Source organism: Rhinoderma darwinii, chromosome 6 (genome assembly GCF_050947455.1).
Source record: "Rhinoderma darwinii isolate aRhiDar2 chromosome 6, aRhiDar2.hap1, whole genome shotgun sequence".
NCBI lineage: Eukaryota > Metazoa > Chordata > Amphibia > Anura > Rhinodermatidae > Rhinoderma > Rhinoderma darwinii.
Genome location: NC_134692.1, coordinates 106,769,382 through 106,913,560, shown reverse-complemented (window position 1 = coordinate 106,913,560; position 144,179 = coordinate 106,769,382). Strand labels below are relative to the sequence as shown.

Here is a 144,179-nt window from a genome sequence, read left to right as displayed (position 1 = left end):
GGGTGTCGGTGGCAGAGAGAGGGAGCTCCCTCCCTCTCTGCAAAACCACTCAGATGCGGTGCTCGCTATTGTGCACCGCATCTGAAGGGTTAAACGGGTGAGATCGATACTAATATCGATCTCACTCGGCAGAGCAGGGAAGCCCACAGCCCTCAGCTGCCTCTAGCAGCTGAGAGCAGGGAGATTTGATGGCTCCCTGCTCTGTTTACTTTATTCTACAGCAGCGCCGTAGAATGGCGGCGCTGTAGAATAAAGCCCATTAATGACCGCCGTGAAAAGGCTTATCGGCGGTCATTAAGGGGTTAAATCTACTGTAATTCTGCTTGAGAGATTTATAAAAACTAGTAAAGACATTGGCCATAGCAACCAATCAGGTCTCTGTATCCATTTTCCAAAAGGTCCTTAAAAAATAAAAACCGTAATTTGATTGGCACTCGCTCCTCTTTTTTCATTACACAATGCTTGATATACAGTATATGCCTAAGGCCTTGTATACAAATTCTTATTTAGGTGAGTTTAAGATGGCACCAAAATTGGCATAAAAATAAATGCTTCAATACAGGTCACACAGGCAGTTTTTGGTGTCGTTTTTGTTAACAAAAATTGATGTTTATAGGCAGAAAAAGTAACAAAAAAATCTACATCTTAATTATACTGCATTTTTTAAAAAGACCACCGGGGTTCAGAGTTTGCAAAACAATTCAACACAAATCTCACCAACCACCTTCTTCCATTTGATTGGTTTATAACACGTCAATATTAATAAATGTAGGCCATTGTGTGTAGGGAACTACCAGTAAACATCTGGCTGCCGTGTCTTTAACAACCGCAATTAGGCCCAAAAGATGCCATTAGATACACATTGCAAATTTTACATAAACACTGTGTGTGAATCGAGCCAAATTGTTGTTACACAATAAGAAATAAAAATAGTATCTATGGGTGTAAGTGCTTATCATTATATCTAATTTTTAGTTATAAACTGTCCCCTTCCAAAAATGTGCTCATTAGAGCACACGGAAAAACTGCCTAAAGAGCAAAATATTTTGGTTCTGAAAAATAATTAAACGTTAAACTGAGCCAAAAATTGAATAACGTAATTGAATTAAATTAATAACCTGAAGATACTTCGAGATAGCAGAATCTGGACGCTTTCCCAGAATTCACTCAAAGGAACAGGTAGAGAATTCTGTTATAATCAGTCATGAAAAGGGATATCCATCTACTTGGTCTTAATAGATCTGTTTTTGACCTTAGGATATGGGAAAAAGCTATAGTGAGATTTTATTTTATATTATTAAGTTAGAAGACGATTGGGCTTGAAATGAAAACATATGATTTAATAATAGTGTGCTCAAAAGTAACATACATATTACTTATGCACAGTCGAAAGCCAAGTAGATTATGTTATTAAAGAGTAAGGGAGATTTAATTCTAGCTGTGTAAAATACATTAACTAGGAAAAATATTATATGCTGAGAAAATGATCAGAGATTGTTGCAAATGTGATACCATGCTTAAACAGATTGAGGTTCCCAAGTAATAATATATGTTTTTTAATATTGAAGCATATCATTTTAGAGATTTTATCAGGTTCCAAATGAATGGAATCACATTTCATTTTTATTATGGGATTTTAAGGACTTCTGACATCTAGGCACATTTCTGTGTAAAAATATTTGATTTTATGTATATATAATAATTAGCAAGATGGTTTTAAATAATGTCACCTTGATGTTTTCTAATAAAGCTACCTTCTACAAGCAAACACCAAAAATGTTGATTCCAAGAAACGTAACCCCTTCCCGCTTTTGGGCGGGACTGTACATCCAAATTCAAAGTGTGTTCCCGCACACGGGCGTACAGCCACGCCCTGTAGATAAAGCGAGCACGGGAGCTGTGCGCGCTTTATCTTCAGCGGCTGTCAGCTGTCATACACAGCTGACATCCCGCTACAATGGCTGCGATGGCAGTTACCGCCAATTGCAGCTATTTAACCCCTTCAATGCGGCTGTCAATGGCGTCCACCGCATTGAAGTGGTTGACAGAGGGAGGGGACTCCCTCTGTACCCCCAGGCCCCCCCGCGATGAATTGCGGGTGGCGATGGTTGCTATAGCAACCAGGAAGCCGTTGCTAGGCTTCCTGGTTGCCCAGGTATGGTAGCCTACTAGGTCCGGCCCGAGACATGACGTAATAGGCTAACTGTCAAATGAAGAATGACAATTACGATACACTGCACTACATAAGTAGAGCAGTGTATAGTACTGGGGATCAGAAGACCAGATCTTCAAGTCCCCAGATCAGTGTAAAAAAAAAAAAGTGAGAAAAGTAAAAAAAAATGTGAAAGAAAAATAAATAAATAAAAGTTTTAACTAATAAAAACAACAATCGCCCTGTTTCCCTGATCAACTCCTTTATTATTAGAAAAAAAATGAAAACATAAAAAAAACTATACATAATAGGTATCGCCGCGTTTGTGCGGTCAAAATGCTTTTAGGGATCTAGTTTCCAAAATGGGGTACGTTTTCGGGGTACCACTGTACTGGTACTATAGCTCAATGCAACATGGTGTCAAAAAACGAATCTTGTAAAATCTCCACTCCAAATACTAAATGGCGCTCCTTCCCTTTAGAGCCTTGCTGTGTGTCCAAACAGCAGTTTATGACCACGTGGGGTATTTCCCTACTCTGGAGAGAATGCTTTACAAATGTTACGGTGCTTTTTCACTTTTATTTGTTGAGAAAATGAAAAATTTGGAACTAATGCTACGTCTTATTGGAAAATAATGTGATTTTTCATTTTCACTGCCCATTTATAATAAAATCTATGAGACACCTGCTCACTACCCCCCTAGATGAATTCCTCAATGGGTGTAGTTTTCCAAATGTAGTCACTTTTGGGGAGTTTCCACTGTACTGGTACCTAAGGGGCTTTGCAAAAGCGACATGGTGCAGAAAAACCAATCCAGCAAAATCTGCTCTCCAAAAGCCAAATGGCGCTCCTTCCCTTCTGAGCCCTGATGTGTATTCATACAGTGGTTTATTACCACATATGGGGTATTTCCGTACTCTGGAGAAGTTGCTTTACAAATGTTATGGTGCTTTTTCTCCTTTATTTAATGAGAAAATGAAACGTTTTGACCTAAAGCTACATCTTAGTGGAAAATAATGTCATTTTTCATTTTTACTGCCCAATTCTAATGAAATCTATGAAACACCTGGGGGGTCAAAATGCTCACTACACCCCTAGTTGAATTCCTCTAGGGGTGTAGTTTCCCAAATGCAGTCACTTTTGGGGGGTTTCCACTGTACTGGTACCTTAGGAGCTTTACAAATGCGAGATGGTGCAGAGAAATCAATCCAGCAAAATCTGTACTCCAAAAGCTAAATGGCGTGCCTTCCCTTCTGAGCCCTGATGTGTATTCATACAGTGGTTAATTACCACATATGGGGTATTTCCGTACTCTGGAGAAGTTGCTTTACAAATGTTGGGGTTTTTTCTTCATTTATTTGTTGAAAAAATTAAAAATTCAGAGGTAAAGCTACATCTTATTGGAAAATAATGTAATTTTTTATTTTCACTGCCCAATTCTAATGAAATCTATGAAATACATGTGTGGTCAAAATGCTCACTACACGAATGCTACATGAATTCCTCTAGGGGTGCAGTTTTCCAAATGGAATCACTTTTGGGGGGTTTCCTTTATTTTTGCACCACAAGACCTCTTCTAACCTGACATGGTGCCTGAAATATAATTTAAGAAAAGGAAGGCCGAAAAATCCACTAGGTGCTCCTTTGCTTCTGGGGCCTTAGTTTCAGGCCCGTAACACACTAGGGCCACATGTGGGATATTTCTAAAAACTGCAGAATCACGGCAATACATATTCAGTTGTATTTCTCTGGTAAAAACCTTCAGTATTACAGGAAAAATTGATTAAAATGGAATTTCTTAAAAAAAATGAAATTTGCAAATTTCCCTTCCACTTTGTTTTAATACCTGTGAAACACATAAACGGTTAAGAAACTTTCTAAATGCTGTTTTGAGTACTTTAAGGGGTGCAGTTTTTAGAATGGGGTGATTTTCCTAATATATAAGGCCCTCAAAGCTACTTCAGATCTGAACTGTTCCCTAAAAAAATAGCCTTTTGAAATTTTCTTGAAATTTTGAGAAATTGCTGCTAAACTTATAAGCCTTGTAACGTCCTAGAAAAATAAAAGGATGTTCAAAAAATGATGCAAACATAAAGTAGACATATGGGAAATGTTAACTAGTCACTATTTTGTGTGGTATTACTATCTGTCTTACAAGCAGATACATTTTAATTTAGAAAAATGCTTAATTTTGCAAATTTTCTCTAAATTTTGGTGTTTTTCACAAAAAATATTGAATTTATCGAGCAAATTTTTTCACTAACATAAAGTACAATATGTCCCGAGAAAACAATCTCAGAATTGCTTGGATAGGTAAAAGCATTCCGGAATTATTACCACATAAAGTGACACATGTCAGATTTAAAAAATGAGGCTGTGTCATTTGGTCCAAAAGTCGCTGCGTCTTTAAGGGGTTAAAGGGGTTGGCCAGGAAAAAAATATTTTCTAAAAAGTGTCCCCCAGCCTTGGTTTGCCTTCCCTAAAACCCCCTACATACTTTCTAACCAATTTCTGTTTGATCTCCATCGGCACTGCTGCTCTTTGTTTGTTTACATCAATTGTTTCTGGTCCTGGCTGTTTCCTGTCTTGTAACCAACCATACCCATGATCCCTTGCTGCATCTGATGAGACAGCTTACATCCCCCTTCTTCCCTGTGTGATACTGTCTGCTGAGCCCTGTATCTAATCCCATCATGTGTGATACTGTGCTGAGCTGTGTATCTAATCCTATCATGTGCGATACTGTCTGCTGAGCTGTGTATCTAATCCTATCATGTGTGATACTGTCTGCTGGGCCACTGTATCTAATCCTATCATGTGTGACACATATGTATTGGGGCTATTTCCCCTGACATTTTAAGTCCTTAGTGACGCCCCTGGCTGCTGGTGCTGCATTGTTGGGTCATTTAGGAGACCCAGCGATGCACCTGAAAGCTGCGGACCGTCGGCCATGAGAAGAGTTTTCCGGGGGGGGCAATAAGAACTTTTGCATCAGGGCCCATGAGCCTTTAGCTACGCCCCTGGTGGCGGCGGTTTGATTTCAGTGGCGCTGCCGCCCCCTCAGAGAGACAGTAGGGTGCCGCCTGAGGCGAGAAGCTCATTTTGCTTCATAGAAGGTGTGGCCCTGCTCATATAGAGTCTTAACTTGTACTAATAGTTACAAGGTTCGGATAGCACTAGGTAATGGTGTGGGTGCATTAGTAGGGGCCCAACCCGATCCAATAGAGAAAAGAAGTACTATGCACACCAATATGGAGTTATTTATCCAAACAAATAATTTATTTATTTGTAGCCAGTGACAGTGCGACGTTTCGGTCAACACCTTGACCTTCCTCAGGCACTATAGAATTAACAAAATTTATATAAGTATTGATTCCGTAGTAAGTGATACAGAATGTCATCAATAACAATAAAATCAATTATGTACAGATCACAGATGTAAATAAATCTTCATATGAAGCAATGTCAGTAGTAAGTGGGTACTGTAGGATCTATGTGACACAGGTTACTGCAGGCTACCTGAATCAATACTTATATACATTTTGTTAATTCTATAGTGCCTGAGGAAGGTCAAGGTGTTGACCGAAACGTCACACTGTCACTGGCTACAAATAAATAAATAACTCCATATTGGTGTGCATAGTACTTCTTTTCTCAACTTGTACTAATAAGCATTTATAGTGTATCCTGCTATACGATTTACTAGAGTCTTTGAATCTTTGAATCACCTGGAGATACTATTGTTTTTTTTAAACTGTGTTTGTCTTGGATGTTTAATAAAAAAATATATATATATTTATATATACATTAACTATATGCTGGGTTTTTTCTGATGTGATTCGAATATGTCTGGAGTGGTCTATTGACTTATGATGGGAGGGTATTTTTCTGATGGAGTTTGCATATTGATATCATTAAAGGGGTCGTCCAGTCCCAAAAAATCCATCTCCTATCCTCAGGATGGGCTATCAATATCTGATCTGTCGGGGTCCAACTCCCGACATCCCTGCCAATCAGCTGTTTTGAAGGGACCACATCGCTCATACCAGCCCCACTTCAGCTTCATTTCCTTTACTGCTCACAATTTGAATCGCCAACACACTTGTAATGGCGGTTCACAGTATTACAGCCTTTTTTCCATTGAAGTGAACCGCCGCTACACGTGTGTCAGCGATTCCCAGTGTGAGCACTAAAGAAAATTAAGGAGAAGCAGTGCTCGTACGAGCGCTGCAGCCCCTTCAAAACAGCTGAACGGCGGAGGTGCCGCGTGTCGGACCCCAACCTATCGGATATTGACGCCTTATCCTCAGGATAGGCCTCACATTTTTGGGGACTGTAAAACCCCCTTTTTTTTTTTTTTTTTTTTTAATTATATATTTTTTTATTTGTATTGATATAAAGAAAGCAGTATCAAATACAACAGTGTAAACACAAAGTGATAAGAAAATAAAAATTGTACATTACAGTGATCCTCCATACAAAGTTCAACACAGTATAACAACAATAGAGAATGAGGACACATTTAACGGAATTTCTAAGGATGTCTTTTGTGTTATACAAACATTGATGTGGCTATTTTCAACTCGGAATGTACAGTAATGAATAACAAGCTTCACTTTACGCTACTTCACACCGGTATCCTCTGCATGCATAATGTAAGAAAAGGTTTAAACAGTTTTAACATGACAATAGACAGATATACATGGGTAAGGAGAAGGTAAGGGAAAGAGGAACCTAGGAGATATCATATTCTACCTATTGCATCCAAGAAGTGTACAGTGAGATCATTGAACCATATCATGGTGGTCTAAAGGAATCATACATATCCCACGGTTTACACACACTTGTAAAGCATTCCATGCGATTGTTCAGTGAGGCTGTCAGTGATTCCATTCTCCTAACTTCTCTAATTCTATTATGAAGGTCAGTCAGTGTAGGAGGAGTAATGCGTTTCCAATGAGCCGCAATAAGACATTTTGCGGCAGTGAGTATATGAAGAAGCAACCGGGACCGGACTTTCCCCCAACCCCTGGGTGGCACATTGAGAAGATAGGTCAGAACTTGCAATGGGAGTCTATCCTCCATAACCATATGAATAAGGTCTCCAACCTCCCTCCAAAAAGGGCGCAACAATCAACAGTCCCAGAAGATGTGAGGAAGTGTCCCCATGTCGCTGCGGCATCTCCCACATCTATCCGATACCAAAGGAAAAATTTGACGGAGGAATTCCGGAGTTTGGTACCAATGCATCAAAATCTTATATTAGTTCTCTTTATAGGCAGCACAGAGGGATGACTTCGCCGCTTGGGACCAGATAATTTGCCACAGCAACATGGGGAGCTCCCTACCCAGGAAAGTCTCCCACCTAACCATGTATCCATGCTTGGCAACCGCAGGAAGAGACGAGCTGGAGAGGATAGCATATATTGCAGATATTAAACCCCTAGTTGAGACGGTCGTTTTTACAGAGCATTTCAAAGGGTGTGGGTTGAGAAAAACAAGTGTCAGCTCGCAGAGAATTGGCAAAATGGGTAATTTGTATATAATTAAAGTAGGAGTTATCTGGTAAATTGTATTTAGATTGCAACGTTGGAAATGGTAAAATAGTTCGCTGACAGGGGTCTACAATGTCGGCAAAATAAAATAGACCAGCTCTTGACCAAGGTTGGGTCATTCTTGCAGTAAGGCTCTCTGGTAAGGAGGGATTAAATAAGAAGGGTGTCATTAGGGATTTTAAGGAGGATAAAGAATACTCAATATTAGACAGTTTCCAAATATTCCTAGTGAACGTCATTGAGTTAAGGAGGGGCATCGACAGAGAGTATCTGCAGCTCCATACCACAACAAAGCATTCGGGTGTGTAGGTGCGATCCATAGCTTCTCAATCTCAGTCCATTTGTTATACGCTCGTAACGAGGTCCAGCATGGGATCCTACGTAGATGTACCGCTAGGTAATATCGATAGACATCTGGGACAGCTAAGCCACCCGATGTAACAGTCGAAAGCATGACTGACCACCTAGATAAAAGTTTATTTATGTCTTGAAAAAAAGGGGCATAGTTATATTTATACAGGGAGAAATAGGAGCTAGAAATCTGAGTACCTAAGTATTTTATTGTGTCCGTTTTCCAAGTATACTTAAAGGAGGACTGCAGGGTCGATATAAGTGACGGGGTAAGATTAATCGGCAAAGCTTCCGTCTTAGAATTATTAATCTTATATTCCGAATGGAGACTATATTCCCTTAGGACCGAATGTAAGTTGGGCAAGGAAATTTGTGGGTTGCGTAGAGTCAGGAGGACATCATCGGAAAATAGGGATATTTTGAATTCCCTATCTCTTACCATAATTCCCTGGATATCCGGATTTCTCCTGATACAGGAAGCCAATGGCTCTACGCATAGCACAAAAAGGAGGGGGGATAGAGGGCAGCCTTGACGGGTACCATTGAAGATAGAAAGGCGTTGAGAGGTGGCATGTGGCAATTTTACCATTGCGTTCGGGGAGGAGTATAATGCACTTATCGCCTTTAAGAAAAGGGCTAGAGATACTTAACGTTGCTAAGGTAGCGAAGAGGAAGGACCAATCTAACCGATCAAAGGCTTTCTCTGCGTCTAGACTTAAGAGTAGGCCCGGTGATTCTGATATATTGAGAACGTCTATCAGGTCTATAGTGCATCTAGTGTTGTCTCCCGCTTGTCTATGCATAGCAAATCCCACCTGATCCTTGTGGATCAACCCGGGTAGAAGGGAGCCCAGCCTATTAGCCAGAATCTTGGTAAATATTTTTAAGTCCGCATTCAGCAGAGATATTGGCCTATAGTTAGAACAATCAGAGTGGCCCTTCCCCGGTTTAGGAATAACCGTGATAAAGGAATGAAGCATAGAGGAGGGGATCTTCTCTCCCAACAGGAAGGAATTAAAGAGATCTAACATGTGTGGAGATAGAGAGTCCTGAAAGACTTTGTAATATAGATAGGAGAAGCCATCAGGGCCCGGGGATTTACCATTAGGGAGATCTTTGACAGTATCCTGTAGTTCGTCTAATGAAATAGGTGCATTGAGCATGGCGGCATCTGGCGCGGTAAGGGTAGGGAGAGAGCAGGATTTTAAATATTCTGAGAGACGCTGGGTTCGGGCAGCGGGGTCTGTAGGGAGTTGAGACAGGAGAGAATACAACTTTGTATAATATTGGTAGAATATATTGGCCTGCTGGGTAGGGTCGAAGATCAATTGACCTTGCGAATCTTTAAGCGCTGACGGGGCCGAGTGTGATTGTTTATTACGCAGTTGCGCTGTAAGCAAGGAGTGTGCCTTGTTCCCCCGTTCATAGTACCGTTGTTTCGTGTATAATAGTAATCGTTCCACCTTGGCTACAGAGAGATCCTTCAATTTACTCTCAAATAATTTGTCTCAATAATACGACGGAGAGTGGATGTAGAAGGAGACAGGGACATTTTGTGTTCCAGGGTAGCAGGAGTCGCTGTCAGGTCTACCTGCTGTTGTTTCGTGTCCCGTTTGAGGCGAGAGAAAATAGAGATACAATGCCCCCAGTGAACTGCTTTATGGGCTTCCCATATCGTGGATAACGTAGGGACTGAGTTTTTGTTGGGGGTAAAATATGAGTCAATGTGAGTTTTAAGAGCCTCCCTATGTATCGGGTATTTATGTAACCTTTCGTTTAGACTCCAGTGGCATTGTCTAATAGTCCGTAAATCTGAACGGAGGTCAAGCACAATCGGTGCATGATCCGACCATGTGATAAGGCCAATGTCAGCTGAGGATGTTGAGCATAGGCCCGGTATGTTACCCAAAAATAAATCTATCCGGGTATGAGTATTATGCGGGTGGGAATAGAAGGTGTATTGTTTAGCCGAAGGGTTAATGACTCTCCATAGGTCATATAAGCTATATTTACGGATCAGAAAACCCCTTAACACCCCTAAAATAACTCTTTTATGGAAAGTAGACCCTCCCTAGGTATTCATTCTACGACATATATAGACTTGAAAATCAGCAGTGTAAAATGTCTGAAGCATGTGGATGAGATTTGTAAAATTTCATCTACATGCCTTGTACTGTAAACCACTGCAGACTTTACCTGTGCAAATCCGCAGGTAAAATCTGCAGCGAATCCGCCACATGTAAAATCACCCTAAGGGTATGTTCACACGGCGGGGGTCCGTAACGGCTGAAATTACGGGGATGTTTCAGCCTGAAAACATCCCCGTAATTTCAGCCGTACCGGCATGTGCAGGCGCTTGAACGCCGCGTCAATTACGGCCGTAATTAGCGCTGCTATTCATTGGAGTCAATGAATAGCGGCTCCAATTACGGCCAAAGAAGTGACAGGTCACTTCTTCTACGCGGGCGTCTATTTACGCGCCGTCATTTGACAGCGGCGCGTAAATATACGCCTCGTGTGAACAGACGAACGTCTGCCCATTGCTTTCAATGGGCAGATGTTTGTCAGCGCTATTGAGGCGCTATTTTCGGGCGTAATTCGGGGCAAAAACGCCCGATTTACGTCCGTAAATAGGCCGTGTGAACATACCCTAAGGCTGGGGCTACATGGTGACTTTGCCTGCAACACAGGTCTCCCGGCCTTAGATTGATATGTCCCATAGCCTACACCGCAAGCAACGAAAGTCAATGTGGTCACGTTGCGACCTGCATGTAACTGCGACACGACAGTTTGGGTTTTTTGCAATTGTCATGTCGCGGCAACTTGCGCTTTGCGACACAACCACATTGACTTTTATTACTTGCAATGTAGTCTACGGGACATAGCGATCTTTGGCCAGGCGACTAGTACCACAGCCAAAGTCGCTGTGTAGCAGATAGATAAATAGACAGACAGATAAAATATATCAATTGAAAAAATATGATTATTGCAAAAAAACAAAACAAAAACGTGTGTTAGTGTTTTACATTATTCCTTTCCCTCTCTGGTAGCCTGGCAGAGAGGAAAAATATACAACTAATGGAAAAGCTTGTTATTTACTAACAACATTTTCTGTGATCGCTGTGACAGGCTGTCACAGCGATCACATGACCACAGAGACCACAATGAGTGGTCTCTGGGTGAAAGCTCCGTGATACAGCTGTCTCTGGGAGGAGTAACGTGATCAGTGTGAAGGGTTGTCACAAAGATCAAATGACCGGAGGCCATGCTGCTTGATCTCTGGTTTATGGTCTGTGAGACAGCTGTATCACGAAGCTAAATGTCGCCGTGGAGCGGCACACAAGCTATCTCTGCAGGACGTTCTGGAACGTTCTTGCAGAGTTTAGTGTGGACCGGCCAGACGTTTATAGTCCATGGGCGGTCCGAAACTGGTTAAATAGGTGGTCCCCAGCCTTTGGCTTTCCAGCTTTTGCAAAACTGCAAACCCTAGCATTCTCTCAAGGCATGCTGAGAGTTGTAGTTTCCCAACAGTTGGAAAGCCACAGGTTGGAGTCTACTGCAGTAGATCAACAAAATGAAAAAAAACGTCAGCCCCACAATGTCATAAGCTAGGAAATATTTACAACTTGTCAAGATAAAACTTGCATCATGCTCTTCCATAGCAAAGCAAATTCATTTTTTTCAGTCAAAAATATGTATTTAAAATGCAGCCTGGCTTAAAAAGCAAGTGAAACCCAGTTTAGAAACATTTTTCTAATTCCAGAACTAAGTTTAATGCATTACACTCTGATCCGTGATGCCTGCCAGCAGAAACAGCTTTGCGAAAAACTGACATTTTAATTAAAAAGATTATCTTTAGTTGTTCTAGAATGCATTAACACATAAATCTTCTTGTGCTTTTATGTCATGATAAGAAAGATTACAGGAAACTTAAAAAATCCTTATTTTAAACTTTATTTAATGTCAATCTATGATACTTAGCTTCAATTTTGTGTCATTAGGAAATGGCAGCAGTGATAAACTATGTACTAATGAAACATAATGCTGCTTATTTTCAGAGATGCGGAAGTGTTTATATTATTCCCAAAGATATTCAATGCCTGGCCATTATAGGTATTGGCTCTGATAGTTTCTGGATGGTTGTTTATAATTTTAAGGGGAATGTCTCATGTATTAATGAGCTATTTGTGTTTTGTTTTTAAAAATTTTCCTAGGAGCTGCCATATTAGAGACACAAGTCCTTCTTGCAGTGTCTGTATAGAAAGTACTGTAGGGGAAATGTAGTATTACATGCCAGCCATTGCAAAGACTGCTTGTCCTTGCAATGTAAGGACTTGTCAGTTCGGCCAGAGTGGGAGCTGCTCTTAGAGAGCAGCTCTCTGTTGTGGCACATAAAAAGGGATTCTAAGTTGGGGACCCCTTCTAAGATGTCCATATGCCCAAATAGGGCATGTCAACTGGGGTTGTCCTGATGGGACAACCCTTTTAATTTTCAGAAACTTATCAATAGACTAATACTGTCTCCAGAAAGTGATGGAGTACAGCCCCCTCACCAGAGACTAGGGAGTGGCAAGGAGATGCATATAGAGTCTAATTGTAGTGTATAGTGTATAGTTTTACTATCCTGTCTTAACTAAGCTTCCTGCAGTATAATACAGCTGTCATGAAATCCTCAGCCCTCTAATGATAATGAGATGACTCTGGTGTACTATCCCGTTCTACACAGCAAAGCTGACACGTGAACTGCAGACAATAGGATATGGCAGCCCATTGTGTGTGCTCAAGTGGCTTGTGTGTAAACTGGAGGACTTGTTATATATGGATAGTCACATAAATATAAAAAAAAAACATCACAGAATATGTTTATAATTAACCCCTTATTTAAAAATATAATTTTCTGATGGTACAAGTGTTTTCCCTATATTTGCATATCGGCTTGTGGGAACAGCCATTTTCTTTTCTATAGCTTCAGTCATATTTGGAGTATGACCTCTTCAAATTATTCAGGCCTTTAATAGTGGCCATTACGTTGTTTATTGAAACTTAAACTTCACATATTAGTGGGGTAATGAAAACTACGTCAACAATGAGCTGTCATAGATTTCCACTATAATTTGCACCAATTTCTGGTCAAAATCATAGTAAATTTGTCAGACCGCATGGGCTACTTCCGCTAAGATTTACCCGCTTTTTAAAAGTAACAAGATCAGCATAAAACATTAAAAAGTCACAAATAATTGGGCAAATAAGGCGTGCACCATAATTTTCAACTTTTTAGCATAATACTGGCGTAAAACTGTTCATAAATTCCCACCAGTGTTTGTACAGTGCTGGGAATATGTTGGCGCTATATAAGCAACAGAAATAAATAGATTTAAATAATTGTAATAATTTTTTTACTTTTGGGGACACTATCTCCTCCAAAGGCAATTTTCCCGTGATGTTATGGAATTTAAGCCCTTGGCACCACACACCACACACTTATGACGCTGCAGGCTTGCTGATGAGGACCAGTGCCATTAATATTTGGCACAGTGATGACACGAGCACTGGAGCTGTGCCAGCACCCTCATATGCAAAAGGATGGTTGTGATTGACATCCAATATCCTGCTGTAATGGCAGGAAGGAGGTGAAGGGAAAGTGAGCCCTAATCTACCCACCGCCCTGTCCCTGCCTACTTGCAACGACCCGCCCTAGGCGACGAGGTACAACTCGGCGACGGTCCCTACGCTGGCTAAGTGCACAGGAAGACAAACAGGGAACACGCAAGGGAAGGGGCAGTAGCCACGGAACGCCACAAGGAAACGGGGCGGCGAACGAACAGTCAGGACCAGGACGAAGTGAGTACACCCGAGCGGGCACGGAGACAGAAGAAAGCCAGGGGCAAAGCAAAGCAGGTCAAGCAGAACTGCAGCAAGGCAGAAGCACGGCAGAAGCAGGCTGGAGTGGGGCCAGGAATCCAAAAGAATTACAAGCACTGAGGGAGAGCACAGGGCAGGTAATAAAGGGCAGGGGGCGGAGCTAACTCCGACAGACCAGGCCGCGATAGGCTCTCCCACTCCTGAGCCTGCCACCCTGGTTGGTGGGAGATGGTGTCAGTCGAACAGGTCTGGCCTCAGGTGTGGATTGATTAATCCCAGGAGTATAGCTAGATGAAGTACCTGGCAGATCCCTAACAGTACTCCCCCTTTTATGAGGGGCCACCGGACCCTTACTAAGGGGACCCGGTTTAGTGGGGAAGAGGAGGTGGAACCTCCTGATCAATACCCCAGCGTGAACATCACGGGCAGGTACCCAAGTCCTCTCCTCCGGCCCGTATCCTCTCCAATGGACCAGGTACTGGAGGGAGCCCTGGACCATCCTACTGTCCATAATCTTGGCCACCTCGAATTCCACCCCCTCAGGGGTGAGAACGGGAACAGGAGGTATCCTCGAGGGGGACCAGGACGGGGAGCAGCGTTTAAGGAGAGAGGCATGGAAGACGTCATGTATGCGAAAGGATGGGGGGAGCTCCAGACGGAAGGATACAGGGTTGAGGACTTCAATGATCTTATAAGGTCCAATAAATCGGGGAGCAAACTTCCTGGACGGGACCTTAAGGCGCAAGTTCCTGGACGACAACCAGACCAAATCCCCGACGACAAACCGGGGGTTAGCAGAACGTCTACTATCCGCCTGAGTCTTTTGTGCGCTCTGGGACGCCTCTAGGTTCTTCTGAACCTGGGCCCAGACAGTGCACAGTTCCCGATGAACCTCCTCTACCTCAGGATTATTGGAACAACCAGGGGAGACGGAGGAGAACCTTGGGTTAAACCCGAAATTACAGAAAAACGGGGAGACCCCTGACGAGTTACTGACTCGGTTATTCAGGGAAAATTCAGCAAGGGGAAGGAATGAGACCCAATCGAATTGACAGTCAGAGATGAAACACCTTAAATATTGTTCCAGGGATTGGTTGGTCCTTTCCGTTTGGCCATTAGTTTCGGGATGGAAGGCGGAGGAGAAGGACAGATCAATCTCCAACTTTTTACAAAAAGCTCTCCAAAATAAGGAAACAAATTGTACCCCTCTGTCAGAAACGATATTGACTGGGGCCCCATGGAGACGCAGGATGTGTTTCACAAACAAAGAAGCTAACGTCTTGGCGTTAGGTAGCTTCTTAAGGGGCACAAAGTGGCACATCTTGCTGAAGCGGTCGACTACCACCCACACCACCGACTTGCCCTGAGATGGAGGCAAATCAGTGATAAAATCCATGGAGATATGGGTCCAAGGTCTCTGGGGGATGGGCAAGGAACGTAGTAGGCCCGCAGGTCGGGACCTAGGGGTTTTGGACCTAGCGCAAACCTCACAAGCGGCGACGTAAGCCCTAACATCTTTAGGCAACCCAGGCCACCAATAGTTTCTGGTAATGAGGTGTTTGGTGCCCAAGATGCCAGGATGACCAGATAGAGCGGAGTCATGGTTTTCCCTGAGTACCCTCAGCCGGTATTGCAGGGGAACAAACAGTTTGTCCCCAGGGACGTTCCCGGGAGCTGCACCCTGATCAGCCGCGATATCAGAAGCTAAATCAGAATCCGTGGCAGAGACGATTATACCAGGGGGTAAAATACAAGCAGGATCCTTCTCGGAAGGAGGATTGGCCATGAAACTACGTGACAGAGCGTCAGCCTTAATATTCTTGGACCCAGCCCTATAGGTAACCAAGAAATTAAATCTGGTAAAGAATAGTGCCCACCGAGCTTGTCTAGGATTAAGCCTCCGGGCCGATTCTAGGAAAACCAGATTCTTGTGATCCGTAAGGACCGTTACCTGGTGTCTGGCCCCCTCCAGGAAGTGCCGCCACTCCTCAAAAGCCCATTTAATGGCTAGAAGTTCGCGGTTGCCAATATCATAGTTACTCTCCGTGGGCGAAAACTTCCTAGAGAAGTAAGCACAGGGGCGGAGATGGGTGAGGGAGCTGGTACCCTGGGACAAGACGGCCCCCACTCCCACCTCGGAAGCGTCAACCTCCACAATAAATGGCTCCTCTTGGTTGGGCTGAATCAGCACGGGGGCCGAGATAAAGCACTTCTTGAGAGTCTCAAAGGCCTGGACGGCCTCAGGGGGCCAATGGAGGACATCGGCACCCTTGCGGGTAAGGTCCGTAAGAGGCTTAGCGACGACCGAGAAGTTGGCAATAAATCTCCTGTAATAGTTGGCGAACCCTAAAAAACACTGTAACGCCTTAAGGGAGGCAGGTTGGACCCATTCCGCCACAGCTTGAACCTTGGCAGGGTCCATGCGGAATTCATGAGGAGTGAGGATTTGCCCTAAAAATGGTATCTCCTGTACCCCAAAGACACATTTTTCAGTCTTAGCAAACAGATTATTCTCCCGAAGGACCTGGAGCACCTTCCTGACATGCTCCACGTGGGAGGACCAGTCCTTGGAAAACACCAGTATGTCATCAAGGTACACAACAAGAAAATTACCCAGGTACTCTCTCAGGATTTCATTAATAAAATTCTGGAAGACAGCAGGGGCATTACACAACCCAAAGGGCATGACCAGGTATTCGAAATGACCCTCGGGTGTGTTGAACGCAGTTTTCCACTCATCCCCCTCTTTGATGCGGATAAGGTTATATGCCCCCCGTAGATCGAACTTAGAAAACCATTGGGCTCCCTGAACCTGATTGAAAAGATCCGGAATCAAAGGAAGTGGGTACTGGTTCCTTACGGTGACCTTGTTCAGGTTACGATAATCAATGCACGGCCTAAGACCACCATCCTTCTTCCCCACGAAGAAGAAGCCAGCACCTACAGGAGAAGTCGAGGGGCGAATGAAACCCTTGGCCAGGCATTCTTGGATATACACCCTCATCGCTTCACGTTCAGGACATGAAAGATTAAATATCCTACCCTTAGGAAGCTTGGCACCAGGCACCAAATCGATAGCGCAATCGTAATCTCTATGGGGGGGCAACACCTCGGAGGCCTCCTTAGAAAACACATCGGCGAAGTCCTGAACAAACTCAGGAAGCGTGTTCACCTCCTCCCGGGGAGAAATAGAGTTAACAGAAAGACATGACATAAGACATTCATTACCCCATTTGGTGAGATCCCCAGTATTCCAATCAAATGTGGGATTATGCAACTGCAACCAGGGAAGACCTAATACCAGATCAGACGATAATCCCTGCATCACCAGTACAGAGCACTGCTCCAAATGCATGGAGCCAACCAGGAGTTCAAAAACAGGAGTATGCTGAGTAAAATAACCATTAGCAAGGGGAGTGGAGTCGATTCCTACTACAGGGATAGGATAAGGTAAATCAATACAAGGCATCTTTAGAGACATAGCAAATTCCACAGACATGATATTAGCAGATGAGCCAGAATCCACGAAAGCACTGCCCGTGGCAGACCGGCCAGCAAACGAGACCTGAAAGGGAAGCAAAATTTTATTGCGTTTCACATTAACGGGAAATACCTGTGCGCCCAAGTGACCTCCCCGATGATCACTTAGGCGCGGAAGTTTTCCGGCTTCTTATTCTTGCGCCTGGGACAGGTGTTCAGTAGATGCTTGTCGTCCCCACAGTAGAAGCAGAGACCATTCATTCTGCGAAACTCCCTACGTTGTCGAGGGGACATGGAGGCCCCGAGTTGCATAGGTACCTCCGAGTCCTCCGTGGAGGGGCGAGGAGACGGGACCTCGGGGGGGATCGCAGAAAAGTCAGAGGGGAGCACACTGAAGCGTTCTAGCTGACGTTCCCTGAGACGTCGGTCAAGTCGTACTGCTAGGGCCATAACCTGGTCAAGGGAGTCAGGCGAGGGGTAGCTAACAAGCAGATCCTTCAGGGCGTCAGATAATCCTAACCTAAACTGGCACCTTAGGGCCGGATCGTTCCACTGAGAAGCTACGCACCACTTCCTAAAATCAGAACAGTATTCCTCCACCGGTCTCCTACCCTGACGTAAGGTCACCAGCTGACTCTCGGCTAAAGCAGTCCTGTCAGTCTCGTCGTAAATGAGTCCGAGGGCAGAGAAAAAACGATCAACAGACGAAAGTTCAGGGGCGTCAGGAGCCAAGGAGAAGGCCCACTCTTGGGGCCCTTCCTGGAGTCGGGATATGATGATACCCACCCGCTGGTTCTCGGAACCTGAGGAGTGGGGCTTTAGGCGGAAATACAGTCTGCAACTCTCCCGGAAGGAGAGAAACGTCTTACGGTCCCCTGAAAACCGGTCAGGTAGCTTGAGGTCGGGTTCTAGAGGTGAGGTGAGGGGTACTACTAAAGCAGCGTCACCCTGATTGACCCTTTGGGCCAGGGCCTGGACCTGTAGGGAGAGGCCCTGCATCTGCTGGGTCAGGGTCTCAAGGGGGTCCATGATAGCGTCAACGTAGGAGAAATGGTAGACTAGGTAAGGGCTTGTAATTATGTAATGGCAGGAAGGAGGTGAAGGGAAAGTGAGCCCTAATCTACCCACCGCCCTGTCCCTGCCTACTTGCAACGACCCGCCCTAGGCGACGAGGTACAACTGGGCGACGGTCCCTACGCTGGCTAAGTGCACAGGAAGACAAACAGGGAACACGCAAGGGAAGGGGCAGTAGCCACGGAACGCCACGAGGAAACGGGGCGGCGAACGAACAGTCAGGACCAGGACGAAGTGAGTACACCCGAGCGGGCACGGAGACAGAAGAAAGCCAGGGGCAAAGCAAAGCAGGTCAAGCAGAACTGCAGCAAGGCAGAAGCACGGCAGAAGCAGGCTGGAGTGGGGCCAGGAATCCAAAAGAATTACAAGCACTGAGGGAGAGCACAGGGCAGGTAATAAAGGGCAGGGGGCGGAGCTAACTCCGACAGACCAGGCCGCGATAGGCTCTCCCACTCCTGAGCCTGCCACCCTGGTTGGTGGGAGATGGTGTCAGTCGAACAGGTCTGGCCTCAGGTGTGGATTGATTAATCCCAGGAGTATAGCTAGATGAAGTACCTGGCAGATCCCTAACACCTGCGGTAGTGACTGCGATAAGAAATAACTCTGATCACTACTGTTTAACCCCTAAGATGCCATGATCAACAGACAGCGCAGTATCTAAGCAATCAAAACAAAGGGAGGGGGCTCTTTGTCTCGCCATCGCCAATAGTTAAATATAACAATCAAGGATCTAAGGAGGGCCCCATAGCTGCCATATGAAGTTGCCTTTTAGGGCGTTTGTTAGGCTTGGTCTAATGGGTGCCTGTCAGTTTGTTTTTTACTGACTTGCACTAATGCAATGGAATACAGAGGTATTCCAATGCATTATTTGTTAAAAGTAAAAATCATATGTAAAAGTCCCCTAGTGAGACAAAAAAAAGGTAAGTACAGTTTTATAAAGTGATTTAAAAAAAAAAAAAAGACATACAAATACAATAAAGAAAAAACACATATATATTCAACATCCCCGTAACCAAAATCAAGGGGGCCTAGATGCCTTTCTTTCCTAATATGGGGAATTGGCATCCGTTTCATAGGGGTTTTTGCCTTCATCTAGATCAGCAAGGTAGGATTACAGGTTGACGTTTATGTATCTGTATCTTTTTTTCAACCTTAACAACAATGTAACTATCTAATAAAGTTAACAGATTATTTATACCACATGGTAAACAACATTGAAAGAAAACAAGAAAAAAAACAATGGTGTAATTGCTGTTTTTTTGCATTACCCTTTAAAACATTTTAACTAAAGTTAAATGCTAAGATATATGTAGCCCTAAAATGGTGCTATTAAATAATACAGCTCAACCCACAAAAGTTATGGCATCAGAACGCAGTGAGGTAAAACTAAAATATTCACTGAGTCATCAACGCCAAAATTGGCTGTGTCCTCAAAGGGGTTTTCTGGTCCTTAAAAATTGTGTGCAGATGGTGTAACTGCAGTAAGATTAGTCACTTATTAATGTGCTATCTGTAGCTGAAATGTCTCTGTAAGACAGTCTCACATACAGTCACATGACCATGCTCCTGGTATTTACAGTCCTGGCCATGTTCCTTGTGTGACATCCCATACACTAGACACGTGGTTATCTTCCCCCTTCCTGTAGTGCGGGACATCATGCATCACATGCCTCCAATCTTCACTGCTTCCTGCTCTCCCCCTCACTCCCTGTCTCTAGAGATCTTTCACATGCTGGGCAGCAGAACTCTGTCTCAGTAGCAGAGTAATTACAGCACAATATAACACCTTGTAATAGAGGGTCATGCACGCAGCTGTAAATATAGGCAATGTCTGTGAGAGGAGAGGGGAATCATGGGAACTGTAGTCCTTTACATGGTAATACCGCCCACAGAAACCCCCGGCAGCATCAAAACAGGGATGCTGTACAGAAATGGGTAAAATAATGACAATGAGAAATTACTAATCCTGAGCTATGGTGGCATCACCTGGTGAGCATTTAGACACATATACTGTAGGATCTGTTCTGTATTTTTTTTATGCTCGAAAACTTCTCACAGCTTAGGCCAACAACAAAACATTTCTAGTGTTTTCACATATGAATTTGGATCCTTATAATTTAACAATTTGGCAATTACATGTTTTTAAAATTGGGTTTGTGTGTACTTTGTGTATATTCTATTTCATCAGATATAGAACAAACATATAGGATATAGGGACGTGAGATACATTTCACAATTTCATCAACTAGTGCTTAAAAAAAAAAGCTGTAACATGCTGAGTATTAGTGGATAGATTCATATTGTTTTTTAATGTGTTAGTTGTACATTTTTAAACAAACAGCATAAAACATTACAGCCGTTTTTTATGCATCAGGTGTTCTTTGATACGTTTTTTTTACGGCTGTTTTTTTAGCTGTTTTTCTATTGACCCAATGAAAAACGGCTCCAAAAACGTCTCAAGAAGTAACATTCACTTCTATTTTATGGGGCTTTTTTTACACGTCGTTTTTACAAACGGCTCGTAAAAAAATGCCCTGTGGGAATGGAATGCTGTTTTTCCCATTGAAATCAATGGGCAGATGTTTGGAGGCGTTCAACCTCCGTATATTTAGCCATTTTTCAGGGCGTTTACGGCCCGAAAATTGGCTGAAAATAGACCGTGTGAACATACCCATACAGCTACACCCCTGATGTCACACCACCAGAAGAATGAATGAAAAAAATCTCAAAATGACTCCTTGGTCTTCACATTGATGTGATTAATAAAGTTTAGTAGACTTCCCATTTTACCTATTGCAACTTAGTGAAATATGAATTTCTATAGACTTAGACCAGCACTATATAGAATATTCTAAAAAAAAAAACAAAGCAAGCTGACAGCTAGACTATATCTGTAAGACGGCAAGAGTAAAAGGTCATATGGTTATATTGTTGATTAACAAACTTTACTGATACCTAAATAAATGCCAACACAGTGATTATAAGCTCCGTGCAGACATTCTGTGTGACTGACTACATTAGATTGGATTTCTGGACAGCTGAGCCGACTGATGAGCGGAGCTGAAGGCAATTACATAAAGTGATCTGACTGAAGAGATATACACTTCATCCAAAATGCCATACTCCACATACTGCCTGCCATTAATTCTCTTCTCAGGTTCAAATTATTTGCAATAGTTGGCAAGTCACTTTGACTTAATTATAGTAATGATGTATATTATGAATTTGGCATTTTACACAATTATGCAGACACTGTTTATTAAATCATCCCCTTCCTTTGGCCTTTTTTCCTGTTTTATTGTGGTCAGTCTCTATAAAGTGATCTACTGTGGATTCATTTGCACTTAATAAACATAAAATATTGTTTAGCTATTCACCACCTTCAAGTCAGGACTTAATAGAGGGCCCCTTAGGCGGTAAATGCAGTTTTGAGTCTTTAAACCTCTATCAGCACTGGACTTTGGAGGTTTTTTTATACCCTTGTCTAAACTATTGAAGTTGCATGAGGACCATAAGTTAATAGCTATTTTTAAACCCATGCACTATATTACCTTGAAGTCTGGACTTCTGAACTCTGAGTTCAGGATATTAACATTGTTTATTTCAAACCATTTCCATGTAGCTGTGACTTTATGGTTGGTGTCATGGTCCTGTTAGAATATAAATCTTCTCCCAAGTCAGAGTTCTCTTGCAGACTGCAGCATGTTTTCCTTGATTTTGCTGCTTGTTTTAGAGAAGCATCCATCGTTTTCTCTCTAGATCTCTGATGGAGTCTTGATGGTACATAAGACAAGGGCTAGGGTAGTCTACAAATATTTTCCTTTTGATCTCCCTGTTGGTAGAAGGTTGATAAAAAGGAGGCAAGGAGAGTCTGTTTAGTGGTCGGTTATGACCAGATAAATGGCAAATTATAGGAATTTTACAGTCCCTCTTTATTACATTATATTTAATACCGTAATATCGTTAATGTCTTTAAAGGGGTTATATGGGTTTTTATATCCTTCGGAAAGGCCATCAATATTAGATCGGTGGGGGTCTGACTCTTCGCACCCCTGACGATCAGCTGTTTGAAGCGCAGCAGCCACTTCATTGTTCATATGGTTCTCCTTCTCGTTCACACTTGCACGCGCCGTTACAATTGTAGCGGCTGTGCAAGGTATCGCACCACTGTCCCATTCACGTACAAGCGCCGCGGCCCATTCAAACAGCTGGTTGGTGGGGGTGCTGAGAGTCAGACCCCCACCAATCTAATATTGTTGGCCTATCCTAACGATAGGCCATTGATTTTAAAAACCCAATTCCCCTTTAATATGAACAGATACAAAATTATGGTCAAACATATACAAATTGTAATACTTGCACCTACACAAAGCTTGTGGTCTAATACCATGTCAGAGCTTGGCTAATATATTGTCTAATTATATTTTGTGCAATTTGTACATAATACACATAATCAATGTAATCATAATATCATTGATTAAACTTTCCCAAGCACAAGTAAATATCTTTAATAAACATAAAGTCAAGCTGCAAAATTAAATTGTTGTTACAAATAGATTTTCCCATATCAGCAATACACATGCACTCCCCTGGAATCTTTTACATAGGTCAGATCATGTGCACAGAAACATTATGAAGATTAAGGCTGATAGGACATTTGGGATGAGCAACTCTGTGAAATAGACTTTAATAAAAACATTAAAGCACATAAGCCTATATTGAATCCCATGTGAATGATAGTCTCAATCTTACTCTTTATAGCGTCATTTGTTATACATGACATACTTTTATACCCCGGCAACTAAGAGTATAGAACAAATTAGGATATCCAGCTGTACTTTTATAAGAACTATAGTTGGCCTAAAGATTTCAGATTTTGAAGTTTAGATGATACAAATTCTTAAAATAGAATGCAACCATGAACAATGCTCAGTTCCTGCTATCAAAAATAATTTGACATTATGGTAAATTGTAAACCACCAATTACTAACTGAAAGCAGCTCAGATTTGACATTTTTAATTTTTGCATTCAAATAAGTCTAGGTTCACATGGGTTTGGCACAATGTTCCGTGTATACAGGGGTGAGATTCAATAGTCTGTTTGGCTGAATAAAATATGTGTGCGGTGTGCCTGGGTTGTAGCGCACCATAGAAAATTATCCTTAACCCCTTCAGGACTGAGCCTGTTTTGGCCTTCAGGACGAAGCTAATTTTTTCAAATCTTACTTTATGTGGAAATAACTTTGGAATGCTTTTACCTATTCAAGTGACTCTGAGATCGTTTTCTCGTGACATATTGTAGTTTATGTTAGTGAAAAAATTTGGCCGATAAGGTCAATATTTATTTGTGAAAAAAAACAAGATTTAGAGAAAATTTCCAAAAATTAGCATTTTTCTAAATTTAAATGTATCTGCTTGTAAAACAGATAGTAATACCACACAAAATACTTACTACCGTATTTTCCGGACTATAAGGCGCACATAAAATGCTGAGAATTTCTCAGAAATAGAAAGTGCGCCTTATAATCCGGTGCGCCTTATATATGAACCCGACAGTAAAGAGAGGGGTTCATACAGGATCCTTTACCTCTATCGTGGGCGGCAGGGGTCGGCGGCGGCATACCACAGCACACACCATGCTCCTCCCCTCAGTCTCCAGTGTCATCCGAGCTTTCAGGAAGGCTGGAATCACCACTGAAGAGCCTAGCAGCAGCAACGAGACCGACTCGGATAATGAAGAGGAGGACCCCATGCTTGATGCCGAAATCGCCCAACTGTTCAACTCCGACACTGAAGATGACGGATTTGATGGATTTCTGGTGGAGGAATGAACTGAAAAAGTACGGTAAGGGTATGTGCACACACACTAATTACGTCCGTAATTGACGGACGTATTTCGGCCGCAAGTCCCGGACCGAACAGTGCAAGGAGCCGGGCTCCTAGCATCATACTTATGTACGATGCTAGAAGTCCCTGCCTCGCTGCAGGACAACTGTCCCGTACTGTAAACATGATTATACTACGGGACAGTTGTCCTGCAGCAAGGCAGGGACTCCTAGCGTCGTACATAAGTATGATGCTAGGAGCCCGGCTCCTTGCACTGTGTTCGGTCCGGGACTTGCGGCCGAAATACGTCCGTCAATTACGGACGTAATTAGTGTGTGTGCACATACCCTAAACGTTTTGATTTGCAATTACAGCTGAACCAGTTGCAAGTTATTGTTAAAAAGTGTAATAAATTTTGACTTGCAGTCTGAGCAATGGTTTATTTAACGGTAATGTGCTGCGCCTTATAATCCAGTGCGCCTTATATATGAAACATGATTGCTTATAAGGCGCTCATAGAAAGTGCGCCTTATAATCCGGTGCGCCTTATAGTCCGGAAAATACGGTAGTTTATATTTCCCATATGTCTGCTTTATGTTAGCCTCGTTTCTTGAACATTTTTTTATTTTTCTAGGACGTTACAAGGCTTAGAACTTTAGCAGCAATGTTTCATATTTTCAAGAAAACTTCAAAAGGCAATTTTTTCAGGGATTAGTACTGATGATCGGGTTGTCGCCATAGTACTCCTGCTCAGTATGATATTAGAACGTCCCCATAAATCACCCCATTTTGAAAACTGCACCCTTCAATGTATTCAAAACAGCATTCAGAAAGTGTTTTAACCCTTTAGACGTTTAACAGGAATTAAAGCAAAGTAGAGGTGAAATTTACAAATTTCATTTTTTTTGGCCAAAATTAATTTGTAATACATTTTTTCTGTACCACAGGAGGTTTTACCCAAGAAATATCCCACATGTGGCCCTAGTGCGGTAATGGACTGAAACAACAGCCTAAGAAGCAAAGCAGCACCTAGTGGATTTTGGGGCCTCCTTTTTTTAAGAATATATTTAAGGCACCATGTCAGGTTTGAATAGCCAAAACTGAATAGCTTGTGGTGCCAAAACAGTGGAAACCCCCCAAAAGTGACACTATTTTGGAAACTTAATAAATTTATCTAGGGGTATAGTTAGCATTTTGAATTCACAGTTTTGTTTTTTTTGCAAAATTTATTTGAATATGCGAAGATGAAAATCTATTTTTTTTGTGAAAAATGTAGAATTTTTTAATTTTTACAAGAAATAAAGGAGAAAAAACACCCCAACATTTGTAAAGCAACTTCTCTTGATTACAGCAATACCCCATATGTGGTAATAAATTGCTATTTGGACCCACAGCAGGGCACATAAGAGAAGGAGCACCATTTGGATTTCTGATTTTGATGTAATAGTTTTCAGTGCCATGTCATGTTTGCAATGCACTGGAGGCACCAAAACAGTGGAAACCCGCCAAAAGTGACCCCATTTTGGAAACTACACCCCCTAAAGGAATTTTTCTAGGGGTATAGTTGTTTTGCTGAATTGATCGTAATTAGTTACACCGTTACTCCCGGGTGTCAGCTGTAATACACAGCTGACACCCGCAGCGTATGGCGCAGGCTCAGCGCGTGAGCCCGCTCCATACATCACCCCCCACACCACGACATGCTATTAAGTTGTAGTCCACGAAGCGGTTAATTTTCCACTGATATGCCATTTTAGTGCACTTTATGTTATGGCCAGTTTGTGCCACTGAAGACAAATACCCCATAAAATATTAACCGGGTTCTACCGGGTATGGCGATGCCATATCTGTGGACGTAAACGGCTGTTGCACGCGCTGTAGTGCTCAGAAGAGAGGGTGCGGCATTTGGCTTTTGGAGCGCAGATTTTGCTTGGTAGTAGTTCTGTTTGGCCTTTTACTGGTATCTCAGTTTATAATATGGGGGCCATATGTAAGCTGTGCGGAGTACATGATGGCATAGTAAGAGGGTATAATAATGGGGTAAATAAATAATAATCCGCAGATGTGGAGCCAGTGTCGCACTGATAAATGGTGCCCAATCTGTAGTTTTCATTGGTACCATTTTGGGGTACATGGGTTTTTTTTTATCACTTTTTATTACACCAAAAACCATCAATTCTGACAATGTTTTCTATTCTTTTTTTTTTTACGGCGTTCACCCTGGGCTATAAATGACAATTTAACTTTATTCTGCAGGTCGATATGATTACGGCGATACTATAGGTATACTGTTTTTTTTATGTTTTGCAGTGTTCACTTATTTCTAGAAAAAAATATTTTTTGTGTCACCATATTCTGAGAGACAGAACTTTTTTATTTTTCAGTCAAAAAAGCTGAGTAAGGGCTTGTTTTTTGCGGGAAGGTTTGTAGTTTTTATTGGTTTATTTTTGGGTACATGCAACTTTTTGATCACTTTTTATTCTATATTTTGGTAAGAGTAGTGACCAAAAAATTGTGATTATAGCATTGTTTTTTTACTTATTTTTTTTGTGTTGTTCACCGTGCAGGAAAAATAATATTATAGTTTTATAGTTTGGGTCGTTATGAACGCATTGATACCAAATATGTGTACTTTTTTAACGTGTTAATTTTTTTCCTATAATAAAAGACATTATAAAAAAAAGCATTTTTTGTTTATGTTTTTATTTTTACACATTTATGTTTATGTTATGTTTTGTTTTTTATTTTTACACTTTTTTAAAACATTTTTAATATTTTTTTTTTTTTATTTGTCTCACTAGGGGACATGAAGACTTGCAGCACTGATCGCTGCTAGAATACATTACACTACCTACATAGTGTAATGTATTCTAACTGTCATTGTGACGTGACAGTCACTCTGACGGGAAGCCTATGAGGACCAGCCTCCGGCTGGTCCTCATAGGCTTCCGTACATGGCAGACCGGAGGCCATTGTTTGGCCCCCGGTTGCCATGAAAACCATCCAGAGCCCCTGCAAATGCATGTAGGGGCTGCTGATCTGCTCTAAACCTCTTAAATACGGCGATCACATTGGACTGCCGCATCTAAGCGGTTGATTGCCTAAATCAGCGGCAATGGGCCACTGATCGGCAACACGGAGAGCAGGGCAGACACCCTGCACAGTTAACGCCGCTGCGGTGTAGCGCTGTGCGGCAGTTAACTGTTAAAGCACTGACGTGACTGCACGCCCAGATGCGCAAAGTTACTGCTCACCTGGACGTGCATTTACGCCCAGGTGTGCAAAGGCGTTAAAGAGGCTCTGTCACCAGTTTATAACTTCCCTATCTCCTATCTAATCTAATAGGCGCTTTGCTGTAGATAACTACTGTTTTGTTTTTATTATTGACCAAGTTCTGAAAATTTTTCGATTTATGCGAATTTTTTCTAAATGGCCAACTTTTTTCTATTTATCAAGTGGGCGTGGTATAGAAAAGTATATAACGCTGACCAATCAGCATCATACACTTCTCTTCATTCCAGCCCAGCTGGAATTCACAGCACAGCGTGATCTTGCAAGATCCCACTGTGACGTTACTTCCTCCCACAAGTCCTTCACCGTAGCGACAGAAGACTGAACAGACATCGCCTCCAGCCGTGCCAGGACATTTATCCGAATCCGCAGCAGCTGGAGGCGATGTTTTTTCAGTCTTCTGTTTCTCCGGTGAAGGACCTGGGGGAGGAAGTGACGTCACGAGATCATGCTGTTCTGTGTTAGGTAGGAGATAGGGAAGTGTTAAACTGGTGACAGGGCTTCTTTAAACTAATAATCAAATAAAACAAATATAATATATATATTAATGTAAAAACTAAATATATACCATGTGGGGCACGGCAAATCTCGAGGCTCTTTGCAATACCTCCTTAATACACTAGTTTTGAGTATAGAGTATCACATTCATGACACTTAGCCCATAAACATGGTGTCCATATAAGCTTATTTAGGGGCATTTATATAGGGATGCCAAGGTTGTAATCGCAGCTGGTGCCTGAGGGGTCCCAAGAGCCTGTCTGCCACATAAGGGAATACGACTGTTTATTCTTACCACTGTGACACAATTGTGTGTATTATTTTTGTATTATGACGCTGTGTTTATTATCCCTGAGCTGTAACAACGCTGTGGTCCTTAGCCATTAGCTGTGTCCTCCCTATAGGTATTATATCTGTTCTGTGATATTTTCCCTATTCTGTCACATTACTGTGTGCTTATAATTCCTGTACCTTGACATCACTGTGTACAATAACATTGCCTATAACCTTACAATGTTTATTATCCATTTACTGTGTTATCACTGTTTGTTATTCCTGTTTTGTGACATCACTTAGTGAATTATCCGTGTATTGTGATATACAGTGACAATGATTACTGTACTGTGATATAACTGTGACTATTATTCCTGAGCTGTTACTTCACTTTGGCCATTACCAATGTACCGTGACATCACTGCGTTTATTATACCTGTACTGTTACATCAATGTTTTTAATATACTGTGATATCGCTTGGATTATTTTCCCTGTACTGAACCATCACTGTGATTAATATACCTGTGCTGAAACATCACTGTGCTTATTATACCTGAACTGTGACATCACTGTTTATTACCTCTGTACTGTGACGTCACTGTGTTTATAGGATTTCATAGCGTTGGCGCCCGTTCTGGATATGGGAGATATGAAGACGATCCGTGTGCTCTGTCTCTTACTGAAGAGTTATGAGCACATGGCAGCATAGACTTTGCACAGTCCATTTTGATGCTAGAAGCCAAATCGGTAATACAAGTGATTTAGAAAAACAATTAGGGTATGTGCACACATAGTGACCAAAAACGTCTGAAAATACGGAGCTGTTTTCAAGGGAAAACAGCCCCTGATTTTCAGACGTTTTTTGAGCAACTCGCGTTTTTCGCGCCGTTTTTCGCGTCGTTTTCGCGTTTTTTTTACGTCTGTTTTTGGAGCTGTTTTCATTGGAGTCTGGGTATGTGCACACACACTAATTACGTCCGTAATTGACGGACGTATTTCGGCTGCAAGTACCGGACCGAACACAGTGCAGGGAGCCGGGCTCCTAGCATCATAGTTATATACGATGCTAGGAGTCCCTGCCTCTCTGCAGGACAACTGTCCCGTACTGTAATCATGTTTTCAGTACGGGACAGTAGTTCCACGGAGAGGCAAGGACTCCTAGCATCGTACATAACTATGATGCTAGGAGCCCGGCTCCCTGCAGTGTGTTCGGTCCACTACTTGCGGCCGAAATACGTCCGTCAATTACGGACGTAATTAGTGTGTGTGCACATACCCTCTATGAGAAAACGGCTCCAAAAACGTCCCAAGAAGTGTCCTGCACTTCTTTTGACGAGGCTGTAATTTATACGCGTCGTCTTTTGACAGCTGTCAAACGACGACGCGTAAATGACAGGTCGTCGGCACAGTACGTTGGCAAACCCATTCAAATGAATGGGCAGATGTTTGCCGACGTATTGGAGCCCTATTTTCAGACGTATAACGAGGCATAATACGCCTTGTTTACGTCTGAAAATAGGTTGTGTGAACCCAGCCTCATAGTGAACACTCCTGCACTATAATCGATTTCCATTGAAAGTGGAGGTACACTTTAAGCAGATTGGAAAATATGAAATTCCTTTCACACAATGCTTTTTTTATTTCAATGCTCCTTGTGTTCTTTTTTAAGGGCATAAGCCAACACAATAAGAAAAAAACAGACATAGCGTAAATACTGCGAATTTTCCGCAACTGATCTTTTTTCGGAAAATCTGCAGTATAATACAGTAGCAGCAAAGTGGATGAGATTTGAATAAATCTCATCTACACGCTGTGTAAATGTTGAGCAGAAAAAACTTTCAGAAATTGACCTGTGTGACTGTTTTTTAACCTGCAGCATGTTAATTGTATTTGTGTAATCGCTGCTTGTTTGTGGCGGGTTTTCCCCATTGAATTCAATGGAGAGGTAAAACCTGCAGCAAATAGCAGATGTTTGGCTTTTCGCAGCGGAAAAGCAGCGATTCCGTCGCAAAATACGCAACTCAGAAAAAACATAAATCTTATACCTACCAAGAACTCTGTGTTTCTTTGTCCAGGCCATCCTCCAGGAAAGCTCTGCAGCCAAACTCAGGGTTTAGCGGTCACATGAAATAAAACATCATCCCAGGAGGCCGATCTGCAAGATGAAGGAGGGACACGTCGCCATGACTACGTAAGTATCAAACTTTTTTTTATGTGCAGTTTTCCCCAGCAGACACGCTGTGTGCCTTTACGCAGCGTAGCTGCCAAATGTGAACATAGCCCTACAACAGCACAAAAAAAAACTATGTAATACTTTCAAGAATAACTACTAAGTAGTGTTAGTTAGTCAATTAGTTAGTTAGTTAGGTACGTAGTTAGTCAGTTAGTTAGTTAGTTAGTTAGTTAGTTAGTTAGTTAGTTAGTTAGTTAGTTAGTTAGTTAGTTAGTTAGTTAGTTAGTTAGTTTAGTTTTAGTTTCTGGAACGGGTGGTCATTTTTAACTCAATTTTTTAGTGAGATGATTCTAAGTACACAGCGCAACTTAAAAAAGTTGATAGATTTGAAACTCTTGCTAAAGATCAACTGTTGAACGATTTTTAATTTCCCAGCTCTACGGCTGCTTCAGTGTTCAAGCAGTTTTGAATGTATATCATACAGCAACACATTAAAGTGATTAAAGACCTTTGGTCGCATTTTAATTAATATTGATCCTACAGAGACATATCCATAGATGAACACACTTTACCTGACATCTATTACATTTGTGCCCCACAAGAGGCTAAATTGCTTAACCTCTGTTTACCGAGAAAACAAAGATAATATTGTTACAGGAAGCAGGTTTAACCCATTGATGGCCAAAACACTGACAGCTACAATTCTTTAATCTGTTAAACTATTAAAGTAGGTTTTGCATTGCTTTTTCTTTTTTTTCTTTTTAGATGGATAGGGTCACTAATGTATTTTAAAAACAAAGTCCATGTTTTTTTTTCGGCTTTCAAGTGTACCTGTACTTTTAGAAAACGTTTGACGTGTCATAGTGACATGTCTGGAGTTTTCATTGGTGGGGGTCCGTGCACATAGACCCATCTGATCACTAAAATGAAGCGTCTTTGTGCTTGGACCCTGACCAATAGTCTATGGTCTACGATACTAATGTATTGCAGTATATTGTAATTTTTACAGGCCAGGCCATAGGCTGGGCTTACCAGAAGATGAAGAAAGGCAGTCCGGGGGGCTGTCATTAGGCCCTTGGACTGCCATGACAACGATCGGCATCCCCAATTGCGTCGCAGGGGGGGGGCGATGAGCTGTCACCCCCTCTTTCTAATGCCTCAGCTGCTGTAATCGTAATTGATTGCAGCTTTTAAGTGGTTAAACGGCCAGGGACAGCGCGCTCGCTGTTCCAGGATGTTAGTTCCGGATGTCAGCTGTAATACACAGTTGACACCCTTTCATACCGAGCGGCGTCCAAACATCACTCCCGCACCACGACGTGCTATTACGTCATGGTGTGGGAACAGGTTAATGAACTATATAATATAATGAGAAACTTTCAAAAAATATTTAGTTAGGTGTAAAAGAAAAACAGCAATTCCATAATTTGGGTTTAGTTTTCGGGATGTTCATTGTGTAGCAAAAATGACATGTTGTTAGATCGCTCATGCAATACATTGCAATACTTATGTATTCCCTATTTCTGTGCTCTACTATTAAGCCCTTCTTCTGGCAATGCTTAATAGTAGGAAACAAAAAGCAAACCTGGAGGCCTTCAGTAGTCCTCTGTCTGATTGGAAACCCATGATTTCATGGGGGGGGGGAATCAGGGAAATGAAAGAGCCCTCTTCCTCTGTTGAATCGCTCAGATGCCACGGTTGCTCTGTATAAAACAGCCGGCACCCTACCACGTACGGTGCAGGTTCAGTTCCTGAGCCCGTGACATATTGTGACAGCGCACATCTCATAGACTTGCAGATACTGTAGTATACAAGGAGTCAGAATTAAGATCAGATGACCCTACAATGGCCCAGATCAGAGTGGCATCCCGTGAAATACAGCACCTGGTAAATTTTATATATATATATATATATATATATATATATATATATATGTATATTTCTACATTACACTACATATTGGGAAGTCTGTTTTCTTCAATTCCATTGAACCTTTAAAGGAACACTAAACCTAGAAAGAAATAATAGAAGTAAGCAGGAGATATATTTGCCCCCATTATTTGCCAGTCTGCAGGATTTTATACATGTTCCTAAAAAAAAACAGTGTCCTGCTGAAAACACAGGGGATAGTTTCCTGCTGATCTATTCCATTTTATTGCTATGCAATAGCCAAGGGAGCGGGGGCTTCACAAATATTTTATCCTACTGCAGAGCAGAGTGGGGAAGGCTCCTGCTTCAGACAGTTGTCTTACAGCAAGACACAGGACAGTGAGGAGAAGGACGGAAGGAGGGGAGGAGGGGAGGGGGACATGGCTGATTCCATGGACGGCCATAGAAAATATATCTACATATTTCTCTCTTTTAATTGTAATATGAGGCAAATGAGATCAAAGAAAAGGAGGTGATAGAGGAAAGAAGTGCTGGGATATATTTTTATTGATCTGCATTTTCTATGTTTAGTGTTCCATTAATGAAACGGCGTTGTTGGTGAGCCTGCCATTCCCTTCCCTTCTAGTACACACTTTAAGGGATGCCCAGTGCTTGGCACTGCTACAACAGTGTTACTAATTATTGGCACACATAAGTTTCCAACATGTGCAGCCTAGATTTAAGAGTTGGGCAGAAAGTTCAGCTCTTTTTGTTGCTGTGTCTGAAGTATCCCTATAGCCTAGTGGCCTAAAGAATTAAATTCCTCACAATTGTGCATGGGGCTTTTCATATTTCTACTTTAACTAAAGAAAACAAATTAACTTTTGATAAGTTGAAGGTTTGGGCAGAGAAGTAGCAAATGAGGATTAATATCAATAAACATAAGGTAATGCACTTGGAAAGGGAAAACAAATGTCACCATTCGTTACTAAATGGGAAACCATTGCATAAAACTGACCAGGAAAAGAACTTGGAGATATAAGTGGACAGCAAACTGAAATGAGTTCCAGGTAGCTGCTGCCAAGGCAAATAAAATCATGATATGCAACAAATGAAGCATTGATGCACATAAGTGTTCCTTTATACAAATTACTAGTTAGCCCACATATGGAATATTATATACAGTTTTGGGCACCAGTCTACAAGAAAAAGACAGAAGAGATGTAAATGGAATAGGTGAACTACAATACCCAAAATTGGGGTTATTTAATTTAGAAAAAGTCTTGAGAGTGATGTATGCACTATGTACAAAAATATATCAAAGATTAATACAGAGACCTGTCCAGTGATCTATTTATACCCAAGGACTTTAACTGGAACAAGGGGGTATCCTCTACATCTAGAGAAGAGACATTTTCACAGTCAGCATAGCTGGGCATTCTTTACTGTAAGAGCAGTGAGACTATGGAACTAGTTGTCATGAATAATTCATTAAAATAGTTTAAAGGGGGCCTGATTGCCTTTTTGGAAAGATATAATATCACAAGTTAAATGTACTATAGGTTGTTGATCCAGGGATTTATTCTAAAGTTGGGAAGGATTTTTATTTTCCCTGATACGAGGCAATTAGTTACTACCTCATAGTGGTTGCTTTAACTTTTTCTGGATCAACACTGCAGTATAATAGGTAGAACTAGCTTGACATGTCTTTTTTCAACCTTACTATTTTACTATGCTACTCTAAAACGTCATTATTTCTCATACAACCTTAAACTAACTTGTATAGCATGGAGAAAGAGTCTCTTATACTGTTGATAGAAATTCCTGTGGTCATGTATACCCAAATGTCAGCCACATGAAGTAAAGCGGTTGCTAGTCAACTTGAAGTGAAGCAATGTGCAGAATAAAGTAATGTAAGTGCGAGTTGAAAGAACAACATTTAGGGCTCAGAGCCCTGTACACGGAGCCCATGGGGCAGGCATACAGAGTTACTGTTAAAGCCTCCTGCTCCTCTGCCGCAGTCCTATTACAGTTCCATACAAAATGGAACGTAACATGCCGAGTGCATGAGCCCTTATATTGCAGAGATATGAATATAAGTTTAACGCTGTTTATTGAACTATGATAGTGGAATTGCACTTATAGTTACCGCAGTGTTAAAAAAAAATCTTATTGAAAATAATTGTTTCGCCAATTAATAAAAACCTGCATATGTTTCTGTCTCCAATAAAATGTTTCCACTAGTTTGCAGAACGTGTAAGAACTTAAGTTGTATAAGTGTAGGTAGAGGTCATGAAACTGTGGAAAAGTTCCTCTGCTCCCTGTTAATTAGCTGCACTTGAATCAATGCCAATGCATGTCAGATTGTTTTTACATCATTGCTGGCTTAGGTCCTTTCTTATAAACCCATATAATTGCAAGATAGGAGTTCTAAATAATAAATGTTTCAAGTGACTTGCTGGAGGAATGTATTATTGTATAAGGTACTTAAAACAAAGAGATTATAAGGGTTTTGTGTAAGTAAAATAACCAACATTTATTAATTAAATTGCCTTTAAAAACTGTACACTGTTAACAGCAATAAGAAAGAAGAAAGATTAGAAGTTTCCCAGAATCAACATAAGAAATTGTAACAGATATTATACATGTTTGCTGAGTTATTGAAGATTACATGACATTTTTGAAACAAGTAAAGTCATGAAAGTAATTGGAGTTCCCATCTTTATTAATAATGAATATATAAATACTTTTCTAATTTTCTAAATGGATGTAAATGGGGAAAAGTCCTTATTTGGGGGTGGGAAAAATCTTTTTTGGTTACCAAGACAGGGGTTTTAGAAGGCAGCTCATTTATTTATAAAAAAAAAATGTAAACTGCAAAAGAAAATTTAGAAAAATTAGCATTTTCCTACATTTGAAATCCTATACTTCTAAAATGGATAATGGTACCACACAAATTAGTAAATAAATAAGGTTTTGTATACTTTTTCTTTATGTAGGCATCATTTTTTTTATTTCATTTTATTTTTTACAGGACGTTATAAGGCTTATAAATTTACTAGCAGTTTTTCAAATATTCAACAAAATTTGCAAAACCTATTTTTTTACTCACCACTTCAGTTTTGCAGTGGATTTGAGGGGGTCTATATATTAGAAATCACACATTAGTCACCCCATTTTGAAAATTGTACCCCTCAACATATTCAAAACAGCATTTAGAAAGTTTGTTAACCCTTTAGTTTTTTTTACAGAAATTAAAGAAATGTGGAGGTAAAATTTCCAAATTAAATTTTTTCTAGCAGATTTTCAATTTAATCTATTAATTTCAGTAACGCAGCAAGGGTTAACCGAAAAACACAACTCAATATTTATTACACAGATTCTGCAGTTTTCAAAAATATCCCACATGTGGCCCTAGTGTGCTACTGGACTAAAATGATGGAGCACCTTGTGGATTTTGGGGTCTCCTTTTTATTAGGGTGTTTTCCAGGCACCATTGCATGTTTTTTTTCCAATAATATGTTGTTTTAGCTCAAACTTTTTCATTTTCACAAGAAATCCAGCAGAACATGCACCCCAAAAAATGTTAGCCAATTTCTCATGAGCATGACAATGCCCCATATTTGGTCATAAAGACTGTCTGGGCACACGGCAGCGCTCAGAAGAGAAGGTGCACTTTTAGCTTTTGGAGCGCAGATATGGTTGGAATGGTTTTCTGACGCCATGTCGCATTTGCACCCCCACTGAGGTACCAGTACAATGGAGACCCCCAAAAAGTGACTCCGTTTAGGAAACTACACTTCTTAAGGAATTCATCTGGCCATGTAGTGAGCATTTTGACCACCCCCCCCCCCCCCCAGCTGTTTCAGCGAATTTATTAGGATTGGACTGTAAAAATTAAACATTATTTGTTTTGGCAATAATATGTAGTTTTACCTAAAATTTTTCAATTGGGTCCTCAGCAATATCACATATGTGGTCATAAACTGCTGTTTGGGCACACTGCCAGGCTCGGAAGGACCGCCAATTGGTTTTTGGAGAGCGGCTTTTGCTTGGTTGTAGTTTTGTTTAGGGTTTTACTGGTATTTCAGTTTATAATGTGGGAGCATAGGTAAGTTTAGTGAAGTATATTAGCGCATATTAAGGTGGTATAATAATGGGGTATATAAACAATAAAATTAATTATCCATGGATATTAACGTACGCTTTGAGCCAATGCTTTATGCACAGGTCAGTTTTTTGGGGCAGGTGTCGCACTTATAAAGGGTGTCTGTGGTAATGTACAAAATACCTGCGCTCCAGTATTGCCTAATTTATGACTTCTTCACTAGCCCCATATGCAGCTCAAGACCCTAATATATCATAGTTTCCAACGATGACGTGGGGTTTTAGTTGAGGAACTGATGGACATATAAATTAGTCTGGGCTGTCGATTTGCATCATTGAATTCTGAGAGTCATAACTTTTTATTTTTCCATTGACGGAGCTGTGTGAGGGCTTGATTTTCATGGGACGAGCTGTAGTTTTTATGTATATTATTTTGGGGTACATGCATTTTTTTTTTATCAGTTATTATCAAATTTTTTGGGAGATGAGATAAAAAAAACAGCAATTCTGGCACACTTATTTAGAATTTTTTATGGCATTCGCCGTGCAATATAAACAACATGTTAACTTTATTCTGCGGTTCAATATAATTACGGCGATACCACATTGATATCATTTTTAAATGTTTTACTACTTTTACACATTAAAAACACTGTTTTCTAAATAAAATAATGTTTTGGTATCGCCATATTCTGAGAGAGCTGAATATCAGTATAATCATGCTGCAGATTGTATAAGAGAATACAGTACTGATCGGATGCAGTCACAGACAGTATACATAACAATTAAAGAGGACCTGTTTCCCCTCCTGACATGTCTGTTTTAGTAAAAACTTGTACTGCCCATAATTGATTTTATGGGGCACCTTTTCTTAGAATTCTGTATTGTGCCGTTCCCCTGTTATTCCTCCTAGAAATGCATACAAATTTTTACACCTGGGTGTTACCATTCCCATGGGCTGTGTCCCTTTGAACTCTAACATGGTCCAATTGATGCTGACCATTTTAACAATTGAGTGACAGCTGAAGTCCACAAGATAGCTGTAGCTGTATAGTTAAAATAAATTAGTGCGTTACAAGAAGTTTCCATATGGGCCAGGCCTTATTCATATACTTCCAAGAGATATAACAGAGGAACGTCATAACACAGAGTCCTACAGAAAGATACTCTAATATATATATATATATATATATATATATATATATATATATATATATATATATATATATATATATGCACAGTGGATATAAGAAGCCTACACAAAAAAATCAGTCCTAGATGAATCATTTCAGAACCTGTGTGAGCACCCTCTTATAATTGGAGATGTGGTTGTGTTCAGAATTAGCCAATCACATTTAAACGCATGTTAAATAGTAGTCAATACACAGCTGCCATCATTTAAAGTGATTCTGAGAAACCCCATATAAAGTTCAGATGTTCTATTAGGATTTTCCTGACATTTTTTTGTTGCATGTGACAGCAAAAGCCATGGTACATGAAGAGCTTACAACACATCAAAAGGATCTGATTATTGAAAGGCATCAGTCAGGAGAAGTGTACCAAAGAATTTTCAAGGCATTAGATATACCATGGAACACAGTGCAGACGGTCATCAAGAAGTGGATTACATTTGGCACCAGTGGCGTAGCTATAGGGGTCGCAGCGGTCGCAACTGCGACCGGGCCCCGTAGCTAGGGGGGCCCGCAGGCTCCCCTCACCACACTAGCGCTGCAATGATTGCTCTACATTGCTGGGTCACTGCTGTGGTACAAAAGAGACCCAGTAATGTAGCTTAAAGCATTGGTGGCAGCTCAGCTGTCAGAGAGTCTTTGCGTGGAGGGGGAACAAGAGGGTGGAAAGTGAATGATAGATGAATCCACTCATCTTACGAGACCCAGCCCCGCCCACTGTACTGTCCACCCAATCAGCTCACTTCTTGCTGTCTCCCTCTTCCTCGTGACCTGTTCAGAGGGAAAGGAATGGCTACAGCAAGAAGATGGTGTGCGTGTCTGCTGCTCCCCTGCAGTACGAGCTGCTCTCTGACCCCACAGCAGATGTAAGTAGCAACTAGTAATCCAGCTCTTAACCCCTTCACTGTGTGTATGTATGTCTGTCATGCTGAGCAGTCACACCTCAGGGCTGACAGTTTAGCATAACAGACAAAGTATCTATCTATCTATCTATCTATCTATCTATCTATCTATCTATCTCATATCTATCTATCTATCTCATATCTATCTATCTATCTATCTATCTATCTATCTATCTATCTATCTATCTATCTATCTATCTATCTATCATCTATCTATCTATCTATCTATCTACCTACCTACCTACCTACCTACCTACCTATCTATCTCCTATCTATCTATCTATCTATCTATCTATCTATCTATCTATCTATCTATCTATCTATCTATCTATCTCATATCTATCTATCTATCTATCTATCTATCTATCTATCTATCTCATATCTATCTATCTCATATCTATCTATCTATCTATCTATCTATCTATCTATCTATCTATCTATCTATCTATCTATCTATCTATCTATCTATCTATCTATCTATCTATCTATCTATCTATCTATCTATCTATCTCATATCTATCTATCTATCTATCATCTATCTATCTATTTATCTCATATCTACACTGGCGTAGCTATAGGGGTCGCAATTGCGATCGGGCCCCGAAGTCAGGGGGGCCCACAGCCCCCCGCACCACATCAATAAAAAGTTATTATAGTAACTCGGGCCGCGGGCCCCTGTTACTATAGTAACAGACTGACTTTACCTTCCTGGTTCCGGATCGCAGCGGAGGTCCTGACGTCACAGTGCTATGTACCGCGCACAACATCGAGAGGACAGAACTTCTGCCGCGGCTGAAGAGGAAGGTAAGATTAGTTGCCCTGACTGGCGGGGTCCGACTCCCGGGACCCGCCAATCAGCTGTTTTGAAGGGGCCGCAGCACTCGTACGAGAGCTGCTCCCCTTCATTCCGGTCACACTGTGAATCCGTGTCGGCGATTGACAGTGTGAGCGAGTAGTGAAATGAAGGGGAGCAGCTCTCATACGAGTGCTGCGGCCCCTTCAAAACAGCTAATTGGCGGGTCCCGGGAGTCGGACCCCGCCAGTCAGGGCAACTAATCTTACCTTCCTCTTCAGCCGCGGCGGAAGTTCTGTCCTTTCGATGTTGTGCGCGGCGCATAGCGCTGTGACGTCAGTACCTCCGCTGCGATCCGGAACCAGGAAAGTCCCGGAAGTCGGACCCAGACACATCAGCTATTCTTGGCCTATCCTGAGGACAGGCCATCAATGTTTAGGGACTGCACAACCCCTTTAAGCCTATGATGTAGCAGGCTTAGAGGGCCCATGAGACAGGATCACAGATTGTGTGATCCTGTGTGCTGGGCCCTGTATCTAAGCCAATCACATGGTAGGCTTAGATACATGGCCCATGTGTGATCCTATCTGCTGGGCCCTGTATCTAAGACAATCACATGGTAGGCTTAGATACATGGCCCATGTGTGATCCTGTCTGATGGGCCCTGTATATAAGCCTACCACACTGTCGGTTTAGATACAGGGCCCCAGCACACACTAATCTTATACTGTATAAGATTACTGTCTGCTGGACCCTGTATCTGAGCGTACCTTGTGGTAGGCTTAGATACAGGGTCCCACAGACAATATCACACATGGGCCCTGTATCTAAGCCTAACACATGTGTTACTAATCATTTTTTGTGTGTTTTCTTACAGGTTCGGTCGTTGGTCTACGTTGGATTCCAGGACTACTTCGATGACGGCTTTTTTTTTTGTTATCAATAAAATGGTTAATGAGGGCTGTGTGGGTTTTTTTTTATTTCAATAAAATATTTTTTCTATGTCTTTGTGTTTTTTTTTAAACTATATTACTACCGCCTTAGTAATGGCCGCCGGCTGATTGACAGCATCCATTGCTAAGGCGGGGCTTAGTGTTAGCCGATGCAGAGGCTAACACTAACCCCCTTTATTACCCCGGTACCCACCGCCACCAGGGGTGCTGGGAAGAGCCGGGTACCATCCAGTACTTGACCATCTGTAGTGATGGTCTGCCACTGGGGCGGCCGCAGGCTGGTAGTATCAGGAGGGGAAAGGCCAAAAACAGTGGCCCTTCCCACCCTGGTGATGCTAGGCTGCTGCTGCTTTATTGTATCTGGCTGGTTATGAAAAATGGGGGGGACCCCACGTCATTTAAAAAAAAATAATTGGAAAGAACGATGTGGGGTCCCCCCCCAATTTTCATAACCAGCCAGATACAACACAGCAGCAGCAGGCAGCATTACCAGGGTGGGAAGGGCCACTGTCTTTGGCCTTCCCCAGCCTAATACTACCAGCCTGCGGCCACCCCGGTGCCTGCCCGTCACTACAGATGGTCGGATACTGGTTCGTACCCGGCTCTTCCCAGTGCTCCTGGTGGTGGTGGGTACCGGGGTAATAATGGGGGTTAGTGTAGCCTCTGAATCGGCTAACATTAAGCCTCGCCTTAGTAATGGAGGTTGTCAATCAGCCAGCGGCCATTACTAAGGCGGTGATAATAAAGTTTAAAAAGATACAAGCACATAGAAAAAATATTTCATTGAAATAAAAAAACACAACCCTCATTAACAATTTTATTGAGAATAAAAAAAATGCCGTCATTGAAGTCCTCGAATCCGAAGTCCAACAACCGAACCTGTAAAAAAAACCACAAACACACAAAAATAATCAGTAACACATAAAGAAGCAAAAATATTATTCTTACCTATCCTGGGTCCAGCGCTAGAGCCGCAATGTCAGCGAGCTGAGCCCTGTATCTGATCCTATCATGTGTGATACTGTCTGCTGGGCCCTATATCTAATCCAATCATGTGTGATACTGTCTGCTGGGCCCTATATCTAATCCGATCATGTGTGATACTGTCTGCTGAGCCACTGTATCTAATCCTATCATGTGTGATACTGCCTTCTGAGCCACTGTATCTAATCCTATCATGTGTGGTACTGTCTGCTGAGCCACTGTATCTAATCCTATCATGTGTGATACTGTCTGCTGGGTCACTGTATCTAATCCTATCATGTGTGATACTGTCTGCTCAGCCACTGTATCTAATCCAATCATGTGTGATGATGTCTGCCCAGCCACTGTATCTAATCCTATCATGTGTGGTACTGTCTGCTGAGCCACTGTATCTAATCCTATCATGTGTGGTACTGTCTGCTGGGCCCTATATCTAATCCAATCATGTGTGATACTGTCTGCTGGGCCCTATATCTAATCCGATTATGTGTGATACTGTCTGCTGAGCCACTGTATCTAATCCTATCATGTGTGATACTGCCTTCTGAGCCACTGTATCTAATCCTATCATGTGTGGTACTGTCTGCTGAGGCACTGTATCTAATCCTATCATGTGTGATACTGTCTGCTGGGTCACTGTATCTAATCCTATCATGTGTGATACTGTCTGCTCAGCCACTGTATCTAATCCTATCATGTGTGATGCTGTCTGCCCAGCCACTGTATCTAATCCTATCATGTGTGGTACTGTCTGCTGAGCCACTGTATCTAATCCTATCATGTGTGGTACTGTCTGCTGAGCCACTGTATCTAATCCTATCATGTGTGATACTGTCTGCTGGGCCACTGTATCTAATCCTATCATGTGTGATACTGCCTTCTGAGCCACTGTATCTAATCCTATCCTGTGTGATACTGTCTGCTGATCCACTGTATCTAATCCTATCCATAGTTTATAGGGTCGTAGTGCTATAGATATGCTATGCTGTCTCATATACACACTTTTTTTTGGGCGGACAAATATGTATTGGGGCTATTTCCCTGACATTTTAAGCCCTGTTGATATGTTCACACGGCAGCGTCTGTTACGGCTGAAATTACGGTGCTGTATTCAGGAGAAAACAGCACCGTAATTTCAGCTGTAATGGCATGTGCAGGCGTCTTTTGCTGCGTCCATTACGGACGTAATTGGAGCTGTTTTTCTATGGAGTCCATGGAAAACGGCTCCATTTACGTCTGAAGAAGTGACAGGCACTTCTTTGACGCGGGCGTCTTTTTTACGCGCCGCCTTTTGACAGCGGCGCGTAAAAAAAAATGACCGTCGGCACAGAACATCGTAAGACCCAATCAAATGAATGGGCAGATGTTTGCCAACGCTTTTGAGCCGCATTTTCGGACGTAATTCAATGCTAAAACGCCCGAATTATGTCCGTAAATAGGGTGTGTGAACCCAGCCTTAGTGACGCCCCGGCTGCTAGTGCTGCATTGTTGGGTCACTCAGGAGACCCAGCGATGCAGCTGAAAGCTGCGGAACGTCGGCCATGAGAAGTTTGCGGGGGGGGGGGCCCAGTTAGAATTTTTGCATCGGGGCCCATGAGCCTCTAGCTACGCCCCTGTTTGGCACAACAGTGACATTACCAAGAACTGGACGTCCCTCAAAACTTGATGAAAAGACAAGACAAAAATTGGCCTACAGCAACATTAAAGGAGCTGCAGGACTTTCTGGCAGGTACTGGTTGTGTAGTGCATGTGACAACAATCTCCCATATTCTTCATATGTCTGGGCTGTGGGGTAGGGTGGCAAGACAGAAGCCTTTTCTAACAAAGAAAAACAGGAAAGAAAGCAGGACAGCTCCAGTAGTGGGTTTTACTCCTCCTAGGCTCTGGCTACGAGCCCTCTAATAAACAGCAAGTAAAAAGAGTTGAGGCGGCACATCACAGTAGTAATTAAAAAAATAAGTGTGTTTATTCATCCCACAGGCAACATTTCGGTCTGGCTTACTGGGATCTCTCTTAAGCCTCAAGCCCATATTTATATGTCTAACACTTCCACACATCCCAAACACAAGAAATTATCATTGACTGTGTCGTTCGTTTTTTCAGTTTTCTTCTACCCCTCCCCCCCTTCCCATCCTACTGCGGCCTTGCCTATATCATATATCCTCTCTTCATATTTCAGTTCTTTAAATGTAAAATCAATTTCTTTTTGGGAGAAAAAAAATGTAGTCCTACTGCTCAGTTTTTTTTACATCTTATCTTTTTGCCTTGCTCTTTTGTATACATATTATTTTTATATTCTAACATTATCAACCTCCTTACTATTTTTCTAAAATGTGTACATGTACAGAGACATATGCAGTATATCCAGTGATCTAATACAGCTTTTTTGCCATCAGCATCACATGTGTGCTATAGTCTTTAAATCGTGGTTTATCTTTTACATTCAAATTACTATCTGAATGGAGAATTGGGCTTTTTTCGGAAAGCCGATGTAGTGTTTTACAGGCTCAATAGAAAGTCTATATGTCCGTACACCGCTATATCGGGTTTCCGCGAAAAGCTAAACAGAAACTAAGCGGCTCAGTGCTCACACGAACGCTTTTGCCGCTTTGTTTGAGCGATAAGTGGGGGTCTCAGTACTCGGGCCCCCACCGATCAAAATTTCTGATCACTATGATATGTCAGAAGTTTGTTCAACGTTTAGTTACCCTTTAATTTATTTACTTTCTCTGTTATTTCTTCCCAAAAGCCTTGCAATTTTGGGCAAAGCCATGTAATAGATCAGCTTTTTCTTTATAACATTTTGGACATTTCTGTTCGTATCCCTGGTTATAATGTTGCAATGGTTTATTATTAAACACATAGACGGTCTGATGAACTATCCTCCAGTACATTTCTGTCCAATTCTCAGAGGAGATTTCTTTTGTTACTTTTTGTAAAGCTTTAATAATACTCTCATAAATTTCCTCTTCTCCTTGCTGTGGACATAACATGTTTTTCCACTTAAAACCCAGTCGTCTTTTTTGTCCCCTTTGCCAATCATTATTAACAATTTCTTATAAATAACTGAGATATTGTTATTGGGTATATCCATAAGCTTCTTATATTCCCCATTTCCTGGGTAACCTATATTTTTTGTTTCGGTTAACAACTGCTCAAGCTTTTCTTAAACCTTCATATTTAAAAAAAAAATGGTTTTCATTCCTGCTGTTTGAAACACAAAAAATGATTTTACTTTCGCATAAACATGTATAATATCCTCCACTTTAATAATCCCTCTTTCTCCCCATTCTAACCATATTTTCCTTTCCATTACTGGCCCGATAGATGGTACATATCTCAACTCCAACTCTTTATCAAAGTAACTTTTTATATAGCTTTCTAATATTTTTCCTTGCCGCAATAATATCTCTAAACAAAATAAAGTTACCTTGACCTTCCTTCATTTCTGATATCTTTGCACACATTAGACCTCTTAAAGGAACAGTGTCATGGCAAATAATTTTTTTTATATGTTAAAGATGTTAGTGCTTTAATAAAAACGTTTTTATTCATTTGTGTGTTTGTGTTTTACTTTTTCTTATTTTTACACTTTTTCTTCCCTATGGGGGCTGCCATTTTTTGTTCCATTTCTGTGTGTGTCGATTAACGACACACACAGACATGGAGTACGACAGCCACAGTCCCATAGGGACTGTGAACGGCTCCTGTCCCATTCACGTCCGTGTACGGCGTCTGTGTGGGAACTGCGCATGCGCCGCTCCCACACAGTCCTATTCGAAATTGGCGCCGTCCGGCGCCATTTTCCTGTGGACCGGAAGTCGCGGCCGGACTGTAATATTACTACTTCCGGTCGCGGCTTCCGGACTTGTGCACATGGAACAGCGGCAGCAAAGGGAGCGGACGGGCCGGAGGGAGCCGCGGCGGCAGGAGCAGGTAAGACATTTCAATGTATGTTAGTGTTTGTGTGTGTTTACTACTGTATGTAAACCTACTACACTGTGGGTTACCTCAAAAAATGGTGACACACAGTGTAGGAGGTTAAACCTTTCAAACCCCTCGTTTATCCCGGCACTAGCCAGGATAAAGGAGGGGGGGATGCTGAGAGCTCACTAGAGCGAGGGCTTTTAACCCAATGTTGCAATGCTGCAATTTTGGGAACTAGCTCCATCTAGTGACCAAAAATGGGTAGTATTATAAATTAGAATTAATTTATAATATTTCCTGACTATTTCCTGACTCGTGAAAAAAATAAAAAAAATTTGAACCATGTTTAATCACCCACACACTAAATGTTTAATTTTTAAAAAAAAAACATGTTTTTCTGGCAACACCATGCCTTTAAAGAGATTGGGTGTGCTAAGTAGGAGATCTTCTATGACGACTTCTTATGACAGCTGCCTGCACAGCTTTCTACCGAGACATCTTTGGCCCCTCGCTTCTGCAGCCATCCCCAGACTTTTTAGCAACACAAATTAATTCAGACCCCAGACCAACCTCCAAAATTCTTCAGACCCCTAAATTACTCAGACCCAAGACTATCCCCTTTAAATTAATCAGACCCCAGATCAGACCCCTTAAACAATCAGACCCCAGATTAGAGCCCATAAATTAAACAGACCCCAGATTAAACACAGTATATTAAACAGACCCCCAGATCAAACCCCCTAAACCACTCCCGGCTCCCCGCTCTTCATATCCTAGCACTGCTCGCTGGACACTATGTCCTGACACCGTCCTGCTCCTGGTGCGGGGAAAGGGAGCAGGTATCCGAAAGTTAGTGGACAATTTAAAAAATCGGCTCAGTACTCTAGGGAAGGGTGTGATTGCTACGTTTTTGGTGATTTTTTGGCTTTGTATTTATTTGGCCCAATACTTTTGGTGTCTTAAATTTGATAATCTGCATTCGCTCCATCTGCACAGCTTCACTTGTGTATGAAAACACACAAAGCATAAGCAACATCCAACATGACATGAATGAGTTTTATCTATAGATAAGTAAGTCTTTCAATATCTCTTCTCCATCGAGTCTCCAAGAGGTGAATCAGCTCAATTTCCTGTGAATCTCAGACCTTATAAATCAATTCTTCCATCTCATGTAGATGAAGAAATACTTAAAGGGATTGTCGTAGAATCAAGAATTATCACCTATCCATAGGAAAAAAGATAAGTGTCTGATCGCTTAGCGCCCCACTGTTGGAACCCAAACGGATTGCTAGAATTGGGTTCCCAAACACCCAGTTTCTCCTAAGTGCACCCCCTACAGTTAGGAGGAGCTTAAATAGAGCAGCTACATATAATGTCTATGGGACTCACTGAAACAGCCAAGCACTGTTCCCATCAGTCTCATTGACTTTAAATAAACCCGCAACATGCAGGCTTGGCTGCTGCTCTATTTAAAGCCCGCACTGTGGTCAAGCAGCATTAGGGGATCAGCAACTTATCAACAACTGTATAAAGGTGATAGTTGTCAATTCTGGGGTTACTTTTATTAATAATTTTCTTTTACAACAATTCTATAGATGCAAATCAGCCCAGTTTCCTACAAATGTAAAATCATATAAATCAATAATTTGTAGTGTTAACAGTGATTTGGATATTTAACATTCTAAGAAAATAACATTGCTTCTAAGAGTTCTTGAACAGTTTTAATATTTAATGGGATGTATGCTTAACTATCAGAAAGTAATTATTTGTTTTAAGTGTTTTCATATTTTACATCACTTTATATTTCTTGCGTGGAAATCACCTTCTATACATCAAAAACACAAAGCATAATGGAACATTTGTGACCCACTAAAAGTCTTACTTTAAGATAATCTACTAGATTTACCCTAAATAGTTGATTTCACGCAGCAAGGATTTAATGGTAAATAAAATATGAGGGAAAGTAAAGGTCTTACCATCTACTAGCTTGGAGGAACATTTCTTTTTTGCAGATGCAGCTTTTTTTGCATTGAGTGGTTATAAGGAAGCATAGTGTCATATTCTTGGTCCGTTTTCAAGATTAAAAAATTACAGTTCAGGGACCAGGTTGAATAGATTCGGATCAATGCACTGTACAACTGCAGCATATTGCTTGTATGAAGATTAAAAAGCATTAGAAAAACATCAGGAAAAAGCATTAAAATGGCAACGATAAGAAATGTAAGCATGACATGTATGGAAAAAAGATCTACTGGACACCTGGCAGCTAGAGATACTGAATCTTGCAGTAAAGCCCTAATGAAGGGAACATCAAGTACTTGAAATGTATCCAATACAAATGCAAAAACGGACAAGCATTAGCTGCCTAGTTTCCATTATTTGTTACAAACTGGTCCAGGGGCCACACTTACAACTTACTAAATAAGAAAGACAATATTAATAGAGATCATGATTTTAATGAATTTGTTTTATACCATAAAGCTAGGAAACATTTAGAGCCTGTCCACGTCTGGGTTGGAGGCTCTGTTAGGGGACTTCATCACAGATCCAGCCGAAAATCCAGGAAACAATAGAGCAGCATGCTGCACTATTGTTTCTGGTAAAACCACGGACACCATGATGGAAACCCGACAGAACCCATTAAAGTCAATGGGTTCTGTAGGAAGCTTATGGTTATACAACAAAATCGGCGCTTCCAGTATTTTCATTGTTCTGTAACGACGCAGGTGTGAATTAACCATAGCAGAGAGCCACTATCGAAGAGTTGCTCTTGCTCAGGTGCATATACTACATGGCTTTCCCAGCAATACCAGCTGATCACCAGAGGTTATGATGCCAGACCAGAGCCAGCTTCAATCTGAGAAGGTGTTTGTTTTCATAAGACAAAAAAGGAGAGGTTATCACAGCATCGAAGAGACAAAGAAAAATATACTATGATGGGTGCAAGCCCCAAAGGAACCTGATCCAAAGTCCCATGAATGGAATCCACCAACAAAGAGAAACAAGGCAGCACATCCAAAATAAATGGGAATTTATTCAGCCACAGGAGTGATCTTTCAGTCCAACAGGACCTTTCTCAAGCATGTGAACATACCACAGTATATAAGGACTCAAACAGTCATAAATGGCAATAATACAATCAATACAAAAAGTGTAAAAAACATTAAAAAAAAACATTATAGCATATATAGTAAGATACATCACATAGTGAATATTAAGTTACAGGGCAAAAAATGTCCAATGTGCAGGTAATAAATATAAGCATAGCTTAAGTGCCTAATTTACCCAGGTGCAAGTGGGTTAAAAGAAAAATGAATTATTACATACATTGTAACATGTGGAATTCCTGTACCTCTGTCTTTGCGTCTCCAAATCACTATTGCGCATGTCCATCCAAAACATTGTAGTCGGCACTAGAGGGCGCAATGGGATTAGAAACCGCATGCTTTCTCGGGCAACAGATCAAGTGTCTGTATCGTGCCTGTGTAAGTCATTCTGACATCACTGGCACAAGCGCAACTCGGTCGGTGATCTACCAAGTCCCATCTAAAAATGGGTATTTGTGCTACTATTTTTTGAACAGTTCGATACAAGTCTTACTATGAAAGACAATGTATTAGTAAAGAGTAAACATGGGTCTCAGCCTAAATATACTACGAAAGGAAAATACTCAGAGGGAATTTTCCTGGGACCGAAGAACCAAGAGCACATGCATGCCCTGCAGATAGGGAAAATATCTATATCATGCCAGTGTGAGTCATTCTGACATCACTAGTGCATGCGCTACTCACTTAGTGATCCATCATGCATCACCTTAGAATCGGGCATTATTGATGCTATACACTAGAGCAAAAATTGTTGTCTAAAAAAAAGAAAAAAAGAAAAATGATCCAGAAATATAACTAGGCACTCTTGGGTTAAATAAAATTTAACATAGTATTTTATTTTTGAATCCAGATAATACCGGTAACATTTAATTTATACATGAATACAAATTTACAATTTAAAAAGAGAAATCTCCTGGCCAGGAAAAGAAAACATACAATAGAACCTTCAAACATAGGTGATATTGCCTGATGGATATATAGCAAAGTATATATGTGTAAACAATTTTGAAAAGATTTCAAAAAATGAAAAACCACTGGGTCGTGTTCACACTTGCGGTTTTCAAACATATATATTATTTATATCACAAAATGGCCAGAGTTCCTATTTGGAGTAGCTGGTAATGAAATTTTTAAAGAAATTCACTTTATGTGTAAGTATCATGACTTTACTCTCAAGATAGGAAAATAGCCTCATGAATTAAAGGAATGTGGTTAACAGCGTGCTTTTTTTCTTCTCATTAATGAATCCTCAGATCCAAATCAGATTTTATGGTGATAGGAAGTCTTTTCACAGACCTTTGGGTCAATGTGTAGCTCTCATGATATTAGGCTTTGAGGCAAGACATCAACTTTTATAGGTTTTTTACCTTTACCTTCGACATCCAGCAAGTGCCGGGAAACCATGCAGGGAAGCGGTCAGCTCCGAGGTGGAAAATAGCAAATCTCCACAGAAGGAAAGTTCACTTGTGTGGCCACACATAAATTTCAAAGCCTTCAAATCTCCACCCGACAATGCAGGATCGCACGCCGGTATATCAGCTGAATAAGGGCACTCCGAGAGGAACAGACCCAACGAAACAGGATCGCACGCCGGCAACCAGGTAAGTAAAAATTCCAGAGTATGTCTCCTTCCACGTGTGATCTTCAACACTGGACAAGTATTCTCAGGGCAGGGTTTGGACGTCACTACCCGCCCCGTTAATTAGAACAGCTGACGCGTTTCATCCCTGAACGGGATTTCTTCAGAGCAGTTTGACAGGTACTGCCAAACACACCATATTTATAGTGTCCCAAATTCATTCATTGGTTCAATGATAAAAAACATAATGTTTAAAAGATGTTATAGATAATATGTCTAGATCTTTCATGAGATGCCATAATGCTATTTATCTCTCAATTTTGATAACTGACATAGACATTTTTATATTCAAACATGCAATTCGTATATCCATTAAGTCACATCCATAAGTATATTCGGTATTTTCAAAGAGAGGGCAATCAGTGGTGTGTCTATACTTCGTCAAAATAAGACCAATAAATGAATTTTACATAGGAGTACAATTGCTACCTGAACTCAATTATTAATATCAATTCTTCCGTAAATACGGTTGACTACTAATATCCAGACCCTATGTTGGATTTATGAAGGAACAAATTTTTCTTCAATAAGGGATCCTTTATTATGTCTTTTAAACAAAAGACGCCGAAGTCTGATCGATTTATTAATTTTTAATTACCTATACATATACAATATGAAATTCTTGTAATGCTTCAGGGGAAGCAGGGAGAGAGGACCATCACCTGTTAAGGTATTAGGACCCGGGTCCCCACCACCCCCAAATAAATTTGATTTTAATACAATAAACATTCGTTTGGTAATTATGTATATATGTATACGACTATGGCACATGGTAGAAGCTGTCGAGAAATCCCAAAGGGGGCAGGAAGAGGGATCCAGTGTCCATAGAACAATGGATCCCTAATTCCCACCACCCACAGGGACCAAAACCGCAACTCTCCTCGCTACATAGGATTGCAAGAGATGGATATAATGTTCATTTGTTTTATATTATTTATCCAATTGATTAATCATTTCATATTGGAAATAAAGTTGCTCATACTCATTCCACTAAAAGTAAATTACCATTGTATAGGAAATGGGATATCCAGACCACAGACACACACTAGGCTTCCAAGAGAATTTTTATCTAATACTAGGTAACTCCAAAATACCGAGAGATGAGAAGGGAATACAATACTAGGAGACAAAACAGCCTCTTGGCTCCCATCTATTCAAAGGAACATATTACATTTTATTTCATTATTTAGTCCCCTAGGATTCAAGGTTCCCAGTGTGTAAATCCACATAGTTTCTTTTTGGAGGAGTGTTCGGTTAAGATCACCTCCCCTTCTGTCTTGAAATAATTGATAAATCCCCATGAATTTTAAGCCAGTTGGTGATTGGGCATGATATGTTTTGAAGTGTGCAGCTAAAGGATTTGTCATTTCACCCTTGGTAATGTCCCGAATGTGTTCGCTAATACGAATATGTAATTCTCGTTTCGTTTTCCCAATGTATTGTTTCCCACATGGGCAGATAATGGAGTAAACGACCATGGTTGAGCGGCAATTAATAAAATTATAGACTTTGAATTCCCTTTTGTGTTCACTGTCAAGAAAGGTGTCTGATTTTAACACATACTTGCAACATCTACAAGAGCCACACATGAACATTCCTTTTGGACGTTTCTGTAGCCATTTCTCATTGTCTGGGGTCCTTCTCTTGAACTCAGAACTCACCAACATATTCCTCAGCGTGGGGGCCTTTCTGGGAACCATACTCGGTACATTCCCCACTATTGAGTTGATTCTTTTGTCCAAAGTTAAATGTGGCCAGTTTTTAATCATCAAATTCCGAAGTATGTTCCAATGGGAACCATACCTCGAAATGAATCTGACTATTATCACTGTTATCTTTTTTACCTCTCTTGAGAATTTCCTCTCTATTCTGCCTAGATGCCCTATTATATCCTTTCTTGATCATTTTTTTGGAGTATCCCCTATCTTCAAAGCGAGAGGATAGATCGTGTGCTTCGCTTTTGAAGTCCCTGAAATCAGTACAGTTACGGCGAATTCGAAGAAATTCGCTTATCGGGATCCCCTTAATTTGAGAGGGAAAGTGATGGCTACTTGCTGCCAACAGGGTATTACCTGATGTTGGTTTCCGATATGTGGTCGTTTTTAATCTATTTCCCTCCCTATGAATATTAAGATCTAGAAAGCTAATGTGATCTTCACTATAAGTAAAGGTCAGAAGGATATTCAATTTATTGGAATTTAAATCTCCGATGAAGCTTTCTAGCAAATCCAATGGTCCCTTCCAACATAAGAGAACATCATCCATATATCTAAGCCAAACAGAGGCGCATTTTCTGAAGAGGGGATGTGGGTATACTATAAATTCTTCCCACCAGCCCAAATGTAAGCAGGCATATGATGGTGCACAAGAGGATCCCATGGCTGTTCCACGAATCTGACGATAAAATTTGCCATCAAAAGAAAAGCAGTTATAATTCAAAACGAATTCCAACATTTCAATAATAAATTCATTTTGGTGAGCCCAGTCTCCTCCTCTCCTCTCCAGAAAATGTGCGGCCGCTTTAAGGCCAACATCATGTGGGATGGAAGTATACAATGACTCCACATCCAATCCTACCAGGATGAAATCTTCCTCAAGAGTCAAATTGTCAATTTTGTTTAGAAGATCCCCTGTATCCAATACAAAGGATGGAAGTGTACGGACAAAGGGTTTCAATTTTTCATCTATGTATTTCCCAAGGTGATCTGTTGGACCATCACACCCCGAAATAATAGGTCTACCCGGAGGTGTATTCCTATTTTTATGCACCTTGGGAAGCACATATATAGTGGGCATACGGGGTTCTTTTACCTCCAAATATTGGAACTCATTTTTATTAATTAGGCCCTCATCCAATGCAAAAGTCAATTTTCTATTTAAAGTTCCCATTATATTGTCCAGTGGGTTATCCTTCAAAAGAGAATATGTATCCGTCTCCAATTGTCTTTTAATCTCACCGACATAGTCCTCCTCTCTGAGGAGGACAACATTTCCACCCTTGTCACTGGGCTTGATTACAATATTTTCAATATTTTGCAATTCCTTTAGGGCTTTTCGTTCCCTTTCAGTTAGGTTGTCCTCACACAGAAAGGAGGACCAGTCGATGACACTAATATCTCTAAGCATGGCCTCCAAAAATGCATGTGTGTATCTGTTAGAATATATACTTGGCATGGTACTGCTTTTTTTCCGCAAGCCTGTATACTCTGGGATAATATCAGTAAGATCCTCTTAGGGGACCGAAACAGAGGGAAATTCGGAGAGGAAAGAATAGTAGTGAATTATAACTGCTTTTCTTTTGATGGCAAATTTTATCGTCAGATTCGTGGAACAGCCATGGGATCCTCTTGTGCACCATCATATGCCTGCTTACATTTGGGCTGGTGGGAAGAATTTATAGTATACCCACATCCCCTCTTCAGAAAATGCGCCTCTGTTTGGCTTAGATATATGGATGATGTTCTCTTATGTTGGAAGGGACCATTGGATTTGCTAGAAAGCTTCATCGGAGATTTAAATTCCAATAAATTGAATATCCTTCTGACCTTTACTTATAGTGAAGATCACATTAGCTTTCTAGATCTTAATATTCATAGGGAGGGAAATAGATTAAAAACGACCACATATCGGAAACCAACATCAGGTAATACCCTGTTGGCAGCAAGTAGCCATCACTTTCCCTCTCAAATTAAGGGGATCCCGATAAGCGAATTTCTTCGAATTCGCCGTAACTGTACTGATTTCAGGGACTTCAAAAGCGAAGCACACGATCTATCCTCTCGCTTTGAAGATAGGGGATACTCCAAAAAAATGATCAAGAAAGGATATAATAGGGCATCTAGGCAGAATAGAGAGGAAATTCTCAAGAGAGGTAAAAAAGATAACAGTGATAATAGAGTCAGATTCATTTCGAGGTATGGTTCCCATTGGAACATACTTCGGAATTTGATGATTAAAAACTGGCCACATTTAACTTTGGACAAAAGAATCAACTCAATAGTGGGGAATGTACCGAGTATGGTTCCCAGAAAGGCCCCCACGCTGAGGAATATGTTGGTGAGTTCTGAGTTCAAGAGAAGGACCCCAGACAATGAGAAATGGCTACAGAAACGTCCAAAAGGAATGTTCATGTGTGGCTCTTGTAGATGTTGCAAGTATGTGTTAAAATCAGACACCTTTCTTGACAGTGAACACAAAAGGGAATTCAAAGTCTATAATTTTATTAATTGCCGCTCAACCATGGTCGTTTACTCCATTATCTGCCCATGTGGGAAACAATACATTGGGAAAACGAAACGAGAATTACATATTCGTATTAGCGAACACATTCGGGACATTACCAAGGGTGAAATGACAAATCCTTTAGCTGCACACTTCAAAACATATCATGCCCAATCACCAACTGGCTTAAAATTCATGGGGATTTATCAATTATTTCAAGACAGAAGGGGAGGTGATCTTAACCGAACACTCCTCCAAAAAGAAACTATGTGGATTTACACACTGGGAACCTTGAATCCTAGGGGACTAAATAATGAAATAAAATGTAATATGTTCCTTTGAATAGATGGGAGCCAAGAGGCTGTTTTGTCTCCTAGTATTGTATTCCCTTCTCATCTCTCGGTATTTTGGAGTTACCTAGTATTAGATAAAAATTCTCTTGGAAGCCTAGTGTGTGTCTGTGGTCTGGATATCCCATTTCCTATACAATGGTAATTTACTTTTAGTGGAATGAGTATGAGCAACTTTATTTCCAATATGAAATGATTAATCAATTGGATAAATAATATAAAACAAATGAACATTATATCCATCTCTTGCAATCCTATGTAGCGAGGAGAGTTGCGGTTTTGGTCCCTGTGGGTGGTGGGAATTAGGGATCCATTGTTCTATGGACACTGGATCCCTCTTCCTGCCCCCTTTGGGATTTCTCGACAGCTTCTACCATGTGCCATAGTCGTATACATATATACATAATTACCAAATGAATGTTTATTGTATTAAAATCAAATTTATTTGGGGGTGGTGGGGACCCGGGTCCTAATACCTTAACAGGTGATGGTCCTCTCTCCCTGCTTCCCCTGAAGCATTACAAGAATTTCATATTGTATATGTATAGGTAATTAAAAAATTAATAAATCGATCAGACTTCGGCGTCTTTTGTTTAAAAGACATAATAAAGGATCCCTTATTGAAGAAAAATTTGTTCCTTCATAAATCCAACATAGGGTCTGGATATTAGTAGTCAACCGTATTTACGGAAGAATTGATATTAATAATTGAGTTCAGGTAGCAATTGTACTCCTATGTAAAATTCATTTATTGGTCTTATTTTGACGAAGTATAGACACACCACTGATTGCCCTCTCTTTGAAAATACCGAATATACTTATGGATGTGACTTAATGGATATACGAATTGCATGTTTGAATATAAAAATGTCTATGTCAGTTATCAAAATTGAGAGATAAATAGCATTATGGCATCTCATGAAAGATCTAGACATATTATCTATAACATCTTTTAAACATTATGTTTTTTATCATTGAACCAATGAATGAATTTGGGACACTATAAATATGGTGTGTTTGGCAGTACCTGTCAAACTGCTCTGAAGAAATCCCGTTCAGGGATGAAACGCGTCAGCTGTTCTAATTAACGGGGCGGGTAGTGACGTCCAAACCCTGCCCTGAGAATACTTGTCCAGTGTTGAAGATCACACGTGGAAGGAGACATACTCTGGAATTTTTACTTACCTGGTTGCCGGCGTGCGATCCTGTTTCGTTGGGTCTGTTCCTCTCGGAGTGCCCTTATTCAGCTGATATACCGGCGTGCGATCCTGCATTGTCGGGTGGAGATTTGAAGGCTTTGAAATTTATGTGTGGCCACACAAGTGAACTTTCCTTCTGTGGAGATTTGCTATTTTCCACCTCGGAGCTGACCGCTTCCCTGCATGGTTTCCCGGCACTTGCTGGATGTCGAAGGTAAAGGTAAAAAAACCTATAAAAGTTGATGTCTTGCCTCAAAGCCTAATATCATGAGAGCTACACATTGACCCAAAGGTCTGTGAAAAGACTTCCTATCACCATAAAATCTGATTTGGATCTGAGGATTCATTAATGAGAAGAAAAAAAGCACGCTGTTAACCACATTCCTTTAATTCATGAGGCTATTTTCCTATCTTGAGAGTAAAGTCATGTTACTTACACATAAAGTGAATTTCTTTAAAAATTTCATTACCAGCTACTCCAAATAGGAACTCTGGCCATTTTGTGATATAAATAATATATATGTTTGAAAACCGCAAGTGTGAACACGACCCAGCGGTTTTTCATTTTTTGAAATCTTTTCAAAATTGTTTACACATATATACTTTGCTATATATCCATCAGGCAATATCACCTATGTTTGAAGGTTCTATTGTATGTTTTCTTTTCCTGGCCAGGAGATTTCTCTTTTTAAATTGTAAATTTGTATTCATGTATAAATTAAATGTTACCGGTATTATCTGGATTCAAAAATAAAATACTATGCTAAATTTTATTTAACCCAAGAGTGCCTAGTTATATTTTTGGATCATTTTTCTTTTTTTCTTTTTTCTATAATCTTTATCAGGAATGGCACCGTGCTATATTATATTGCAATTTTGGGTTTGTTAGGTATGGTTTGGTTATAACCACATAATTTTTCTATATACAAAAATTGTTGTCTACCTAATATAAGACGTGAATTCCAAATGTAGAAAACACTAAAGTGGAAAAATAATAACACCACATAAGAAATTAATGTTAAAATATAAAAAAATATAAAGTAATTATTATATAAGGGTGACAACCTAGGGGGCCATAATATGGACCCAAATATGAGAGGGTGTCCCACTAGAGTGGAAGTAATAACTATTCCACAAAACAATAAGACCCCCAAAGATGAGATTCAATGCCCAGACGATAAGATAACCCCATATTGGGTCGATATTTGTTACCACGACAATAATAGATGATCTATAATATAAGACATCCCTATCGTACATACCTCACCAAAAAAGCTCTGTAAATGTGTCTACTATTTATTCATAAAGCATTGTCCAACCGTTAAAAAAGTAACACACAATATGATGGTCCGCATGTGAGGAGGATGAAACGAATGAGTTGAGAGGAGGAAGTACACATATCTGATTTCATCTAGAAAAATATAAAAAAGAGAAAATGAATATATAGTCATACAACCTCTATATCAGATCATGTAATATAAAGTAATTCAATTATTAGAAGACATATGTGTCACGATCTGTGGGTATGTGGACCACTGGGCCATACCACCATAGCTGGTCAAACAGTGTACCAAGTCAATGTCTATATAGTCCAAGCACAAGGGTACCTGTAGTAGTTCAGACAGTAGTAACAGCTAGGCTCAGATGGGACCTTGGCAGCAGACACGAGGCGTGGTGTAACACAGCAGGTGTGACCGATGGCACAACATGACTCCAACTTTCTAAGGCACAGGAACAATGGTAGCACAGGATACAGGATACAGGTAGCAGGTACGGGAATACTGGGAACAGGATAACACTAAGGGATCATTTGCAAGACTAACACGGGTAAACACAACAACGCTCAGGCAATGAGTGAAAGGGCAGAGCCCTTTTTTATAGTCCGTGGTGATCATGGATTAATTGCTGATTATTTTCATGTGCACGCTGGCCCTTTAAGGCCGGGCACGCACGTGCGCGCGCACACGATGGGACACAGCAAAATGGAGCGGAAGTAAACGCTGGCGTCTCCTGGGGAGGAGATGCGGGCTAGCACTCACACATCCATGGCTGCGGCCGTCGGGACGCTGCAGTATCCCCCTCTTATGCGCCCTCTTCTTGGGACCAGTGCGAGAGAGGAAATTTTAATGAGGGCAGAAGCATTGAGGTTCTCTTCTGGCTCCCAGGACCTCTCCTCCGGACCAAACCCCTTCCAATCCACCAAATAAAACGTTCTTCCCCCTACTTTTTTGAAGTCCAGGATGTCCTTAACCTCGAATACATCGGAGAAACTGTGGGAGCAACTGCAGGGCTAGGCGCTTTTGTGTAGCGGTTCAGGACCTCAGGCTTCAGGAGGGACACATGAAAGGAGTTGTGGATTCTGAGGGTAGGAGGTAGCCGAAGCTTGTAAGAGACTGGGTTGATTTGCTGTGGGATCTCAAATGGTCCGAGGAACCTGGGAGCAAACTTGTATGACGGCACCCTCAACCGGATATTCCTTGAGAATAGCCAGAGTTTGGTACCAGGAATATACAGAGGTGGCTCTCTTCTCTTAGCATCTGCTTTTCGCTTCATGCGATCGACTGCCTGCAGAATAGAGGACCGGGTTTGCTGACAGACCTGCAGAAAATCTCCAAATGCAGAGTCAGCTGCGGTACCAGGGATGTAGCCGGAACAGGAAGAGGAATTCGTGAATGGTGTGTAGGTGGTGGACTCACTTGTGTGGTTGTTGTACGAGAACTCGGCCCATGGAAGAAGCTGTACCCAATTATCATGCTGCATGGAGATGAAGTGACAATGATAATTCTCCATGATTTGGTTAATCCTCTCGACTTCGCCATTAGACAGGGGATGATAGGCTGAAGAAAAGTCCAACTTCACGTCTAGGAGTTTACAGAAGGCTCTCCAGAATTTCGAAGTGAACTGAACTCCCCAATCCAACACGATATGAAGAGGCAAACCATGCGAACGGAAGATGTGCTGGATGAAGAGATTCGCCAGCCGAGGAGCAGAAGGTAGGCCGGTTAGCAGGATAAAATGAGCCATCTTCAAGAACTGGTCCACCACCACCCAGACCGTAATGCATCCTGCAGAGGAAGGAAGGTCAGTGACAAAGTCCACTACTATATGCTGGGGCAGGGAGCATTGGGCACAGACAGAGGTTGGAGCAGACCGGCAGGCTTGGAGTGAGAAACTTTGTTGGAAGCACACACAGTGCAGTCCACAATATCTTTGGGCAGCGTGGGCCACCACAAATGACAGGCAATCAGATCTCGGGTCTCACGAGCACCCGCGTGCCCAGCCAGTTTCGAGCTGTTCCCCCAGCAAAGGATTCTCCTCCGGTCGGGTCTGCCAACCGCACAAAAGTCCCCCCAACAAGGAGGGATGTCTCTAACTTGCTGACGATTAGCAAAAATAATACAGGATGGGTCAATGATACTTTGCGTAGGCTCCAATGTGTCTTTTGTTTCAAATGACCTGGACAGGGCATCGGCCCTCACATCTTTGTCCGCGGGCCAGTAGGGGAGCACAAACTGGAACCGGTCAAAGAACAGTGACCGCCTGGCTTGACAGGGGTTCAGCCGTTGAGCCGACTTGAGATATGTAAGGTTCTTGTTGTTGGTGTATATCAGGATGGGGTGGGCTGCGCCCTCTAGCAGATGTCTCCACTCCTCAGAGCCAATTTAATGGGCAGTAACTCCCGATCCCCAATAGAATAATTGTGCTCTGCGGAGGAAAAAAGTCTTGAGTAATAGCAACATATCACTGCCTTTCCTTTGAGGCCTCTCTGGAACAGAGGTGCACCTGCACCAACAGAGGAAGCATCCACCTCCAGCGAGAACTGTCGAGAGATGTCAGGATGGTGGAGGATTGAGAATGAGGTAAAGGCATTCTTGAGGCTACTAAATGCAGATTCTGCCTCTGGAGTCCGCACCTTGGCGTTCACACCTTTCTTGGTAAGGGTAGAGATGGGAGCCATCAATGATGATAAGTTTGGGATAAACTGGCGGTAGAAGTTGGCGAATCCTAAAAAACGCTGTTAGTTTCCCATACGGTACTCAGGTTACATCTGGAAAATACAAGTGTATCCAATAAGACAAAGCAAAACTCTGTAAACCCTTCATGTAATGCTAGTGCTAACCTTAAAGTCAAGATTCATGCCATTAGGTGATAATGTATTTAGCCGAAATATCCATTCCAATTCTTTACGTTTAAGTTTAGCTGTCCTATCTCCCCCTCTCCTATGCATCGGTACATGGTCTATAATCCAGAAAATACGATCTTTGCCCGGCTTTTACAAAATGACTTGAAACAGGTAAGTTAAGTCTCTTTGTGCGAATAGTCGGCTTATGCTTGTTGATTCTGACCATATACTCCTGTGTTGTTTCCCCAATATAAATTTATTTACAGGGGCATTGTAAAGCATATCTCACAAATGTTGATGAACAAGTTAGAAAATGTTTGATCTGAGATGTTCTACCACTACCCGGATTGATAAACACATATGAAGCGAAAAGGAAGCGATTCAAGCATACGTTTGGGATGCTGACCGTCAAAATGTAATAGAATGTTACGATCCGTGGGTTTAATATATAAATTCGTTACTAACCTATCATCCAAACTATAAACCAGTGAGTCAAGGAATTGCAAAGACAATTCAGACGAACTCATGGTGGATTTGATGTCAGTGTCAATATTGTTCAAAAAGGAGTAGAACTCCTCTAATTCACTTATGGTACCAGTCCTAATAGCAAAGACATCATCAATGTATCTCCACCACCTCAGTACATGACCGAAGTGGTGGGATACATAGACGTGTCTCTACTCAAGGGCCACCATGAACATATTGGCGGAAGTGGGAGCCACATTTGAGCCCATGGCAGTCCCTTTATTTTGTACATAGAAATTGTCTCAAAATAGGAAATAGTTCTCTGTGAGAACTACCTCCAGCAAGCTAATCAAAAAGATGATGCATTCAACTGTAAAGGATGTACCCCTCAGAGCTTCATGAACCACCTCTAGACTCCTAGAATGGTCAATCGAGGTGTATAAACTACACGCATCAATTGACACCAAAGTGACGTTGCTATTGAGTGACACATCCTTAATGAGGCTCTGTCACCAGATTATAAGTGCCCTATCTCTTACATAATGTGATTGGCGCTGTAATGTAGATAACAACAGTGCTTTTTATTTGAAATTCAATTTCGAGCAAGTTATGCACAATTTTAGATTTATGCTAATTGGTTTCTTAATAGGCAACTGGGCGTGTTTTTACTTTTTTACCAACTGGGCGTTGTAAAGAGAAGTGTATGACGCTGACCAATCAGCGATATACACTTCTCTCCATTCATTTTTAGCAGTACTCACAACACAGATCACGCTGTGTAGTCACATACTCCCACATTATATCATTATCTTTACCGAAGTGTCTTGGGAGTAAATAGACATCACCTACAGCCAGGACGCGATGTCTATTCACACTCCCGTCACTTCGGTAAAGTTTCTGTGAATGACAGCACAGCGTGATCTCGCGAGATTACGCCTGCTGTGTGAGTAAGTCCCCATCGCGTCCTGGCTGGAGGTGATGTCTATTCACCCTCAAGACACCTCGGTAAAGTTAATGTTGGAGTATGTGACAGTACAGCGTGATCTTGCGAGTACTACTAAAAATAAATGGAGAGAAGTGTATGACGCTGATTGGTCAGCGTCATACACTTCTCTTTACAACGTCCAGTTGGTGAAAAAGTAAAAACACGTACAGTTGTCTCTTAAGAAAGTAATTAGCATAAATCTAAAATTGTGCATAACTTGCTCAAAATTTATTGATTTTCAAAATAAAAAACACTGTTGTTATCTACATTACAGTGCCGATCAAATTATGTAGGAGATAGGGCACTTATAATGTGGTGACAGAGCCTCTTTAAGTTTTAAAATAAAGTCAGAATTATCTTGGATATAAGAAGTGGCATGTGATATTAACATCTTATCAAGAAAAGAGGCTAATGGACCAAAAATTGAACCCCTACCCAAGACAATAGGTCGCCCTGGAGGTTTTTCCAAACATTTGTAAATTTTGGGCAGGCAATAAATGGCTGGGGTCACCGGACGTAGCACTGTGAGAAATTCAACCAATTCTTTGTCAATTATACCCCCTAACAAGGCTTGCTGTAATAGAGCACTAATCCAATGCTGAATACGAAATTTAGGGTCACCCCTTAATTTACCATGGACAGTAGTGTCTTCAACCTGGCTTGTAGTTTCACTCAAATAAAGTGATGTGTCCATGACGACCAAGTGCATGTACTCTCTCTTTAACGTAAAAAATGAATGCATCTGTGACTAGTTCATTAGTATAAGGTTGCTAAGAGCTCTTTTAAATAGACCTACAGAATTCAATGACAGTTCACTCACAGTTACCTTATCATTAGAAGGAAGGCTACCTGAAAAAAAATTCTTAAAGGAGCACTCCATTTTTTTTTTTTTATTGCACCCTCCGTTTGTACATTAATGTTTCAGTGGGGTGCTGTGTGGAAAAATACTTACCGATCCCAGCATCTTGTATTTTTTGGGTCCAGCGCTGCTCATGTGATCTTCCCTCTGACTTGTCTGGAGTCACTGTGCTTTTGAATAAACCGGAACTCAGGCTCTCAATGAATTCCTATGAGAGCCAGAACGAGGCTCCATAGGAATGCATTGAGGGCTTTACTTCCGGCTTTCTGAAAAGCAGCAATTCCAGACAAGGTCAGAATGAAGATCACGTAAGCAGCGCTGGACCCAAAAAATTACAAGATGCGTGTGTATGATAGTGATGTTATATATTATGGATCATCTATTATTGTTGTGGTAACAAATATCGATCCAATATGGGGTTATCTTATTTTTCCATTTTAGTGTTTTCTACATTTGGAATTCACGTCTTATTTTAGTTAGACAACAATTTGCTCTAGACGATAGCATCATTAATGCCCGATTCTAAGGTGATGCATGATGGATCACCGAGTGAGTAGCGCATGCACTAGTGATGTCAGAATGACTCACACAGGCATGATACAGACACTTGATCTGTTGCCTGGGCACACATGCACTCTCTAATCCCACTGCACCCTCCCCCTGCGACAATTCCCCCTGAGTATTTCCCTTTCGTAGTACAGTTAGGCTGAGACCCATGTGAACTCTTCACTAATACATTGTATTTCATAGTAAGACTTATATTGAACTATTCAAAAAAATAGTAGCACATATATCCGTTTTTAGATGGGACTTGGTAGATCGCTGACCGAGGTGCGCATGCGCCAGTGATGTCAGAATGACTTACATAGGCAAGATACAGACACTTGATCTGTTGCCCGGGCACCCATGCGCTCTCTAATCCCATTGCGCCCTCTAGTGCCAACTAAAATGTTTTGGATGGACATGCGCAATAGTGATTTGTAGATGCCAAGACGGAGGTACAGGAAGTCCACATGTTACAATGTATGTAATAATTCATTTTTCTTTTAACCCACTTGCACCTGGGTAAATTAGGCACTTACGCTATGCTTGGATATTATCCGGTAGTCTTATATTTATTACTTTCAAATTTGACATGTTTACCCCGTAATTTCTTTAATATTCACTATGTGATGTATTTTACTATATATGCTATAATGTTTTGAACGTTTTTTTACACTTTTTGTATTGATTGTATTATTGGCACCTATGACTCTTTGAGTCCTTATATACTGTGGCTGTATGTTCACATGCTAGAGAAAGGTCATGCTGGACCGAAACGTCACACCTGTGGGTGAATAAATTCCCATTTATTTTGGATGTGCTGCCTTGTTCCTCTTTGTTTGTTTTTATAAGACGACCCCTTTAAGTAACATGAGGTGTACCCTTCCCATCACCATTTTCAAAACTGAAAAGGGATACCTTAATATGTTAGTAAAATGGCATATATTTCCCAAGTCTTAATCAATTGTGATGATTAGCAGGTTAAAGTATTGAGCAAGTTCAAATGCAACTTCTTGACACATTTTACGGCTGTGGATTCTTGCTATTGATGTGAATGAAATTTCTAAAATTCAATTCTAACATCAGATTTAATAGAAAGAAATGCAACCACACGTTTGATAGCGATTCTCATACAGTTCCGTTATAGATTCCCAAAGTACTAGAAACACTTCCTGGACCTGCGACTGTAAAGGGGTTGTCTCATGAAAACTACCCCTATCCATATGCCTTATTAGGGCATATGGACATCATAGAGTAGGTTCCCCCGCTTGGTATCCCCCCCTATGAACCAGATCGGACCACTCTTTGGCAGACTTGAGTCATCCATGTATTACAAGGACCACCATTCATCTGAATTGCCACTGTACTGGCAGCTGCTGGTGAAATGTCTGGCCAGAAAAGGCCTCTCAGCGATCTGTGGAAGAGACAGCCTCTTCAAGGGAAAATGCCCCCAAACACCATGGAGACAATTTATTAAATAAAAAGTCCTTCCGTTTTCTGATGTGAGGCACAAGGTTTTATCAATTTTGAACATCCGTGTGCCTCACATTAATAGTAATTAACCCCATCATGTACCTCACAGTCATATTGGGCAACATTGGCTTAATGCATGAGGTACATGATGGGGTTTATTACTACATTAATAATTGACCCCAATATTTTCCTCAAATAATAGCAACATTGGAGTTAATCCCTTAGGGACATGGCCAATTTTGGCCATGGGGACAGGACAGTTTTTTTTTATTTTGTCTTCTTTGTGTCCTGCGCTCATAACTTTTTATGTTTTGCTCGATGTAGCTGTATGAGACTTTGTTTTTGCGGGACAAGTTATACTATATGAAGATGCCATTTTTTGGTACATCTACATTGTCGGTTAATTTATATAAATTTTTATTTTGGCAAAAACACACTGATCATCATAAATGATGCTATAAATTAACTGTGCAGGTTATTACGGTCCCAACAATACCAAATACGTGCATATTATTGTATGTATTGGGACTTATATTTGAATCATATTTATTTATTGTAAATAAAATGTGCATTTGTGTTGGGTTTTTTTTCAGATACATTTTTTTAGCATTACTTTTTATATTAATTTAACTTTTTTATTTTTTTAACTTTAATGTACTGGCATAAATCTATATGGCAGTACATTAGCCTGTACTGGCATATAGACATTATGCGCTAACAACAGGAAATATGGGCAGACAGTCCTGGGGTCGATGAATGGACCCTGGACTGTCTAGCCATATAAGGTATATCCTTTGATAGTGTCTCAGGGATTCCGTGGGACGCAATCAATAGGACTCTCCCCTTCCCATTTTGCCTTTGAATGCCACGGTCAGCTTTGATCGCAACATTCAAGAGGATAACGGCGGAAATCAGAGGTTTCTCTGACCTTTGCCGTTAGAGCGGGGTTGTGGCACTTAGGGCGGGTTCACACATGGCGGAATTTCACTTAAATTCCGCTGCGGACACTCCGCAGCGTTAATCCGCAGCGGAGCCGTTTCTCCATTGACTTTCACTTTAATTTAGCAGTGTTCGTTTACACGATGCGTACAATTCCGCTGCGGAGCATAGGCTGCGGAGCGGAATTTGGTGTCCGCAGCATGCTCTGTCTGTTGCGGAGCAGTGGCGGACTGGTTGCGGACTCATGGCGGAATTTCTCCATTGACTTCAATGGAGAGTCAAAATTCCGCAATGAAGTCCGCAGATCTTATGTGTGCTGCGGAGCGTATTGTTTTTACTACCATGACATTTCTTCATTCTGGCTGGACCTATGTATTTCTAGGTCTACAGCCAGACTGAGGAAGTCAATGGGGCTCCCGTAATGACGGGAGCGTTGCTAGGAGACGTCTGTAAATAGTCACTGTCCAGGGTGCTGAAAGAGTTACGCGATCGGCAGTAACTGTTTCTGCACCCGGGACAGTGACTACCGATCTCAATATACATGTATCTGTAAAAAAATATATAAGTTCATACTTACCGAGAACTCCCTGCGTCTGTCTCCAGTCCGGCCTCCCAGGATGACGTTTCAGTGTAAGTGACGGCTGCAGCCAATCACAGGCCAAGCACAGGCTGCAGCGGTCACATGGACTGGAGCGTCATCCAGGGAGGTCGGGCTGGATGCCGAAAGAGGGACGCGTCACCAAGACAACGGGCGGTAAGTATGAATTTCTTTGACTTTCACTAGGGAAAGTGCTGTCCCTTCTCTCTATCCTGCACTGAATAGGGAGAAGGGAAGCACTTTTCCTGCAGTCCGCAGCGGCCAGTCCGCATCAATTTTCTGCACATTTTGTGCAGATCCGCAGCCGTAATCCGCAACCCGGATTAGGTGCGGCATTGATGCGGACAGTTGCGGAGGAATTCCGCCATGTGTGGTCATGCCCTTATTGTGCCCGTGCGATCAGCATGATGTGATGCGGCTGGCGCTGCACTAATGAGCTGCAGGCACAAGAAGACAGAGAACATGGGACACTTTGCAGTGCACACGTCTTGTTCTCTGTCTTCAGGCGCCACCGCTCATTACATCACGTTAGTCACTAAATTACGTATTACAATACCAAGCTGTGCGGCCGCACAGCTTAGTATCGAAATACATGAATTCACGGTATTAAACCACTTGAGGGCGTACAGCATCTAAATAGTATCAATATTTCGATGCATCGTGCAACGCTAAGGCAATGATAGGTGACAAATTTGCCACTATATGGTCTTCATTTGTATATTTATCCTCTGGCAGAGGATTACTATGCGGGTCTAGAAGTAACTTGAGGTGTTTGATGGACTTTTTTTGTTCTTTCACCTACTTTCCTCATTGGAGAAATAACCTTGCAATGAATAACCTAAGTATAAAAATATTTGATATATAAATGTATATGTTTTTTTTTTTTAATTTTAAAATATATTGAGAATTTAAAGAGTTATTTACAATTATTTCAAATGTTCCCAATTTAACCAAGTTGCTTTGAATTTCTGTGTGTTTGTGTTCGCTTTATATTAAAGGTCTATAGAGATTTGTATTACTTCAAATAGCTCTGTGAATCATATATACTGCTTCCAGTGTTTGGATAAAGAAACGTAATGTTTGTTACTAAAGTTCATACTGGGGTTTGTAATTTTGTCCATCAATTATTGCCCCGGGCTTACAACTGTACACTATGCTTGCATGTTCCAGAAGCAGCTGTCGGCAGGAAGGCATGAACAGTCCATATGTCATGTCATGTTTTACAAAATGTAAAGGCACAAGAAAGATTACCTGGAAAGGCCCCTTTTTGGATGTCCATACACATATGACAGGTTCGAAATAACTGTGGTGGCTATTTTAAGGATTAGCCATAACCTGATCCTATACTTTTGTAAAATTGCTGAAACATTGTTGATGTTGATGATTTGATAAATATGCAGTGCCTTTGTGAATGTTTCATCCCACAGAATTACTGATCTATTAAAGGGATTGTCCCATCTGGACAGCCTCTTCATAGAAAAAAGTTGTCCCAGTGATCAACTGATCACTGCAGGTCCAGCTTCTCTAATCCCCTGCGATCCATGGAGGAAAGCTCCATGTGGCCGCTAATTGTAAATGAATGAGTGACAGTTTAATACATAGTCACCTTAAGGCCTTATTCACACGAACGTGTTATACGTCCGTGCAATGCGCGTGATTGTCACGCGCATCGCAGGAACCTATGTTAGTGAATGTGGCCGTTCAGACTGTCAGTGAATTTCACGCAGCGTTTATGCGCTGCGTAAACCTCACGACATGTCCTATATTTGGCCGTGTTTCGCCCAGCACGCACCCATTGAAGTCAATGGCGCACGGCACACCGAAGCACTACCGGGTGCCGCGCGTGATGCGCGCTACAGTAGTAAAAAGAATGAATGAAAACAGAAAACCCCCAAAGTGCTTTTCTGTTTGTCAACATAAAACCAGAGTGTCATAATGATGCCGGCTGCGCGAAAATCACGCAGCCACGCACCATATGCTGATGCCACACAGACCTTATGTGCGTGCAAATCACAGCGTTTTTTGCGTTCGCAAAACGAACACGTCCATGTGAATAAGGCCTAAGGGCATGTTCACACGCAGTGTTTTCAGACGTAATTCGGGCATTTTATGCCTCAAATTACGCCTGAAAAAACGCCCCTAATACGCCTACAAACATCTGCCCATTGCATACAAAGTATGTTAAAATGTTTTGTTTTTTTCGTTTCCCTAGCGTTTTTTGCCGCGATTTTCGCAATCGCTGCAAAAATGTAAAATTATAAATGTACGATTATATAAAAATCATGGCAAAAGCACGTGAATTGTGCCACAATTTCGAAAATTGCACAAAAAAAGGATACAAAACATGAAAAAAATAATGCTGTTAGGCTATATTCTCACAGTGCAGTCAAATCACTTTTTTGCCGCGATTTTGCAAAAATGTAGGCAAAAAAATGGGATTTGACTGCACTGTGCAACTAGACTAAGGCCTTAGGCCTCATTTACACGAGCATATCAGATTCACACGTGTGAATCTGGTCCGTGTGTGTTGCGTTATGCATCAGTGTGCTTTGTGAGAGGCGTGCGTTATTAACGCACTCGCAAAGCACATCATTTTTTTTAAAATTATTATTTTCAATTGAATTGATGCACAAATCACGCACCGCACACGCATGTACATTTGTGTGCGGTGCGTGGTTTTCACGCATCCATTGACTTTAATGGGCGCGTAGGTGCGTGATAACGCACCAATATAGGACATGCAGTGAGTTTCCCGCAACTGACTCTCGCTGCGTGAAAAATCACACATGTGTGAATGGCCCCGTTGAAATCAACAGGTTCGTGTGCTGTGTGCTGTTTCAACGCACAGCACACGGACGTGATTCACACTCGTGTGAATGAGGCCTACTTCAGACAGCCATGTTCGGTCCATCATATACGGAGCGTGTATTGGCCGTATTTCCCAGGTCGACCACAATTCAGGGAGCTGGATATAGTTATCAATGCTGCTAGGAGTCCCTGCCTCTCCGCGGGAATGCTGCCCCATACTGTAAGGCCGGATTTACACGAGCGTGTGCGTTTTGCGCACGCAAAAAACGCGTCATTTTGTACGCGCAAAAGGTACTTAACAGCTCCGTGTGTCAGCCCCATATGATGCGTGGCTGCGTGATTTTCGCGCAGCCGCCATCATTATGACACTGTTTGTATGTTTGTAAACAGAGAAGCACATGATGCTTTTCTGTTTTCATTCATACAATTAACTGCTGTTGCGCGAATCACGCACGTCACATGGAAGTGCTTCCGTGTGCTGCGCGTGATTTTCACGCAACCATTGACTTCAATGGGTGCGTGATGGGTGAACAACGCACAAATATAGGGCATGTCATGAGTTTTACGCAGCGGACACACGCTGCGTAAAAATTACTGACTGTCTGCACTGCCCCATAGACTAACATAGGTCAGTGCGAGGCACGTGAAAATCACGCGCATTGCACGGACGTATTACACGTTTGTCTAAATAAGCCCTAATGATGCTTTCAGTACGGGACCAGGGATAGTATTCCCACGGGAAGGGAGGGACTCCTGTGATTATAGATAACTGTGATGCTAGAAACCCGGCTCCATGAACTGTGGTCGGTCCGGGAAATATGGCGATACACGGTCCGTATATCACAGACTGAACATGGACATCTGAAAAAGGCCACTTACTTGTCTCCTATTTTTGGTGTGTATTGAGCACTGAAAATTCACTACAAATGACAATATAAGGCGAAATTCAGACCAACGTGTGTGAAATCAGCCACGGCCGTTTTTCACAGCTGATTTGCACCCGTGCGGGACCCGTTTTCACAGATCTCTCACAGACTTGAGTCTATTGAGGGATCCGTGAAAACGCACAAAAATAATGCACAAAAAAACTTATACCGCTCCTGACATTAGTATGTGGATAGTGATGTCAGGAGCTTCCCAATGCTGGAGTCCCCGGGCAGAGCATCACAAGTGCTTTACCCGTGGACTTTGTCCCTGGGAAAGTTCCTGACATCACTGTCCATATATTCTCCAGGGCCGGAATCCCCTGGGCCATTCCCAGGGCGACGTATCCCACTGTATGCGATATAGTCGGATACATTTTGGCTAAATAGATCAAAATCCAGAGCATTAACCGGTCACTGCCTGCTCCATGGTTTTGTTCACTGTAATTAACATCAGCAGCAAAATCAGTTAATGCGTACAACATATAAACGTGAGTGCAACACTTTCCGTTGCCCACCCCTGGTAATGGAGGGGGGGGGGGCCAGACAGCTCGGCTGTATGGGGCACAGAAATTCCTGATGGCGGTCCTGCCTGCGTCCATAATGATATAATCATTAATGACCACACGATTTTGCAGTTTTACCAGCGACACTGCGCGGCCATTAACAAGCAATTTAAAAAAACGTGCAAAACAATGTGCTGGTACGATTTTCAGCCGCATTGCGGCCGGGGAGATATCGCTCTGTGGGGCTTTGTCCTCATTGTTTGTTTGCTCTGCAGTAGCTCGTGACTTTGCTCTATCTGAGGATCCTATCTGAAGAACTCTGAGCTTGAATTCAGAGACTGAGCCTGTACCCTGTTTCCTTGTGTATACTGTTTTCAGAGCCAGGCCTGAGCCTGATCTGTACCCGTATCTGCATCTGTACCCTAATTTCAAACTAGACTTTTTGGGCTTGCTGTTTTTAAGGAAAGGGGCCCTTGCGATATAAAACTGTGTATCTGAATCTGTATCCTGAACCCTGAAACTGATCCTAATTCATGAATACTGGGACCTGGGTGTGCATTCTGTACTATGTACCCTGTGGCTTTACCCAGAGTCCCAAATATGAGCCCGTCGAGACCTCGCAGCTGTGTGCTGCGGATTCAGTTCTGGTGTCTACTCTTAACCCTGTACCCTGTATCCTGGAATCTTTTCATGGTGTCCGAATACGTGCCTTCTGAGACCCTGTTGCTGTTGTGCCACAGACTCGGCTCAGCTGTTCCTGCTGCAACCTCGCCTTGACTGTTCCTGTTGCAACCTCAGCTCAGCTGTTTCTGGAGTAACTCGGCTCTGCTACTGTACATCTGACTCTGTATGTTATTTTGCCCTGCTTAATTATATCCAGTTTCTACATTAGACATTTTAAGTAAACTTTGAACTTCTGTTTTGTGCTTCAAATCTAGTATGTTCATTGTTGTAACCACTAGCAACATCGACTGTTACTCCTACTCCTATTGTGGTCCGGTTATGCAGCGAGCCAGACCGTGACAATCATAATTTGTTCCAGGATGACCCTTATAACTTGATGGCGACATTCTGGGAAAAGGTTAATAGTTAAGTCTATAGGGGGTAGGAATCTACACATAAATCCATAAGAGGCAGGCAACAGTAAGGCCCTGTTCACACTGAGTTTTTTTTGCAAGCAGAAAAGTCTGCCTCAAAATTCCGTCTGGAATTTTGAGGCAGATTTTGATCTGCCTGCACGCCGTTTTCTGCGTTTTTGCCCAAGGCCATTGTGTGCCTTAGGCAAAAACGCCTCGAAAAACGTGAGTTACTAAAAAAAAACTTCTGAAAATCAGGAGCTGTTTTCCCTTGAATACAGCTCCGTATTTTCAGATGTTTTTGGTTAAGCGTGTGAAAATACCATTTCTCTGCCTCTGATGTCAATGGGAGGTCAGAGACGTAAAGACCCGAAGATAGGGCATATAGTTTCTTTTTCCCCGCGACACGGTTTTTGCGCTCACGGGAAAAAACGCCTCCACCTGCCATTGAAGTCAATGGGAGGCATTTTAGGCCGTTTTTTGGCACTTTTTCCGACGCAGTTTCCGCGTTTAAAAATGTGTCAAAAAAACTCTGTGTGAACAGGGCGTAACACACCAATCTATGCCCACATGGTATTCATGGTCGCAAAGATGAATATTTTATGGCACTGGATATCTATCTAAATTGCCTCCCTCGATTAAAGGATTTGAGGAGATTTGAAGAATATAGTAAAGATTGAGAAGATGGATGTGGCTTCATCTAGTCAGAAAATCCAGAAGCAACTAAGGGATAAATGGGGTGAATTTATTAAAATACTCTTTACAAAGAAAGAGCTAGCTAATTTAATGATGCCATTTGAGTACTGTTTGATCGGTAGGGATTGAATTAATTTACTGGATAGTCAAGCTTAAAGTGCACCTGTGATTCCATAACAAAATTAGATAAATGTTAACATCTTATTCTCCATTTAAAGACAAACAAAACCATGCCCATATTGTGTAATTCACTCCCCCCCCCCCCCCCCCACCCGAGATATGCCGTTTTTTGTGTCATAGCTATTTGTTCAAAATCTTCCCCAGCCCCATAGAAGGCGACTTGCACGTCATTATCCATACATCTGCGCACAGCTTCCAATGCCACCTAGCGTTCTCTTGTGAACGCGCTCTGCAGCTGAGCCAATGAGCTTTCAGTATGTTGTGTTTCAGCAGTGGCCACTGTGGTTTTACACAGCAGGCTTGCAGCGGGCACGCACACGTTAACATCGTGCCTCCCAGGATGCAACTGTTCAACCTAGAATCCGTAGCCAGCCTCTGTATGAGCTGGCTACGGATTCCCCTAGACAACGAGCATACTCTGGACTATTGACAGCTACATATACAGCAGGAGACAGACAAACAAAGGGCAAAAGCCAAAGATCGCTAGTAGTTAGGTAAAGAAGATGTATTGAGAAGATACTTAGAATCATGAAATGAAACGGTTTATATAAACTTTATTAACTTTACAGGTACACTTTAAGGAAATACTCAGCGCTCATGTCCTATTAGGTTGGGAATGGAGAAGGGTAAGGGTATGTTCACACGCAAACGCAAAATACGTCTGTCCAAAGAAATGACATGCACTTCTTTGACGCGGGCGTCTTTTTACGCGCCGTCTTTTGACAGCGACGCGTAATATTACACCTCGTCTGAACAGAACATCGTAAAACCCATTGCAAGCAATAGGCAGATGTTTGCAGGCGTAGTGGAGCCGTCTTTTCAGGCGTAATACGAGGCGTGTGAACATACCCTAATGGGGGAGATTAAGAGAAGGGATTTTTCTTTTGATGAAAATGTATAGATTAACAGATAGGATATTTATACAATATATTTTATCAAAATGTAAGCATGTTTTGTAAAGTATTTTTTTTTTTAATGGAAAATGTGTTTCCTTTGCCTCAAAATGTTAATCCAAGATAAGAAAAACTAGCGATTAAAGAATAATAATCAAATAACTAATACAGATAAAATCTTTACATTTAAAAGTCAGAAAGAGCTGCTGGAAGCAGGTGAATTTGTTTTTACGCTGAGGTCAGGAGCTTCTTCATGGTCCTGTACTATTCACACAGTGCAAACAATATGTCACCCTCACCTAGTGTCCAGAATAATAGCTCGTCCTGGCACAGATGAAGAGCAGTATAGTTCATGTAGAACTGAACTGCAGGGGGCACTTTTAGACAGCCAAACCGTACAAACACCTCAGTTATACAGCACCCGCTAACTTGCTCTTCTGTTTTGGAAATACATTGTGGCCAATGGCAGGTGTTTTACCACCCTACATCTTTCAGCCAATCGCATGTACCGAAAGTCACTTTCACTTCCTGTGGCATTGAGGGTCCAGGAAAGGCCATTATAAGTAAAAAAAATATTGTAGATGGCTCCCCTGCCAATTAATTTTCACAGGAGCTAAAAGGTCCTCAGAGAAATATGCGGTTGTTTAGGTGCTGGATACCTGGATGGGAGGGGAAACTGCAGATGATTGGGCTTACACAGGGTCGGCGTCAGCACCCGGCAAACCCAGGCAAATGCCGGGGCCCACTCCACTTGGGGGGGCCCACTCGGCCGCCAGGTGCTGACGCTGTGATGTAAGGAGAGGATTCCCAGGCAGAGCGCTAGAAGTGGCTCTGCTCCGGGACTCCATCACTGGGAAAGCCCCTGACATCGCTGTCCATATATGGACAGTGAATATGGACAGCGATGCCAGGACCAGAGCAGTGTCCCAGCCTGGCCGCACTGATTCTGCCTAGATTCAGATGGGTTGAATGCTGGAGCCTCGCCCAGCATTCACTGTGCCGTGAGCAGATCGGCACAGGCAGGCGCAATGTAGTGATGTCACTACCTATCGCCTGTCTGCAACAAGTCACTCACAGGACAGTGCAGAGGAGGAGAAGGATCCTCCCCACGTCGGTACGTAAGTAATTATGTTGTTTTTTTTCTATTAGGTACATATGGGGGCATTATACTGGGTATGGGAGGGGGGTCCTATTGTAGCTGCTGAGGGGGCATTATGCTGTATGGGACAGCTGTGGGGGGCATTATACTGTATTTGGCAGATATGGAGGGCATTATACTGTATGGGGGCATTATACTGTGTGGGACAGCTATGGGGGGCATTATACTGTATGGGACAGCTATGGGGCATTATACTGTATGGGGCAGCTATGGGGGGCATTATACTGTATGGGACAGCTATGGGGGGCATTATACTGTATGGTGCAGCTATGGGGACATGATACTGTATGGTGCAGCTATGGGGGGCATTATACTGCATGGGACAGCTATGGGGGCATTATACTGTATGGGGCAGCTATGGGGGGTATTATACTTTATGGGACAGCTATTGGGGGCATTATACTGTATGGTGCAGCTATGGGGCAATATACTGTAGGGTGCAGCTATAGGAGACATTATACTGTATGGTGCAGCTATGGGGGGCATTACACTGTATTTTGCAGCTATGGGGTGTATTATACTGTATGGTGCAGCTATGGCGGGCATTATACTGTGTGGGGCAGCTACGGGGAGCATTATAATGTGGTGGTCAGCTATGGGGGGCATTATACTTTGTAGGGGGCAGCTATGGGGGCATTATACTGTGGTGGTCAGCTATGGGGGACATTATACTGTGTAGGGGGGCAGCTATGGCGGCATTATACTGTGTGGGGGGCAGCTATGGGGGGCATTATACTGTGTGGTGGATTTATACTGTGGGAGCAGCTATGGGGGAATTATACTGTGGTGGTCAGCTACTGGGGAATTAGACTGTATGGGGGCAGCTATGGGGAGCATTATACTGTGGGGAGCAGCTATGGGAAGCATTCTACTGTGGTGGTCAGCTATGGGGGGGCATTATACTCTCTGGGGGCAGCTTTGGGGGGTCATTATACTGTGGGGGCATTCATAGGGTCTGTCGGGCAAGGCAGCTGGGCATAGGCGTGTCTGGTGGTGTTGGGTAGGGGGGCCTAAGCTGAATTCTTGCACCAGGGCCCATGAAACTTTAGCTACGCCACTCCCAGGCATAGTGCTAGTAGTGCTCTGCCTGGGACTATGGATCTGGGGTTGCCCCTGACAACACTGTCCATATATAGACAGTGACGTCAGGAGCTGTGTGCCACTAGCTGGGAGGAGGGTGCTGTGTGGCACTATCTACAGAGGGTACTAAATTTATTGGGGAACAAACTGGGGGCATAACTTTTATATGGGGGCATAAACAGGGCCTAACATCTATATGGGGGCACAAAGTGACGGTTTTTGGCATTTTACTGCCGCCGTGAGTTTCCCCGCATAGGGGGCCACTAAGTATGTGTTGCCCAAGGGCCCACATAAACCTGGAGCCGGCCCTGGGCTTACAGCTCTGAGGTGTAAGAAGTTTGATTCATTTTATTAAAGTGGTATTCCCATCTTAGAACATGAGTGCCACTTGCTGTAGTCTGTAGTCACTCGCCGTCCGATAAGCCATGTACAGTGCAGTTCACTGTTTGAAGTATGAACTTTTTGCGAATATTTAATACACAGTCCCTGATATTGTCCCGTAGCCAATACAGACTATTATAGCAAATAAGGCTTCATTCACATCTGCGCTAGTGTCCCGTTCCGTCGGAACGGGACCCTGACTGACACAAACGGAAACCACAGTTTTCCATCACCATAGATTTCAATGGTGACGGATCTGGTGCCAATGATTTACGTTTGTCTCAGTTGTGCAAGGATTCCGTCGTTTTGACGGAATCAATAGCATAGTTAACATAGCTGATGTAAACGGAAGCCTTTGGTTTCCATTTGTGTCAGTCAGGGTCGCGTTCCGACGGAAAGCTCCGAGGGAACGGGACCCTAGCGCAGATGTGAACGAAGCCTAATCTGTATTTTTAACACAGTCACAATCAAATTTAATCAAAGTATCAACCAAAATGACACCTGTATATATAAATTAGTTCTGCCAACAAGTGTTGCTTTGAGAGCCCTGCTGAAATACATGCACTTACCATAAATTATTCGTAACAGAGAACAGTCTTGAAAGGTATTACTGACTTCAGTACAGTAACCCAAGAGGAAATCAAAGACGTTTCACCTGATTCACCAATTCATATGTTCGTCATATCCTAAAGAATACAATAAGAGCCTGTTATTCCCTTAAATTTGCCAATAGTGAATCGCAAACCTGGCAAATCAGCCTTCAAATGACCAGTATTTCACAAACTCATTCTAAACTGGAAAAACTCTGAATGGGTGAAAAATTTGCTCATCTCTAATGACGTGTATAAATTCTAGGATCAGAATGAATGACCTAAAATTTTGCTGGATCTGCTAGCCACAAGTATAAAGTGGCTCTTATAATGAGAGAAGACAGGGAAGCTTGCAGCATAAGATTATACAAGATATGTATACACTGGGACATTATCAATTCAAAAACATTCCAATTCTTAAAAAAAGGAAATGGAAAAGATAGGATTGTGACTCATTGGGACCCATTTAAGAATAGTATAACTCCGCAAACCCGTAAGTTACCTCATTCAGAAAACAGAGGTTTCTGTTTTCTGAATGAGGTAACTTACATGAATTTGGCAGGAGTGCTATATTTTGGCATATCAGAAACTACAAGTGATCCATGGTGAAACTAGTAGTTCAGAAAACAAAATGGCATTCAGCTCCCCCGACTCCAGCAGTCAAGGATCCAGACCGGTATTGTATTCCACAGGTGCACGACTCCATAGGTAAAAACAAACAGATCTTCAATTAAAAAAACATCAGCACTCCGTGGCCTTATCCAGCAAGAATGACAGTTTTTTTTGAATATTTTGTAATTGCTACGGACCAAAGAAATAATTACTAAAATATATAAAAAAAATATTACAGTAGGCACATTTTCTAATACTGGCATACTGTCAATTGGCATGCCAGTATAAGACCTCATGCACATGACCGTAAATGTTTTTAGTGTCTGCAAATACGGATCAGACAGCTATGGATGCACATCCGTAGCCGTCTGCTTTTGCAGAAGTGTTCATAGACTTCTATGGGCGAGTTCGTTCCACAATTGCGGACAGGAACAGGACATGTTCTATAATTTGCGGATCATTTCTACGGCCTGGACACACATCCATAAATATACGGAAAGGTGTCCGTCGCCAATAGAAATGAATGGGTTCGCAATTTCATCCGTAATTACTGATTCTGTAATTACGGTAGTGTGCATGAGGCCTAAAAGTGTTTTGTGTGCCCCATATTCCACAACACAAAGAAAAATAAATAAACACAAAGATGCAGCAACACTTTGCAGGTGCTAAGATATTTGCAAACATTCATTATTTTTACTATTTTATATTGAATTACTGCTATATTTACTATACTCATAAATGTGAGGTTCTTGCCGCACATTACGATCAAATTTTGTGGGCCCATCTGCCACGACAAGGCGACCTCAGTCAGATGGGTCCTATACTAAATCTATACTACACCTGTACGACAGGAGATTTGTACCCAGGCCTACAAAATGTATTCAGGACTTGGAGAGATAGGAGAAGGGTATCACTAAGATGGAGGCAATAACCCCCCCCCCCCCCCAAACACACACACACCCCAAATGTACAATAAAAAAAACAAAGTTAGTTATCACCTTCTAACAAAGTAAAATAAATGGACAGGTCTGCGGAAAAGTCTCAGAAGTTTTTTGTAGACAAGTCTCGCAGTGTTTGACTCCCAAGCCACTCACACCCTATTTCTGACACTTATACAAAACTACTTTTTAATGCAGAAAACAGGTATAACGGCATTGATAAATGTCCTCCATTGCGTTCTACTGGAAATCATATCCTGTGCTTAACCTTTCTCTTCTGCTGATAATAACTTTTGTATTACAAACATAAACTTGGAGAAAGTTTCTAAACATAAACGTGGTGATGTTCTAATTTTATTAAAAGTGCCACATTAGAGGATACAACCCAAAAATAACCCAAGAGGAATAAGTGTACGCTAAAAAATACTTGACAGAGTTTGATTAGTTTTTTACGCCTGAGAGACAGTCTAGTGCTCCATTAGTGAGCTCATGGATGAATAGCTACAATAACCATTTCTTACATGAGTTATAAAGCACAATGCATAGTTAATAGCTTCTATTTTAAGGCAAAGCATTCGGTAAAGTGTTGGAAAGAGTAAAACATAAGGTTGTGTAAACCCAACTACAGATGTTCCATATGAGAAGATAGATATTACAGACAATATTTTATTCATTAATAGGTATTCAGGGGACAAGGTAACAGGAATCCCAGAGTAACATCTCCACTGTAAAACACAAAAAATGCTCCAGCCATTGAGTTACACATGCCTGTTTATATTTGTGTATATAAGTCTATGTTCACATCTGCGTTGGAGAATCCATTGGGAGCCTCCATCACAAATTCTGCCAGATTTGAAGGACAGAAAAGAGATGCATGCAGCAATATTCTTGCCATCAAAATGACAAATACCATGACCTGCCCATCTGAAGTCAATGGGGTCCGTCGGGCCCCAGTGGTATCCGTCATCAATGTGTTACAATCTTCAAAGTTACAGTATAACAGGCATATCTGATATTTTATAAATATAAATACATAGAAAAACAGGCCTAATGTTTACTGAATGTGCACATATGTAATAGACTCCTCATAATAAGCGCAAAACAGTGTATGCTATTAATATGGAGAAACCAGGTCTAATTTTCCACTCCTGTACTTGACCAATACCCATATCTTGACCCAAAACTCCAACTAGATTAGCCCTAAGTAGTTGATAATATTATTCATGTTCTTACATCTATGCATTTATGTAAATGTCTAGCTACCTAACTTAATAATAATAATAATCTTTATTTATATAGCGCCAATATATTACGCAGCACTTTACAATTTAGAGGGAACATGAAACAGACAATATCAGACAATACATAGTGACAAGCTAATTTACAATTCAAACAGGAGGAGTTATGACCCTGCTCGCAAGAGCTTACAATCTATGAGGAAATAAGGGAGACACCAAGTGTAACAGTCTTTGTTCTGTACAATAGTCCAGCCATTTTTTATACACATGGGGTGATACACATAAAGCTTCATGAGCCGGTTATGAACTTCGTTATAGATGAACCTAAAGACCAAATATTCTAATAAAACATTTATAAATTTATAGTTTGGGTAGTTTTAGTCATAGATATATACCTACGCTAAGCAAGGTATCAATTAAAGGACACATTCTAGGGCACAAACATAAAAATTTTTGGGGTAAATCAGTATACTGTGTCTGTGCTTGGCTGGGAAATAATTTGCTCTTCTGAACGCTGGCGTAAAATTTTAAAGATGTATTTTTTATTTATTTAAGCCTTCACATCTGGGCAGAGATGAATGCTCATTTGCGCTAACAGGTGCACAAAGAATTACATTATTTTTCAATTACTACCAAAGTTGCAGTTTTGGTACAGACCAGGCATGTAACCAGGCCTTCTGTCACCTGGAGCAGTGATGGAGTGAACTACCCTAGGCCTTTATCTAAATATCCTGGATAAGGCAGCATGGCTTATTGGCCCCCTCCCCTGACCAAGGATCCGGAGTGCATGTCTCCCGGCTATGCCCCTGGCACAAACAAAAGACAGATGTTGATGCAAAGAAGCATCCTCAATTGATCTAAAAGAACAAATTTCCCATGCTCATTAGTCTAGTTTCACGCTGATCTTCCACCAATATCTTCAAAGTCTGGAAGGAAGAATGAAGAGCAAATTAGTTAATCTAGGTACCAATCCCAATTTGCAAAAATCCAGTAGTTCTCAAGCGGCCACTGTTTTCTGCTCCCCACTTACAGTACTTTAGGCCTCCTCCATTCAAACTAAAAGTTTCATAAGATAATAGATTTATAGCAATAACAAATATCAATTACCAGCAATAAGGAAATTAACATTTTAAATCATAAAGAAGGCAGAAGTCAATGGAGAAGATATCATCTCAAAGACCAATTAAATCGAAGATCATAGATATATATCACACTTCAAGATCTTAAGAGGGGTTATAAATATATAATTTGAATATTGTATATACCTGATGAAAACAACTTGCATATAGAATTTCAGGCTAGACACGACAAAAATGATGACATATAGATGACTCCAAGAAAATTGTCAATGGTGGTTGATCCTCAATGTGGATATGGAGGTCATTATGTGATCTATGGGTCACCTTTTGGAATTGCGCATTGTATTAAAAAGCTTTGTTCAAATCCAATAATCATTGATTAAATGAATGGAAATGGTTAGTTTGACTTTAAAACCTGCTCACACATAATAGAACGTGCCAAAATATTATAATGTGTATGTATTGTCTGGTCACAGAAAGAGATGTTTCTCACTAGGAGAAATTATTTTAATAATGCTCGTAAAGGGCTCACAAATAAAATACTTAGTGAGACGATTACCATGATTCACAATGAATTACAGCAGAGAAAGCATTTCTGGACCTACTGTGAGTATCACAGTTTTTGTTACAAAACCGTATGGATTCCTGGGCCTTTGCTGCCATCTGCTCCTACAATGTGTTACAACACCTTACTTGGCTCGCTGTTATCTGTTAAATGCTGCATCATGTTTTACATTGGCATGATCTAAATTATTAAAAACATGGTAACTGTAGAAGGCAGGTGCCGTCACTGAGAGCTCTTCATCATTGTGTCATAACCACTGTGGTTGAATGTTTTGTCACCCCGTCTATATGTATTACTCAGCAACTTAATGGTCAGAGCACATCTTTTATTTTTATTTTTATTTTGCAATGGAAAGGTTATGGAAGAAAGATTTCTTCAGATTACAAGAGAGATTTTCACTTGATTAAATGTTTGATTGATTCATTGATTGATTGATTGACTAAACTGGTTCTGTCAGGTTTTCAGGTGAAGGGGTTGACTACAGTTGACAGCCTCGAGTCATATAACATATTAATCCCTGTTGAAAGAGGGGTCTCTTTATCAAGATCCTCCTGAGCTAGTTGGTGACTGCCACATCCTCCAATGAAGTCATATAAATTTAAGTAGCATTATAGGCAAACTAGTGTTATCTACAGAAGGTTTATTTGTGATTATCGTTAATCCTGGTACTTAAAGTGCCTCACCATATTTAAATTTAGTGTTGCATGTAATAAAGATAACGTTTATATGTATGTATATATATATATATATATATATATATATATATATATATATATATATATATATATATATATATGGATTTGCCTGACACAGCTTCTTTGTCGACGCCCGTGGTTAATCAGCCTGCATCTGTGCCTAGGTCTGTTAGACTGACTCGATCTGCTACCAATCAGGCTGGTAGGCTGAGGAGTGGGAGAACCTATCACAGCCTGGCCAGACGGAGCTAGCTCCCGCCCTCTGTCTACTTATACCTTCATTTCCTGCTCCTCCAGTGCCTGTGATTCTTTCCTGTTTACTGGCTCTGCTGCTCCTGCTATTATTATTGACCTTGCTTCATTTGGACCCTGGCTTTACTGACTACGCTTCTGCTCTGCGTTTGGTACCTCGTACACTCCTGGTTTGACTTGGCTCGTTCACTACTCCTGTTGCTCACGTTGTTGCCGTGGACAACTGCCCCATTTTCCTTAGCTTCTGTGTGCCCTTGTCTGTTTGTCTGTCGTACACATATTGAGCGTAGGGACCGTCGCCCAGTTGTACGCCGTCGCCTAGCACGGGCCGTGCAAGCAGGCAGGGACTGAGTGGCGGGTAGATTAGGGCTCACCTGTCTGTCTCCCTACCCCGTCATTACACACACATATATATATATATATATATATATATATAAATTTCACCAAAATGTAAACATGCTTGTAAGATAAAACATATATTATAAAGAGCAGTCCATCACAAATTTATGTCAACAATGCATTTTACCACATTTTTACTATTTATCCATATTCCCAATACTCAAATATATAGACAGTGCATCCCCATAAAGCCAGATATGTTCTTTAGTTAAATGTGTCTCCTATTTTCCTTTCCAATACTTTGTTCTGTAATTGATTTATTTTTTGCCAACAAAGAGCATTGTGAAGGGTTTGGACACTGGCAGTACTGGAGACCAAGCTCAGCCAAAACATTTTTGTCCAAAAAAAAGTAGGGACTTGAGTTTTTGGTTTAGGTGGATTTTAATCATAGTAACATTATATGACATGGTCCCAAACCACATTTTTCGGAGACTGTATGATTCTGTCATGGTCGCATTCTCCTCCCCCTGAACTTATTGTATACATACCTCTCCCTGGCGCCTTCTTTGTCCGGGCTGACGTTGAGCCATTTCTCCAGGCCGCTAAGCACACGGCCTCCCCAACCGCTGCTGTTGTCCTGGTCCTTGCGTGCCAATTCACCCTGCTTTACTAGGGTACATAAGGTACCCTCCCTTTTGCTCTTGGCTTGATCAATTGGGTTCCTTGCTAGCCAGCTAGGTTTGTCTGCTGTATTGTCTTTGGATTTACTGTTACCAGCTCTGCTTGACCTTGACCTCGTCCTGTCTGCTGCCAGCCCTGACCTTCTGCCCATCTTCCGTTACAACCGTTCTCCGCATGCCATCATCTTCGTCCCATCTGCCCTGACTTCTGCTTATATTCGCCTTGTATCTTGCTTACTGTTTTGGTACTACATCTGTTCACGTCAGCCATTGCCAATGGAGATTACTCGGAGGGTAGAGATCTGGTGATTCATAGCAACAAGTCCCCGTCCCCATACGGAGTTGAAAGGATGAACACCTGGGAATCTCTTAGGCTCCACTCCCTGGATTAGCCCCACGCAAAATCAGTTGGAAACTCAGATGGTTCACACCATCCTCTGCCGGCCCCAAGAAAGATTGTGAATTTGTCAATATTTCCCTTTATTAAAAGGCTGTTGAACAAAAGTCAACCCTAAAACATGACACCAGGTTCCTTGAGTAATAATTACTTTGGCCGTACAAGTGAGTAAACAAGTCAAGAGAATTTTGTCAGTGTGTATGAGTTCCCATGTCATGCCTACAAATTATACACTAGATCAAAGTTGACAAATTTTGGTGGGATCGGACAATGATCTAATGTGTATGGGCTAGCCAACAGATGCTGGATTCTAACATGCTCGATTCTTTGTTCTCATGAGGTGCCTGGCAGTACCTTATTCCCCTCTCTCATGTAAAAATGAATGAAAACTTGGTTGAGCCGATCCAGCATGTTTATGGCGGAGTCAGGAGGGATATTGTTCGGCCGACAGCTTTCTAATGAACATGTCTTACTATACACAACATAAAATAAAGGCACTTATCAAATATTACCTATAATCAGATCTAGAGAACAAAGGTCAAACTTAACTTTGAGATGTCACCAGAGAGGAATGGAGGCAAGCATGAACCACTCTTTCCCTAAAGGACATGATATTTAATACACAATTTCGTATCCTACTGCATAACAGGTACTAATTTACTAGGTTCTTCTAATTATGTCTCCCATCTTCATTCTAATTTAGAACATTGCAGCAAATTCCAAATTCCAGAGAAATAGGATCTTGCTCTCAAATAATTGGAGAGCAGACATGAATTGTCTTCTTCTTGTTTCTCGACTCCAATGTTTTATTTATTGCTTACATCATTTACTGGGAAAGCTTGGTGGCTATGAATATGGCCACACGTACAGCTCCCAAGGAGCTGCCATTGACCTTTTCCAAATACTCAAGAACAAAGTTGACTCTTCTCATCCCACTTTTCAGCCAGGCAAATTTGCCGTTCAGAATTCTAAGAAAGCTGGGTTACACCCGCTGAGAAAGATGTTTTGCAGCCATATTAGTTGCCACCCAGCTTTGGCAGAAGCAGATCTGACTAAGAAACATTTAAGTAGATTTTTTAAGAAACTTGGCAGAAGAAAGCAACTCACTGACATATTTCCTGATCTTATTTATGTTAGGAAAAAATGCTTATCTGCAGAACAAATGTTATTACAGCAAAGTGTTCTAGCGTGAGATACGACGGCAGATGCAGGTATCAATAGAAAAGATGCTGACGAAAAAAAATCCTCAAGCAGCATGACAATAAATTATTGGATGAGTTTCAGGAATGAAGTTTATTTCACAATAGTCTTGCTTCCCCTCTAATACAATGAATAGTGATGCACGTAATGTGTCCCCTTAATTTCAAGAGGACCTGTCACCTCTGACATGTCTATTTTAGTAAATACTTGTATTCCCTAAGAAATTACAATTCTGGAACATATTTTCTTAGAATTCTGCGTTGTGATTTCCTCTATTATTCCTCCTTGAAACTTATGAAAAAATTGACAACTGGGCGTTATTATTTTCCTTGCCAAAGGGGTGTGTCATTACACAGTGTCACTACCATGGGCACTTTTTCAAGTCTGGGCTCCCCCCCCCCCCCGGACTCTGAATACAGAACTCTGATAACGCTATGCTGTATATATTTTCAGATTTCTATTTAGGCACGACAGATCCGGCACGGTTTTGAATTTGATGTAAAATCAGAATGAGCCATACAGAAGAGAGAAAGCAGAATACTTTGAGACCCTAAAGAGTCAGGAGCAGTGGCGTAACTACCACGGTAGCAGCCGTAGCATCTGCTACGGGGCCCGCGGCTTGAGGGGACCCGTGCCGCCAGCCAACACGCCCCAACCCTATGCCCGGTGGCGCCGCTGCAAGTCATTTGTGCCCGACCATTCAGCGCCTTACAGTGACGCTGAAAAATGACTTGCCCCGTCAATTAGCGCCTTTCAACGATGCTAGCGGCGCAATGACGTCATCACGCTGCTTCCGTGCTTGAATGGTGCTGATTGACAGGGGAAGTCATTCTGCCCAGCCAATCAATGCCTTTGAACAAAGCACCGCTTGCGTCGTTCAGCTCCAGCAGACCTGCTCAGAAGAGAGCAGATCTGTATTGCCACGGGACGGCGCGGGAACGGGATCAGGGTGAGTATGTAATTTATTTAATTTTCTACTAAAACTGAGTGGCGTCATCTACAGTGGGGGCTCTATCTACAGGGGGGTTTATATGTGGGGATGTGGGCCACTATATACAGAGGGGTTCTCTATGTGGGGATGTGGGCCACTATATACAGGGGGCTATATGTTGGACACTATATACAGGGGTGGGCTATATATAGAGCACTATCTACAGGAGAGCTATTTGTAGGGCACTATCTATAGGGGTGGGCTATATGTGGGACACTATATACAGGGGTGGGTTACCTGTGGGACACTATATACAGGGGGAGCTATATGTGAGGTACTATCTAGAGAGGTGGGCTATACGTGGAGCACTATCTATATGGGAAGCTATATGTAGGGCAACACGGTGGCTCAGTGATTAGAACTATTGCCTTGCAGCTCTGGAGTCCATATGTGGGCACTATCTACAGAGGGCTGAATGTGGGGCACTATCTACATATATTTCTGACATATATAAAGCACCAGAACCAAGCTCAGTACATATATACAGCACCAGAACAAAGCTCAGTACATAAATACAGCACTAGAACAAAGCTCAGTACATATATACAGCTCCAGAACAAAGCTCAGTACATGTATACAGCACCAGAACAAACCTCAATACATGAAAACAGGACCAGAACCAAGCTCAGTATATATATACAGAACCAGAACAAAACTCAGTACATATATACAGCCCCAGAACAAAGCTCATTACATATATACAGCATCAGAACTAATCTCAGTACATATATACAGCACCAGAACCAAGCTCAGTACATATATACAGCCCCAGAACAAAGTTAATTACATATATACAGCATCAGAACTAAGCTCAAAACATAAATACAGCACCAGCACAAATACAGCTTCGTACAGAGATCATTTGCAAATTCAGTTTAACTCCAAGCTCAATACATATATACAGCACCAGAAAAAAGCTCAGTACATATATACAGCACCAGAACAAATCTCAGTACATATATCCAGCACCAGAACAAAGCTCAGTACATATATACAGCACCAGAACAAAGCTTAGTACATAAATACAACACCAGAACCAAGCTCAGTACATATATACAGCACCAGAACAAAGCTCAGTACATATATACAACCCCAGAACAAAGCTCTTTACATATATACAGCATCAGAACTAAGCTCAATACATAAATACAGTACCAGAATAAAGCTCAGTACATATATACAGCACCAGAATGAAGCTCAGTACATATATACAGCCCCAGAACAAAGCTCATTACATATATACAGCATCAGAACTAAGCTCAATACATAAATACAGCACCAGCACAAATACAGCTCCGTACAGAGATTATTTGCAAATTCAGTTTAACCCCTGCCATATAAGTTTGTTTGTATGACATAAAACTACAGCTCCAAGTATAGCGAGGACAATGGTTAGGATATGCTGGGACTTGTTGTTTCACAATAAAGACTGATACACCAATTATCTCGCTGAAGTATATATAGTCATACAGTAACTACAGTACTGATCAGTCACAGGGAGAATAAACATTTACATTAAGTGACTCAGAGGTGACGCCTCAGATTCTTTTTTGTTCTTTTTTTCTTTTCTTTTTCATTTGGTCCAGCCCTCTATGATGATTTCTCTCAGCCACAGACCAGTTCTGCAGAGTTTTCTGCTTAGATGTCTCCGGCTCCACTTTTCCAACATTTCCACACCTATAAACTAAGAGAATTCTCATGGTGCCACACCCTATGCCCCTGAATATAATAGTATCACACACTGCGTCCCTGAATATAATAGCAGCATACTCTGTCCCCGTTAATTAAATTGTGTCAAACACTGTAAAGTAAAACACCACACACCCTAACAATGCCCCCTGTAGATAGTGCCAGTCACAATGCCCCCTGTAGATAGCGCCAGTCACAATGCCACCTGTAAATATTTCCAGTCACAATGCCACCTGTAGATAGCGCCAATCACAATGCCACCTGTAGATAGCGCCAGTCACAATGCTCTGTGTAGATAATACCAGTCACAATGCCACCTGTAGATAGCGCCAGTCACAATGCCACATGTAGATAGCGCCAGTCACTTCTGTATATAATGCCAGTCATCCTGCTCCCTTTAGATAATGCCAGTCACAGTGCCCCCTGTAGATAATGCCAGTCACAATGCCCCCAGTAGATATTGCCCAGTGCAGATAGTGCCCACTGTAGATATTGCCCCCAATGATGCACACAGAAGAAAAAAAAAGAAACATTCTCACCTGTCACCGTTCCCGCGCCGTCCTCCAGCGACAATACACTGAATGGTCAGTAACCAGGCAGCGTCACCCGGGGGTAACCGTGTCATTGTCAAAGCGCCAAATGGCGAGGTGGGAACTGATAGTTCCTATTTTGCCAGCGCACTCGTACTCAATTGTATTTGTGCCTTAAGGACGCAGATACAATTGGGTGAGAGTGCCCGCTTCACCCCGGGTCTTTGGACCGGCTGTAATTTTGCCCTCATGGTAATCTGGCCCTTCATACAGTATGTTTCCCTATAGGTTGCAGAGGTTCATTATGAGCACCATTGTCAGTCATGGAGGTCTGCAGACATTGAGATAATTCTTGCTCTGTAACATAGTAAACAGCTTGATCTAACAGCAGAAGTTTATGTGTGAAGGGGGTAAGAGGTATTTCAATTCTTTTGCTCACTAGGGAATTGGTTGTTCCAGGCGGTAATCTCCATGTGGAATACTATGCCCTCTGCTTGCTAGAAAACCTTCTCTAATCAGTATTGTTATCCAGACAGCAGCCGAGTTAAGGTGCCAATACAGGCTCCAGAGAAAAGTATTTGTCTCCTAATGCAAAGTCTTTCTGTGCCTGGCACACTGCAGATTTTCTTCTTTACTGCAGCTTATTTTACTGTAGACACGCAGCATAGCTCTTAAGATGTTTTACAGGCTGATCTTACAAATCACACAAAGTGTTTTTATCTTACAAATATAGTGTAAGGTGTTAGTGGTATATTTGAAGCCTTCCACCGCAGGACTTGATATTTTGTATACTCTACAATAATTGATAATTGAATCACTGGAATAGGACTAGAGTTTCGTTTAAAATGTAACTTTTACTTGTAACATATTTAAAAAGTGTGTAAAACAAATGACACACCAGGACAAGACTGTTTACAAAAAAATCTTCCTTATAGTACAGGAGATATAGTGCTCAATGCAAAAAAAAAGTCAATTCAATATTGGTGATATCATCATTTCTTTGCAGAGTTAAAGAAAATGCTCCAAATTGTTGCAAAACATGTGAGTGATCTATTTCCCAGGAGGATATATATAAAACTCTGTGGGGTAATGACCCCTCCTACCCGTTCCGTAGTGTGTTAAAGTCCTGTTCCGTTCTTATGGCTGGGGACTGGGAAGCCTCACTTGTTTCTTTTATATGATTTAAGGCAATCAATCATTATTTTCTCCCTGTACTATAAGGAAGATTTTTTTGTAAACAGTCTTGTCCTGGTGTGTCATTTGTTTTACACACTTTTTAAATATCTTACAAATATACAAGAACAGTATTTGCTATAAGTGAATTCTCAAAGGACTTGTTCACACAATACTTCATTACTGCATCACTAAAACCGTGTGTATTTACATCATTGTTTTGGTGCTTTTTTCCGCAATTATGGTCGCAGTCCCTATTGTATTTAATACTACAATCTTAATAAGTATCAATATAAGTATCGCCAACATTATAAAGCTCACTATTCTGCTTGTACTCCATATGGAGTTTAAGGCCTTGTCCCCATGTAGCGGAATTGCTGCGTTTTTTCCGTCCGGAATTGCGGACGGAAAAAACGCAGCAGGATACAGTAACAGCAAAGTGGATGAGATTGAACAAATCTCATCTACACGCTGCGTAAATACTGAGCAGAAAAACCGCTCAGAAATTGACCCGCAGCATGTCAATTGTATTTGCGTAAATGCTGCTTTTTTGTTGCAGGAATTCCCCATTGAATTAAATGGGGAGCTAAATCCTGCAACAAATAGCAGTTGCTGGGTTTTCTGTGGCGGGTTCGGAGTGATAACGCCGTAAAAAATCCAAACTCAGGATAGAAGAAAGCCACCAACTTGTTCTTCCCTACAAAAAGTAACAAAGTTTGTGAACCTGATTGGGCCCCTTCAACTTCTGGCCCCTATAGCAACTGCAATGGCTGCTACTGCTATAGTTACGCCCATGGCAGAAACATATGTGTGCCCCTATGCTGTAGTGCCATAAGAAAAGGTTAAAAAAAAGTAGCCAAACAATAAAAGGGTAACCTAAATCAGACTGAGGTCTCATTCAGACAGGCATATAGTACCCATGTATAACTGTCCATATTCCAAATATAACAACCGGACCTCAGTGGTTCTACTGAACAGAACCTAAAGTACCATAGGGATCTACAAACAGTTAAAGACGGGTACAATACACCAATGTTAATTAATAAGACTGCTGTAATAGTCTCTGCCTGAAGTAAAGCATGGGCAGGACTTACAGCTTTTGATGAACTCTTTTCTTCGAAGTGTGGCACAATTCTTGATCACCCAATTCCCATCCTTTGCGGCTAAGTTTTGAATACTCTCTTATCTTATACGTACAGTTTGGATTTGGCAAATTATCAATTTTGATTAGGCAAATGACATTTAGTTATTAATATCTTCTGAAACAGGTCACATGGACTTTAAATGGACTCAAATATACAGTGAAGGAAATAAGTATTTGATCCCTTGCTGATTTTGTAAGTTTGCCCACTGTCAAAGACATGAACAGTCTAGAATTTTTAGGCTAGGTTAATTTTACCAGTGAGAGATAGATATATATATAAAAAAAAAAAAAAAAAGAAAATCACATAGTCATAATTATATATATTTATTTGCATTGTGCACAGAGAAATAAGTATTTGATCCCTTTGGCAAACAAGACTTAATACTTGGTGGCAAAACCCTTGTTGGCAAGCACAGCAGTCAGACGTTTTTTGTAGTTGATGATGAGGTTTGCACACATGTTAGATGGAATTTTGGCCCACTCCTCTTTGCAGATCATCTGTAAATCATTAGGATTTCGAGGCTGTCGCTTGGCAACTCGGATCTTCAGCTCCCTCCATAAGTTTTCGATGGGATTAAGGTCTGGAGACTGGCTAGGCCACTCCATGACCTTAATGTGCTTCTTTTTGAGCCACTCCTTTGTTGCCTTGGCTGTATGTTTCGGGTCATTGTCGTGCTGGAAGACCCAGCCACGAGCCATTTTTAATGTCCTGGTGGAGGGAAGGAGGTTGTCACTCAGGATTTGACGGTACATGGCTCCATCCATTCTCCCATTGATGCGGTGAAGTAGTCCTGTGCCCTTAGCAGAGAAACACCCCCGAAACATAATGTTTCCACCTCCATGCTTGACAGTGGGGACGGTGTTCTTTGGGTCATAGGCAGCATTTCTCTTCCTCCAAACACGGCGAATTGAGTTAATGCCAAAGTGCTCAATTTTAGTCTAATCTGACCACAGCACCTTCTCCCAATCACTCTCAGAATCATCCAGATGTTCATTTGCAAACTTCAGACGGGCCTGTACATGTGCCTTCTTGAGCAGGGGGACCTTGCGGGCACTGCAGGATTTTAATCCATTACGGCGTAATGTGTTACCAATGGTTTTCTTGGTGACTGTGGTCCCAGCTGCCTTGAGATCATTAACAAGTTCCCCCCGTGTAGTTTTCGGCTGAGCTCTCACCTTCCTCAGGATCAAGGATACCCCACGAGGTGAGATTTTGCATGGAGCCCCAGATCGATATCGATTGACAGTCATTTTGTATGTCTTCCATTTTCTTACTATTGCACCAACAGTTGTCTCCTTCTCACCCAGCGTCTTACTTATGGTTTTGTAGCTCATTCCAGCCTTGTGGAGGTCTATGATCTTGTCCCTGACATCCTTAGAAAGCTCTTTGGTCTTGCCCATGTTGTAGAGGTCAGAGTCAGACTGATTAATTGAGTCTGTGGACAGGAGTCTTTTATACAGGTGACCATTTAAGACAGCTGTCTTTAACCCCTTCCCGCTCCTTGACGTACTATTACGTCATGGCAGCTGTATCGTTCGCGCTCCATGCCGTAATAGTACGTCTCGGGAGTAACGGCCGTTTCGGCCGTCCTCCCGACACATACAGGAGCTGTGACGCTGCTGTCTTGTTCAGCAGCTGTCACAGCTCCTACAGCGGGGACCGATCGCTGTGTCCCCGCTGATTAACCCCTTAAAAGCCGCGTTCTATAGAGATCGCGGCTTTTTAGGGGTTAAGCTGCCATCGCCGGCCTGCTACGCGATAGCGGCCGGCGATGGTGACTATGGCAACCGGACACCAAACAATGGCGTCCGGCTATGCCATAGACGGAAGCCTAGTGGGTCCTGACAACGTCAGGACCCACTATGCTTGCTGTCAGTGAGTAGCTGACAGTTCTAATACACTGCACTACGCATGTAGTGCAGTGTATTAGAATAGCGATCAGGGCCTCCTGCCCTCATGTCCCCTAGTGGGACAAAGTAATAAAGTAAAAAAAAAGTTAAAAAAAGATGTGTAAAAATAAGAAAATAAAAGTTTTAAAAGTAATAAAAGTAAAAGTCCCACTTTTTCCCTTATCAGGCCTTTATTATTAATAAAAATATATAAACAAACAAATAAACTATACATAATTGGTATCGCCGCGTCCGTAACGGCCTGAACTACAAAATTATTTTGTTATTTATCCCGCACGGTGAACGCCGTAAAAAAAAATATTAATAAACCGTACCACAATCACAATTGTTTGGTCACTTCACCTCCCAAAAAATGGAATAAAAAGAGATCAAAAAGTCGCATGTACCTAAAAATGGTACTGATGGAAAATACAGTTCGTTACGCAAAAAATAAGTCCTCGCACGGCTTTATTGATTGAAAAATAAAAACGTTATGGCTCTTAGAATAAGGTAACACAAAAAGTGAATGATTGTTTACAAAACGTATTTTATTGTGCAAACGCCATAAGACATAAAAAAAAACTATAAACATCTGGTATCGCCGTGATCGTATCGCCCCGCAGAATAAAGTTAATATATCATTTATAGCGCACGGTGAACGCTGTAAAAAAAAAAGTATACAAAAACAATAGTAGAATTGCTGTTTATTAGTCACCACGCCACCTAAAAATGGAATAAAAACTGATCAAAAAGCCGCATGCACCCCAAGAAAACTACAATGGATTCCTCAAGGGGTCTAGTTTCCAAATTGGGGTCACTTTTGGGGGGTTTCCAATGTTTTGGCACCACAAGACCTCTTCAAACCGGACATGGTGCCTAATAAAAAAGAGGGCTCAAAATCCGCTAGGTGCTCCTTTGCTTCGGAGGCCGGTGCTTCAGTCCATTACCGCCCGAGGGCAACATGTGGGATATTTCTCTAAACTGCAGAATCTGGGCAATAAGTATTGAGTTGCGTTTCTCTGATAAATCCTTTTGTGTTATAAAAAAAATGGTATAAAAAGAGTAAATTTCACCTCTACTTTGCTCTAAATTTCTGTGAAACACCTAAAGGGTTCATAAACTTTCTAAATGCTGTTGTGAATACTTTGAGGGGTCTAGTTTCTAAAATGGGGTGTTTGATAGGGGTTTCTAATATATGGGCCCCTCAAAGCAACTTCAGAACTGAACTGGAACCTAAAAAAATAAATAAATGAGGCAATACTTCGCTTCTTACATTATACTGATAATGAGCCGTGCCCACTCCGAGATGACCCCAGTTTTGACCGTTTGTATAAACGGAGACCCCTATTAGACCGTTCCAGTGCCCGGTTTTCTCAAGCATACACCCCCGAGAAGTGTTTTTCTATTGATGAGTCCCTGGTACATTTTAAAGGGAGGGTTCAATTCCGCCAGTACCTGCCAGGTAAGAGGGCAAGGTATGGCGTGAAGATGTATAAGCTGTGCGAGAGTGCATCAGGGTATACCTACAGGTTTAGGATATATGAAGGAAAGGCCACCCCCAAACCAGACTGCATCCTGGACTACAATAGGTACATGGGAGGGATGGACTTGTCAAATCAAGTCCTGAAGCCCTACAGCGCCATGCGGTGTAGTATAAGAAGCTGGCCGGGCACATCATACAGATGGCTTTGTACAATGCGTATGTGCTACGTCGATGTGCAGGCCAGAGGGGAACTTTCCTGGAATTTCAAGATCTAATCTTTAGGGACCAGGAAGGGGGGGCGCATCGTACCAGGGCAACACTTTCCAGGAGAAGGTCCCCAAACCGGTGGAAAGGGAAAGAGTCAAAAGAGGTGCAGAGTCTGCTATAAAGGGGGATAAGGAAGAACACAATATACCAATGTGACACGTGTCCCGAAAAACCAGGGCTCTGTATAAAAGATTGTTTTAAAATGTATCATACATCCCTTGATTTTCAATTTACCCTGATGCACTCCGCACAGCTTACCCCCCTCATCTTTCCCTTCTGAGCCCTGCCGTATGCCCAGGCAGCTGATAACAGCCACATGTAGGGTATTGTCGTACCCAGGAGAACCCACATTACAATTTAAGGGGTGTATATCTCCGGTGGCGCATGCTGGGCACACTATATTGGACACTGAAATGGCATATACATATATAAAATTGCAAATCTCACACTGCACCATCTGCTGCGCATTATCTTTTACACAGTACCTGTGGGGTCAAAATGCTCACTACACCTCTAGATGAATGTCTTAAGGGGTGTAGTTTTTAAAATGGGGTCACTTCTCGGGGGTTTCAACTGTACTGGTACCTCAGGGGCTTCTGCACACATGACTTAGCACCAGAAAAGCTCCAGTAGGCCAAAAGGTGGTCCTTTCCTTCTGAGCCCTCCCATGGGCCCAAAGGGCAGTTTATCACCACAAATGGGGTATTGCCGCACTAAGGACAAATTGGGCAACAAAATGGGGTATGTTGTTCCTTGTGAAAATAAGAAATTTTGATCAAAAATGACATCTTATTGGAAAAAATATCATTTTTTTCATTTCACAGCCCAATTCAAATAGGTGCTGTGAAAAAACTGTGCGGTCAAAATGATAACAAAAACCATAAATGAATTCCTTGAGGGGTGTAGTTTCCAAAATGGGGTCACTTCTGGTTGGGTTTCCATTGCTTTGATACCTCTGGGGCTCTGCAAATGCAACATGGCACCCGAAAACCAATCCAGCAAAATCTGGACTCCAACAAACACATAGCGCTCCTTTCCGTCTGAGCCCTCCCATGGGCCCAAACGGCAGTTTATCACCACAAATGGGGTATTGCCGCACTAAGGACAAATTGGGCAACAAATGGGGTATGTTGTTCCCTGTGAAAATAAGAAATTTTGATCAAAAATGACATCTTATTGGAAAAAATATAATTTTTTTCATTTCACAGCCCAATTCAAATAGGTGCTGTGAAAAAACTGTGCGGTCAAAATGATAACAAAAACCATAAATGAATTCCTTGAGGGGTGTAATTTCCAAAATGGGGTCACTTCTGGTGGGTTTCCATTGTTTTGATACCTCAACGCCTCTTCAAACCTGGCATGCTGCCTAAAATATATTCTAATAAAAAAGAGGCCTCAAAATGCACTAGGTGCTTCTTTGCTTCTAGGGCTTGTGTTTTAGTCCACGAGCGCACTAGAGCCACATGTGGGACATTTCTAAAAACTGCAGAATCTGGACAATACATATTTAGTAGTGTTTCTCTGGTAAAACCTTCTCTGTTACTAAAAAAAAATTGAATAAAATTGAAATTCAGCAGAAAAAATGAAATTTGCAAATTTAATTTCCACTTTGCTTTAATTCCTGTGAAATGCCTGAAGGGTTAAAAAACTTTCTATATGCTGTTTTGAATACTTTGAGGGGTCTAGTTTTTAAAATGGGGTGTTTTATGGGGGTTTCTAATACATAGGCCCCTCAAATCCACTTCAGAACTGAACTGGCACCTTCAAAAAAAGGCTTTTGAAATTTTCTTAAGAATATGAGAAATTTCTGTTTATGTTCTAAGCCTTGTAACGTCCAAGAAAAATAAAAGAATGTTCAAAAAACGATGCCAATCTAAAGTAGACATATGGGAAATGTGAACTAGTAACTATTTTGGGTGGTATAACCGTCTGTTTTTCAAGCAGATGCATTTAAATTCTGAAAAATGCTATTTTTTGTAAATTTTCTCTAAATTTTGCAATTTTTCACAAATAAAGACTGAATATATCGACCAAATTTTACCACGAACATGAAGCCCAAAGTGTCACGAGAAAACAATCTCAGAATCGCTTGGATAGGTTTAAGCATTCCGACGTTATTACCACATAAAGTGAAATATGTCAGATTTGAAAAATGGGCTCTGAGCCTTAAGGCCCAAACTAGGCTGCGTCCTTAAGGGGTTAATGCAGGCACCAAGTTGATTTGGAGCGTGTAACTGGTCTGGAGGAGGCTGAACTCTTAATGGTTGGTAGGGGATCAAATACTTATTTCTCTGTGCACAATGCAAATAAATATATATAATTTTGACTCTGTGATTTTCTGTTTTTTTTTAATATAATCTATCTCTCACTGGTAAAATTAACCTAGCCTAAAAATTCTAGACTGTTCATGACTTTGACAGTGGGCAAACATACAAAATCAGCAAGGGATCAAATACTTATTTCCTTCACTGTAAATGAGAGCACTTCATGCGCTGATTCTTAGTAATATATAATGTATAGGAATTTTGCTGGTAAGAGCAGCTACAAAATGTACGGGGGCAGCAGGAAGCTTGTATCGCAGCCACTCATCCTAGTGAGTGGCTGCGAGGATGAACCTGCGTTCCATGAGTTCTAGCTGGCTCATCCTTGCAACCATTAGCTAGGACGAGTCTAGGACAATCTCCCTGCTCCTGCAGCTCATTTTGTAGAAACTCTCATGGATAAAATTTGAACACAATGTATGTTACACTATAGAATTCCATATATTCATAAGGGTACTGTCGATTCGCCACTGGATATGATACGCTTCCAGTTGGTTCTGGGACCACTGGTGTACATTATATTTCCATTACATTCTTTCCAAGTTTTATACGGATTTCATTTTCAAATTTTGTTGTTGTTATTTTTTGCCAAATCTTTCCAAAATGGTGTTTATTCTAAAGCATGCTAATTCTATTCTGGTGCAGAGGCAGGATCCCAGAGTGCAAACATCCTATGTTCATAAATCATTGTGAGAAAAGAAGCATGACATTTGCTTGCAGCGGTATATATATTGTCCATTATGTCCTATGCTTAACACACAGGCAGGACTCTTTAAAGAGTAGTATCAAAAACCTGGTCTTGTGGAAATACAAAATTAGAATTCTAGAGATGCCACTTCTGTGCAATGCAGTATTTTCTCTTCCTGCAAATTACAACTAGTGACTGCAGGCAATGCTACACAGCTCTGATACTCTGAAAATGTCCAATTCATTGCAGTCATAAGCTTTACATTATCTACACTGAGCATAATGCAGGAAATATATAGAACACTTAATTCATACTAATACAAAAAGTGACTATTAGACATACCTATCATTTACAGTATGTAAGACTGTACTGAATAATGTGCAATATAGATTAAATACAAATAGCTGGAGTGCCTGATATAGCCACTCATCTGTTCTTACAATGGAAATCCATAATGGCGTGTCACTAGACGGAATCTGTGGGTAGCCTGTTTGCATGGACTCATGCTAATTCCCAATCTAAAGGGGGCACAGCATTCAGCCATAGTCAGCAATTTCCAATTCTCATACTACTGCACCAATGAAATCAATAGAGAGTAGCCCAAGATTTTCAAACATTGACATTTCTGACTATGCTCAAAGGGGTTTATCGGCTCTATATAGTCCATTCAATGTAGAAATCAGCAGTTGTCTGAGATTACAGTCTGAAAACATTAATTATATCATTTGACATCTCGGACGAAGGTTTTCCCTTTTTATCTTTACATTTTTTGCCAAAGGTAGATCTTAGGTTGATATTTACTTCAACATGAGAAAGCCATCTCCTGTATTTACCAATGCTGTGCTCTATACACTACCGTTCAAAAGTTTGGGGTCACCCAGACAATTTTGTGTTTTCCATGAAAACTCACACTTATATTTATCAAATGAGTTTCAAAATGACTAGAAAATATAGTCAAGACATTGACAAGGTTAGAAATAATGATTTTTATTTCAAATAATAATTTTCTCCTTCAAACTTTGCTTTTGTCAAAGAATGCTCCATTTGCAGCAATTACAGCATTGCAGACCTTTGGCATTCTAGCTGTTAATTTGCTGAGGTAATCGGGAGAAATGTCACCCCATGCTTCCAGAAGCCCCTCCCACAAGTTGGATTGGCTTGATGGGCACTTCTTGCGTACCATACGGTCAAGCTGCTCCCACAACAGCTCTATGGGGTTGAGATCTGGTGACTGCGCTGGCCACTCCATTACAGATAGAATACCAGCTGCCTGCTTCTTCCCTAAATAGTTCTTGCATAATTTGGAAGTGTGCTTTGGGTCATTGTCCTGTTGTAGGATGAAATTGGCTCCAATCAAGCACTGTCCACAGGGTATGCCATGGCGTTGCAAAATGGAGTGATGGCCATCCTTATTCAAAATCCATTTTACCTTGTACAAATCTCCCACTTTAACAGCACCAAAGCAACCCCAGACCATCACATTACCTCCACCATGCTTGACAGATGGCGTCAGGCACTCTTCCAGCATCTTTTCAGTTGTTCTGCGTCTCACAAATGTTCTTCTGTGTGATCCAAACACCTCAAACTTCGATTCGTCTGTCCATAACACTTTTTTCCAATCTTCCTCTGTCCAATGTCTGTGTGCTTTTGCCCATATTAATTTTTTCCTTTTATTAGCCAGTCTCAGATATGGCTTTTTCTTTGCCACTCTGCCCTGAAGGCCAGCATCCCGGAGTCGCCTCTTCACTGTAGACGTTGACACTGGCGTTTTGGGGGTACTATTTAATGAAGCTGCCAGTTGAGGACCTGTGAGGCGTCTATTTCTCAAACTAGAGACTCTAATGTACTTGTCTTGTTGCTCAGTTGTGCAGCGGGGCCTCCCACTTCTCTTTCTACTCTGGTTAGAGCCTGTTTGTGCTGTCCTCTGAAGGGAGTAGTACACACCGTTGTAGGAAATCTTCAGTTTCTTGGCAATTTCTTGCATGGAATAGCCTTCATTTCTAAGAACAAGAATAGACTGTCGAGTTTCACATGAAAGCTCTCTTTTTCTAGCCATTTTGAGAGTTTAATCGAATCCATAAATGTAATGCTCCAGATTCTCAACTAGCTCAAAGGAAGGTCAGTTTTATAGCTCCTCTAAACAGCAAAACTGTTTACAGCGGTGCTAACATAATTGCACAAGGGTTTTCAAGTGTTTTCTAATCATCCATTAGCCTTCTAACACAGTCAGCAAACACAATGTACCATTAGAACACTGGAGTGTTGGTTGCTGGAAATGGGCCTCTATACACCTATGTAGATATTGAATTAAAAACCAGACACTAGAATAGTCATTTAGCACATTAACAATGTATAGAGTGTATTTTTGATTAATTTAATGTTATCTTCATTGAAAAAAACTGTGCTTTTCTTTCAAAAATAAGGAAATTTCTAAGTGACCCTAAACTTTTGAACGGTAGTGTGTGTATATATATATATATATATATATATATATATATATATATACATATATATATATATATATATATATATATATATATATATATATATAATTCCTATATAATTCCTTCCTATCTTCCTTCCCCCCCCCCCCTTCTTTTCCTCCCTCCCTATGGGAGTTAAAGAAGCACTCCAGCAATTACTTTTTTTTTTGCCTATATACAAAGTCGAGTCACATTATTATGACCACCCCCTACTTTCGACATTGGCAGCGCGTAGCCGATGAAGGAAGTGATATCGTGGGCTGGCTTGGTGGGTATATAAGGTGTGTGATAGACTATCTGAACACATATCACTCGTTGTTGCCATGGGTAAAAGGGGCGATTTTTCAGAGTTGCATAAAGGGATGATTATTGGCTTTCGGGCCAAGGGTAGCAGTATTACTCAAACAAGTAGACAAATGGCACTATTGGGAATAACCGACATGGAAACTGCGGAGCACCACGTGCCATTGATGTGAGAGGTGAACGTCGGCTACGAAGGTGAGCGAGGGCTGAACGACACGCTACATTAGAGCGGCTCACCGTGAAAATCAACCAGGAGTCACTACCAGAAGTGTGTCTAAAACAACAGTTCAGCGAACCCTACTGCATATAGAGCTCAAAAGAAGACGGATGGTCACTGCTCCTATGCTAATAAAGGTGAAAGGCTTCAATTTGCAGGGCAGTATCGAAATTGGACCACCGATGATTGCCAATGGGTTGCCTTCTCTGATGAGTCTCGTTTTCTGCTTCATCGAACAGATGGACGTTGGCATGTCAGGCGGGAAACATCAGAGAACAAATACCCTGCAACCATTGCTGGTAGAACACAAGCTGGTGGCGGCAGCGTTATGGTCTGGGGAATTTTTCCATGGCATTGTCTGGACCCACTCATCCATGTGGAAGACACTCTGAACCGATTTGGATATGAATCCATCGTTAAAGAGAACCAATTGAGGAATAACACTTTATTGAACAATAAGATAAAAAATATACAAATATGATAAAATGGAGCGTACAACCTTCACAGATAAACCAAGAGAAAGAATAAAGCACGATAGGTGCAATGGGTACAAAAAACTGTGTGAAGGTCCTTCATGTAAAACATACAACTATGTAGTTAATCAATGCATGCCAACACAGGTAATTCGTGGTGGACATAAATAATCTAAGTAATGACCAAGTGTCATGGTACACAGATACAAATACACGATGTGCTAAGAAAATACATATAATCAAACCAAAAGTGGGAAATGCATGCATAGTACAGGAAAATAAATAGAGAAAATTATCAGAACCAGAGGAGGACCAGAACCACATACACTGCCGCGCACCAGTCGCGCGTTTCGCCAAAGCTTCGTCAGGGGAAGCTAGGTTTCCTTCACGGGTTTCAGTATTATTTAAGGCCAGAATTGCTTGGTCTGCAGCGCTATTTTGATGCAAAAAAAGAACGTAACCATGGAGGAAACCTGACAGACCCCTTTTTAAGTCAATGGGGTACATCAGGATTCTTTGGAACCCATTTAAAAACAGATTCATTAAAGTTGTGACGAACATAAGCCATGACCGTAATGTGAACAGAGCCTTAGGCACAGCTAAAGTTCTAATCAGAGAAGGAGATTTGTAATTATTCACAGTAATCCCTTGACATGAGTAATGCTGAAACTGGATCACACCCCGGATATTTTGCATACACAGAAAGTTGATTTAAAGAGCATATCATTTCAAGAATAATATAATTTCAGTCAATACTTAATGGTAATGAATAATGAAATAATATAAATTGAATACTATAACTATTCTCATAAATTATAATCGGGTTTATAATATCCATAATAAATATTCTACTGACATATAGTAACCTACATCTGTTCCATCGCCTTTCAGAACATATAGCTGACACATAGGACAGGGTTATTCTTATTTCAGTTATACAAGACTAGAAAAAAATGGCTCCGTTTTTTCCAAAATCATTGCCACTCTTGTCAGTGGGTTTTGTTTGGCATTGCAGTTCAACTCCATTGAAGTGAATGGGGCTGAGCTTCATTACCTCACCCAGAACACGTGACGGATGTGGCACTGTTTCTGGGAAAAGACAGACATTTTTTTTTTATTCTGTATAACCCCTGTAATATTATAAGTCTGTATAATAGGAAGCTGAGAACATACAGCAGCATCATAGTTGGAAAAGCTGATTCTTCCAGGAAGTTGCTAAATATGTGCTGTAATAGCAAAGACGTTTTTATGATTCCAGGGTGTCCACAATGCCAAGAGAGCTGTCTGCAGCCATGTGGCAGAAAATGCAAATGTATGTTTCCTTTCCTGGCAGCCTCATTTTTACTGATCCTATTTATAGTTTCACAATAGAACCCATTTCAACAATTTCCATCATTTCCATAGAACTACAATGGAATGGATGGATATTTTTGTTAACGTCAGACGACAAGAGGTTTTCATGTGGGAATATACTCTCTATATAGAATATCAAGAAGTCAGATTTTAGGAGATCAGCCTTGGTGGCCTATCTACTGTACAGGAATTTCTACTTATTTATTGATTTATTTAAATATTTATTTATATAGTTAATAGTAAGTACTTGAATTACATACTTTTGGACTGCTATTCTATACAAACTGCTACAGTTTTTTTCCATTGTAGGTGTGATCTTCTACTCTGACAATTCTGTTCACCAGCAACACTAAATATTTAAAGCAGTATTCCCAACCCACACAGTTATGGAATATCCACAGGATATGCCATAAATGTCTGATAGACGCATGCCACCTCTCCACATAGTCCCCCCTGGAATCGGCAGCCAGCAGCCACCTAACCAGACAAGACAGTGGTCAGTGACCACCATTTTTTATATAGGTGCTGGTCTCAGAGGTGGGACTCCATTTTTCAGATACAGGTCTCCAAAACTCTTGATTTTCTTCACAGTTAGAGATAAATGATAAAATTCAGCCATCACTAGGGGGTATTTATTGAATATGGATTTTTTGATTGAGTTCAATGGAAGCTGTATAAATATCTGAAAGGTACGCTCCCACTAGTGGTGTACCTGTCATTTAAAGTTTTTCCATAAATCCATAGTACAATCCTAGAAAATAAACTTTGCAATATATCTTATTACATAAAAATGCTTTTTTTCTCCACCTATCAGACGCCTTTTTGCCCGTGAGGAGGGAAGCAGAGGAGATCAGTGTCTGGTTTGAAGACCCCAGTCCTGCTGCCTCTGGGTAATTATACTCTGTCAACACAGGGCTCTCTATTCTTAGTTTCTCCTTGCAATTTTCGAAGGGCTGTCTCCTTGATTTTTCTCATATTTCATCTTCTTGGGACCAGGTATGATTCCTGCTTTCTGGCTTTGGCTAAGAACAAACTGCTGTTTTTCTAAAGACTCCTGCTGTTGCTGTTTGGATTTGTCTAACCCCGGACTCTCAACCTGAATGGTATTGGCAGTCAGAGCAGGAAAAAGCCAAGCTGACCCAGCACTACTGCCATTGGCAGCTGTTTTATTCATGAAAGCAGCAGGGCTTGGGGAGGCTTTTGATGATGGCAAGAAGGCTGCAGATGTTGGTGAAACCTGACTGGAAAAGCCAATTTATTTCCAGTGTTATTTTGCGCCAGCATTCAAGGAATGTAATCCCCCATTTATTAAAAACTTAAAAAACAAAAAAAGTGTTTCTTTTTTTATTTCTGCTTGAGGCCAAACTGTGTTTATTCTTAATAATCAAATAAAACAATTACAATATTCCAAATACACCATAAATAAATGTCGATCCTAAATAAATACTTTTGTATGTATCAGTAATTTCCTATAAACTATCCAAGCTTGTGTGGCTACCTATCCAGAATGCTTAAAGAGAACCTATCACCTGCCCATACATGAGCAGCTGAGTGCAGAATGTAATAGTCAGGGCTTCACAAACACTGTCTCACTTTACAATTTTTCCTATCTTCCTCTGTTATTTACATATCGGTGCCGTTATATTTGGCACCTGATATGTAAATAAGCCCCTGAACTGTCAATGGGGCGTTCCTATCTAACTAAATGGCAAAGGGGCGTGATGTCTTCGCTCTGACACTGTCCAATCAGCTATGGACAGTGTCAGGGCAGCTTGCGCTGTGTTGCCTCCTGCGAGAACACACACAGACTGGTGGTTCTGCAGAGAGCGCTCTCTCAGTCTGTGTGTGTTCTCGCGGGAGGGAACACAGCGCAAGTCGCCCTGACACTGTCCATAGCTGATTGGACAATGTCAGAGCGAAGACATCATGCGCCCTTGCCATTTAGTTAGATAGAAATGCCCCATTGACAGTTCAGGGGCTTATTTACATATCAGGCGCCAAATATAACGGCACCGATATGTAAATAACGGAGGAAGTTAGAAAAATTATTTCAAGCGAGACAGGGTTTGTGAAGCCCTGCCTATTACACCGTGTTCCAAATTATTATGCACATTGGATTTAAGTGTCATAAACATTTAATTATTAGTTTTTCAATTAAACTCATGGATGGTATTGTGTCTTAGGGCTCTTTGGATCATTGTAATCAATCTCAGACACCTGTGATAATTAGTTTGCCAGGTGTGTTCTTCCAATCAAAGGAAAACTACTTAAAAAGGACGTTCCACATTATTAAACAGGCCACAGGTTTCAAGCAATATGGGAAAGAAAAAGGATCTCTCTGCTGCCGAAAAGCGTGAAATAGTGCAATATCTTGGACAAGGTATGAAAACATTGGATATTTCAAGAAAACTTAAGCGTGATCACCGTACTGTGAAAAGATTTGTGGCTGATTCAGAGCACAGATGGGTTAGTTCAGATAAAGGCATAATGAGGAAAGTTTCTGCCAGACAAATTAATAGGATTAGGAGAGCAGCTGCTAAAATGCCATTGCAAAGCAGCAAACAGGTATTTGAAGCCGCTGGTGCCTCTGGAGTCCCGCGAACCTCAAGGTGTAGGATCCTCCAGAGGTTTGCAAGTTTGAATAAAGCTATTATTAAGCCACCCCTAAACAATGCTCACAAGCAGAAACGGTTGCAGTGGGCTCAGAAATACATGAAGACTAATTTTCAAACCGTGTTGTTTACTGATGAGTGCCGTACAACCCTGGATGGTCCAGATGGATGGTGTAGTGGATGGTTGGTGAATGGCCACCATGTCCCAACAAGGCTGCGACGTCAGCAAGGAGGTGGCAGAGTCAAGTTTTGGGCTGAAATCATGGAGAGAGAGCTGGTAGGCACCTTTTGGGTCCCTGACAGTGTGAAAATGACCTCTGCAAAGTACGTAGAGTTTATGACTGACCACTTTCTTCCATGGTACAAAAAGAAGAACCGTGCCTTCCGTAGCAAAATTATCTTCATGCATGACAATGCACCATCTCATGCTGCACAGAATACCTCTGTGTCATTGGCTGCTATGGGCATAAAAGGAGAGAAACTCATGTTGTGGCCCCCATGTTCCCCTGACCTCAACCCTATTGAGAACCTTTGGAGCATCCTCAAGCAAAATATCTATGAGGGTGGGAGGCAGTTCACATCAAAACAGAAGCTCTGGGAGGTTATTCTGACATCCTGCAAAGATATTCAAGCAGAAACTGTCCAAATACTCACAAATTCAATGGATGCAAGAATTGTGGAGGTGATATCAAAGAAGGGGTCCTATGTTAACATGTAACTTGGCCTGTTAAGTTTTTTTTGATTGAAAGAGCTTTTGATTTCTGTAAATATGACCTCCTGATGCTGAAAATGCAACAAATTACCATTTTAGTTCTCTTTACAACCTTTAAAATGTTTTGATCTCTGTTGTGCATAATAATGTGAAACAGTGCATTTTGAGTTTTTTACTTCTAAAAAAAAATCTGTTATCATTAGGAGATTTGTTCAATAAAATTCACATAATATTCCAACGGTTGATGGCTTGACGATTATACTGACTGTCATTTGCATCGACTATTTAGGAAATTCAGCGAAAAATAGCATTTGCATAATAATTTGGAATGCAGTGTACATGCTGCACTCAGCTGCACATGTATGGGCAGGTGAAAGGTTTTCTTTAATTAATGACCAAGCCATATTTTACGTTTTTCCATCGTCACATTCAAAGAGCTATAACTTTTTTATTTTTGCGTCGACATTGCTGTATAAGGTCTTGTTTTTGCGGGACAAGTTGTAATTTTTAATAGCACCATTTTGGGGTACATAGATTTTATTGATTAACTTTTATTAACTTTATTTTTTGAGGGAAATAGAAAAAAAACAGCAATTTTGGCACACTTTTTTGCGTCCTAAATTTACACCATTTACCGTGTGGTATACGTAACACCATAACTTTATTCAGCGGGTTGTTACGATTGCAACAATACCAAATTTATATAGATTTTGTATGTTTTACTACTTTTACACAGTGAAAACACTTTTTTTCAAAATTATTTGTTTTTGCGTGTCCATATTTGAAGAGCCATAACTTTTTTAATTTTTCGCTGATGCAGTTCTATGAGGGTTTTTTTTTTGCAGGACGACTTGTAGTTTTTATCAGTACCATTTTGGAGTAAATGCGACTTTTTGATCACTTTTTATCCCTTTTTTTTTTTTGGCTGGATTCAAAGAAAACAGCAATTTTTGCATGTTTTTTTATTTTATTTTTCACCGTGTGGGTTAACTTATGTAATAACTTTATAGTTGGGGTCGTTATGGACGCTGCAATACCAAATATGTGTAACTTTTTAACTTTATTTTGTTTTTTAAAAATAAAGAAGTTTGTAAGGGGGAAAAGTGGGTTTTTCATTTTTGTTTAAAAAATGTTTTCCACTTTTTATTAAACTTTTTTTTACATTTTTACTAGTCTCACTAGGGGACTTCACTATGCGATTATACGATCGCATTTATAATACACTGCAATACTTCTGTATTGCAGTGTATTATGCCTGTCCGTGTAAAATGGACAGGCATCTGCTAGGTCATGCCTCTGGCATTTACTGCAGGCAGACCTGGGGGCCTTTATTAAGCCCCCGGATGCCATAGAGGACACAGAAACTCGGCGATCTTATCGCCGGGTGCCAGTGGGATGAGAGGGAGCTCACTCCCTCTCTCCAAAACAACACAGATGCGGCGCTCACTATTGAGCGCCACATCTGAGCGATTAAACGGGTGAGATCGATACTAATATCGATCTCACACGTTCAAGCAGGGATGCCCTCAGCCCTCAGCTACCTCTGGTTGCTGTGAGCAGGGAGATTTAACGGCTCTCTGCTCTGTTTATTTATTCTGATGCAGCGCCGTAAAAAGGCTATTGCATCGGAATAAAGCCCATTAGTGGCCGCCGTAAAAACACTATGGGGCGGTCACTAATGGGTTAACTGGATTGCTACACTATGTATATAATTCCATAAGCGTACCAACCCTTATTATATTAAACTGACCAATTACATATAGGCCTATATGTGCACTCTCAGTACTCAGTCCATTTAGTTAGGCTGTGTACTGTGAGAAGGGTGGAGAACAGTGCGGCGTGCTCAGCATCCCACAGCAAAACTCCACACTATTTGACACAACGCCCAAATACAAAAGTTGAGTGTACCGTTAGGTCATGTTCACACGCAGAGTCAAAAAAGTCTCAGAACACGGAGCTGTTTTCAAGGGAAAACAGCTCCTGATTTTCAGACGTTATTTGAGCAACTCGTGTTTTTCGCAGCGTTTTTCACGGCCGTTTTTGGAGCTGTTTTCAATAGAGTCTATGAGACAACGGCTCCAAAAACGTCCCAAGAAGTGTCCTGCACTTCTTTTGACAAGCCGTAATTTTACGCGCCGTATTTTGACAGCTACTCGTAAAATGACAGCTCGTCTGCACAGAACATCGTAAGACCCATTGCAAGCAATTGGCAGATGTTTGCCGACGTATGGGAGCCGTGTTTTCCATTACGTCAACAAACATCTGCCCATTACTTTCAATGGGTTTTACGATGTACTGTGCCGACGACCTGTCCTTTTACGCGTCGCTGTCAAAAGACGGCGCATAAAAAGGACGGCTCATCAAAAGAAGTGCAGGACACTTCTTGGGACGCAACTGGAGCCGTTTTTCATTGACTCCATTGAAAAACAGCTCCAATTACGTCCGTAATGGACGCCGCGAAAAACGCGAGTACGAGCATTTACGTCTGAAATTCAGGAGCTGTTTTCATCTGAAATTCAGGAGCTGTTTTCGCCTGAAAACAGCTCCATAATTTCAGACGTGTTTTGTGCACATACCCTTACAGTATCAGATTCAAGCTTAAAGAGGCTCTGTCACCACATTATAAGTGGCCTATCTTGTACATAATATGATCGGCGCTGTAATGTAGATTACAGCAGTGTTTTTATTTAGAAAAACGATCATTTTTTACGGAGTTATGACCTATTTTAGCTTTATGCTAATGATTTTATAAATGGATTACGATGTAACCTGTCATTTGAAACGAGATTATGCTTGCCTTGCTGTAAATATCACACAGACGCTACAGAAGTGTCAGGATTCTGAATAGACATCACGTCCTGGCTGGAGGTAATCTATATTTACTGTCAGGACACTTGAGTAACGTTATGGTGTGTTTATGTGGCTGCACACAGTGATGTAATAAAATCACTATATTCTGTGTAATTGAATGGGGAGAAGTGTATGATGCTGATTGGTCACAGATTGGTCAGCGTCATACACTTCTCTCCACAACGCCCATTTGGTTAAAAAGTAAAACACGCCCAGTTGTCCATTAAGAAACTCATTAGCATAAAACAAAAATAGCTCATAACTCCGTCAAAAATTATAGTTTTTCTAAATAAAAAATACTCTGCTGTAATCTACATTACAGTGCCGATCATATTATGTACAAGATAGGCCACTTATAATGTGGTGACAGAGCTTCTTTAAAGGAGTTGAAGCATTAGAAGAAACAGAAACAGCGTCACACCTGTCCGTCGGTTGTATCTGGTATTGCAGCTTGGCTTCGTTGAAGAGAATGGAGATGAGCTGCAATACCACACACAACCTGTGAACAGGTGTGGCACTGTTTATGAAAGAAAGCAGCCATGTTTTTGTAATCCTGGACAAACCCTTTAATGCATATATACACAATGCCAGAACTGGGCTTTGTACATAAATACAGCACCAGAACCAAGTTCACTAAATCACTACAGTAACAGAACCAAGCCTAATATATAAATACAGAACCAGAACCAAGCTCCGTACTTATATACAGCACCAGAACAAAGCTCAGTACATGAATATTGCACCAGGACCAAGCTAAGTATATAAATACGGTGCCAGAACCAAGTTCAATACAGAGTTGTGCTAGAACCAAGCTCACTTCATAAATACAGCACCAGAACTGTCACGGTATGTGGGTATGTGGACCCACTAGGCCACACCACCGTAGCAGGGAGGCAGCTGGCCAAACAGGGAACCCCAGCAATACAAAGTCCCGCACAAGGGTACCTGGATAGTCCAGACAGTGGTCACAGCTCTGGCACGGATGGAGGTGGGTGCAGCATGTAACGCCAGACGTGGCGGATGGCAGCAGGTGCCGCAGGTTGCGCCAGACGTGGCAAATCCTACTGGACGTGGCAGATGACACCGACGTAGCAAACAACAGCAGGTGCAGTACACATGACTCCAACTAGTAGGCACAGGAACAAGAACACAGCACGGGAAACAGGAACAGGTAACAGGGCACGGGTAACAACTGGAACGGGAAACACTAAGGGTCCATTTGCAAGACAGACTTGGGATATACTAACAGTGCTCAGGCAAGGATCAGAAGGGCTGGGGCCTTTTTATACTCCAGGAAATCATGTGAGTTGATGATGATGATGATTGTCTTCATGTGCGCACACTAGCCCTTTAAGAGCGGGCACGAGCGTGCATGCGCACCCTAAGGGACACAGCGGACCGGAGCGGAAGTGAGCGCTGGCGTCTCCTAGGAAGGAGATGGGGACCAGCTCTCACAGATCCATGGCTACGGGCGTCAGGAGATGAGTAGACCCAATGGCCCACGGCCATAGACGCTACGAGAACCAAGCTCAGTACATATATACAGCGCAAGAACCAACCTCAGTATATATATTTGCAGCATCAGAATCAAGCTCAGTGCATAAATACAGCACCAGAACAAAGCTTACATAAATACAGCACTAGAACAAAGCTCAGAATATAAATACAGAACCAGAACCAAGCTCAGTATATATATACAACAGCAGATCCAAGTTCACTACATAAATACAGTTCCAGAACCAAGCTCACAACATGTATATACAGCACCAAAACCAAGCTCATTACATATATACACCACCAAAAACAAGCTCAATATATATATACAGTATTAGAACCAAGCTCAGAACATAAATACAGAACCAGGCTCAGTACATATACAATAACAACACAAATACAGCTTAGTACAGAGATCATTTGCAAAGTCAGTTAAACCTCTGGCACTGTAAACTACAGCTCCCAGTATGGCCTGGGGTGGGGAAGGTCCGGCCCGCGGGCCGTATAAGGCCCGTAAGATCATTTGGTCTGGCCCGACCTCACTCAGACCGCACTGCCGCTGGGTCATTCGCTACTTGGCTCCGTCAAGAGTCAAGTTTAGCGGCGGCAGTCTGAGTGAGGTCAGTGTGTGCCGGCCCGAGAGTGGACCAGTCCGGTCACCTGACCTCATGTTAGTGACGTGAGGTCAGGTGACTGGACAGGTCCACTCCCATCACATGTTCCGGCTGATTTCCGACCATTTCTTCATGGTCAGAAATCAGCCGTAACACAGAGAGGTAGAACGGGGTTTAGGGGGCCCCATTCTAGAGGTGGGACCCGCATCTATCTGAGATTTATGACATATCCAATGGATATGTCATAAATGTCCCTGATGGGAATACCCCTTTAAGTAAGTCCGAACAACTTACTGCAGTGAGCAGTTCTTTTCAAAACTTACCATTGCAAGGAGTCGACTGCGCTCCAGACTGACCGACACAGTAGCAACATCAATAGCAGCTAACCTCACACGCCTCACCAGAGAGAAGCAGTTCCAGCCATCACATTTGGGGTGAGTTAATTAGATATTTCACCAAATATAGCAGGCTAATTTTTAAGTTGATCATTTTGTATGGCCCGAGAATGAAGTTATAAATATCCAAATCGCCCTTGGCAGAAAAAGGTACTCTACCTCTGCTGTAGACCAATATGAGGACTACAGTACGGATCAGACAAAGTCAGAGGAAGAATTAACATTTACATTCAGTGATTCACAGCTGATGTCTTCTCTGACTGGAGTCATTCACTATCTCTTTCCCTTTCCATCTGATGCACCCTGTAGATAATGCCACACAGTGCCCCCTTTAGATAATTCCACACACAGTGCCCTATGTAGACAGTGCCATACATGATCCCTGTAGAAGTGCCACACAGTACCCCCTGTAGATAATTCCACCCAGTGCCCCCTGTAGATAGGGCCACACACAGTGCCCCATGTAGACAGTGCCACACACAGTGCCCTATGTAAACAGTGCCACACAGTGTCCCCTGTAGAAGTGCCACACAGTGCCACACACTGCCCCCTATAGATAGCGCCACACACAGTGCCCTATGTAATTTTAAGGATTTCTAGAGAAATAGGATCCAATACAATACGAGGGCTTCAGGATCTATCCAATGTTACATTAGCCAAAAGAAGGCCACTAAAACCCTTTCCTGAAACCCTCAGGAACCCAACATCCCTTACAGATGGCTGTTTCCCTTCGGTATTTCCTCCCAAACCAACGGCAAAAGGCTTATTGTCCTCAAACATGGGGATCTCGAAGAAGTGCTTTCTGTCATGGACCTAACCGATTTATCCATCCCGGATTGGGCCCAGGTTCAAGATATTTCTTCTCTTCCTTCCATCGCTCCACACACTCTGTGGGAAACTACGGCTCCAGTAAGAATTCCAGCGGTTGTAAAAAATCTGGGAAACTTACGCCGAAAAGTATCAATATGGACTGCACCTGACACTCCACTGAATATCCTTTGCCTACTTTGAATGCCTACGTATAGGCTAATCAGACATAATTTGTTCCCCATATGTACATCTGGGATTATTGTCTCACTGTTATATATTTTCCTAATGTTACTTATGCACTACTGAGGATTAATTGGCCCCTTAGTTCTCTACATATATTACTATCTCCTCAATTATATGCTTATCGGACATAGAATAGTTATTAATACTCCTCATTAACGCATGGTTTTGCTATGGACTTTATTTTAGGAGTAGTTCCTCCATGTTTGCTTTGTTCTTTGTTCTATGTAACCTTGATTTTGTACTTTGCCTGCCGTCAGACATGTTGGTTACTCATACATTATAATTTTGCCACTATCGAATGTTAGCCATTATATCTTCAAATTGTCTTTTAATCTCTGTGCTCAGATGATTGGACTTCCCCCCATGAGAACTCTGCAAAATTGCTTTATCTACATGTTCATGCCTATTCCTTTACTATGCTGCTGGGAAGAATGGATACTATTAGTTTATAATACACTTAGTCAAAATTTTTATACAATGATTACCAGAGAGACAAGGTAGCTGAGATGACTCTTTGGTTTGAGTGTTTTCCCTGAGGCTGTGTACCTTTAGGTTAAACACCAGGCCTAGATAGCGGCTCAAACATGTTGATTTATCACCTCGCGCTTTACCCGAAGGCTATACACCATTAAGTTGTGCACCACCTAGCTACATTCTGCATATCTCACCCTGTTTTCATATGACATCTGATCTCCTGCCTACCTCCTTCCTCCCTTTTTATAGAGCTCCATTATTGTTTTGGACTCTACTAATTACTCCCATTTGAGATGTTTAATAAGCTTCCTACAAGTGTCGGCTTGGCTGCCCTACCATTACCATTATAATGACAAATCTAGTCATTACTTACTGTTTCTACTGTATGGCGACCAATGTTTTTTGGTTCTTGTTTAATTGTATCTCCATTTTCTATTCATTATTCCATACATTTATGGCCTCCTCTCCTAGTGGACCACAATTCCATGCTCAGACTATGTTCCTATCTACCCTCCAATATACTGTACACCCCCTACAGATTTATTGAAAGATGTTCTGGTAGTTCTTCCTTCTAACCCTATCCCTGACTCCCATCTTACTTCACCTCCATGGCTCAAAGTAGTATTAGAATAACCTCTTATAATGTGAGAGGATTTAATAAACCCTGAAAGAGAAGCAAAATAGTTTCCCTTCTCAGGAAATCTCGAACTGATATCCTGCTTCTCCAGGAGACCCACTTTAAGTCATCGCACATCCCCTCTCTATCCCACCGCCATTACTCCCAATGGTTCCACAGTTCACACACTTCCTCCTCCTCCAAAGGTGTAAGCATCGCTCTATGTAAAAATGTACCCTACCTACACTCTATGTCTCAGCCCGACCCAGAAGAGAAATTCCAAATCTTTGCTGAGGGGCTGACCCTGATTGGAGGCGATTTTAATATAGCAATTGATCCTCTCCTTGACACCTCACAACAACATTCTTCCCATTCATTCCCCTCCCTTCGCAGATTACAAAAAACAATTACCTCAATGGGACTAACTGATATATGGAGACTTCTACATCCCGGTGATAGGGACTACACCTTTTTCTCCGGGGTGTACATCTCCTACAATGGATTAGACAATTTTTTCATCTCTAATCAATACCTCCCTTTGATATCAGAGTCTGAGATAGATAACCTTCTCGGATCTTGCTCCTATCGACATGTCCCTTACCCTTTCCAACTTACCCCCTAAATCTTGGTCATGGAGGCTCAATAGAACCTTGCTTGACTGACAACGAAACGACACTCCCCTAGGCGACTCTATCTGATTTTTTTTCCTGCTGAATGAGAGCCATGAAATCTCTTCTCCCTTGATTTGGGAACCCCATAAAGCCTTCATACGAGGAGAATTTATTGCCTTAGGCTCCAGAATCAAAAAGCAAAGAAACGCAAAACTAAATTCCCTTCTGGCTCAGATTTCTGCTGTGGAATCTCTGGGGAAGAGATCTCTGGCTCTTCAGGCTCAACAGGAACTCTTGGTTTTAAGAAACAGACTTAAAGGCCACCTGAATATTCGTTATGCTAAACTTTATCAACACAGCCAATTTAAATTCTATGCTCATGGGGATAGGGGCTCAAAAAATTATGTCACCCCTAGCAAAAAAGAAATCGGAGACATCCTTTATCCCCTCAATTGACTCAAAAAAATCTCACTGCCCACTTTTTACACTCCCTAGAACTTCCTTCTCTCTCTGAGGTGTATGAACAACTCCTCACAGCCCCTTTCACATTACAAGAACTCTCCTCAGTGTTGAACTCGATTCCTACTGGTAAGAGTCCGGGTCCTGATGGCCTTCCAATCTCATATTACAAAAAATTACAGCACATCCTTCTCCCTAAATTCCTTATAATATGCAATGCCCTACTTGTTGGCAGGCAGATTTCCCCACAATCCTTAGAAATACACGTTACTCTGATTACAAAAGGGGGAAAAGATCCTGAGGAATGTGCCCGTTATTGCCGCCATATCCCTCCTGAATGCAGATCTGAAGTGGTGGGCAAAGCTGTTGGCAACAGAATAAAACCGCTTTTATCAAAGCTTATCAGCCCTAAACAAACGGGATTTGTCCCAGGTAGGGCAGGCAAACATAACACCTCCCATCTCATCCACCTCATCTACCATGCTCAGACAAAAAATACCTCCTGGTTCTTCTGGGTACTGACGCAGAGAAAGCTTTTGACCAGGTTAACTGGTCCTTTATACGTGCTTCTCTGGAGAGGTTTGGTTTCCCCATGACCTTCATTGAAGCAATCTTTTCCCTCTACTCAACAACAAGAGCCAGGCTCAAATTAAATGGAACCCTCTCCCCATATTTCAATATCCTTAATGGCACTAGGCAAGGCTGCCCTCTCTCTCCCTCACACTTTATATTATCCATAGAAACACTTATCCAGAAGATCCGCCAGTCCGATGGTATTGAAGGCCTGAAGGTGGGTAATTTCACACACTCAGTTGCCGCATTTGCGGATGACCTGCTCCGGATAATAACGAAGTTTGGAAAAATTTCTAATTTTAACATAAATTTTAATAAATCCGAAATCTTCAATGTCTCGATATCTACTGCCGATGTTGTGACTCTGAAATCCTGTGCTCCCTTTAAATGGCCCGACAAAGCAATAAAATTCCTAGGAATCCACCTCCCAAAAGACCTTTCCCTTTTGTTCACGTTAAATTATCAACCACTGTTACATCAAATTAAATGTCAATTATAGGCTCTCAAAATCTCACTCCTTTCATGGATGGGCAGGAAAAACTACCTACATACTCCCAAAAATGTTTTATGTCTTACAGACTGCGCCCATGTTTCTTCCACAGTCCTTCTTCAACAAATGAAAGAGTTTGTTTGGCCACATCCAGACGGCATAACTAGGAAAGACTGGGCCCCATAGCAAACTTATGACTGGGGCACCCCCTCCCCTGGGTGTCACACAACCCCCCCTTGTAGATAGTGCCTTTTTTACAGCCCCCCCTGTAGATAACGCCATACAGCCCCCCTGTAGGTAACGCTATACAGCCCCCTCTGTAGATAGCGCCATACATCCCCCTGTAGATAACGCCGTACAGCCCCCCCTGTAGATAACGCCATACAGCCCCCTCTTTAGATAACGCCATACAGCCCCCTTGTAGATAACGCCATACAGCCCCCTTTGTAGACAGCGCCATAGGGCCCCCACTGTATATAACGCCATACATCCCCCTGTAGATTGCGCCATACAGCCCCCCCCTGTAGATAGCGCCATACAGCCCCCCTGTAGATAGCGCCATACATCCCCCTGTAGATAGCGCCATACAGACCCCCTTGTAGAGAACGCCATACAGCCCCCCCTGTAGAGAACGCCGTACAGCCCCCTGTAGATAACGCTATACAGCCCCCCTGTAGATAACGCCATACAGCCCCCCTGTAGGTAACGCCATACAGCCCCCCCTGTAGGTAACGCCATACAGCCCCCTGTAGGTAACGCCATACAGCCCCCCATGTAGGTAACGCCATACAGCCCCCCCTGTAGGTAACGCCATACAGCCCCCCTGTAGGTAATGCCATGCAGCCCCAACCCCCAAAAAAATCCGACCTACAGTGTGTCCTTCAAAAGACATGTATCCACAGGATAGGGGATACATGTGTGATCGCTGGCAGCGATAGGGAGAACGGGGGACCGAAAGTCCCCCGAAGTTCTCCATGACTAACGTCTGACTTCTGGAGTCTTCGCAGCTCAATAAAAATGAAAGGAGCGCTGGTCACACATGCGCACAAGCGCGACCGGCACTCCATTCATTTCTACGGAGCTGCCGACACAGACCCCGGAAGTCCGAGGTTTGTCATGGAGAACTTCATGGGACTTTCGGTCCCCCTTTCTCCTTATCGCTTGCAGCAATCACACTGTGGATAGGGGATACATGTCTTTTGTTTAATGGCAGAGCGGGGAGATACCTCCCTGCTCTGCCGTAGTGTTCAGTGGCGTCGCACTGTAGTAGCCATAGCGGCTGCTTGCGGAGCCTCCGGCCATGGTGGGGGCCCGTGCCGGCGGGCGACATGGGCCCCCTCATGCCGCGGGCACCGTAGCAGCCGCTACGGCTGCCACGGTGGTAGTTACGCCACTGGGTCCAGTGGATATGCAAACAAACAGTTTTTGTTTACGGATAGGTGGTAACAGTTAACAGTTCTGTACTAATAACGGCCACAAGGGGGGGCAACACTTTTTCAAATTGACACAGTCTCTTTAATATTTCCAATGCAAAATAAAAGTGGCAGCAACGCAGGCAATGGTGGCTTCACCAACTTCTCATGGCTTCTAGGACAGAGCTTTTGACTCCTCCCTGATGCAGGAGTACGTCCTCTTTAAATCCAAGCCTTTTCTCTTTCTGTCCTTTTTACAAATCACTATTGTGGGAAGACTCCATTCATCAACCCCCACTGAACAGCAACCCTTCTCACTGGGAGGCCCCTGGCAACTCGACCTGGCATTCTCAACAGTCTGCCTGCGGGGAGGCTCTTTGGCATTTCCACATGCCATCAATGGACCCTCTCAAGCTTTATGGTCTCTCCGCATCTGGTGCTGGCCAGCAACCCACAGCTTCCTGGAGCTCTGAGGGTCACCTGCATACGAACCTGACCTTCCGGAGTCTGCGCAGCTCAATAAAAATGAAAGGAGCGCTGGTCACGCATGCGCACAAGCGCGACCGGCGCTCCATTCATTTCTACGGAGCTGCCGACACAGACCCCGGAAATCCGAGGTTTGTCATGGAGAACTTCAGTGGACTTTCGGTCCCCCGTTCTCCTTATCGCTTGCAGCGATCACACATGTATCCCCTGTCCTGTGGATAGGGGATACATGTCTTTTGTTTAATGGCAGAGCGGGGATATACCTCCCTGCTCTGCCGTAGTGTTCAGTGGCGTCGCGCTGTACCAGCCATAGCGGCTGCTAGCGGAGCCTCCGGCCATGGTGGGGGCCCGTGCCGGCGGGCGAGACGGGCCCCCCCATGCCGCAGGCCCCGTAGCAGCCGCTACAGATGCGCGGCGGTAGTTACGCCACTGATCCCAGACTTGCGCATAAGCTTCTCACCCTTAAAATGTCCCAGGATGGAATGAGCCTACCAGATGTCCAATATTATTATCAAGCTAGCCACCTTAGTAGATTGGTTCTTTTAAATAGGCAGAATGAAACCCCTCCTCATGTCAAACTGGAAACATCCCTTCTAGGACCTAGATTGCATCCTTTGCTATGGGGTCGATATACTGCTCAGATACCTATATTGAATCTCAACCCCAGCTCTAAGGGTACCATCTTAGTCTTTCTTAACCATTTATCGTCACTGGATCCCCATGTGCCTTTTTCCTCAATGATGCATGTAAATTACCTTCCCTCCACCTTGGGAATTCCCTACTCTGAAAGCAGTGTCTGGACGAGACTTACAGGGGTTGTCCATCTTCTGACATCTGATGACCTATCCACGGATAGGTCATCAGCATATCATCGGTGCGGGTCCGACACCCGGACACCGCACCAATAAGCCGCTCCGGTGGCCTGCAGGCACAGGATGTTATGGCACATCATGCTATGTACGGAGCCCAGAAGCAGTTGGCTCCGTACATAGCATAGCGGCCGTGCTGCAGAACTGCAGGTCCGCTCCAATTCACTCGACTCTCCGCTATTCCGCGGCCAGAGCTAAGTGCTTCCGGCATGTACGTCTGGTGCACGGAGGCACCGGACAAGCTGATTTGTGTCGGACCCCCACAGATCGTGTACTGATGACCTATCCAGCGGATAGGTCATCAGTTGTCAGAAGGTGGAAAACCCCTTTAATGGTACTCCTCCGAGCACTGCATTCCGAGATACCACAATCCCTAATATTTCAGACCTCCTCTCCCCTACGGGTACTGACATGAGTTATTTTCTAAATTCCTCCAATCTTATAGAAACCTCATGGTTAGATACCTTACTTCGCTTCCCTTCAACTCCCACCAAACTTCACTCTAATATACATTCAGACCTTGTCATCCATTCAGCACCCTCTGAACTGAGATATATTATAGCTTGGGAAAAAGAGATTAATGCCTCTTGAAATCTCCACTTTTTTACAACGCTCGCATGGCTTCTCAAAGTGTGTGAGAATCCAAGAAAACTGTTTTAAAGCACTTACCAGGTAGTATATGTAGCGATGGCTGCTGCCGTTCGCCACTACACGGCTTCCGATGGCGGCCCCATCTTAACTCACCGCTCCACCAGCGTCCTTCTCCTCCCCGGAGATGCCGGCAAGTACTGCCTCTCTCTGTTGCTCATCTCCCTTAAAGGGCCAGCGTGCACACTTAGTAAAAGTGTCCCACCAATCCGTTTACACCTTGGATTTTAAAATGGGCTCTGCCCTTTAACTCCTTGCCTGAGCGTTGTTGTGTCTATCCATGTTAGTTAAGAAAATGGTCCCTTAGTTATTTCCTGCTTCCTGTGTTCCCATATCCTGCTCCCAGTATCATGTTGCTACATTTATTCCTGTGCCTAAACTCATTGTTGGAGTCGTGTTGCTTTACCTGCCATGTCTGAGGTCATCTGACACGAATGAGGTCATCCGCAATATCTGGTGTTGTCTTCATAGCCCTCCAGGTACTCCTGCACTGTTACTGTTATTGACTATTTTCTGGCCAGCTGCTTCTGTGCCTCGGCAGAGCGGTCCCCCACAGGCATGACAGTATAGAACACCTGAATTTCTCCATAAATAAATCCATCTCCTGATAAGTCATGCTGGCATTGTGGCCAAGTTATTGGGTCTCTCCCACATATCTGGTGGGACTGTCCGCTGATTAAACCTTTCTGACAAACGTTTTCTGACAAAATTTGTTATATTACTGGGAAAACTATATTTTTATCTGCTCCTCTGATCTTAGTTTGGGCTCCTACCCCTTCTTTTTAACAAGCTAAAAACTATTTAACCAGCCACATTCTTACTGCTGCAAAACTATTAATTCCACTTAAAGAGGCTCTGTCACCAGATTATAAGTGCCCTATCTTCTACATAATGTGATCGGCGCTGTAATGTAGATTACAGCAGTGTTTTTTATTTAGAAAAACAATCATTTTTGACGGAGTTATGACCTATTTTAGATTTATGATAATAAATTTCTTAATAGACAACTTGGCGTGTTTTACTTTTTGACCAAGTGGGCGTTTTGGAGAGAAGTGTATGACGATGACCAATCAGCTTCATACTTGTTAATAGACATCACCTCCAGCCGGAACGTGATGTCTATTCACAATCCTGACACTTCGGTAATGTTTGTGTGGGATTTACAGCACAACAAGCGTAATCTCGCGAGATTACGCTGTAAATAACAGCCCAGCGTGATCTCGATGTGCTGTGCTGTAAATCACACACAAACGTTATTGAAATGTCGGGATTGTGAATAGACATCGCGTCCTGGCTGGAGGTGATGTCTATTATTTCTCAGGACACTTCAGTAACGTTAGTGTGTGTATGTGGCTGCACATAGTGATCTAGTAAGATCACTATGTGCTGACTAAATGAATGGAGAGAAGTGTATGATGCTGATTGGTCACTGATTGGTCAGCGTCGTACACTTCTCTCCACAACGCCCACTTGGTCAAAAAGTAAAACACGCCCAGTTGTCTATTAAGAAAGTCATTAGCATAAAGCTAAAATAGGTCATAACTCAGTCAAAATTTATCGTTTTTCTAAATAAAAAATACTGCTGTAATCTACATTACAGCGCCGATCACATTATGTAGAAGATAGGGAACTTATAATGTGGTGACCTTTAATTGGAGATCCAGAGACATAACATCCATAACACAGTAGTTTGAAAAAATTTACCACACTTGCAGAATGGAGGAACTAGCCAGCTGGGAAGCTAGGAATCACCCTAGATTTGTGTCAATCTGGAGCCCCGGGAGATCGTTCAGGAATACTACTCTTCCTCCGTCTACTACAAACTCTCCCCCCTCTGTTGACAACTCCCGTACCACAATTTAGCTTTATTCTTTTAAACTATATTTATTGACTTATTGATTACCATCACAGTCCCCCCCTCTTATGAAGCTCACTTTACACATTTACTGATGCATACTCTGTTTACATGGAATTTTTAAATATTGTTTGTAAATTGTTTTTATTTCTTTTTGTCTTTTTTCTTGTCTTTTTCTTGATCCTTGTTCCTCATCCGTAATTCAAACAAATGTGACCTAAATATTGCTATCTCATTTCCTTTGTTTTCTAACTGGGGACCGCAAGCTCTATTTGGAAGAATCTTATTACATTTGATAGCTGTTCTGCAGGATCACCTTTTTGTATTTGTTGCATACTACCATTTTTTTTTTTCGATTGTCAATGTTTTATATTTGAAAATGTTCCTGAATAAAAAGAGAATATATACAAAAGAAACGGTAGTAGCACTTGTACGAGCGCTGTGGCCTCTTCAAAACAGCTGACCAGCGGGGGTGCCAGGAGTCAGACCACGACCGATCAGATATTAATGGCATATTCTGGGATAGGCCATCAATTTTTTGGGACTGGACAACCCCTTTAATTTATCGAAACTGGAAAATATATACGTTTCAATGTGGACACAAGATGAATAAAATAATTTTAAATAAATGAACTCTCTCTACAAATGATCTAGGGAGGGATTAATAACGAAGGCCAACAATTTGGCAATAGGAGTCCCTGTAACTATACGAGGACATTTATTGAAGCTACAAACAAGAGACAGCCGTAAAAGTCTTCCAGTGCTCCTGTTGTATATAGATTTACTTTTTAACACAAAACATGTTCTATGTAGTTTATATAATCCCAAATGAAATAGAAGAAATAACCCATAATTGATGTTCTATTCAAATACGCTAATGTTAATTTGCTCCTATTTAAAAAGGATTTGTGAACCCTGGACAAATTATACCTCACTCGACATGTAAAATAAGAAAGCAAAACGGATTCTGAATGCTGAAAAACGTATTTAAAGCACTGTAATCTTTTGCTTGGTTAAAAATAGGACTGAAGTTAAAAACCTACAGTTAGCTCATCAAACAAGTGCATTCATTTAACTCAATTTATATGCATGCAGAATGACTATTTGAATTTTCTCTTATCTTTACTTTTTCTCCATCCTTTCCAAGCCTCTGAAATCCACATTTTCTACTCAATAGGTGACAAATTTGCTCAATCATAATAAATTGCTAATGCCACAGTGCCACCTAGTGATTGAAAAAGGAATTGTACAAACACAATGCTACATTCTTCTGCTTTTGTTATTATATTTAGGGCTGCCAACCTCCTTTTTTTTTACAGTTTAATCAAAAACACAATATTTTATAAATAATTAGAAAACCAATATTAAGACAAAGCCAGAGCTTAAAAATAAAATAAAAAAATGGGTTAGGAACTAAGCTCACCTTCTAAAATGCCCAACGTGACAACGCAACATGTTACTATTCTAGATCTCTTTAAAATTAATGTTTCCATCAGCTTCAAACAATTTCAGCTACTATTTGAGATCAAGAATAACATAGTCCGAAGTGTTATTCAAAGAAGCGGAAACCTGATGGACCCATTATAAGTCAATTGCATCCATCAGGATTTATTAGGCTAGCATCACACACAGTTTTGATGCAGTTTTTGGCTTCATTTTTTGAGCCAAACACCAAAGTGGACACAATAGAAAGTAGATGCATTCCGGCTCTTATTTATACCTATACTTCCTTTTGGATCAACTTCTGGCTTTGGATCGAATAATTGAGACAATAACTTCCAACAAAACTGTATCAAAACTGTGTGTGTGTGATCCTGGCCTAAGGATCCATTTCAAAATGGAACTTCAATGTTGTCATGGCTCTATTAAGAATCAATCAGACAATATGAGCCCACTTGCCACTTCTGATCAACAGGGGTTAGAGAAGCTTCTGTTTAAAAAATGGTTGTCTTCGTTGTCTACTGCTATATAGGAAAGAATGATAGTTTTTCAAACATACCTATGTTGCTCAAATCAGTCCATTGTGAACCATAAAAAAGTGTTATTCCTCTGGGCGCCGTATGCAAATGAGCACTGAAGAGTCCTGTAATCCAGGAAGTGTCTTGCATTCTAAGCAGAAACCCCATAGCATACAAGACACTTCCTGGACTGCAGGACTCTTCAGTGCTCATTTGCATACGGTGCCCAGAGGAATAAAAGTTTATGGAATATATGGTTCATGATGGGCAACCTTTGGACAACATAGGTTTGTTTTAAAAAATAAAACCCCATCCTTCCTTATATACCAGTAAAAGCGGTATGGGAGGAAGACATGATGACAGACTCCCTTTAAAAGTATTACTGTAAAAGCTCGCCAATAACAAAACTCGGGGGATTGTATAAATATTTAATTTATTGTTATTATTAGAATTATTCTCTTTAGTTTCCAAGAAGAAAGGATGCTCAAATGATAAAAAGACCAGCCAAGATATTTTATTTTACATAAGTGACGTTACATTAAATGACATTAGATAAATGATCGGCTAACAATCTAATGTATATGAGAGCAGCGAACAGTGCCCAGATATTGGGGAAAGAAGGATCAGACATGTTGGATTTCAACACAATCCTTTGTTTTTCAAGAGAAAAGCACTGCTAGACACCTCTTACCTCCCACTTTTCATTTAAATAAATATGCACCCTTGGGTGATCAAAGCCTGTTTATGGGGAAGTTAGGGGATACAGCTGCTGGCCGAACAAGTGTGGATGCCCTTAGAGTGCGCTTACACGTGGCATTCGTGCATTGTATTTCCACAGCGTATTTTTACTCCATTGTATGACTATGGAAAAATATTCTGCAATGCAAGAACTAAAGAGATCTGTTTGCATTGCAGATTTTTTTTCCATAGGCATATATTGTAGTTTGTGTTAGACCTTAAAGAGGTACTCTGGTTTTCAATAGTGTGAGTGGGATCACACAAACAGTTTTGATGCAGTTTGGTGCAGTTTTCGCCCGGAATATCCGCTGCGAAAAACTGTAGTACTTAGCCGGCCTGCTAGCATGCCGGCCTCCTTGGATCACGTTTCATCCCAGCACGCCGCTGCAGCCTGTGATTGGCTGCATCGGCGGTCACATTGGATGAAGCGTCATCCCAAGAGGCCGGCCCTCTGACATCATCCAGGCCGGCCTCCTGGGATGATGGATAATAATAGAGAATTTGAGCAAGGGTTCGCTCACCGCATTTCCACAGCGTTAATCCGTTTTCATCCAGGCCACGTTGTTCATTATGAGGGTGCTTCTAGATATGGGAGAAAAATCCTCTGAGTCGGCAGCAGGTATTGGAGGCAATATTCAAAATGGAAAGGAACGTTGTATCCAGCACTCTTGGTAATAAAATTAAACGATTTATTGGGTCATCTTAAAAGAGAACAGTTAAAATAATCCCAGGAAAACGCTTACGCGTTTCAAACCACTAGGGTTCTTAATCATAGCTTAGTTTCGCAGCTACAAGTTCACACCTTATAACCTTACACCTTATATCATGTCAAGTCAGATGACATAAGGTGTAAGGTCATAAGGTGTGAACTTGTAACTGGGAAACTAAGCTATGATTAAGAACCCTAGTGGTTTCAAACGCTGTTTTAAGATGAAACATCATGCCAGGAGGCAATATTCAAAATTGAACGGTATGTTGTATCCAGCACTCTTGGTAATAAAAGCCTTCTGGATCCATACAATGCAGTCTTTGGAACCCAGGGGTTTAAACAGAGAATATGATTTACCTAGCTTTATTTGAACGATGTTAGTCTAGGTACTGTGAACTCCAGCATCTATAAAGTTCATAACTCGTGGATCAGTGATAGATTTATTATAAGTATTCCTTATGATATAGAGGTTGACTGATAATATGATGGTTTTTTTTCATATATCCAACAGGTACGCTACGGACTTGCTTCAAGTTAATTTTTGAGGATGCTCCATCATCTTGCCGCATTGTCGGGAACGCCATAAATCTTGTTTTATTCTATTAAGTGTAATACTGTCAGTCACGTATTTACATTCTGTTTACATCATGTGATCTACCAGGAACAGATGTCTCGATTATCTATCCATGCCTCGCTTTGGATGATCACATGATGAGTCCCACGTTATGAAGTTGCGTGTCAGCAATGTCAAGAATCACATGAGGTGAAATTTTCTTAAATACACACTGTATACAAATTGACTTGGTGCCATTTACTGCAGCAACAGCTGTTGCATATGAGAGCGATTTACACTGTCTTAGATGCTTGTTTTGTACATTTAGTTTGCGTGCAATCCGGTAAGATTCCGTTTTTCATTGTAGTAAATATTATGGGACATCCTCCTTGACCAAGTTTCTTAAATGTTAGAGTCTCAAATAGAGAATAGGACATGTATATTAGTTTGTGTTTTCACTTTATGTAACTTAACCCCTTCCCGACACTTGCCGTACATGTACGTCATGGAAAGCATTGACTTCCCGCATCTTGCCGTACATGTACGCCGAATGTTTGGGACCGGCTCAGAAGCTGAGCCGGTCCCATCATCACCGGATCTCAGCTGTATCTTACAGCTGACATCCGGCTGTAACGGCGGGGACCGAAATTAGCTTCGATCCCCGCCATTAACCCCTTAAGTGCAGCGCTCAAACGCGATCGCTGCACTTAAGGTGTTTGCAGCTCATCGGAACCCCAGTAATGAAATTGCCGGGGTTCCGGTGGCTGCAATGGCAACCGGAGGCCTAATACTGGCCTCCCGGTCTGCCTAGCACCGAAGCCGGTCAAGATCCGCCCGGCGGCGGAGCCTGATCGGCTTCCGTAGCTGCCGGCAAGATGGCGCCGGGTCAGGAGCTGATCCGGCGTCATCAGCGGTGGAAGTCAGCTGTACTGTACAGCTGACATCCACCTGTAACGGCAGGAACCGGAGCTAGCTCCGATCCCTGCCATTAACCCCTTCGATGCAGCAATCGAAAGCGATTGCTGCATCGTAGCGGTTACTAGCAGATCGCCAGCCCTGACAGGCAATCAGGACTGGCGACTGCTGTTATGGCAACAGGAGACACAATGGTCTCCTGCTCTGCCATTACGGAAGCCGATTTAGGCCCCGTCGGGAGGCGAAGCCTAATCGGCTTGCTGTCAGTGAATGACTGACAGATCTAATACATTGCACTACATAGGTAGTGCAATGTATTAGAAAAAAAAAAATCTGACCGTTGGACCTTCAAGTCCCCTAGTGGGACTTGAGAAAACGTGTAAAAAAAGTATAAAAAAGTGTAAAAAAAAGTGCAAATAATGAAAGTTTGAAAACAATAAAAGTTTCAAGTAATCAAATAAAACACAATCCCCCTTTTACTCTTATCAAGTCCTTTATTATTGAAAAATAATAATAAACCATATGTATTTGGTATCGCCGCGACCGTAACGACCTGAGGTATCAAAATATTATATTATTTATTGCACGCGGTGAACAGCGTAAAAAAAAACTTAAAAAACGTTACCAGAGTTTCTGTTTTTTAGTCACTTTGCCCTACAAATGTTAGAATAAAAAGTGATCAAAAAGTCGCACGTATCCAAAAATGGTACCTATAAAAACTATAGCTCGTCCCGCAAAAAACAAGCCCTCATACACCTCCGTCGACAAAAAAAATTGAAAAGTTATGGTTCTCACAACTTGGCGACAGAAAAAATACATTCTTTTTACAAAAGTAATTTTATTGTGAAAAAAGTTGTAAAACATAAAAAAGTGCTATAAATTAGGTATCGCCGGAATCGTACTGACCCGCAGAATAAAGTTAACATGTCATTTATAACGCATGGTGAACGCTGTATAAAAAAAAAAAAAAAAAAGCTGTGCCAGAATTGCGTTTTTTTGTTTACCTGGCATCCCAAAAAATAGGATAAAAGGTGATCAAAAAGTCGCATGTACCCCAAAATGGTACCAATAATAACTACAGCTCGTCCCGCAACAAACCAGCCCTCATACCGCTACGTCTATGAAAAATAAAATTAGTTATGGCTCCAATAAGTCAGGAAATAAAAAAATATGCAGTTGTGCCCGAGGGGAACATTTCTTCTGTTTGAAGAGGCGATTTATCAAGGACCTAAAATTAGGGAACCAGGAAGGGGAGAGCCCAAACATATCCGCTGGAAGCGACGGTGCCCGTATTATACCAGGACAACACTTCCTAGCAAAATTCCCCAAACTACAAAGGCGTGGAGTGTGGACCAAAAGGGGGATAATAAAGGACGCCATATATCAGTGCGACACCGGCCTGTGCAGAAAGGATTGCCTCACAGCGTAACACACATCTATGGATCATTTTATTGTTTTTTTTACCCCATTATTATACCACCTGACTATGCCCCTTATATACTCCGCCCGGCTTACATATACCCCCACATTATAAACGGAAACACCAGTAAGACTCCAAACAAAACTACTACCAAGCAAAATCCACGCTCCAAAAGCCAAATGGCGTTCCCTCCCATCTGAACCCTACAGCGGCCCAAACAGCAGTTTCCTTCCACATATATGGCACAGTCATACCCGGGAGAACCCTTTTAGAAATTTTTGGGGTGTGTGTCTCCAGTGGCATAAGCTGGGCACGACATATTTGCCACTGAATGGCATATCTAGGGAAAAATATAAATTTTTAATTTGCACCATCCACAGCGCATTCATTTATGGAAAAGACCTGTGGGGTGAAAATGCTCACTACACCCCTTAATAAATGCCTTGAGGGGGGCAGTTTCCATAATAGGGTCACTTCTCAGGGGTTTATTTTTATTATTTCACATCTGAGCCTCTGCAGTTGTGAACCAATACTTTGTAAATCGCCAAATTAGGCCTCAATTTGACATGGTACGCTTTCACTCCTGAGCCTGGTCGATTGTCCAGGCAAGAGATTAGGGCCACATGTAGGGTGTTTCTAAAACCAGGAAACCCAGCATAATAATTAGAGAGCTGTCTTGTTATGGTGGCATAAGCCGGGCACCACATATTGTCCACATATCTGTGGAAAAAATCCCATTTTCACTCTGCAACATCGAGTTCACACTAATTTCTACAAAACACCTGCAGGGTTAACATGCTTACTACACCCCTAGGTAAATGCATTGAGGGGTGTAGTTTCCAAAATTGGGTCACTTCTGGGGGGTTTCCACTGTTTTGGGCCCACAGGTGCCCAGAAACCAATCCAGCAACATCTGCACTCCAAATGGCGGTCCTTCCCTTCTGAGCCCTGCCGTGTGCCCAAACAGCAGTTTATGACCACATATGGGGTATTGCCGTACTCGGTAGAAATTGCTTTACAAATGTTGGGTTCTTTTTTTTCCTTTATTTGTTGCGAAAATTAAAAAATTTGCGCTAAAGCTACGTCTTATTGAAGAAAAAGGATTGTTTTTATTTTCACTGCCCAATTCTAATAAATTCTATGAAACATCTGTGGGGTCAAAATGCTCACTACGCCCCTAGATGAATTCCTCAAGAGGTGTAGTTTCCTAAATGGTGTCACTTTTTGGGCGTTTTCATTGTTTTTTCCCCTCAGGGGCTTTGCAAATGTGACATGTCCTCCGCAAACCATTCCTGCTCAATGTGATCTCAAAAAGCCAAATAGTGCTCTTTCCCTTCTAAGCCAAGCCGTGTCTCCAAACAGCCGTTTATTACCACATGTGGGGCATTGTTTTACTCAGGAGAAATTGCTTTACAAATTTTGTGGTGCTTTTTCTCCTTCAGTCCTTGTGGAAATGAGTAAAAATAAGCTAAACCTACATTTTCTTTGAAAAAATGTTGATTTTTATTTTCAGGGCCTACTTCCAATAATTTCTGCAAAAAACCTGTGGAGTCAAATCGCTCACTATACCCCTAGATAATTTCCTCAATGGGTGTAGTCTCCAAAATGGGGTCACTTGTGGGGGGTTTCCACTGTTTTGTCTCCTCAGGGACTTCGTAAATGTGACATGGCCTCCGCAAACCATTCCTGCTAAACTTGAGCTCCAAAAGCTAAATAGCGCTCTTTCCCTTCTCAGCCCTGCCGTGTCTCCAAACAACCGTTTATTACCACATGTGGGGTATTGTTTTACTCAGGAGAGATTGGTTTACAAATTTTACGGTGCTTTTTCTCCTTCAGTCCTTGTGGAAATGAGAAAAAATTAGCTAAACCTACATTTTCTTTGAAGAAATGTTGATTTTAATTTTCACGGCCTACTTCCAATAATTTCTGTAAAAAAACTGTGCGGTCAAAATGCTCACTGTACCCCTAGATAATTTCCTCAATGGGTGTAGTTTCCCAGATTGGGTCACTTTTGGGGGATTTTGACTGTTTTGGCACTGCAAGAGCCCTTCAAACCTGACATGGTGCCTAAAATTTATTCTAACAAAAATAAGGCCCCAAAATCCACTAGGTGTTCCTTTGCTTCTGAGGCCGATGCTTCAGTCCAGTAGCACGCTACGGCCACATGTGGGATATTTCCTAAAACTGCAGAAACTGGGCAACAAATATTGAGTTGCATTTCTCTGGTAAAACCTTCTGTGTTATAAAAAAAATTGTACTAAAAATTTATTTCTGCAAAAAAATATGACATTTGTAAATTTCACCTCTACTTTGCTTTAATTCCTGTGACATGTGTAAAGGGTTAAGACATTTTCTAAATGCTGTTTTGAATACTTTGAGGGGTGAAGATTTTAAAATGGGGTGACTTTTTGGGGGTTTCTAATATATAAGGCCCTCAAAGCCACTTCAGAATTGAACTGGCCCCTGTAAAAATGGCCTTTTGAAATTTTCTTGAAAATGTGAGAAATTGCTGCTAAAGTTCTAAGCCTTGTGAGGTCATAGAAAAATAAAAGGATGTTCAAAAAACGATGCCAATCTAAAGTAGACATATGGGTGATGTTAATTAGAAACAATTTTGGGTGGTATAACTGCCTGTCTTACAAGCAGATACATTTAAATTGAGAAAAATGCTAATTTTTGAAATTTTTCGCTAAATTTTGGTGTTTTTCACAATTAAATACTGAACATATCGAGCAAATTTTGCCAGTAACTTAAAGTCCAATGTGTCACGAGAAAACAATCTCAGAATTGCTTGGATAGGTGAAAGCATTCCGGAGTTATTACCACATAAAGTGACACATGTCAGATTTGAAAAATGAGGCCCGGTCAGGAAGGTCAAAAGTGGCTAAAGAGGGAAGGGGTTAAGAGAGAATTTACTTTGGCCATTACTCTTGATATAGTGAGGAGGTATGTCACAGTTATTATTGTCAGTATACTATAATTGGTTCAAAATGTAAGCACTATATATACACTATATGTCGTTATAATATAGAAAGATAATTACTAATGTACCATGGTGATATTTGCCCTAGTGTACTCTATCCTCATTTTGCCTATATAGTTACTACTTAACTATGCTGATTTTTATAGGACAGAATGGATGTTGTTGTATTATTATATTTTCTTTTGTTCTGTTTTGTATACAATATCTGATGAAGGCCTATGAAGGCCGAAAACGTTTATAAGTGGATTGCAAAATAAAAATGTCAAGTTATTTCACTGCAAACCTGAGTGCCGAGTTCTTATATGGAAGAAAATTAGTCATAAAGTGCAAAATATATTTATGATATGATTTTTTAATGATTACTAAAAAAACATAGAATATCAGCATTTTGGTGTTCAATATATTTACATTTTGGTACAGATATTTGCATGCCGAGGACTCAATAATGATTGTCACACTTCAACCTAGACTTTGATTAAACTGGTACTGCAGAAAAAGTTATTGCTTCTCCATTTGTTCTTATTAGAGATGCACCCAAACCAAGATAGAGTACTCACCTTCAGGGTTACTTAAAGAGAATGTGTCGCCAAATAAAACATTTTTATTTACGTAAGTTACGTATTTGTATTATATTTTTAAAGTTTTTTTGCTGTATTTTTTTTTTCTTCCACCAGGTGGAAAGTATTAAAAATGAAATAAAAATGTGACATGTTTTAGTATGTTGGCCACCAGAGGGAGCACTTCCCAGAGTTACAGCAAGGTGAGTCAGGCAGAGCAGCCTGACTTACACCTACTGTAAATGTGGGAGGGAGACTCTCCCCCTTCCCTATTTTTGGCTACAAGCCAGGAAAAGGTGTCTTCAAATTGCTAAGCATTGTCTAGCTCTCATTTTGGGAGTGCTTTTACAATGGCAGCTGGCAGAAGCTATAGGACACACCAAAAGGCTAAGAATGATGAAAGTCAAGAGGGAAGCTCCTTTGGTGAATTAATTTTCAGTTAACAGGTTCACACGGCGTGTATTTTACTGTGTTTTTGACGCATTTTATGCGCCGAAAAATGTGTCAACTGCTTGATTAAGCTTCCCATTTACGTCAATGGGAAAGCGCGCTGCTAGTACACACAACACCATTTTTAAACACCCATTTTTAAAAAACGCGTTGTGGAAAAAGAGAAGCGTCTTGTCAATTCTTTGGCATGTAAAGCGCGCCAAATGTTCCCATAGACTATGGGACTAATAATTACTTGCTAAATAACGTGCAAAAGTCCCTTAAAAGACGCATTAAAAAACACTTGATTAAGCTTCCCATTTACATCAAAGGAAAAGCGCGCGGTTAGTACATACAACACAATTCTTTACGCGAGTTTTCAAAAAAACGCGTTGCGGAATAAAATAAGCGTTTTGTCAATTCTTTGGCACGTAAAGCGCGCCAAGTATTCCCATAGTCAATGTGACTCCTAATGACGCAAAATGCATCAAACACGTGAAAAACACACCTGAATTTTAAAAGGCGCTGGTTATGAAAATGGGGGGGAACCGTGGTCGTTTTCGTCAATTTATTAATTTTGTAAAAAAAAAAAACGACATGGGGCCTCCCATTTTCATAATCAGCCTGATACAATAAAACAGCTGCAGACTAGCATTACCAGAGTGAAAGGGCCACTTTTTTTTCCCTTCCCAGCCTAATAATACCAGCCAGCAGCCGCCCCAGTGCTCCGACCATCACTACAGATGGTCGGGTACTGGATCGTACCCGGCTCTTCCCGATACCCCTGATGGCGGTGGGTACTGGGGTAATAATGGGGGGTTAGTTGCAGCCTTTTTACTGGCTGACACTAAGCCCCGCCTTATTAATGGACGTCGTCAAACAGACAACTGCCATTACTAATAAATAAAGTATTAAATATGGTAATAAAGTATTAAAAAAAACAGAGACATAAGAAAATAATTTTTTATTTAAATAAAAACTCCCCCAGGAGGATGGTAAATCGCAATTGCCCCTTCTCTGCACAAGCCTCCAACTTCTCCAGATCTATTTGTAACAGAACACTGTCTTCCTTTGTATTATTTACTTTACATAGTTTATTATCATCTGCAAAAATGTAAATATGACTGTGCAATCCCTCTACAAGGTCACTATTAAATATATTAAACATCATAGGGCCCAATACTGACCCCTGTGGAACCCCACTAGTAACGGTGACCCAATCTGAGTATGTGCCGTTAATAACCACCCTCTGTTTTTTATCACTGAGCCAGTTATTTACCCACCTAAACAAAATTTTTCCCAGTCCCAGAAATCTAATTTTTGTACCAATCTTTTATGTTGTACAGTGTCAAATGCTTTGGAACTCTGCATCCCGAGCTATACCTCACCAAAAACTTTGCAGTTTGAGAAGCACTGGTATCAGAGGTCGCATTACATGTTTTCCCACAGAGGAAAAATACCCCTCATAGCATTTCTGAGGAGTATTTTTAGCCAAGGAGGAGTACGTAATTTGCAATGATTCAAATCAATAATACATAGGGATACATGGTGTTAAAAAAAACCTCACTATCCCTGCTGGGAAACATTACTATAAATGATAACAATGGTTTCATGCATAAATAGCGACTTTAGGTAATTCTAAACCTATTTGCCATCATACATTGAACATAAGTGTGAACACTACCTTTCTTGAAGAATGAAACCAGTCACTCAGGGACAAGAACAGAGGACCAAGCGAACCGACGAAGAGAAAGCAAAAATTGTTAAAATTGTTAAACTGGAACAGTGAAACTTGTCAAAGTATGTGTGTGCCCCGTCTGTCTTCCCCAGACATCCATTTTATTTGGAGTGTGCAAATCGTGGGGAAAATTAGCTTTTTTTTTACCTGGAATCGTGGCAAAACCGCACAATTTTGTTGCAATTTATCAAAAATGTATCGCATTTTCACCACGACCTGTGAATCCAGATAAGAACACATAAGCAAATGGGTGAGGTGTAGAAAGAGATGGACCCCTGTCGGGAGGTGATGGGGTCAGCAGCAGACATGGATGAGGGGCAAGTGACCCTGAAGAATCAAACTGCTGAACAATACACAAGGGCTGGAGGGAGGGTGATAAATAAAGAGAAGACAATGGAGGAAGGGGATTGATGGCACAGGGAAAGGACCACAGGTTTCCTCTCCAGGGGCAAACGCAGGATTTTAGAAGGGGAGTGACCAAATGCATAATTTTTAAACCTAGTTATTTTCACCACGCTCCCATTACCCTCAAGCTTTTATAGTCCAATTATTGGTCTGCATGTATCCACCAGCCTAGCCCTTTATATTACAAGCTCTAATATAAACGGCTATGCTAGAGGATATGTGCTGACAATACTTGAAGCACAAAAACCAGCATAGACAGTACAACACACAATGCTCCCTATAGAGAGTGCCCCACGTAGATAGAACCCCCTGTAGATAACGCCCCCTGTAGATAGCAACACCTGTAGATATTGACACCCCTGTAGATAGTGCCCCTGTATATAGTGCCACAGTGCCCCCTGTAGATAGGGCCACAGTGTCCCCTGTAGATAGTGCCCCCTGTAGATTGTGCCTCAGAGCTCCTAGTAGATAGTGCCACATAATGATCCCTGTAGAAAGTGTCACAGTGCCCATGAAGATAGCGCCATAGTGCAAATGTAGATAATGCCACAGATGTAGATAATACACCTGTAGATAGTGCCACACTCACCTGTCCCCGTTCCCACACCACCCTCCAGCGATGTAGGTCTTGTTTCTTCTGATCAGGCCTGCTCCAGCAGAACAACGTGGGCGGCCCGATGGTGTCATCGCGGCGCATACATCACAAGAAAAGTGCCGAATTGTGGGGAAGGAAACTAATGGTTCCCTCGGCTCACCAGAGCTGTCAATTCTGTCCGTTTCCTAAGGATGCGGATACAATTGAGTCTAAGGACTTGTCCACATGTAACGGAATTGCTGCAGAAAATGTCTGCGTTTTTTTGCTGCAGAAAATGGTGCGGAATTTGCTGAGTTTTTCACAATGCTGGGAGATGGTGATATCTCCTCTGAAAAACGCAGCAATTCAGTCCACTTTCCGCTGCAGGAATTGACATGCTGCAGTACAAAAAATACGCACCGCAGGTGAATTTCTGCAAGGAAATTTTATGCAGCGTGTGGATGAGATTTGATAAATCTCACCCACTTTACTGCTACTGTATTCTGCTGCGTATTTCCTGTCTGCAATTCCGGATGGAAAATACGTAACAATTCCGCTACGTGTGGACAAGCTCTAATGGTTTGTAGGGGGCCTCCTGGGCATGGTCACTGCTCTCATTCTTTCAAAATTATTTGTTTCATATGTAAGAATGTGCAAGAGACTGATTTCAAAGCGTCCAGGAGCCTTTACTGGCATCAATGATGGCTTTAGAGGCATTATCTCGACCTTTGACTGGAATAGACCATAAAAAATTAGCAAAGCTTGACATTTACATGTTTTTTTTCCAAAAAACATATCCAGTGAAGAGTTGTGTCATAGTATGGCAAATCCTGATATTCAAAGTGTAAAGTGCAAGTCCATTCAGTGAGCTAAGTGCTGGTGTGTACGCACTCTCCCCACAGCCAGTGACATAGTGATCGTCTGTTCAATGCGGAGCAGCCAATAGAAACAGCTTTCTGCAGCAAAGATTAGCAACAGCAAGGAGGACACATGGAAGCAAAAAATTATGAAAAAGCTCACATGCCACGTACAGCAGTCTTACGGGCTGAGCATGCTCCATACTTAGGGCTTATTCAGACGAACATATAATACGTCCGTGCTACGCGCGTGATTTCACGCGCGTCGCACGGACCTATGTTAGTGAATAGGGCCGTTCAGACAGTCCGTGATTTTCACGCAGCCTATGTCCGCTGCGTAAAACTCACGACATGTCCTATATTTGCCCGTTTTAGTGCATCACGCACCCATTGAAGTCAATGGGTGCATGAAAACAGCGCACGGCACACGGACGCACTTCCATGTGCCGCGCGTGATGCACGCTGCAGTAGTCAAAAATAAGCACCACGTGCTTTTCTGTTTGCAAACATAAAAACAGAGTGTCATAATGATGCCGGCTGCACGAAAATCACGCAGCCACGCATCATATGCTGATGACACACGGACCTTTTGTAGACCTTTTGCACGCGCAAAACGGCGCGTTTTTTGCGCGTGCAAAACGCACACGCTCGTGTGAATCCGGCCTTAGCGGGTGACGGCTGTGTTATACAGCCGACACCTCACTGCAACGAGCGGAACCAAAGATCACTTTGATTCCGCCCGTTTAACACGTTAAATGCCGCGGTCAATCGCAACCGTGGCATTTAAATCGTTTGAATCAGGGGGGCGGCCCACTCCGATGTGCCATCAGCTCCCCCCACCACGCAATCTCGGGGTGCCAATGATAGTCATTAGGCCCCCAGGTCTGCAATCTTTATACTCCTTTGAAGCCTTGCCACCGTCAGGGCTTCAAAGGAGACTGTTAGTATAGCGATATACTGCAATACAGTATATAATGCAAGCGACCCAACGATCGCTGGTTCAAGTCCCCTAGGGAGACTAATACAAAAAGTAAAAAAACTTTAAATAAAGTTTTTTTAATGTTCAAAAAAAAAAGTTCAACAAATCCCCCTTTTCCCATTTTTCCCCTAAAGCAATGTTAAAAAAACAACAAACGCTAACATAACTGGTATTGCCATGTCCGTAAACTATTACAATATAGCATTGTTTAACCCCCTCAGTGAAAGCCGCTTGAAAATGCTTCCATGGAGGAAGTGAAACGTTGCTGTGCTGGGTGAATACATTTCATTTTTTTGCTATTTGAGTGCTGCTTCTATGCTCTATTTTTTGTATACTACACTGGAAGAGCGTCACTCCCTGTTATTTGAAGCATAGCACCAGCCGCATTTGGTTTTCTGCGCAGTGCAGCTCCTATCGTATGTTTGATTTTATTTATATATATATATATATATATATATATATATATATACATACATAAAACATGCAAATTGCTGTTTTTGGTCATCTTAGGTCTGCAAAGAAATGGAATAAAAAGTGATTAAAAAAAACTCGCATGTACTTGATGGTATCGGTGAAAACAACAGCTCGGCCCGCAACAAATAAGCCCCAAATCGCTGAATTGACGGAAACATTATGGCTCTCAATATGGCGACACAAAACTATTTTTTTTTTAGCAAATAGGTTTTTCTTTCTAAAAGTGGTTAAAGATGAGAAAAATAAACAAATTTGATATAGCCATAATCGCATCAACCCGTAGTATAAGGTGAACATGTCGTTTTTATCGCCTGATGGACGCCGTATTAACAAAACTCCCAAAAAATTGCGTAATTGTTGTTTTTTTCCCATTTTCCCCCACAAATAATTTTTTCAGGTTCCCAGTACATTATGTGGTACAAAAAATGGTGGTATGAAAAACTACAACTTGTCCCACAAAAAAACAAGCCCTCATATGTCTTGTCAACGAAAAAATAAAAAAGTTATGGCTTTTGGAAGGCGGGGAAGAAAAAACTAAAATGAAAGAACTAAGATTGGCTGTGTCCTTAAGGGGTTAACAGTATTTAGGTATTTTTGGTATGAAAGTAATTCATGGGATAACCCCTTTAAAAATACTGATGAACTACTGTTAGCCCTGGATAACATACATAGAAATAACTGGTATCCAACCTCTTATGTCAAATTAATCTGAGGGCCTTTGCTTATAAATGTAATTTCCTTCTCATCTAGAAGTTCCATTATTAAAGTGTAACTAAAACTTTCAACAAACTTCTGCCATTTCATAGGGACATGTTAGAAGTTTTGATTGATGGGGGTCCAAGCACTGAGGTTTCCACTGATCGCTAAAACGAAGCAGCAGAAGTGCTTGGGTGAGCGCTGAGCCGCTTTGTTTCTGATCGGCTTCTTTCGGAAAGCCAATGTAACGGTGTACAGACTCAATAGAAAGTCTATGGGCCGTTACACCGTTAAATCGACTTTTCGAAAAAAGCCGATCACAAACGAAGCGGCTCAGCGCTCACCCGAACGCTTCTGCAGCTTCGTTTTAGCGATCGGTGGGGTCTCAGTGCTCGGACCCCCACCTATCAAAACTTCTGACATGTCACTGACATATCAGAAGTTTGTTGAAAGTTTAGTCACCCTTTAACACCTTCACGACATCCGCTGTATATATACGCCGTAGGTCGGGTGGCTGCATCTTACAACAGAAACTTCAGTGTAACTAGCAGGATGCCGCTCGTTTAATCCCTTAGATGCCGCGGTCCATAGCGACCATGGCATTTAGGAAGTTAGAATGAGGGTGGTGGCTCACGTTAGTACATCGTCCCCGCAATCGTGGAGAGTCAATGGTCATCATGGCAGCCTGAGAGCCTAATGAAGGAGCTCAAATCTGCCATCTTTGCATACCTTAATAGATGCCTGTCAGAATAACGATATACTGAAATACATTAGTATTACAGTATATCATATAAGAGATTCAGTGATCGCTGGTTCAAGTTCACTTGGGGGACTAGTAAAAAAAATGTAAAACAGTTAAAGTTTTTCATATATAAAAAAAAACTACTAAAAGTTTAAAAAAAACGTTACCATTTTCCCCCAAAAGCAATGTAAAAAAATAATAATAATGAACATAACTGGTATCTCCACGTCCGGAGACGTCTGCACAATATGTATTTTATATATATATATATATATATATATATATATATATATATATATATATATATATATATATATATATATATACACCGTGTTCCAAATTACTATGCACATTGGATTTAAGTGTCATAAACTTAAGGAAAACTACTTAAGAAGGACGTTCCACATTATTAAGCAGGGCACAGGTTTCAAGCAATATGGGAAACAAAAAGGATCTCTCTGCTGCCGAAAAGCGTGAAATAGTGCAATACCTTGGACAGGGTATGTAAACATTTGGATATTTCAAGAAAACTTAAGCGTGATCATCGTACTGTGAAAAGATTTGTGGCTGATTCAGAGCACAGACGGGTTTGTTCAGATAAAGGCATAATGAGGAAGGTTTCTGCCAGACAAATTAATAGGATTAGGAGAGCAGCTGCTGAAATGCCATTGCAAAGCAGCAAACAGGTATTTGAAGCCGCTGGTGCCTCTGGAGTCCCGCGAACCTCAAGGTGTAGGATCCTCCAGAGGTTTGCAAGTGTGCATAAAGCTATTATTCGGCCAAGACTCATGTAGCCAAAAATGGTTCCAATAGAAACTACAGCTCGCCCCGCAAAGAATAAGCCCTCATACCGCTCAACGGAAAAATAAAAAAGTTATGGCTCTCAGAATGTGGTGACACAAAACAAATTTTATTTTTAACAATTTATTTTTTCCTTGTAAAAGTAGTAAAACCGCAATCGTACTGACCCGCAGAATAAGGTTAACATGTCATTTTTAAAGCACGATGAATGCTATAAAAACTAAACCCCCCAAAGAATTGAAGAATTATTGTTTTTTTCTTATTCCAAACCACAAAATATTTTTTTTCCGGATCCCAGTACATTATATTGTGTAATAAATGATGCCATGAAAAACTACAACTCATCTTTCAAAAAACAAACTCTCATACAGCTATGTCGATGGAAAAATAAAAAAGCTACAGCTTTTGGAGGGTGGAGAGGAAAAAACGAAAATCAAAACCCGAAAAATGGCTGCGGCAGGAAGGGGTTAATTCATTATTACCATACCTACATCCTGACCCTAACATCTCTTGCACACGACCGTGTTTTGGCCTTGAAAAACGGTCCGTGTGTTGGCCGGATTTCCCAGCCCAACCACGGTACAGGTGAACGGGACTTCTGCCATCAAAAACATTTATGATGCTAGGAATCTCTGCCTCCCCATGGAACTGCTGTTCCGTACTGTATCATTTTGTTTAGTACGAAACAGCAGTTCTGTGAGGAGGCAGAGACTCCTAGCATGATAAATGTCTTTGATGCCAGGAGTACCGTTCACATTCACTTCGGTGGAGCCAGGAAATCCGTCTGACACACGGACCATTTTTCAGGGCCCGAACTCGGTTGTGTGCAGGACGTGTAAGGGTATGTTCACACGGCCTATTTATGGACGTAATTCGGGCGTTTTTGCCCCGAATTACGTCCGAAAATAGCGCCTCAATAGCGCTGACAAACATCTGCCCATTGTTCACACGAGGCGTATATTTACGCGCCGCTGTCAAAAGACGGTGCGTAAATAGACGCCCGCGTCAAAGAAGTGACCTGTCACTTCTTTGGCCGTAATTGGAGCCGTTATTCATTGACTCCAATGAATAGCAGCGCTAATTACGGCCGTAATGGACGCGGCGTTCAAGCGCCTGCACATGCCGGTACGGCTGAAATTACGGGGATGTTTTCAGGCTGAAACATCCCTGTAATTTCAGCCGTAACGGACGCCCTCGTGTGAACATACCCTAAGTGTACCGTTAAGAAAAGGGATAGCACAAGGAATCATTTCACAAAAGAATGCTTCAGGCCTAATTTATATCTTTTAATCAGGTTACGCTGGACCTATTGCACTACGTAATATATTCGGTGGACTACTGCGATGATCTACGATTCTTGTTTAAATAAAATGGTTAGCGAGGATTCTGTGGTGGATTATTTATTTAAATAAAAAATTTTGGCGAATATCTGTTTTTTTATACTTTATTAGCGCATGCATAATGACAGTTGTCTTTTTTACGAAGTCCATTAGGCTAGCAGTAAACAGCCATTACCCCGGTATCAACCTCCACTACGGTTATCGGGAAGAGCCTGGTACGATACAGTGCTCGATCCAGTGACGGTGGACCACTGGGGCGGCCGCAGGCTGGTGTTATTAGCCTGGGAATAGACAAAACCTGTGTAATGCCAGGCTGCTACTGTGTTATATCTTGCTGGTTATTAAAAATGTGGTGGACCCCACGTCTATTGTTAAATTTGTTAATTTTTTTTTTTTTAAAAACGACGTGGGGTCACCCCCATTTTCATAACCAGCCAGATACAGCACAGCAGCAGCCTAGCATTACAAGGGTGGGAAGGACCAAAAACAGTGGACCTATGGAGCCTCATAATAACAGCCTGCGGCCGCCCCAGTGCCCATCCATCACAACAGATGGTCAGGTACTGGATCGTACCAAGCTCTTCCCGGCACCCCTGGTGGCGGTGGGTACCGGGGTAATAATGGTTGGTTAGTGCTAGCCTCTGCACCAGCTAACACTAAGCCCCGTCTTAATAATGGACGCTGTCAATCAGCCAACTGCCATTATCTAGGCACTAATAAAGTTTAAAAAAAAACACAAATACAATTTTTTTATTGAATTAAGAAATCCCCCACAAAACCCTCGTTAGCCATTTTATTAAAATTTTTGAGAAGACGTAGATCTATGCAGTAGTCCAACCAATCAAAGATGTAGTCCAATCGGTACAGCAAAATCTGCAACAAAATAAAAATGACGTTTTCAATGTGAACAATACCAATAGTTATACTCACCTACACATATATACACGCATACACAAAAAACCACACATATACACAAACACACACACACACACATATACACAAACACACACATATATATATACACACATATACACACAAACACACACATATACACACAAACACACACACACATACATATATACACACACATATACACACAGACACACACACATATACACACAAACACACACACACACACATACACACACACATACATACACACAAACATACACACACATACATATACACACATATACACACAAACACACACATACACACACACACACACACACACACACACATATACACAAAAACACTTCACAAACCTTCAGCGGACAGTAGACTTCTCCACACGACTGGTACCCTGCCCTGCATCTACTGCGCATGCGCCTATATGCGCCGATATGCGCGTTCATGAGAAAAATGACATCCTCTCCTAAGGAAGATCATTGCGCATGCGCGGCCACCGCTAAAGGTAAATAGTGGTGGCTGGATCCCTAGACAACGAGCTACAAACAAAGAGGGACTGACAGCGACTTCAAGCAAGAATATCCCGAAAACGACATCGCTGGGCTAAAGACAGATAATTACAAAAATTATTTCGATTAGAAGGGTGAGCTTAATAGCTCGATTTTTGTAGATAGGGATAACCCTTTAAGTTTAGCTGTTCTGTCACCTTAAATTCACTATGGGTTCGTCTGAACTGTCTCTGCAACTTCTCAATACAATGGACTATAGAGTGGAGGATAGGTTAGTAACGGATTTGTGCATTAAACCTACTGATCGCAACAATTTGTTGCATTTTGATAGTCAGCATCCTAACCTGATAATAGAATCTGAGCCAGAGCATTTATCTAAACGGCTTGATGAGATAAGCTGTAAATTCTTTAAACGCCAATATCCACCCTCCCTCCTGAGTAGACAGAGAAACAAAGTAAGTTTTACATCTCAGGAGTCTTTATTAACCTCCCATAGACGTGTGTCACCTTCCAGATTGTCCTTTGTTTCAACATATTCTTGTATTAGTGGCAAAATTGATGATATTATTCGCCATGAATGGCATACGTTGGATTGCTTAACTGGCTCTGTGCCGGAATTCAAGTTCCTCCTAGGATGGCATTTAGACGAGCTAAAAATTTAAAGGACGATCTAGGACATGCTGACTTAGTACCCTCACACAAATGTCATCAGATAACATTGGCCCCACCTAAAACAGGGTGTTTCCCTTGCCTCAATTGTGGGAACTGTAGTAACCTTATAAAAGGCAATGTGTTTACTGATCATGTCAGTGGTAGAACATTTCGGATTAAACATTTTCTCACTTGTTCATCAACCTTTGTGATATATGCCTTACAATGCCCCTGTAAATGAACCTATATTGGGGAAACAAAACAGGAGTCTAGGATCAGAATTAATAAGCATAAGTCAACCATTCACACAGAGACTAGATTTACCTGTCCCAAGCCATTTTGTAAGTGCTGGACATAGTGTCGGTGACCTTAGCTTTTGGATTATAGACCATGTTTTCTAGATGAAAATAAGCATGTGGACTTCCTCCTCCGAATTCACATATTGTGGATTATATATTCTTGCCTGGTTATCGGGTATGGTGTTTAGCACAGTATTTGGTGATTGAGCATCTCTTTTTAGCGGTTTTCCATGATTTTGGGGTATAGTTTAAACTCCCCCCTAACAGGAGACCCTCTTACACCTGGTGTCCATGTTTGTGGCCTGTTATTTGGTGAGAACCTGTCTGTCACCAAATTTTTGCATTTTTCAATGTATCTAATTTGTCTTAATACTAGTTATCTTAAGTTTTCCTATAGAGTTACAGTTTAGTATATCTTCAGGGACATCTCTTTCTTAGCATTACTCGCTTAAGACTAATGTGCTTATTTAATAAATTGTGTGCCTTCCACAACGCAAACTAATATTTCGATACAGGCAGATGTTTTTAGATCTAGGGGGTTGCATAACTCAAATAAGTTGAGTCTTTTACCCCCTTATGTCCCTTAGGCTGGCTTCACACACGAGCATATTACGTCCGTAATGGAGGGAACGTATTTCGGCCGCTAATCCCGGACTGAACACACTGCAGGGAGCCGGGACTCCTAGCATCGTACATAACTATGATGCTAGGAGCCCAGCTCCCTGCAGTGTGTTCGGTCCGAGATTAGCGGCCGAAATACGTTCTTTCCATTACGGACGTAATGTGCTCGTGTGAATCCAGTCTTACCTTTTAATAAAGCAGACACTGAAACAGAGTTGGATCTTAATGGCCACAGCAGCCGTTTATTATCTTAAATAACAATGAATTTTAAATAACCAAATAACATAACTTTTTGAATTCCCACCGAGGAATTCATCATAACATAAATAACCCTGTGACCCTATCAGGGTCATAAAAAACAAAAAGAATGACAGGCGCAAGTCCTTGAAGCCACCAATATTTATTTACAGGTCATCTGCCCACCAATACCTTACCCCCAGCCGTAACCCAGCTCGGGGGCACCGTTTACCTTTTGCAGATGACCTTGATGGACATGTGTCTTTTTTCAGCCGTACTAACTATGTAATACTATGTAACTATGTAACCTCCACCATATATGTCACAGCCTTCAAAAGGAGTAACACCCTAAGAAGCCGATTTCCAACTAATTGGGGGGTGCATCTTGTGATGCATTCCCCCCCACCACTTTTTTCGACCTACTTCAAGGACTCCCCCCCGTCAAAGCGAAATAGGCCTTGACCTCCTCAAGCCTGTGAGCTCCTCCACACACCCACCGCTCGTTCAATACCCTCAGACAGAGCCAAACTGCACATATCCATTCCTCCGTCATTCAGGTGCACTCCATCCTCCCTCCAATAGTTTCCTGTCCCAGCCTCCAAGTCCCAATGCCGTACAGCAACTCCCCCACTCCGCGCAACGAAACCTGATATGGGCCTGTTGGCCTTAATACGAGCCTTGTTGACCTTAGCCACGGAGCGAGCCAACCGCCAACTCTTCCTCTGGACCATCTCTGACCACACAATCACCAGCTTGGGGTGGGATGACCACAAGCACAACAGGTCATGTTTGACATCTCTCAATTCCCGAAAAGGGCGTAAGCCCAAATCATTTCCACCAACATGTAGGACCAGCATCCCCGGTACCCTGTCCAAAAGTATAAAGGTGTTAAACTCTGGCAACACCCTACCCCAGGTCATACCATGGAAACCCATCCATCGTAAAATCGCTGTTTCCCGGGGAATCCTGAGCTGTCTGCCGTCTGGCCGTACGTCCACCCGTATGGCGCCCCAGTACACATAGGAATGCCCCATAATCCATACCAAGAAGGAGTAGGGCCTGCAAGACAAAGGAAAACATACTCGCACACCACTCACACATGCTCACAACGACACATCACAGGCGGAAACGCACACACCCAGATCATTAATGCATAAATACACAGATCACAGCATATGAGGACGAACATACGAGCGGAAACGCGCTGATTCCCAGAGCTCTATACGCTGCACCCCTGCATTGTCTAAACCCCACCTCACAGCTTCCGTCGCCGCCCCGATCCAAAATGATTGAGACGAGTACTGTTTTGCCCACACATGACAAGCCACCAGGCATTTTCTAAACACCGCAACAAACTGAAAACGCGACAAAAAAGTGCCGTCCGAATGCCTAAGTAACGGGGAATCCGAGAGAACGGCACCCGCTAAAAACTCCCTGAGGCAGAAAACTGGACATACCACATTCCCCGGCAATGCGAACAACACTAACCTCCTTCCCCTACCCATTTGATCAGTCTTTGAACGACGAAGAACTATCTCCACCCTATCCTCATACACATCCACATCATCCTGTCTCAAACACCCCGGTTTTGACGCACTAGGCGACACCAGTTCCCCCAACCGAAAAGCCCCAAAGAAAGCCAGCTAAAAAGACAAATGAAACAGCTTGCTCTCATATGGTGATCTACACACCTGCCACACCACCTCACCAATATCACATAGCAGTTGGAATGACACTGGACGCCTCTGATCACTTGACGCCATCCGGCGGAATACGCTGCCGACGTCGATCTGGCCAGCGATCGCTCTATCAATGCACCTGCAGCCCGGACACCAGCTCCCAAAGATGACTGGGACAATGCACCCCAGTCAATTCCGCGTCCGGCACCAGCTGACGAAAACGATCCCACTGTGAGCGAGAAAGCGCATCAGCGATACAATTCTCCACCCCCGGTACATGCACCACCACCACCCACGGATTCAACTGCAGACAAGTGAGCACCAACTACCTTAACAAGCGAACTACCGGGGGAGATGACGCCAACACGTTGTTTATCGCCATTACCACCCTTAGATTATCGTAATGGAAGCAAACTTTCTTGTCCTGGAACCTGTCCCTCCAAATGGTAACTGCTACCACGATGGGAAACAGTTTGAGCAGGGCCAAGTTACGCGTAAAACCCCCCTCCACCCATGTAGCCGGCCATGTTCCCGTGCACCATTGACCTTTACAAAACGCTCCGAAACCCACAGCACCCGATGCGTCAGTGAACATCTCCAGATCTAAACTATCCAAAGCCCGAGACATCCAAAACGAGCGACCATTATAAGTAGCCAGGAAATTAAGCCACACTCGCAAGTCCTCCCTGTGATCAGCGACTAATCTAATAAAATGTGGTTCCTTAACAACCGCCGTCGCGGCTGCCAGCCGACGGCAAAACACCCTACCCATCGGCATGATGCGGCAGGCAAAATTTTCACTTCCCCAACAGCGACTACAACTCCCGTAACATGATTTTCTTAAGATGACAAGCTCTGTCAACTTCAGAACGCAAAGCAAACAGCTTATCATCAGGTAATCTACACTCCATTGCCACTGAATCTATTGAAATCCCCAAAAAACAAATGGACGACGTAGGCCCTTCTGTCTTCTCAGCGGCCAAAGGGACCCCAAACTCCCATGACACCCATGTAACCGTATCCAGCAAATTCGCTCATACTCCAGAACCCGCCGGACCGACGCACAAAAAATCGCACAACGACGCACAAAAAGACCAGGGGCGACACTACCAAATCCGGCACCGGAACT

At 41.8% G+C, this 144,179-nt stretch overlaps 1 long non-coding RNA gene across 1 annotated transcript; it reads left to right on the top strand.

Moving 5' to 3' along the window:
- Positions 1-29,015: 29,015 nt before the first annotated feature.
- LOC142656405 (uncharacterized) lies at positions 29,016-102,350 on the top strand. Its single transcript, XR_012849672.1, has 4 exons — positions 29,016-29,110; positions 30,439-30,554; positions 101,869-101,944; positions 102,051-102,350. It is a non-coding gene; the product is annotated as an uncharacterized LOC142656405 (long non-coding RNA).
- The last annotated feature ends 41,829 nt before the right edge of the window (positions 102,351-144,179 follow it).